The sequence below is a fragment of the Motacilla alba genome, chromosome 2 (assembly GCF_015832195.1).
Source record: "Motacilla alba alba isolate MOTALB_02 chromosome 2, Motacilla_alba_V1.0_pri, whole genome shotgun sequence".
Lineage (NCBI taxonomy): Eukaryota > Metazoa > Chordata > Aves > Passeriformes > Motacillidae > Motacilla > Motacilla alba.
The window spans coordinates 41,545,343-41,675,934 of NC_052017.1; the positions used below are offsets into that span (position 1 = coordinate 41,545,343).

Here is a 130,592-nt window from a genome sequence, read left to right on the forward strand (position 1 = left end):
CCACTGTGGCTGCCCCGGCCCTGGGGCATGCACCACCTCCCACACAGGCAGCTGCCCGCATGCTCGCTGCTGCATTGCTGTGGGCAGAGAGGATTTCTGCGTTTCTTTTTCCTGACAGCAGACACATCTCCCCCATGACAGGATGAGTGATGCTGTTCCCTCTGCATGTGCTGTTGGGAGCAGTCACCAGCTCCGCTTCCCTTACCTTGTCATTAAGCAGCAGAGACATTGCCATTTTGAATTCAAGGCTTGAAGCCAGTATGATTTTAATTCGAGTGATAAAACTAGAAGGGCTCTTACAGCAACACAGCTTCCAGAATGTGATTCAATACTTTTGGGTTTAGACTAGCAGAGAGTGGGAAGAGATCAAAACCCATTCCTGGAGGAAAAGAGCTGCTGCTTCTCACCAGAGACTTATCACACTCAGCAGCTGACATGGGAGATGCTGTCATTGTGACATGGTCTCTCCGGAGGTCCCCACAGTCGAACAAGAAGTTTATTTGGAACAATAAAATAGTAAACTAGATGCATTGAAATCCAGCAAAGGGAGAGGTTATGGAGTGCAGGGGGCCTTTCCCTGGTAACACCCTGTGCATGTGCAGCGGTTCCCCAGGCATTTGGGGACTTTTAATCTCCAAGAGTCTTCTGCAACATATCTTCAGAAAAGGGGTATGTTTACATGGCTGTTACTATGGAAACCATTATTCTAACATAGTAAAAAATAGTCGTGTAAACCCCCTAAAAAAGGCTTAAGCCTTTTGCCATCTATCAAGGAATAGGACTGCCAGGTGTATGAGGACAGCAGCACCTTTTCCAGAAGACTGTCCTGCTCGGTATCAGCTGAGGGTGGTGGGCACCTACAAAACCCAGCACAAAGCTCTGCCTCCTCAGACCTCCACCAGATCTCGCATCTGCAGCGGTGAGATTCAGCCGGAGATTTGGAAATGAAACACCATTTGCAGAGTTCGCAGCTGTTTCAGTCCACGGCTGCTATTCACGCAGAGAGGCTGCTGGCTTTCCTGAAGAGCCCAGGGACACATGCTGCCACAGCTACACATCCCCAGTGGCAGAGAGACCAGGGTAGAAAAGTTCAGGGCATGGCACCCGTATGCAAGGGAAGGAATTAAGGTTTCATTTTTTAATAACCACTTCACTAAAGGCATATGGCAGGCAACGTATTGGGATGTTGAGTTTTTGACATATGCCAGAATTCTCTAAAACTGAGCTTTTCTTCCCAAACTGCCAAATTTTTTAGCTGAATCAGGGAGATGCCATACACTCAAAGTACTAATATAGACCTCAGACATCTTCCCAGCCCTGCTTTTTTTTTGCTATTCCAGACCTGGCATGAACCAGACCATCCCAAGCCCTTGCCCCAGACTTTGCAGACAGAGCAGCGGCAGGGACAAAGCCGCAGGGGTACAAGGGTGACCACCTGGTGCCAGCCTCCCTCCTGACACCCAGACCACATGCCTGTGAGGAGTTTTCCTGGCATGAAGTGGGTATCGGAGTGCACCTGGCTGGACTGCTTTGCCCATCATCTTTTCCAAAATGGTCTTTGACAGCAAGAGCTGCGTGCATTAAGCTTGCATGCGTGGGCAGCGCTTTCCTGCTAATGCATGGTTGGAGAACTAGGTCTAATCAAATGCAACGTTAAAAACACATTTATTGAGCACAGGTAGTTAGTCTTGTTAAGGAAGGAGGCAACTGTTTGTCAAAGAAGCATCATAATTTTTGGAATTTCCCACATACATAAAGACAAAAGAGTATGACACAGCAAAGTCTCTGCTGCTTTGCCTTTCAAGTAGAGAGAATCTCCTTAGAGGATAGGTTATAAAACTTCTCTTAGTGGTTTATGTGATCTTCAGAGACTGCTTGCTCCCTTCTGTTGTTTTCATCAGCCTTTGAGTGAAAGTTATTTAGCCTAGTGATTTTTATGCTCTTTGTGATGCCACTTCACTGCACAATGGGGATGTTTCTGACCCTTTATGTGCACATTTGAGGCCTGACTATATACTGTGAGGACTCTTGATTTTTCTAAAAATACCTATCTAAAATACCTAATGTGCTATGCTTAAAACAGTAGCTCTGAACAAGCCTCTCTTCCTCCTCCTTAATGTCACCTCTTGCTCACCATGTTAAGATGCCTAAAGACTGTTTCTGTATTTTTCCCCTCCTGTTGTGAAGCTTTTATAGCTGAAACTGAAATAAAACCTGACTCAGGTTTGTGGGTACCAAAACTCAGCCCCACCTACTGTTTGCTTTGCAATGCTGCCTGAAATATAATTTTAATTTCACATTAGTTGCTTGCCAAAGAGGAAGCCCAATTAAAGAGACGAAGAAGAAATCTGCTAATGGCACTTTTCCTGAGGAACACCACAGTAACAAAGCAGCGTGCATGCTATCACAGAAAGTGAGAGATGGTGAGCCCTACTGTGCCTGTCAGCTTGGCTGTTGTATGCAGGGAAAAAGAGAACAAAATTTACAAGGCTGCTGCTGCTCTCTGAAGTGGTATGTGAGCTGCTGGTGAGCCTAGGAAGGAAACAAAAAATTAATTCAAAACAACTGAAGAACAGCGTAGTTGTGCTAGGAAAAAAAACCCATCACATTCAAATTTCAAAGGGTTCAAGGGTGAAATTAAATACTATTTGCTTAGATATAAGAACTGCTTTTGGAATAACAACCCCATAAAAAAAAATCTCACAAGAGACTACAACCCAGCATTTCAGGTTTGATAGACTTTGCTCTTTTCTCTACCCCTCATTGCTGAGCACAATGTTTTATTAAGATTATAAAATCAAGCCTTTCAACAATTCTAATGGGGTATTTTTGCAGGGTAAACTTACACTTTTTTGTGATAATACACAAGTAGGAGAAAGGATCTGTAAAGCACCAGAAAACTCTCCGAGTGTACACACACTGCAGGGGCCTGCCTCTCTTTTGGGGGGCTGTCCAGAAATCTGGTGAGCACTTTTTTTTCCATCCCAGCATCCAGGACTGGGATTGACATGAAGATGAATTGTGGGTGCTAATTAAGACCTATACTGAACTGTTTATTTTGTGCATTCACCTTTCACTGCAGCACACGCCAACTGCTGAAGGGAGCAAACAGAAATTGGTTCCACCATCTGAAAGTGACAGTCAGGTTTTCAACCAGCAATCCTCCTCATGAGATGACATGATTAGGCTGCTTGATGACAAGCAGGAGTGCTTGATTTTCAGTAGCAGAGCTGCATTATGGCCTGCATTAATTTGCTAGGAAATCACTTTAGAAGAGCATAAAGGGTGATGCATTCAAGTTAGAGTTGTAGTACAATAAACGCCCCAAAGGTACCTCTGAAGTGGACTTTTCCCATGAAATTCTTTAACAAAAGGAGCTGAAAAAGACCTGTCTCCACATATCACAGTTGGAGAAGTATGGAGGTAGTCTATCAGGTCACCTGACAGTGGATATTAAGCATTAATGTATTTCAAATGTTATGTGTATTTACTGACAGAAACTGAATAGGTCAAACATGTTTCTGGCTCACAATAAAAGATGAAATGGTGTTTAGTTCCATATATGAATAGCTGCTCATGTAAATCAGTGTGTGTGCATGCAAGGGTTGTTGGGACTATTTCCTTGATGCCTACTGTTTCTAAAAAAATTTTTGTGCATTGTCCCAAGAAACAAACTCTGTAGAGAAAAGTTTCAAGCTTTAAAACAAGGTTATAACAAACAATGAGATTACCACCCAGAGCAAACAGTTTGTGTTAGCAGAGAACAAGTTTATTAAACAGTGTTCTTGCATGCTGGATTCACAAATTCATAGTGCATGAACGAGAAACACGATCTAGTTTTTCCTCTCATTAATGACAAAAACCCACAGGTTGTCCTCCTAATGTATGAATGAGCCTCCCATACACCTCTTACATTGTTCAAGGTATTTGACTTTTTGCTATAAAAGGAATTCAAGGCTACTTGTGCAGGGAGTCCACCTGAACAGAAGGATTAGATGGGTCCAATGAAACCACCATTGTCACCTTTCATTTGCATTTCCAAGCTGTCCCATACTATTTCAGATCTTGTGCACATCCTGACTCTCCCCTATGTCTATGTCCATGCCAGCAACAATACATCCAGGATGGAATTTACATAATTTTTACTGCCATCATCAGTCAGATGAGTTGGGATAAAGAAGAAAACTTTCACAAAAACCATCATTGGTTCTATGTTACCTGAATTGTTTCTCTCTGCACTTCCCCACTCTTTGCTATTGACACATCTAGATATGGTGTATCTAGTTATACCATTCAAAGAAACAGCCAGACACACCTGAGAGCATAGAGCCATCCTGAGGGGTGGGAGGAAGGGAAAACCCACCAATGAAAACCCCATCCTGAGCCCAAGACCACGTGCCAGCTTTCTGAGATCAAAACTGAACAGCATTTCAGTTTGACTTAAGGGATTGTACACCGCGGCCACCAGGTGTGTGCCAACCTCCATGTAGATGACCCAGATTTGGATGGAAAGCACTCTTCTGTAACCCACTCCTCTCAAACCAACATCACACTGGTGGTGTGGTACAAAGGAGGAGGCAGAGAAGAGCCTGTTTTTTAAATCTGAAATGCATGGCACGTGTTACAGGGTCACTTGGTTTGAGTGTGCCTCACTGTGCCTCTACACTTAGGGGTTTATGAGGCACTGCTTTAGCAATGTTCTCTCTATTTTAAGGACTGCAGTTGTTGGTACCACTTCTGGATGATGCCACCATTTGTTTTTTCATTCATCACAACACATCTAGGGCTCGTTTAGATAGAGGCACGTTGGCAGAGGCTGACCAGGTTTAGTATCAATAGCAAGGAGCCCAATCTTTTCCTGGTTTGTACACGACCTTTTACAGAGACTACGCGGTCGGGTGTCGAGGTAGGGAAGGGATCAGAACAAGTCACAGGTAAGGACCACAGATGCAACTGTCAGGGAGAATCACACGTGGAGCATGCAGAGGGTTGTTTTTTTTTACTATTTTCCACAGCTTAATAAAAGCTTCCTGTTTCTTAACATTCATGCAGTGACCATGCTGCTGACAGTGCTGCCCTGTGCCTGCTGAAGCTCTGCACTGCACAGCGACGCAGGGTTTCGGGGCCAGACCCACAGAGATATTTAGGGGCCTAACTTCTATTTCAGACTTCAGTGGGAGGCTGGTGCCTAAATAGGAGTTGAGCACCTGATTACCTTTGCAGGTCTGGGCTTGCGTGGAAGCAGCCAGGAGGTGCTCCACGTCCCTTGCCTGCCCACAGGAAACGCTGCTCTTCTCCAGCCGGCGGTCGAAGCGTGGTGCGGTGCGACCCTGGTGTTGTGAAGTAGCCGTTCTCCGACTGGTGACGGCCTGATTCACAACACCAGCTGCTGCACAGCACCTGAGGGGGCCCCTGGCCAGGCTCCCTGCTCCTGGGCTCCTCTGTGCTCTGTCCTTCTCCTCCGCAGTCCATCTTCCACACCACTGAGTGCTGGAAAGCAAAGTGACAGGGTTAGATCCATCGACCCCACCAGTTATATACCCCTGTCTGTTTGAAATACAAACATGTCAAGGGTGTATACCTCCAAGAAAAAAAAAAACCAAAAAGAAATAGAAGTGGCAAACTGGCTTTGTACTCAAGATCTAAGGCTTCACAGAGGTGGCTGTTGCAGCACAGTACTGCAAACGTGTACAGCTGCACTCCTGCAACTCATTCCCTGCGCTCATCTCATGAGAGCCGGAGGCTGGAAGGCGGAGGAAGCAACCTAGAAACTCAGCCAAGCCCTCAGAGACATGGGAGAAGCAGGCTGCTTTTTCACAGATCCCAGGATGTTGTTGAAAGCAGAGCAGGGCCTGAGGGACCGCTTCGCTTCCTGAGTGCACCATGGCCATGAACCTTCATGCCTGCATCCTGTCTGCTCCTCTGAGGTGGGCGAGACTGCAGGACGTGTGTGGTCCATTCCCAGAAGCTTCCCAGCACACTGGCGTTCAGGAGGTGCTCTCCACCCCACAAATCTCCCAGCCTGCAGGCCCTTCATTCCCCTCCAAGGCAGCCATCCCTCAGGAGCTCTCAGAAGCTGAGGGACACAACCCGCTGCTGACCAGGAAAAATGAGCTTCTTGTAAAATCACGGGGGAAGTTGTGGATTCTGGGACTTGAGGGAAAAGGAAATCTCTCTCCCTGTGCAGGACTGACACTGGTGAGCACACCAACCATCACAGCATGCATACACAGCGTGTCTGTCAAGCAGCACAAGGGCTCAGGGTTGCAGTGCTGCACCACTACAGAATTTGTCTTGGGGAGAGCACAGCTCCAGGTGGTCCTGCAGTTTTCTGAGCACACAAAAAGAGGTGGAAACGGACATGTGGCTCTTCCTGATTCCTCTCAAAATGCTGCACTGGTGGTACAATGACTCACTTGTCAGGGCTGGGTCATTCTTAAGGGGTTACCAACAGCTCCTTATTGGGTTAACTAATCTAGGCACTTGTGAAAAATAAGCAAATAATAAACTTGATCTTGTGTATTGGAGACCTTCCTCAGTAACCAACCTTCAGAAGAAGGCAGAGTTTCTGTGAGTAAGTTCAGGACTGTCCCTGGGATGAGGACTCATGGAGGAAGTCCTTAAGAACATTGGATAGAAAGAAAGTGATATTCAGCCTAGCACACCTCCAGGGAGAAGTGCTGGTTTTTAATAGTTCTCCTGAAATGGGTGGATTTGGAGGCATAGGAAGGATCCACCCCTCCATGCCAACTGCCCAATTTAATCCAAGGGAAACTTCATGCCTCTGCACAGAAGGGAGATGTGTGTAGTCCCTGGGCAGAGAAGTGAGTAACATATGCAGTAGCAAAAAAATATTCCAGAGAGACAGGTTATACAATCTAGTTGCTGTAGGAAATGGAAATAAATTTCTTGACACATGTGCATGTGTGCACACTTGTAAAGTCCCAGTAATGCCATATTAACAGAGCTTTTATTTAAAGAGCAGATTTCAAAATTTTAACATGTTGAAACAAGTGTAGGTACACTTTATGTGTATCTAATATTCCCACCAGCCTTCAACTGTGAAAGGAAGAACCAGAAAGCTGAACTTGTGTTGTGGCTGGTGCTGATCAACGGTGACATGCTAATGCTGGATAAAGGGGAATCATCTCACCAGAGCAGATCTTTCACTGTCTGTGGTGGCACTGAGCACACTCAGTGAACCACACTGTGTCACACACTGAGCAATGCCAAATACTTTTAGTACGTTCTCTGTTCCCTGGGAACACTAAGGTCTGCCACTAGTACTGTGGGTGGGGAAAGGGAAAGCAAATGATATGAGCATTTTTCAGGGTTGCTGAAATCCTACTGAATCCTGGAATACAATCTGCACTGAAGCATATCAGAATATTTTAAAAAAGCACACTACCATATATGCATTGCTTGTAGTCTAGAAGAAACAAATTTAAAGGCCTTTTCAAGTGAAAAACCATAATTATATGTTGTACCAATGAGAAATGAACACTTAATCTACTTTCTCTCCCCTTAACACACCAGAGATGGAGGTTGGTTTCTGCTTCTTTATCCTCTTGGTCAAATAGTTCAATGCAGTCTTTGTGTACATCTAAAATTTTTAAATTTTAATATTCTCCCATTTTTACTTAATATGATTTTATTAGTCATCTACTGGCAATAGCATTCAGGTTCTTTGGCACTACACGGTCTGAAAGCTTTTTTTACGATTTCAGCTTGATTGCACACAGGGAAGTGTAGAATCTCCTGAACAGCTGAGTAACACACAGTGAGGGAACTGCATTCCCCCATGGCTGGTTGGGTCCAGAAGCCCTGAGGAAAACCACCAAACCCAAATATTTATTTTAGGATAACACTAGTGCATTAGGAGAAGAAAGTCATCATCTGCTATAAATAGGAAAATAAACTTCTCAGTTTGGGGGGGAAAAAAAAATCCACCAACACAAACTCACCCGGTAACACAGATAATCCTGTTTAGGAATTAGCATTTTTGTGTGTATGTTTGTGTGTGTGTATACATTTATATATAGATATATTTAGAAACAGGAAAGAGTAGTAAGAAGCCATGCCAATGAGCTGGTTTTTGTACACTGAATTGCAGGCGGTGAGCAGGACTTGGGCATGGGGTCAGCACTAGACTCGGGGCATTAACTGCAACCCCACCCTGAAAGGTTATTATTGCCCCTAATATCCCATGCAAATAGATTTTCTTGCTTTGGTCACAGCAGTCTATTAATTCAGCCCTCTTGTCTGGTACATCTTTATCCTCTGCAGGTTAATCCTGCCAAATTCCCTTGCTGTAGTACATGTCACACAGCATATAATATCCAACAATGCAATTTTGCTAATCCTGTTTTATCAGCTTTGTTGCCTTGTCTGGTCAATCCAATAGCGAAAAACCGCACATAAGGTTTTTGCCAAGATCTCCCTCTCTTTTGCCCCTCCACCCCCCTCCCTTTTGTATGGTTTCAATTAAATAGTTTGAGAGCAGAACATAGCATTTGGATATCTGCCAATGTCCTTCAGAAGCAGAATGTCAAGGCACTTAATTATATAGGTCTCCCAATTCTTTCAGGCGCCCCACCTACCCAGTCAGCTGAATTTACTAAATGCAAGTGTAAAAAAATCAGCTCAAATCTCCTTTTAAAACACTCCCCATGCATTAAGGACTCGAAGATGGCTGAATAGCGACGTATTTATCGCCCATTATCTTAGTAAAAGATTAAACAAATGAGTAAAGACTGTCTCATTAACAGTTCTTTGTTGTCTTGTTTACTGTTTAGTGGACTCATTAACATTAATTATTAGAAGAGGAACATCAATTATTGCAATAACCTTTGTCAAGCCAAGCAAACTGACTGCTAAACAGCAAACAGATCCTCGTTTACCAGTCAGGATTTGCATGGACAGAAAGAAGAAAAAGAAAAGAACCCCATAAAATCCTCAACATCACTGTAAAGAAGGAGAGATCCAGTGTCGCTTGTTAAGTCTGGCATCAGCAGCACGTCCTGCTCAAGACCTCTAGACAGAGAATAAAAGCGTGAGTAAATTCTGAGGTTAACTCCACAAGACTTGCTTACCCAGCTCTAAGTGGCGAGATGTGAACAAAGGGATCCCTACTTCCTCTGGCGCTTGCCAGGCTGTATTTATTACACTAATTATTTTAACGCAGGGAACAGCCCTTTCTCTCCCTCGTCATCAGCGCAGTGCATATGCTTGTATAAATATAACGCAGACTGCAGCATCGATTTCAGGATTCTCCATCAACACACTGCTAGAGCTGACTGCTTCACTGCCTCAGGTGAAGGACATTCTCACAGTTACAAGACATTATGGCTCAGGCTTTTTCCTCCTCCCTTCCCCTCTTCCTCAGATTTCTTTTTCCTTTTGAGAAAACCAATCCCAGGTGGAGATCTCCTCCCCTGCCTGAGCAGAGATTCGATGTTGTAGCAGTATTTTAAAGACACCATATATTTCAGCAGCTCTGGCAGGAGTTAAATGCCAGCAGTAGCACATCCATTATTTAAAATACTCTGAGGAAGAAAGCTGAGTCACACTAAGCTGAATCTGTCACCTCTGACACTGCTTCTCAGGCTAAATACAAGTGCTAGCCTGTGCCCAAGAACAGAACGAACCTTTGCAGAAGTACCCTGAGCCAAATCCAGAGGTTTAAGATTATATTTATATACAAATAGAAACAAGGGCAGCAGAGTGCTGCACTTTCTGCAGATGCTTCCACAGCTACACGCAGTGTGTGAATAGGCAGATCTGTCCTTACACCAGCCAGGTTTTAGAGAACAAACCCTTGCAATTTCTGAGCAGCTGCCCTGTGACGGCTGCCCCATGCTTGGTGTCACTAGGAGCCTTCTTCCTCACCCCTGGCCCCAGCAGCGAGGTTCACCAACACCTTCCCCTTGCTGCCCCTCGCAGTACATTGACTGTGTCTGGATCTCCCCACTAATTAAATTGTGAAACAATTAAGCTGTTTGCTAAATGAACGATTCTGGCCCTACAGCCTCCTGGCCAGAGAGAGAGGTCCGCAGAGACAGCATAGCCTGTTACCTCGGCATGAATTTGTGCTGACAGGACAGTCCATCCGTCTTCACATCTTTGGACAGCTGTGCTTACCTAGCAGAATGCAAACATCTCTGAACTTTGCTTACTGGATAAAAGGAAGCATTAGTTTCCTATTGCATTTCTTCCTACAAGATCAATCATACGCACACGGGCCAGACACAGCATCCCTGTGTTTGTAATTAATCTCATGAAGGAAGAACATCTCCTCTCAATCGATTGTTATATTTGTATGCAGCCTTCCTGCAAGGGAGGGGGTAGAACAAAATAAAAGCCAGTAGCAGAATAATAATCAGCTGATTTCTAATAAAGGCTGGTACATGCTATATATGCACAGCAAGATGCTTTTTTAGGTGAGCAGATTCTCTGTTGATTACAACCTTGTAATCAATGTTGATCATTAACATTGAGGACTGCAGGATTGCCTTTGGATGTCCTGGTGGTGGGACTCTGATCACAACAAAATTTAAAAGTATTTTCTGGCTTTCTTTCTGATGTTTTCACTGAAAGAATACATGTGTACTTCAAAATAATATTCCAGATGCTTTATTGTCTCTTGCTAAGTGTTATTGATTGCAGATAACCAAACTGAACACCACACAGTCACTGTGTTCATTGCCTGGTTTGCTTATAGGAGACTCCTTCCCCCCAACACATCTGGTCACGAACAATGTCTCGTTCACATTTTCCTTACTGTGTATGGGGATGTTTAAAATCCAGACTAAGGAAATATTTATTAAGAAACCAACAAACCCCCCCCCCCCCCCCCCCCCCCCCAGCACAACCTGCTAGATCATCCTCTTCATGAAGAATAATTTCCTGCCCTCTCAGAGAAAGAGGTATATGCAAAGTTACTGCCCTTCTGAGGCTGACCAAGACTCAAATTAGTGGGCAGAGGGAATCAAATGCACAGTGTTTAAAAAACAAAAAAGGGTAAGTAAGTGCTTTTCAGCAGTTCCAAGGACTCAGGCCTGCCTCTTTCTACTGTTTTAGATCCATCTGTTTCATTGCACGAAGTGCACTCAGCTCACTGACATTTACACTGGGCCAAAATATTCTTTATGATGAGAAAATAAATAGTCTCTGCGGCATGTTCAGATAGGCACCATACTAGTCTAGGGTGCTGCTGCCCATTTTGATTTAGAGGAATAATATGAAGATTTGCTTGATGAGTGCAATATTGAGACAAGTCAGCACCCTCTTCCCCATTAGACAAACAGCAGCAGGACAGAACTGCTGCCATTCATGACAGAACTCACTCCGTGGTGCTTTACATAAGATGCTTCACAGGGTCTAATGCTTACATGATCAAATATGTAGAAATATTGAATTGTACATGTCTGAGAAAAAACCATCCATATATTTTAGGAAACTGATTTACAGCAATAGAGAATGGCATCAGTATAATCACACTTTAAAATAAAATGCAGGTATGGTATTATCTCCCTGACTTCTAACACTGCAGCCTCATCTGCAAGGCCTGTGAAAATCTCAAAACATCTTTCTTCCCATCAGCATCCCACCATTGCATCAGGTAACAATGCAGTCCTTGATAAATGCTCTGCTGTGGTACAGCCTCTTTCAGGACAGAGGCTGATCATTTTTATTTTGTACTGCTCCTTTCTAATTTAAACATCCTTTATCTCCCCAAAAATGGAAGTTTTGCCTCAAAGGAAAAGAGACCTCAAACATCCACAAAATACCTATGTGTACCATTTTCTTTCAGTGGACTCAAATTATGCAGTCTTCACTTGGCTATATATATATATATATGATTTTAATAAAGAATTGGATGCCAACACATCCATTTTAGAATTTCTTTATTGGAAAATACATCCATGTGGTAACAAGCGGGATTTCATCTGGGAAATCTATAGCCCATTACCAGATTACCCGTTCACTGTTTATAGGAACAGCCAGCAAACCCAAGTTACAAATAATTGTTTTGAATCCTCCCAGCTCTATTTATCTGCTCCCTGCACCACAGAGGGACAGCCAGGGGTGCTGGCATCTAACCTGAAATGATGGACGCTTCAGGAAGAGCATTTGAGTGGCCAGCACCTCGACTCTTCCTCCCTCCCAGCTGCAGCAAAGCACATCTTTCCTCACCACCAGCAAGGAGATTTCCACAGCTGTGATGTGAGCAGGGGCTCAGACACATGCGTGACTCTTAGGATGTCTTCTCTCTGCCCCTCCTTTACCAAAAAACCTGGATGAAAAGTGTGAGGATGCTGTTTGCAAACACTGATCACTATAATTAAGGCACTGTTCAAGCATGCAGTGTTTGAGAAGGTGCAAAGAAGATACAGTCTGGTCACAACTCACTGCCAATGTAAAATACAAAAGCGGTCCATTCTTGACTAAAGGACACATGGTGAGCCCAGGGCTGGGTACTGAGTGTTAACCTCTGCCTTCTCTGTGCGCCTGTTTAACAGGAGACTTCAGACATTTAGCTGACTTGGAAGTTTTGATGCCTCGCCAGTTGCCTTGAGGCTGCGAATCTTAGAAGATGAGATTCTCCTGTGGCGTTTGACTTTTCTGCCTGAAGCCCAGAGAGCTGAGGAGCAGATAGAGTACGGGTGAAAGTACACCACTACAAATGATAATTCACTGCATGTTCGAAGTAAAACTTACATAGAGTGCAAAAAGAAGGGAACTTTCCTGCTCCCATTTCCTCTATATCTGTGTGACCATCACGGTCCTTTGCCCCTAGGTTTGGAAGATCAGTAAATGCAAATCATTCTTCAGGAAAAGAAGATCCCAAATTCCTTTAAATTCTATCTGCTGTTTGTTACGCTTTTTTTTCCACAACTAGCTACCCTTCTGTTGCCAGACCTAGAGATGTTGGAGACACACATTTCTCAAAGCCAGCAGGAGGACAATAACAATTAACAGAATTATTCAGTTCTGTTGAAGCCAGATAAAAACCACGATCTGCATAAGAATTCAAAATTATATCCCTAATGAAATGTAGGTTCTGGTCCCAGATATTTTTTCCTAATAAAAAACCCAAACAAACAACCAAACAAAACCAGCGAACCAAACCCCAACCCCCGCCAAAACTCTCCAAAAAATCCCACAAACAAACAAACAAACAAATGGAACAGCCCAAAGCAACTCCTTAGGATAAATATGCAAAAGCTTCCCTTTCCTTAGCAGAGTCACAATACAACCTATGTTAGTGCAAGCCAGCTGCACAAAGCCAAACCCTCTTTTGTTATCGAACCAGTGAGAAAATATGAATCAAAGTGGAAATACTTCAGAGATTTCCCATTAAAACTGCAAACTTGACAGAGAATCACATATGGTCAGTTGTACCACACACATGAAGTCACAGTCCCAAATCCAGCTGGTCTCCTTCATCAGAACAGGATGCGTCTGTCTAGCAGTAGTCACTGAAAGAGCGAAGCAATCTAGGATCTGGGAGAGAGCAAGCTGGAAGGAGGCATGTTTGAGGATTTCCATTTAATTAATAGCAATAGATTTTATTATCCTCTGCCTCCAGTTTTGCTCTTAGTTCTTTTCATATTTGCTCTCTAATAATGAGCAAAATATAATCAGGAAAATTAAGCATAAAAGAGTTTAATTAAGCTTTTTTTTTTTTTTCCTGGGGGGAGGGATTGGAAGCCCAAGCAAACCAGAACAACAAACTTGCAACAAAAAAAAATAAGCAAGACCACCGTGTATTTCGGATTCTTACTATACAATATTCATGTCTCTATGGGGGTGTGTGTTATTATGGCACTAATTTGTTTAACACAAACAAGCATAAGCAGCTGAAGATGAAAACCTGTACGTAAAGACATGGCTGACAAAACATACTCATATGTGCAAATAGGATGCTTGGGAATAAAGCTAAGCTGGGCTTATTTGCACAAATAAGAGGGTTTTTTTCCCTTCCCCAGCAGAGCTGACAATAAAAGTACTCCTGTCATCACCACAGCCTCCTGCAATGCTAACATTAAATTTTTCTGTGTGTGCATGTGTGCAGGCAGCTTTTGTTAGCATTTGTCTATAAAATCATAATAGCTGTCTTTCCTTGTGCACTGGCTTGTGTGATAGCGGTTTAAGAGACAAAACCAAGTCCTGTCTTTAATATAGTGTTATCAGAGGCATCTCCCTTGGGGAGGGGTTATGGCCATCTAGCAGACACCTAGATGAGATATGTGCTTCTTTGGAGAGATATTGCTACAAAGCATTTGAGAGAAAGAATGGATGCTTAGTTAATAGATGCACATAATTACTAATCTGCAATGCTCCTTAATGGGAGATTTTGACAGGCAGTTTTGAGAGGTATCATAAAGACATGCAATAGTGCTGCTGAGTTTGTAACTCATTCCCCTGGAATCTTCCAAGCTTAACTTTTATTAGCTAATTTTTAGTAATTTATTTTTTTTCCACCTCCAATGATTGTTTGGAGAACCCAGCCCACTGCTGCCCTTCCCTCCCAAGGAAGCGTGTTAGAATATGCATCCAGATTTCCCTCATCTGCACATGCTGGGCACAGGCACTGCATCACAACTGAGCAGGATCGGTTCTAGTGGAGGAGAACACTGCTCCTGTTATATGAGAGAGGTTAATGTGAAGAAACTACTACAGAAATGAAAAGGAGTTTAGGTGAAAAATCTAGGGTGAGATGGGGTGTTAACACAGCAACACATCTCGGGAGGCCAATCACCCTAACTCAGGCTGAAAAAATATGGGGGACCATGTTTTGCTCTCACTACTGGGAGCTGCAAAAACCATGTATACCAGTTGGGTGTAATGGAAAAGACCATGAAACTCAGAGGCAAGTGACTGGCTGTATTTCCCTTTGGCTTCCCTCTGCCTCCCTGCATGCCAGCACAGCTGAGGGCAAGATTTCTGATTCCTGCTATTCCTGTCCTGGAGAGGCAGGGTGGCCTGATTCACCGCTCAGCTGGTTTTGCTCCTGTGATTTCAGGGGATGGCCTAGATGTGCTGCAAGGAATTAACCCCTCGCCCTCCTTCCTGCACATGCCATTTTCTTGTGAAGTGTAATATCGAAAGAAACCACTACGACAACATGTCTCGCTGTGCGTGAGAATGATCAGCACAAAGCACAAAAAGCCCAAGCCCTACTTGCAGACTGTTTTGAGTACTTTAGAGCAGCCTACATTTGGCTTTTGTCCTCATTCTTCCTTTGGATTTCTATTGTACCTGGGCATCCTGGCAGGAGGCGATCATTCTTGCTAAAATCCCCTCATTTGCCTCACTGTCCATCCAACATCAAAGCACACCAATGCTTTGAGCAAGCAACCCAGAAGCTCCCAGATTAACAGAGCAAAATGTGACTGAAAATGCTCATGAGATCACCCGTGTGGCAGGTTAATGTGGACATTTTTTGAAGGTGAAACGGAGGCGCTGAGGTCCAAGGGCAGCAAGTGGCACGCTCGCAGCCGCAGCTCATGATGAAACAGGCCACCGGGTGTCTGCGGCTTTTCAGAAGCCCTGTCATGCATTGCAAACATATTTTGAAAGGTTTTATAAACAAATCCAAAGGAGGTTATTAAATTCATCATTCTGTGTGCAGAAGGCATGAAAAAAATTGTTGTGAATCGGGTAAGTAAATAGAAGTCTAACAGCAAATAATAAAATGACATAAATAATACAAGAATGATGACTAGATTGCTGTATTTTGAGCGGATTTCAGGCAGATGTGAAACAGGTGGTAATTATTTGCTACAGAGTAACTGCAATTTACTTGAATTAACTCCAGAATATATTTTGGCCAGAAATCCTGGTATTAAGGCAATGTTTTCTGAACTTCTTTAGGGAAAAACATCCGTTGTGTATCAAGTTGCATTTCACCACAGCACTCGTATTTTTTTTATCATCAATGAAATACAAACATTAAAGCAGAACTCTAAGGTCATACAAGCAGCCAGGGCAGCAATGAGGAGGAGCTCTCAGCAGAAGATGGACACTGGCTCCCTTGCTGTGGATTTCACCCCAAATTTCAACTGAGGAGCACACCACATCTCCTGCTGCCGTGCTCAGAAATTTCCCTCTGGGCAGCTCCATGGACCAAGCAACGGGCTTGCAGGGTAACTCCTGTGGCTCTGCTTCCGTCAAGGACATATCTACAGCATCTCTCCTCATAAACTAATTAGAATGGTGTTCCAGAGGAAACTTCCTCTTGGATTTGGCACACAATTCTTTCAGCACACAATGATGAACAATCTTAATTTCCTTCAGACGATCCCATCATCTGTATTAATAAATTAAAACACCAAAAATAAGAATATCATTGTCTGAAACTCCACTGGCAAAAAAAAAAAAAAAAAAAAAAAAAAAAAGAAGAAAAGAAAAAGAGAAAAAAGCATTAAGCAAAAAGTATTAAAACTACCGTGCAAGGCATGTATTCGCTATATTTAGCTTTTTTACCCTACAGGATGATAATCCTAAAGTGGAAGGAAAAATGTGCTGAATCACTACATCTAAAAAAAGGTATTCTTCTTCAAGCAAAATGTACCAGCCATGTAACACTGAATCTGAGTGCTTTTCACCCTACATTAAAATACTTACTGAACTGAGGGAGATTAAGGAAAACCCGAGACCTTCCCAAATGCATGCATCAGAGGAGCGGGGAATGAAATCAGAATTCACGTAGTTGGAATTTGGTATGCAAATTGTTCTGTGAAAGGAGCGCTCTATCTGTTTTGATAACCCAAAGCTCCATGACCGCTGCAGGACACAGGCATTACACGAACATCACATCCCAAACTGCCTACCTCGTTCAGCAATAAGGGCAAGAGACCCAACCTCGGCGATGCTATTCACACACGTTATAATTTAGTCCTGCAGATCCTTCATCCAGTGGCGAGGCTGATAAAAACGTGGGGAAAAAAAAATGCAGATCCTCGCCATAATTTGCAAAAGTCTGGTGTAGGAAACTTGTCAAACGCATGGGCAATGTGCATGAACAGAGCAAGCCTCTAAAAATGTAGGCAAATGCTGAATTTTTGAAGATGTATTTTAAAACAGGAGTCATATTTTGTCAGCTAAAACATAATTTTAGAGAAGCTGTTCCTACCTTGCTTGAATACGCTATGGTACCATATGGCAATTTCCACCAATGGTGGTAATAATATCTTTTTATAAAAATAATATCCTTTTTCCCCTCAACAAGCTTTACAGATGAGTATAGGAAAAAAACCACACTTGAATTAAACAGATGCTTATGACATTCCTCCTGGCCATATAATGTGATTTATTGAGTTATACTGCAGTCTTTGTCTTTTTAACCAGATTAAGGCTGAAAAAGAAGCCAGCAACTAAAACATTTTTCCTTTTTTATTTGTATTATATTTAGTTATGTTGTATTTTTAGTTAAATAAAGTTGTGGAAGAGTACAGAAGCTACAAGATCTAATGGCCCGGACATGTAATTAATCAGATTTTAAAAGCAAGGACCATCTATCTACATAAAACAAATAGAATCTACCCTATTAAGATAACCCATTCAAATCACAAACCTGGCTGCTGCTGGTGAGAATATTTTCCTTGGCAAAGGTCCTAAAGGTTCTAAAATTATGTATGCTATTTTTATTTCCTCCTTGGATTGGATTAGTTACTAAGCAACTGAAGTGTTCAGTTCTCTTGGTTAACAGACATACTGTATTTCATAAAATTGGTTACTGTATAGGACCTAAATGCCCATGAAGAAAAGATAGGATCATGTTTTTTGGGGACTATTTGAATGGTTTTGTGTGATGGACTGTCCCAGCTTACATTTCAAATGTACATAATTACTACTGGGTTGCAAGTTTTTTAGAAGTTTTATGTCTAGGTTAGATTTTTAAGAAAAGAGGAATCTTCAAGTCAGCGTCCTACTTGACAAGGGAATTTGATCACTTTTCATTTCCTAAAGATGCCGCTAAGGAATTGGAGGTATATCATCAGTGTAATGCTCTTTGGTGCATTAAACAGAAATAGGACACAGCTTAATAAAAAGGAAAAAAAAGGTAAAACCCGGCAGGGAATATAAAGAAGATGGCCTGAAATAACTCTCCTTTGGAGTGACTATGGACAAGAATTCTGTCATGGAGGCAGAATACTAGCAACATCCTTTAAAGCACATCCTAAAGTCCTGCCTTTACCTGATTTGATGGTATCAGTTGTAAGTACATATGTTCTTCACACGGTCGTACTAGGGTGGAAAAAGTACATCAGGCCTCCCAGGACTATGAAGCATGCTGCTTACTGGTGCCAAAGCCCTATAAAAGGGTGCACCAAGCTGTTCAGCCTCACAAACTATCTCCCCAGTGCCCCTTAAACAGCATAAAATGTGGAGCTGATGGTGGTTTAATGGTTGATCCCCGTGTTCTTGCTTGTTTGCTTAACCCCAGATGAAACCTCCAGCACCCAGAAGGAGTGAGTGATATGCTGGCTTTTACATAAAGTTACTCTAGAACAGTCCTTGGGAAAATATGTACCACCGGACGCACCCTGGAACCTTTTCTGAAATTAAAGACAAGTCAGCCTTCCTCTCTTTCTGAGCCAGCTGATTGCCATGTTTCCACACTGATGGTGTGGTGTGGCTGTGGATCTCAAAGGTGCTCAGACCTGCCTCAGCTAGGCAGACCCCACAGATGCTTCTGGGTCAGACATGGAGAACGCACACTTGTGTGCCCAGCTGCCACATCAAAGATCTTCCCTGCTCTTCTGCAGCTTGGTCAGGTGAGCTGCCTTTCTTTGCAGCCTCCAAGAAAAGAAACCCCGTGGAAGCTGGCAAAGCATTTCTGAGCTCAGGGTGCACTGAGTACCTAACTTGGCTTGCTTAGTTGAGGTGCAGTGAGGAAAAGCCAAGCTCATGAGAAGGGGTTGCCAAGCAGGGCATCTCTTCCCTCTGCAAAGCCCTAGGGAATACCTGGTGAGCAGAAGCACAAAGAGAGGTGCTGGAGTGTGTATCAGTCTCACATCTGCCTATGCCATCCGTTTGTTCTGGGCAATGTGTTTAAGCTCATACACATAAATAGACTCTACTGGATGATGCTAGAAGTAATTTGAAATGCTTAAGGCAGCTAGTCCATAAATCATTTGCATTCACTGGGTTCCACCTGGGCCCTCACTGTACTCTCCTTCCTCTGCTTGGCTTGACAGGCAGAGCACAAAATGGGTCACTTTCTGTTCCCTTGAATATTTTATCACTAAAAAGGGAAAAGCAAAAGGTCAATGTTCAAAGGGATTCCTTGTCCACACCTCTGTGCAACTTCAGCAATCTGGGTAATCTCAGGACCAGACCCTTCAAGATGCACACAAGACCTCTGACAAAATCACTGCCCTCATATCACAGTGCTTTCTCCTGCACGGCTCCTTGCTGTCTCAAGGTTAATATGCACACACACACAAAAATCTACTTGTAGGTACTCACGCTGACCCGCAGCATGACTGCACTATTCTGGAAAGTAGTTCAGGCATTTCAGTGCCTTCTTTCAACTGCAGTCTATTTTTTAAGCATGACTTTTCTACAAGTTTTTAAAACAACACTTAAAAAGAACCATTATTGATGCCTGTGTAGGTACCACTGGACTGCAAGACAAGAAAATGAACCCACCTTCTGCAGCACATCTGCACACAAACCTGCTCGCTTAAGGACCCACAGCCTTTGCACAAGCCAAGATCTTTGCCTGAAATCTGAGAAATGAGCTGTATCAGAATGAAAGGGAAGGGAAGAAAAATCCATAGCTGTGACGACTCCTACCTCTGTTCTCTGGCCAGCTGCAGGGAGAGTGGAATTTCCATCACTTCTGTGGTCCTGCTTAAGCCCAAAGCAGGCAGAGTTTTACCAGTGAGAGCCAACAGTACAAATGCCATCAGGAACAGTGATGCTTTTTTTCAACCAGATACTGCACCACAAGACAAGCTGCTGCATGACTCAAAATAAATGTACTTTGCGTACATTTGGGTGCAAAGCACATTTAATTTAAACCCTAGGAATGTCTCAGCTTTTCCATCAGGAATTCCTGGGGTATCATCCTGAGTCAGCCACAAGGAGGACAGCAGATGCAGAGGATCCTATGGGGTTGATGCTGGGGAAGATGGAGAAGGAGGGTGAGCAGTGTCTCAGCGAGCAGTGTCTCAGCCCCTACCAAAGCAGTGGTGTCATTTTAAATGATGTTTAAAGACCAGTGTTGAACAGTGACATGAACGAAATGTACTGGAAAACACGAAACATTTAAAAATCAGTGGGGAGGTATGAGATGCTGATCTGCAGTTCCAGTAAAGGATGGTCAGCAGTGCCGGTATGCACGCTACGCTGTGGAAGCACACCAGGACCCTAACACAAAGCAAAGCACAAAGGCAGTCCTTCAGTTAGCTTTTTTAGGGTCAGCTCCTCTTGCTTCACCTACCTTTTGCCTTAACGTGCAGTGACACAGCAGTTCCACCCAGAGCATAATGGCTAAGAAAAGCTAACACCATTTCAGGTATAGGCACTGTTATGCCCAAGAAATAGTATTGGCACCAATGTTTCAACACCAGAATTGCCATCCTGCAAACTACCTGTCATACCATTTCTTATAATGCCACAACTGCACAACAAGAAAATTCTTCGGAGATCCCTTTCATTGGATGCAATCCTGCAAAATCTTGGAGCGAAGCTGCCAGGTGGTCTTAATTTTTGACATGTGCATGATCCTCCTGACTTCAGCAGGGCTGCTCACTTCCAGGTCTACCTAATCTACAGCTGAGCCTTCAAAACACTTCTTATTTTGAAGTAAAGAAATGAAGCAAGGAGGTTGAATCTTACAAAGGAAGGAATTCTAATAGAAATGCCTCACCAAGCATGAACTTTTATACCTTCAATTTATTTTCCAATACAAGCCTATACTCCTGCAGCTTGCTCCTGAGGGGGGGCAAGTGACTTCTAGGACTTCCCTGCAGCAGGGGATTGTCATAAAATGCTTCACCCTTGCAGCTTGAGTTCTGACTGCCTACCAGCAGTGAAACTCAAACTACACTACACAGGAACTCAAACTGCACTCTTTCCACTTCCCAAACCACAGCCATACAAGCCAGGCTGCTGATTTAAATGGGAATACTTGCAGGTTTGCAAAACCAGGTCACGGGGAGGGGAAAAAAAAATCCTGTTTTGTAATGCCTGGAAAAGGTGCATGTGGGAGAGATAGGGTTTCTTTTCTAGGAAAAGAAATACACAGGGAAACTCAAGTAAAGGAAAATGAAGCCTCGCTTCTGAATCGGGACAAACGGCTGTCTTCCTGGCACAAGTAAATTAAAGGTGAAAGCTTTGTCAGGAGCTGTGCTCTGTGGAAGACAGCTAGAGAAGAGAAATTTAAGATTTCTGGGACAGGAAGAGTCACTAGAGATGAACATTGTATGATTTAATTATCCAACTGGAGGGATAAATTAAGCTTTTGACTTGGAGTTGCATATAAAGAGAGCAATTAGACTTCTCTTTAAGAAAATCAGCATACGGTTTAAGAAGGGAGTAGTAATTTAAAATGCTACTATGAAATTGTTACTTATATGCAATGGTAATAGATCTGTATGCTAGACAGATTGAATGAGGTGCTCCATTGTTTTATATCAGTATTCCTTTCCCAAAGCCAGCAGACCTGGAGCTGGTTTTTACTGTTAGAAGATGTGCCCCAGTAAGTCCATTTTCAGTGTGGACACAGCCTTCACCAAAACTCACAGAAGTTTTTTCCATTTCCAAACTCGCACTGCTGCTGTGTATCTTGGATATGTATTATTCATAGATTATTAATCCCCTTAAAATAGGTCTGTGCTGTGAATCTGCTTTTGGAATGAGCTTTACATACATGCACATATGCTTAGCTTGGGTTCCGGTTTTAATGATAGACTTCTATACCACAGTAGTCTGTATTAATCCACTCTTCTTATAAGGATGCCTGTGTGTTTGCATATATCTGTACATATGCACCTTTACTCTCCAGGCTCTGCTGGCATTGCATTAAAAAATTCCAGTAAGATGAAGTTGTTTAAAAAAACAAATCTGCCAAAACATCTCCATCAAGATTCAGATTTCTCAAGTGGGTTAATCAGTACGAGTCCTCTGACCAAAATCAAACCCTACCAATCTATTCTATCTAGGGAACAAGCCCTAAATAATTATAAAAATACTTAGTAATTTATTCAAAGTTTAAATTAAGTTATTTTCCACATCAGAAGGATATATAAGCTTTTTTCCTATGCTGTGCGTCAACTTGCAATAAACTATGCTCTCTGTTTGGAAACCTACCAAAAATTGTTGAGAGAGATTTCATCAGTACAGAGACGAGCACTTTTGACCCCGTGTAAGATTCTGCTATGGTATTCCTATTTGAACAAGTAACAATTCTGAGGAAGTCGATGTTTGCTCTGCTATCGTATTTCTATCTAGTAGCACTTTCCGGAGCGAAGAAATTGCTCTATCATGCGTGCAGAAGCACTTGGCTTGCACATAAAAAGTCCCCGGAGGGTTAAAAAAACAACAACCCACCACTTTTTGAAACCCTATCAACATGCACACAAATTGCAAAGCAAAGAACTGGCTAGTATAAATTTGAATGCATTTAATACCAAAGTGAGGAGCAAGACAGTAACTCTGAAGCAACAATACATCCTTTTTGCGTACCTTACTGTCAAATAAAATGCTTAAAAGAGGATTAATTTTCTATTTATGATCTTTTACCAGGCACTTTTATGCTCAGATAATTAACTTCTCTAATGAAAAAAAAAAGAAAAAAGAAGATTTATCAGTGCAGGTTTTAGTGCATTTAAATAAGCATACATTAGTTTAATTTTCATGTTTGAAGCCCTGGGATCTCAATAGTGAAAACCTAATGTGATTTGACCTCTTTTATACAGAAAATAGGTCAATGAAAAGAAGATATAACATCTGCAGCTCTACACATTTCCTACATTCACCAAGTTTTTATTGCTAGTAGTACTGGAGGGGAAAACATCAAGAGTAAACACACACGCGAAAGGTCTCACTGTGTTAGTCACCAGTTGGGAACTCCATTGTGTACATAACTTCTCACTGTAACACACCACCAGAAATGACTGGGATGTACATTTCCAGTGAAAATAGCAGCTCTGCCTTTTATAAATCAGATAGCGTGACTTCGTCTGAGCTGAATTTCAGCTGTGAACATTTTGGAGAGTGTAAGAGCAGGAAGCATCGTGATGACTGAGGCTGCTGTGGGAAAGCTTCCTTGGCTGGATGTCATCTGCTAGGGTGGCACTGGCATTAATCGATGCTGATGTGGTCCTCATCTGCTCCCAGGGGACTGCTCAGTATGGACCAAATGTGTGTTCAGGCTGCAGCTCTCAGGGACACCCCCCAAAAGCCTTGTGCCAACAGGAACAGACCTGTTCACGCACACATTACACTGGTGTTCCCCCCAGAACAGACCTCCCACTGATGGACAGGAGCCAGTCTTTAGGAAAAGGAATATTTGTGCTTTTCTGTTCCTATGCTGACACTTGCTGCTTGGATAAACATTCAGGTGTTTGTTTATTTTTTCCTTTATCTGTGCAAATCCTTGAAAACACTGCCCTTTGGGAGCAGGTTTTTGGAACATCTGCCCAAGATGACATGTGACTATTTATCTCTCTCTGTGTTTTAGTATGTGACTACCCCTGTCTCCCACTCTGCAGGTCAAGTTCATATGGTCCAGGCAGCACTTCTGAGGAAGCTGTGGAGAAATGTAGGGAGCGGGCTGGGTCTGCCAGATGGCCACATTATCTATCTATCTATCTATCTATCTATCTATCTATCTATCTATCATTTACCTATCTCCCAGTCCCTGGTCAACCCATCATGCAGCATCAACTGTGAGCTCCAGTGGGAAATTAATTCTCTCCCCTGCTGCTTCCTACTCAGGGAGGTTGCCACTTGCCATTTTAAGTTTAGAGCTATGCATCACCAAACAAGCCTCAAGAGAAGGGAAGACTTCCAGACTGATGTTAAGTGTCTTGCTCAATGTCAAATGGCAGCCAGCAGCAGAACTGGAAATATAAGCCTGGGTTCCACGTGGTGCAGACTGTAGCTACGTTTGCTAGTTTAAAGTTTGGCATACCCTTCTGAAAATGAGTGAATGGTGTATTACATGCACTGGAGTATTCAATGCCTTGTGTTTTCTTCTAACAACACCACCAGTAGCCCATACAGAAGTCTGCTCAGACTTAACTGTTTTGAAAAGGCAAAAGATCATGTTATTCCTAGGTGAAACCAAAATTACTCCCCCACCCCTTTCTACATTCAGGCAAACTGACTGAGTACAAAGTATCATGGATATAATTTAGCAAATACAGGTTGTACTTACTTATTTAATATAAAACTTTTATAATACACTGGCCCAAGCCTTTCTTTGTATAACATTGTGGGATGCCGCAGTCTTACAGGGAGACATGTCTCCCTGTCAATCCTCTACCTTGCTGTACATAGGAACAGAACGTCTGAATTACTGCTGACGTGGGTGTGAAATACATTAATGCAGATCTTACAAAGGCTAGTTTTGGAGGTTTATAAAAACCTGTATATTCTGTTGAACAATTAGTTCTGGCAGCAAGGCCTTTAATCCAATGAAACCTCATTATGTCAATAACAGACCCCATGCAACATGCAAATCATACAGCTTTAGTGTCAACTCCCTGCCTGGTCAATGCTAATGAGAAGGGCTGAGGGGGGATTTTCAGGGGTTTGGACACTGCTTTGCTTCAAATGCAATTTTGTTTGATTTGGCTTTTTTTTTTTGGCAGCAGCCCTTAAAAGCCAAAGGGCCCCACGGCATCCCCAAAGCACATTGGGACCATTTGTGCGATGTGTGCTCCAAAGAGGTCAGAGCCAAGAACAGTGCAGTGGCCACTGCTTCCGGTTGTTCTCTTGAATTTTAACACATCCAAAGCAGAACAAATCCCCTTCCCTTTTGCTTTCCCTCTCACCTCAAAATCACTAGCCTCTCCCCTCATTGCATCAGTCTCAGCCACACAGAGATAAAGACTCTGATTTGTTTTTCAGGAGCTAGGAAGAGAGAGAAAAAAAAAATGAAAAAAGCAAAAAGGGAAAAAAAAAGGACAAAAGCACCAGTTATGGAGGAATTCAGTGTTTTCATCACCTCACCCCCATCCCCAGCCTTAAGCATGAGCTCCAGTCAATTCCACCCAGACAATAAAGTCATTTGTCACTCAAGGACCCGCACAGGTTCAATACCTGATGTAAAGCAGATGATTGCTTCCATTGATTCCGATGAAATATCCAAGCCGAGCCGCAGCCGGCTGTGGCTAGAGCGCATGCACCATTTGTGATGGTTTAATAAATAAACCATTGATTATAAAATGGAGCCTGATAAATCCTGACGGAGCAGATCTGCAGCTGTACCTCTCCTCTGACTCCTATAATTAATGGCTTAGTGCTGCGCTACTGTTAAGTGAGGACCCGCTCATCTAGAAGCAATGGCACATGTTGGCGGCATTTATGCAAATGAGCATAATTACCGCACCCAGCCTGACTGACAAGGTCACTCCTTGCTTTGGCCGAGATTTTCTTGGTGGAGACCATCAGTGATGGCGGGGGATGTCTTGCCACAAGACAGACATTGCTTCAGCTGCCTGAGAACACAATAGGATGTCAGGCGGGCAGGAGATGAATCCCACAGCAAATGGAGATATGAGCTCTCAAATCAAGCAACCATCGGAAGATGCTGAGAGATGTGGGAACTGACTGGGCTTTGGATGGTCTGCAGGCTGGGAAAGGGACCAACCCACTCCTGGTCACAGGTTGAAAAAAAGCTTGACATAAGATGCCCCTTGACAAATGGCATCTCACAAGCCTGAAAGAGAGATCTGGGCAACTGTAGACAGATCCTTCTCCTAAGGAACAAAACTACTCCCTTGTTGTGAACAGTTGTTTAAATTACTTCGTTTTCTCTTGAACAAGTGCTTGATTTAGAAGGACACAGCCAGGAAATACTCTTCCCACCACTGTGATGCACAACCCCAGAGCTCAGCCGTGACTCAGAGGCCTTCAGCCACAGTCCCCAGCATTGCCAGCTTTTGCCTCAATCTGCATGGACGACATCAGGAGAGAAGGATTATGTCTCTCTGTAACTGATATATATGCTTTTCCAAGAATGTATTTCAGTATCAAGACAGGCTAATACATGTGCAATTAGCAGTGGAATTGCTTCACTATTTACCAACCTATTAGACACTCCACTCAAAGGAAGGTTCCAACTATCAGACAAATCTCGTACAATAGCTGACCATTTATATGAGACTCATTTAATTTCATAGTATTTTAACAAGGTTGCAGCTTCCTCATGATGTTTTTCTACTATTTCAAGACAAACCACCACACCCTTAAAAGGTAAATATATTGCAGAGGAGAATGGCAGAGAGAGGTATAGAAGAAGGGTTTGTCTCAAATTTTTATTTGACTCCTTCTTCCTTTACTGGAGATGGGAACAGACACATGATTAAAAAAAACCCAAAAAAACCAACCCAGCACACATACACTAGATTTTAACATGGCGAATTCTTGTAATGTAAAGAGGTGACTTTGCCCATTTCAATTTAAATGGAAAATGAGCTTTCTTTGCATACATTTATGTGTAGATGTACAAAATCCATTAAATAACATGGGGGGATTACTGAGTAGCGTCCATCAGAAAGTATTCATCTGAGTTAATTCTGTTTCCAAAATGAAATAAAGTGCAACAATAAATAACAGCTAATGTGTAATTCAATGTAAAGTCAGGATCAATCCTTTCTTTCATTAGACTTGGTGCAGTATATTTGCTATGCATTTTTAATACCTTTAAATAATTTAGGAAATAAGACTGACAAGAAATAGTCTAAGTTCCTAATTTTAGGAAACAGCCTATAAATTAAATTCCAGGAGGACATAACTTCTTGATTAAAGGTAAATTGTTGTTGTCACACCCAGAAAAAAAATGCAGCATTGTATCGTATTACTCTAATCTATTACATTTGCTACTTTAATTTAGGAGAGTACCACAAAGCTGACAACCAAAGAATCACAGCCTGGGACCTCAGTGTGCTACATTCTGCCCAACCACTGCAGAATGAAGAGCAGCAATCTAGAATTTTAAATCTTAAAGCAAAAAATGGCTTCTTTTATAAGCACACACCAGCTTCTGATTTTTGGCAGCCATAGCAAATGCGTTTCTGACTCTTTCCATTTTCTCGCTGGCTGGTTGTTAACCGTGTCTCTCCATCCTCCCCACCTGTCACTCCTGACCCTTATTTCCTGCACGCGGTTTTCTGTCCTTCCCTTGGATCTGATGTGCCTGATAAACCGGGCATGCAGGATGCTGATTAGCGCTGTCGGCTTTAAAGATTCCCCAACCCATTTCTCAGGAAAGCTCTCACAAACGCCTATCTCCAGCCAGCACATGTGGCAGGGATGCAGTGGCTCACCTCTTATTTCAGAAACACCTGCAGTAAATCAGAGAAAAGCTCTTAGCCCACGTGTTGAAAGGCAAGAGCATAACAGCCTGGCTGAAGCTGGAACTTGAACCCAAACCCCGCTGTGTGCTTGTACTCTTCCCAGCAAGCTCATCGAGGCCAAGGGTGGTAGCGGGTCCACGGAGGGAAAATAAAAGGCAAAGCCTAATGCATGAGCTTAGTCAGGCAAATAGCATTGCAAATGAATAACTCTACTCACACAAGCAGTCTCCATAAATCCCAAATCATGTTTGTGTTCAAATACTTCCTCCCACGGCTGCAAAATGTGTGAAGAGGCTGAGAAAGAGTCACCCATAACTACAAGGATTCACACCTCTTAAAGCTGTCCTTATTAAAAACAAACTGTATTTACTAAAACAGTACACAAGCAAACTCAGCTGTCTCCCTTCCTTCACTCATGGCAGGGAGAGCTCCAGCTCCTCCAGAGCAGACCAAGAAGGATATGCTTTTTCAGCCAAGGGGGTTGAAACAGCTTCCACTTCGACTTGGGGGATTCACTGCAGAAACTGCCCAGTTTAAATCACATTTTATAGCTTGTGTCACACCGACGAAATAATTTAACATCCTCTTCTGGCTTTAAAATCTACCTACCTATTGCATCGCAGGTGGTAAATCTTTTTACCAAGAGAAGGGTAAGCTTGGCCTCGATAAACAGGCCTTTTAAAACCAATCAACCACAGCCCCATGTAAGCCAGCGTGTGAGAAATTTGTCATTGAGAAAAAGATGAGTTTTGGTAAAATCTCAGAGCCTGCAACTTTTGATGAGTTTGTACTAAGCTCCAAAAGACTTCGTGAAATAATTCTTCTTGCCATAAAACACTATTACATTTGAAGAGGAAATTGTATATAACGAGGAACAGAGTATGAACTCAATTTACTATAAGCTAAAAATACCTAGTTTAGCACAGTGTTTCAGAAACTGAGCCCTAAACATGAAAAATCCAGCCACTGCACAGCATCCTGCCCTGCAGAGACCGTATCAGGTTCATCCCAAAAAACCAAAGCAAGAAAATGCTACATGCTGTTCCACTCAGTCCAAAGGGAACCAGAATATTTAAAAAAACCCAACTGTACCTAAAGTCCACTTAGAGGACTTGCACAGCAGCTAGTTATAAATGAAGTAATGGATTTCATGATTTCCGCTTGACAATGTATTTAAGCAGGACAACTTGTGTGTACAGAGACAGAAATTTGGCTATCTGTCCTTTACATTTAGAATAAGTGCCTGATATGCTATTCTCCCTCAAACTGGTGTTTGCACATGACACCTCTCCTGAGAAGCCCGTGTCTCTGAAGGGGAAGTGCTGAGCCACAGCCCCGCATTTCACAGCCAAAACAGCAGCTCTGAAGCCTCCTGGACTATTCTCTCAAAGACAAGCAGCCCTAGGCACTTTTCCCACACAGATATGGACACAGGACTTGGAGGTATGATTGAGAAAAACACCTTCTGATCTCTGAGGAGCTGTGCAATATTGGGATGCGCAGTGCTTGGTCCTGGTTAGCACTTTCAGCATATACCGATCTTCAAAGCACTTGTATCTTGGAAAAGTTTTCTCTGCCTGATAGCTGCTGCTCTTATAAAGGAAAAAAAAACCCAACAAAACAAAGACCAGGGGAAATGTTTTCTGTCCGCAGGGCAAGAAGCCCAGTGGCTTCCCTTTAAAAGCAAACTGAGGATAGGAAATTCAGTAAAGCATAGAAAAAATGTCTTCCTCAGTTTTCAAGCAGGAAACACACTTCTGGTTTTCTTCTGCACATGCAACACCTCTCCACCTGACATTGATCTAATATTTTGAATTTCTCAGCAGTTTCAAACCTAATTAAAAATAAATCTACTTAGCAGAAAGATGTTTTCCTCTTTTTTACTGCCAAATCTTTCCACCTCGTTACTGGCTCCAGATGTAAAGTGTGCAATGCCCAGGGAACCAGTGACAGATTTAAGAGCTAGCCCCTGATGCCCATGCAGCGTTTCAGACTAGCACTTTGGGACCAATGTGACTAACTGGGAGGTTCACAGTTTTCCAAATGAACACAGAATAACAGCTTTTCCTTTCTCATCTGGACCCAGCAGCAGAAGGCATCCAACTTCTGGGGAACAGTAATGTAAGTGCTCCCAAACATCAGTAGCGGATATTTTTAAACAGCTTTTCTATAAAGTCATACACTGCACAGAGCCAAATAAATCGAGTTTTTTTAGCCCTCACGTAAAGTGACCAGCATAACTTAAAAAAGCAGCTTTATTATCTAATAAAACCTTCCATCACACTGAATCACCCTGTGCGTTCACACACAGAGAAATAAAATGTGTGTGTGTGTGCACACACAGCCCTATCACGTATCCTCGCGTTTCGCCATCTGGCATCCTTCTAGGGATTAATAAAAGAAAAATAAAATTAGGTTTAAAACACCACGTATGCACCCAGGGAATGAGAACTCTTACAGAAGGTTTTAACAACCTGTGTGGAGGCACCACAGGATGGACAAGGCAAGCCAGCTAAGGCTGTGAGCACGTGTCAGGAGCAGAAAATGCACATTTATCAAATCAGCGGGCACAAAAAGTTACAACTATTTGTGTTTTATGTAGCATAAGGAAGCTGCAGGCCAGCACGACTGATCAAAGCTTGCTTGAGTCCGGAGGAATTGAAATATGACAAATGGTAATGTGACAGAGAAATGTCAAAATAGATGAGGAATTACACATGCCAGCGATTGAACAAAAACTAGCTGAGATTAAGTCAGAGACAAAGATGAAATGCCAGATTGCCTAAAGCTAATTATCTGGACAATTAATGGAATGCCTGCAACTCATTTTGATTATTAAGAGCACAGTCAATCGGAGAGAGGACAAAGCTATTTGCAAGAGTCCGCGCTGATTTCCTCGGAAGAGGATGCTGGCAATGAACTGGAAGAAATCTGTACCCTGGAGATCACTAAGCCAGCTGCTAAGCTATGGTACAGCCATGTCACCTGGTACCAAAATGATACCAATCCTTTCCTTGGACTCTCCCTGGTGTCAAAAATTCAATGCATGTCTCATTCCCAAGCCGATAATTTGACTGGCATACTAGATAAGGAAAAATATTTGTGTGTCTTTGATGCTACAAAACAAGATACATACAAGTAAGTAATTCCATGCCCTGACCTGCCAGAAATTAAAACTGAACTTCCTCCTGTTCTCCCTTAATTTCTTCATGCACCAGTTTTCAGGAAATTCGTACATTATTCTATATTTATCAACTCAAGAGCTAAATGTGGTTCCCAGATAAATTCTTTATGTGATGACACTTCTTAAACTGGCCACAGACCAGCCAGATGCAAATACCTACTCACTCAGCTAATATAAGGGAATAGCAAGATGTTTAATAAAAATATTCACTTGCTTAAAAAAAAAAGAAGAAAAAAAAAAAAAAGAAGGAAGTATAGGGTCTAATACCAAATGCAGAGAGACACTGTGAAGTGTTAGATATCTGAGTCTCTTTCTGTTACTGGTACAGGACTACCTTAGTATCTGGGATGAGAAATACCCGGCAGGTTTCCCATCTAAGCCCACATTTGTGGCAGTAAAAAGCACAGAGGCCACATTCTTTTGAAGACATAGTACTACATTCTAGCTTTTTTTCCCCCTCTAGTGAGAACCTGGGAAATATGTATGCATTCAGCACTGCCATTAAGCATCACATCCATCACTTGAGAGCCACTTTACGCTGGATAGCAGAGAGTAGAAATAGATGTGACCCAGCCCTGGTGTTTCTCTGAAGGGCTTCCCCGCAGACAGTGCCTTCAAATATCAGATGTAAATCAGAGCCCACATCTCAGCTGAGCAAAGCCTGTAGTGCAGACTCCCAAGCCCCAGCTCTGGCAGACTCACGAGGGTGAGCTGCATGGCCACAGCAAGACCCGCTCAGATCCACTAGGAAGGATCCAGGGCCTGGATTTATTCACTTGGGTTCTGGCATTGACTGACACAGTTATGCTGCTTTCAGCACTTTGGCAATTCTTTTGCACACATGTATATTCATTTTGGAGCTTTTGACATCATTTAACTGCTCAAGATGTAGGAATTTCCAGAGCTGCCTTGATCCTGAAATGAGGATGTCTTTCAGCATAGGGATCAAAAAGCCAAGCTGTTCCTGCTTCGTGTTTAAGTTCAGCTCTGTTGCCTTAAAAAGCGAGAGCCTAGAAGACAGCACATGCTAGAGAATGGACTGCAATCTGCTGTGCTTCTTGGGACAGAGCCTTTGTGAGGTTAACAGCAGTTTAACACCCCATGCAGAGATTAAAACTGGTTTTACACACTCAGTTCCTGAGTAGGCACTCTATTTTAGCTGAGGGGAAGGAAGCCAGCTTTGCAGCAGGGAAACCAACTTCAAACAGAGGTAATAGAAGGGAGCCAATGCCTTCAAACACACTTCATCCATCCTTGGATGATGGATATAAGATGTTGCATTGGGGAACTGCACTTCCTATTTTATTCTCTGCACAAGAAGGGCTGAGAAAGGGACCAACATTTAGGGTTTTAGAATTGATGTACTACCTCAGCAAAAAGCTGTCTGGTGAAAAAACACAGCTCTGCTGACTGGTGGGTGAAATGGCACTGGGCAGCAATCTCAATACCAGAATAAAGCACTTTTGGTAAAATCCCCAATGAGGTTTGCAAGTGCAAAGAGCACTTTGCACATTACCCAAGAACAGCTGCCTTTGTCCCTGCTCCCTGTGAAACCCCAGCTCCCAAACTCATAGGTGATAGCAATCTGGAGAGGAACTCCAAGCAGGATGGATGTCCACATCCTTTCATCTCAAACTATTGCTAGAACTCAGCCCACACTCAATTACCACCTCCAGGTAGTTACAAGCAGAAAATATTTCAAATCCAAAGGCTTAAAAAGGCATTTTTTCCCACCAAAAGCGAAAGAGTGCCCTAAATGCTTTTAGCCATTTTTTAAATATTAGGAAGCTTTTCAAATTATTTTCTCTTGCTAACAGTTAGGGGTTTTCCAGACCCTAAAAAAAAATTAAAAAAAAAATCAGTGTTTCATCCTTCAGATAGGCCAAATCTCTTTTTTTTGCCATTTTAACTGATTTACACTTCTGAGATGGCGATTAACATCTCGGTCAGAGACATCAGAAATCAGAATAAACAAAAGCTCTCAGCATATCAGGTCCGGCCACTGTTTGAAGAAAGGGCTTATACTGTTCTCAGCTTTTATTTTGGTTTGCCAAAACAAAGAAATCAGCTGTTTCCCAGGGGAGACATGACAGACACACTGATTTTCAAAACACAAATGTGATGGAGGCTGTTGCAAAATCAGATGCACTCAAGGAATCCACAGTACCCTGTCCTGCAGACTGAAGTTGAGGCAATGAAATGGGGAACAAAGCACACTGCAATGTTTTGAGGGGCTCAAAAACCTGATACATATGTGGCTGTCACTGGAGTAAATTTTTTCTGATCTTTGCTCACAAAAGATGATTTAAGGATCTGAATGATTTTTTTTTTCTCTCAAAATAGCATGTCAGAATAATGCGATTTTGAAGAAACATGCTTCTGCTGGCCCCATGGGAGACATGGGAACTGTGCCAATCCATCACATAGATACCACAGTCCACCGAGTATCTACCATGTCTGCATTTAAAATGTTAAAAAACCACTCAGGGTTGTGATAGGATATTTTTTCCTTTATCCCAGTCTTAAAAAATAGTGGGAAAGTTATACACTCTGTATTCATTCTTGGAGAGGTGACGCAAGGGAAAGAAGCATCATTGCTGTACCCCAGATTTCTGCAGGGGTTTGACAAACCCTGAGCCCCTGGGAAACAGGAGCGATCAGGAGCTGAGTGCTGCCCTATGCTTTGATTCACCTCGTACCAAACAGAGCTAAAGAGACTACAGAAATAAGTATTGTAGGCTCCCGTACTACAATACATCCATCTCAAACACAAACGTGAAAGATCTTGCAAGAGTGAGGCTTTGGTAAAGTGACAACTCTGTATTTAAATGATGATTTGTTTGGACAAGGTTTTCAGGAGGAATCCTGCACAGCAGCTGTTCCCAAGGAGCTCAGCACGAGCCAGAGTGCTCATTTTATCCTACCTTTTCATAGCCTTAAAAAACATGGTAGCATTCTCTAATTGACTACTCTTTTCATATCTCAGGAGAGGTTTTTTTCCATTACCAAATGTAACTTGTATTCTGAATCTCACAGATCTTACAGATCTCACGGATCTTAGAGGAAGAGACAATACCTAAGTGGAGATGTGTCCTTTTCCAAAATTCTGCCAGAGTGGACTTAAGAAAACACGAACATTTTTAGACACTGAAAACTTCCAAATGTAGGAAAACCAAGAAAGCTTAAAAAAAAATACACACATGCACATACTTGATTTAAAAGATGAAATCCTACTCATGAAAATTAATCTGGTATCTACATAAGAGGTGACCCATATGATAGCCCTGTGGTCCATTAATCACATTTATTCCAAAAGTCTAATAACGTTATCTTTGGCCCCAGCTTCAGCAGCCTGCAATTTAACACAAGCACCTTTTCTCGGCATGGGAATCAGGTACTAACACCACCTCTATCAACCCCTTTTGTGCTTCTAAATTAGAAAACCCAAATGTCGTTTTTCTTCAGATATTAAACACAGTCAGCATTGCTGTAAAATAAAAGAGCAATTAACTTTGCAAGAAAACTGTTGTGCAAGAGTGAAATACAGTACTTGAAAAAGTGGCTAAAATCTAAAACTCTTCCTACAAATGATATCCCTTAATCAGGCTAAAATGACAGAACACAGCTTCAGATACTCCTAAAAATTAAAACAAAATAAAAAAATTAAACTAGTGGAAGATATTCCTCCCACACACTAATTTGCTTGCTGGGCTTTCACTGCTTCACGGTAAGAAGTCTTGTTGCTTTGGTAGTTGGAAAACTGGCTCTGTGTCCCTGCCATCTTCCCTCTCCCCAAATGAGCCCTAAACATCTAATAAATATTAGCACACAATTTTTCATGGTTTCCATTATCACTCAAATGACAAAAGAAGTTTTATGAATTCTCTGAATAAAATTCAGGCTGGAGCTGCCCTAGCTAAAAAGACAAAAAGAAAGCTAACATTAAGGACTTGAAGTTGATAAGTATTTAAAAATACAAAATTATCTTGGCTTTGACCCTTCTCTAAAATCAGCCAAGATTTTATAACTTGGTAAAATTAAATGCCTTATCAACACACAACTGACTGCTACCCAGCAAAGATAAATTATCTCATTAGTGCCATAGAAATCAGATGAGGCATGCATAGTAAGTGACATATTAAATGCAATTAGAAAACCCTACTGAAGTGATGTTAGTGACCTGACACATGACAAAAAGCCCCAACGAGGCAATGCAGAACCCAGGCTGGAAGATGCGCTGATATTATTTCTATGCAGCAGACATCGGATATGAAACCACTACTTAGCCACCAGTAAAAATCTCAGAATCACAAGGGTTGGAAAGGTTTGAGAAATTATTTATATGCAAAGAAGGGGATATCTCTGAGAGGAGCAGAGCCACCCGCTGATGCAGCAATCTGCAGTGGCTGCGATGGGATGAGCAGGCTGGGAGAGCTGCCTTCCCGCATCGCTCACCTCCATGCTCACGTGTGCACATAGTGTCCATCAGTTGCCTGACATAAGGCAGGTTCCCACTTTTCACATCTGCAGTGGTAATTTTCCAATGCTAACTATCATAAAATGAGAATGAGGGAAACACATGGCTCAAAGAAACCTTCTCCCATCTCCTGTCAGCAGTACCAGTGAACTAAACCCTTCCTGACCATCATTTATCCAGCTCTCCTCAAACTCCCCTGGTGCAGGAATGCTGCAAGCAGACTCTCTGGTGCTGCTCTCCCTTCTCTGCTGCAAAGTTTTTTACTGAAATCTGACCTACATTTTCCTTGCTGCAACTTACTGCTCTTTATCCAACTCACAGCAGACAGTTTGCAGGCCATTCCTTCTCTCCAGCAGGCATTTACACCTTCCAGGGTCACACAGCCCAGCCAAGAGACCCGATGACAGCTTCCATTATTTCAACTTGCTGTCCCCCATCCTATTTCCCAAGTATGTTGTTGTTCTTGTTTAACCTTTGCCCTTCCCTGTATTTTCCTTGAAGGGTTGTGCCCCAAAGCAGACACACAAATGCCCCAGCTGAGTCCTTCTCGGGACCAGCTACCTTAAAAGATTAATTTGTGTGTTGAACATGCAACACCGCTCACGTCCAGCAAGCTGTCATCTTGCTGAAGGATGCCACTGTCAACTACCACCTAGTTCTCAGACTGCAGAAAGACACCCCTCAGGAGTCATCCCCTGCTTGGACAGCGAATTGGGCAGCCTGAACACTACCCTCTGCCTCATGGAACTTCACCCTCCACAAGAGCATGGTCTGCCAGTGGACCACAGAAAGACTGGCACAGCCACCTCCCCCACTGGGACAGCTCTGAAGAAGGGCTGAACTCCACCTTTCACCATCAGCCTCTCACACCATCCTTGGTGCCCACTGCCAAGCTCAGCTGGAAGGCAAACCACAACGCCTGACCCCAGCAACTGGTATGAAACAATCCAGCAAATGTCCACAACAGCACCTGCTTCCCATCAAACAGCTCAGCGTCTCTCCAGGAACCTGAAAATGAGACCTCTGCAATTTGGTCTCTGCTTGAAGAAGAAGCTTTCTGGAGGGCTTAGGGATAGCTCTTCCCAAAATACCATCTTGATGGCCAGCTAAATGGATTTTTCTTTTTCTGGGTTGTGGGTTTTCCCTTCCCTCCCCACTTCTGACTTGCATTAGACTTTTACAGTGAATTTGAAATGCAAACTCTTCTCCAGGCCACAGAGCCGAGGGAGTCTCCTGTGGCTGGAGCCTGTGGCAACACAGCTCTCTGCTGCACCTCCCATCTGAAACAGCACTGCTGAACAGCACCTGAGTAACATGACATGCTAGAAAAAGTAATCAAAAACTCTGTTAAGTTTCATGAAGTCAGGTCAAAGCAACATACACCTGTACCTGGTACAAACAGGCATTTTACAGTTTTTACACTTTTGGGGATTGTTATATCAGTGATGGAGAGCCTCATTTCTACAAGGAAAAAGACAAGAGGCAGACTGCAGCCTCTTGTCTCCTTGCAGTCTGAATGACAGGGGCCTTGCTATGGAGCTCCTTGCTCCTTTCCATCACTCACCAATCCCATTAAATAAAAGAGGAGGGGAAGAGTTTGAAAAAAACCCTTGGTACCTCTACTTCACATTGCTAGCAAAGGAAAAACACAAACATGTACTTCTTACATGCCATTGTCAGATGATCCAGTGATTTTGTTCACCTATTCAAATGAGTCTGTTTGAAATGCTTTCCTTAATGCAACTTTTAGCTGGCATTAGCACTTTTGAGAAGGGTGCTGCTGGTGTCAGATGTGGAATAACCATGTCAGAGAGGGAAGCAACCATTTTCCAAGTATGTTGTTTCGTTCCACAATAAAACAAGTTATGCTGTTCACAAAATTACTTTTTATCCATCACTTTACTCAGCAAGACAGGCCAATACAATTTCTGTCCTTTTTCTTTCTCTGTACAGTTCATTTTTGTTCCTCCCGGAGGTTAGGAAGCAAATTACAAATTGACTGCTTTGAATCACCAACACACAGAGGTGTAACACTGTTTAACTGTAGGTATGTTGCTGGAATGCAGTTCTCTATTTTAATACATTTATTTTAACCACAAAATTCATTATTTGTGACAGTAGTAAACAGAAATAACCCATAGAGATCACTGCATTTTCATTTAAGTGTATGATAACATGGAAAAATTATATACAGCAAAAAGATTTCAGCATGCTTAGTTCTGTTTGTGGGCAGTGTTCAAATTCCTGAGTTTCAGAATGTAAAGATTAAAAGGTTTAATAGGACTGGTTTGGTGGTCTACATTATCCAGTAGGGATATTTTGAGGCATTACAGAATGTCCCTTGTGTTGCCCGAGATCCAAGCCGATGAAATTGAGATGAGGGTTTGTTATTGACCAGAACCAATTATTTCTACTAGGAGAAAAGATCAATTTGTGATAAGAATTATAAAGAAATAACAGGGATAACAGTTTGAGAAATTTTGACCTTAATGCAAGTTAATATTTTCCTTGGAAAGATTTAAATACAGCCTTTATTTTATAGCCTTTTATAAACGAAACTAATAATAATTTTTAAAAAGGCAATTTCCATTGTCTTGATGAAGAGAAAACACTAATAAATTAATATTCTCTATTCTGGATGCCTTAAAACAGAGCAGGGTTTGGACTCATCTGCCCATGTGTACATAAGAATGCCAAATACTCTTTCCTCAGTTAACAGAGTGTCTTGCATGCCACAAACCCCGCTGGAAGAGAGCTCCTGCAGAAATGCTGGTGCTTCTGCCCATCTCCTCACAGGCTCACCTTTATCTGCCCTAAGAAAGAGCTCAGTCAAGAGACTCACACTCGAAATCTATTAACCCTTTTGCCTCAAAGAGTGTTCCTTACTGGCTTCTACTCTTCCCTGCTTTTGTTCCACGGGCCAAAACCATCTTTTTTTTTTAAAGAACAACATCTAGGTGTTTGTTCAGTGATGCTCAGAGCGGTTTTTAGTAAAGATTGCTGGGTTCTCAGGTTCACAGCCCTCCTGTACCATGTGAATCCTGCACGCCAAAGCAGCAAACCATGGTTGGATTCACACGTAGCACAGATCCAGACCACAAAGACAGCTCGGTTACTTCCTGTGAGACCCCACTGGATTCAGAACATGCAGCATTTCCTCAGCTCAATCACCCACAAGTTTCAATGAGATTTTAGCTTCCTATTTCCCTTCAGTCAATGTGAAGTTAGTCTGATCTTCAGTCTCACATTCTCTTTGCAGTGGTCCTGCCCTGTTTTCCAGCCTATTCAGCTTCACTGTCTCCTTGCTTGCTCCTCTTTATCTTCCCTGCTCTCTTGAGAGTCTCCACTGCAGAATCTCCTCTAGCAAGGGCTGGGACAAACCCTGCACTGCTGAACTGGGGGACAGATAACAGAGTTTATGGGTGGCCACAGGGTTGGGTCAAGCTCTCATTGCTGCAACTATAAAAAATTTAATACTAATATATGCCTTCAGACTGTGTGCTAAGATAACAGAAGATGAAAACTGGATGCAAAGGGGCATTTCATCTCCAGCTGCATTTCAGCTTTGGGGAGTGATGGCAGAGTGGGATACCGTTTGCAATATCCCTGGTGGATTTAAGATAGTGAGTTTATTATAATTTTAAACATGTTTTAATTAACAAATTCTTTTGTAAGCCACCGTCAGCAGCGGTTTCCATGGTTGCTGCTATCGGATATCGCAGAGCACAAAGTGGGGCTGCAGCAGCAGGGGGAGGCCACACACTGTGCTGATGGGGAAAGGGATCACTGCTGCCCACCAGGACCCTGGCTCAAGGGGCAGAGACTGGTTTTGTGTCCCTCTCCCCTCGGTAGGGATCTCCTCCCAGGAAGGCATCAGGAGAATGGTGCCTCCTCCCTCCACCCACTGCTAGCCCCACTGGGTGAGATCACATCTACACTTCCTGTGGGAGAACAGCCACATTCAGTCCTGTCCCACACCCCAGGAATGTCCCCGCAGTTCTTTCATACCAGAATGGGTACAGCCTTTAATTTGCCCATCTCGCCGTTCAATCGAACAATCTACAGTAGGTCGACTTTCTGATGGGAACCAAAGGCGATTCTTTAATTAGATTTAAGAACTGCAACACTTGAAGTTAAATCACGCTTAGAAAGATGAAAATTGAAAAATGATAACTAATGGGATTTACAGATGATTTCCTTTAAAAGTAAAAAATTATTATTACACACATGTACCCCAAGGACCTTTCAATAGCTGTTAAAAATACTCCTCTTAACAGGAGACAATGAGAATATATCCACTTATATGGAAAGATGAACAACAAAGCTTCTGCTAAGACATTTTTTAATAAAAGTAAAGATTCCCAATTATAGACTACAGCCTGCAGTAGTCTATAACTGCCTCCCTTCCACCTCCTCCTCCATTTTAGAGTCTGTATTTCTTTAGCAACTGAAAATTATGTCACAGCTAGGTAATATTGGGGCCACACGTCTGGGTTCTGACCTAAGTGACATTGATGAGGCTGTAAAAAGGGACATTGAATCCTAGCTCAGTGACATGTAACTAAAGTAAAAACAAGATCTGAAGTATTTGTCCTAGTGCAAAGTAGTATTTCAACCCGAATTTAGGACCTCAACACGTACCAAAAAGAAGCCAGGTATCATACTTTTAGGTAACCTCCGCATCACTGGGGATTTCTTCAGCAGTGACAATAATGGACAGAAATTACTGCTCATGGTTTAACTGTAGGGATAATGCTAATGTCAAGGTTTTCCCCCTGTAAACCCAGGCACTCTCTTTTGCATCACACTCATGTCTTCTGACAGAGCCCCCAAGGCCAACCGACTTCAACGGGAGAGGATACAGACTCAGAATCTGCTTAATGGGAAAGATCCATTTGCTTAATTAAGTGTAGAAAATATTGAACTTGTAAAGATATTCTAGGTGCAATCAAACACTGACTGGTGCACAAGGCTTCTTGTGCCATTTGTTTCCCACCTCTGGTTTGTGGAAGTTCACTATCACGGCAAGTGCTAAACCAGACAGTCAAACAAAGGTATCGAGTGCCAGCATCTACACCGGTGACAGAACTTGCAAACACACCTGGAAACTGCAGGGGATGTGATGAACCAGCTAGGAATTCTTCACTAATGTGCTTTATCAGCAATTTGAATAACATCTTTGTATATCTGAACAAAATACTTTTTCTTTTACAGGGGTTCCGAAGGTGCTCTGAAAGGAAGTGTTTTAAGTTTTACTTCAAGTGTTCATAGATAACAATGTTTATTGAGAATTTTGTGGTCTTATTTGTACATTAAAGGAATTAGCAGGGAATCCAAAAAGGCACATATCAAAATTAAAATGATGATCATGTTTCATTACATAAATAATGATATAATAAACATACTTGCATAAGACAGAAGAAGGACAAAAGCTATTGGTTTTCACACAGATTATGTTTAAAAGTGTCATACAGAACTGAAGAAAAAAAAAAGAAAAAAGAAAAAAAACCACGATGACAACTTAGCATCTTTTACCTAGCAAGGCACAATTCTTGTACAATTGTGAACCCAAAAGTCACTAGTTCACACCAGCTCTTTGGTGGTTCATTATATGCAGCAGGATGATTACTGCACTTGCAGGGGTTAGGCGCTTTGCCCTTAAACACAGTGGCAACCTTGGCAGGGAAGCCAAAACCTGCTTGTTTGAATCCTTGTTCCTTCAGTCTCTTTAGAGCATGACAAGCTAGCAGAAGCTGGCATGGCTTCCCTGTCTCCTCAGTAGGGGAAGATCCCAAAATCCTGCTACTGCTCTCTGGCAGGCACCTTTTTCCAATGCTGCATTTATTTCCAAGCTATAAATTTGATCTTGCAGCACTGGAACAAACAGTTTGTTCTAGTCAGGGTTTGCCAGGCAGGAAAAGTTGGGTATTTTAGCAGCTTGGTGTTCCTGGGTCAGCCAGTAGAAGGAAAACCACTGGCTCAGGAGCCACAGAACCCTGTCACATCTTTCCTTTCACAGAGTGCATCATTACAAAAGGTTTTGCTTGACTAGGTAAGGCAATACTTGAAGACTCTGGAGAAGAAATGATTTGAAAGTTAGAACACATATAATCATTAGAGGTAGCATTGTGATTCACAATGTGATTTACAAATTGATTTCATGCCACTGCCACTTCAGGCCCAGGAGGAATACCTTGGTAGTTATTTGGCCATGAGAAAAGCTTATCCATTTACTCTCCTGAAAACCCAACAATCTGCTGTGTAGCAGGGACTCTCTTGAGGTGCATCCTCTTCATTCACAGACTCTGATAGGGATGCTCTATCAGTGCTTTTAATTTCATCCCAAATTATGAATGCATTCAAATCTGAACAGCTTTAAGAAGCTTTCTTGCTTCTCCTGGCAGCCTGCAGTGCAAAAGTGTTAACTCAGGAGTTTATTCTACAATGGATAATAAATGACATTTAGTGACATGATGGATACGTCCTGGCTTTGCAGTATATAGATGATCTCAGAATACAAGCCTTATTCCTTGTTTCCCTAATATGCTGCACACAGATCAGTGTTGTCAGCAGTCTGTCTTCAGTATTTTGATTGATAATGTTAACGTGGTGTTCTAAATTGATTTATTGTTCACTTTTCTGATCACATTTATGCTAATAGTGGGGTTCTTTTTCTTTTTAATTTAAACTTTTATGAAAGCATTATTTTGTGACTAGCAGGTTTACTTTCATGGGCTATGTTTTTTCAAAATGAAGGCAAGATTATCGGAATCAAAAATCACTTAATTTCCTCTTTAACTGAGAAAATATCTTTTAGAAATTATTTTAAATCTTATCCTATTCTCCAGTTCACGTCTGTATGAGGTTTTTCTTAGAACACACAAGTGAGAAGTCACTGAACTCTCCTGTTGACATGAGATCAGAGGACACATGGATTTCCCAACCAAGAACCAGTCCAGTTTTGGAGTTCTTTTTTTGCAATATGCTTCAAATGAAGCACTTCCAGACTAATGACACCTCATGACACATCAGCATGCCTGGTAGCCAACATGTAGCCAATGTTCTCACCAATGCAAACGATGTGGCATTTGAAGACGGTAACTCTCAGCCTTCATGAACAAGCAGAGTTACAGGCACGAATCAAGACAGGCTTCACAGGAGTTCAATATGGAGACTAAAATAAGAAAACACCGAAAATGTGTTTGAGATGAGTCTATCTCACATTAAGCATCAAAGAAGCCCTAACAAGACCACGCTGGTAGTATCCACAGTCCCTGTTAAGCAAAGACCTGGCTCGTGACATCAGACTGCAGTCTTCATAAGGCCACAGCAAGGGCAGGATTTCTTTCTATGCTCACTAATTGCAGAAATTTGCTCTCCAGCTTCAGGCATCTGAAGGGCATGATTCACAGTGTCAGCAGGAAATGACGGGGCTGTCATACTCCTCCTGGCAGCAGGAGGAAAGATGATGCAAAAGTGAGTGAGGAGACTGAGGGCCGTTGGGATGACTCGACCATGAGGCTTTGGCACATCAAAGACAAGCCATGTTTTTATCCATACAGACAGGAACAGGAAGTTCCACCCCTCACCAGCCAGCATGTAAAACTGTCAAGTGTCTTAGCTGTCTCACTGAGAAAGAAGAAGAAAAATGAATTTTATTAAATTAAGTGATTTTAATAATAGTTTTGCAAAACTACTTTTTTTTTGTTTCTTCAGTCCTTGGGAACAGAACTTTTCTGGAGGGCAGCAGACCCAGGACGAACCATGTGTGGAAAACCTGACATTTTTCCTTAAACATACAAAAAGGAAAGAATGTAGAAATTGTATGAAAACCAGTCCCACTTTCTTCTCCCACTGAGCAGCAACCAACCACTCAAATCACTAAAAAAAACAATCTGCAATTTTCCTCCAGATGAAGAGCACAGTGGCTTTTGATACATATGCACCTAACTGTGGCTTTCTGTGAGCACAATTAATATCTCTAGTGCAGCTAACAAAAGCAAAGCTTTTTAAAGATACAAAGCTGCAAAAAGGGATCTAAGGCTGAGTGAGCAGAGAGAGGAACAAAACGCAAAAGCAGCTCCCATGCTTAAGGCAACCTACACGCACACCATCTATAGATGAGTCTCTTGCTATGAAATGCATTTATATGGATCATTATCTTCACATGATACCTAGGCATTCCAGAAGTGTTCAAGTGACCACATTATGCACGGCTCAGCACTCTGCTTACGTACGCACGTGGGTGGCTTTAAAGAATCCTGAAATTATGTCAACATGAAGGGGAAATGGGGGGCTTCCCATTGAAGGAGAGAAAGAACAGGAGAGAGTGCGTGCAGAGGGCTGGGCCCGTCCTATCCATTGTGCTGGACATAAAAAGCAACACTCCTAGATGAAGTTAAAGACATCATTTTAACTCAATGGAGGACAAATGTCGAAAGCATCAATCCTGCCCATATGCAAAGGATTTCATAACCACCTTTGCTGTGCGGCTCAGTTCATACAGGGAGAAGCTGGGAGAAGGCAGCAAGAAGAAAACCATTTTTTAAACTTTGGTGTAGGTGTGGGAAGGGGGAGATGGCTGTACAAGCAAATTGCTTTGAAAAATTGGCTGGTGATGGGTTAGGGCTGAAACAGAAACTCTGCAGTGCAGCAAAATCTGGGAACCACAGCCAAAAAAAGACAGGTGGATTTCACTAGAAGTTGCCCAGTTGTGTCCCTGTGCAGCTTCCTCATGGAGCTCCCACCTGGCCCAAGAGCCAGCTAGACCTCCTTGCCACTGCCAGGCACCATATGATAGCCAGACAGGAAGAATTTTGCTACTCTAACTAATTAGGAAATCCTAGAACAAACCTCAAAAAGCACGGTCAACTCCCATCTTCCCAACCTCTGCCTCCCCAGTGTTTTTAAACTCTGTTTAATGGAAACCCTTTAGACAGGCTCCTACAGCCTGTGTCTGCATGGCACACGTCTGCGGACAGGGACTGTCTCTGTGCTGTCACAGGGAACTGGCTCCTGCTTCCTGCTGATAAGGAAACACACTATACATTAATCTCCTTTTACAATATCCTATAAAACCCTAATTACAACCTCATGCCTCCACAACAAACGCATCACACATTTAATTCATGCAGAAATGTCAGCCCTCAACAATTTTTTTAATGTGGTTGAGTTTGTAATTAAGGGTTTGCTTTGTTCGGCAAGTGAGGTATTAGGGTGTGACCATGGAGCTCAGCTCTACCACTATTTCCTGCAGGCTTTTCTCAGATATAAGCAAAACCAGGACAACTGACCAGATACATTAAGAAGATCATCTGCATGGTCAGAGGTCTTACAGATCTGCTTGTGGAACAGAAAACCTTTTGTGAGCCCTGATCAGTAGAAATAACCAGACAAGCACTCTTCTTTTGAACACCTAGCAGATGTTCCAGTCCAGGTAACCATTAATCCACGTGCTTCTCCCTCTCTTTCTTTGCGTCATTTCAAAGAGAAACAGACCTATCTTTCTTCTTTTTATATGTCGTTAAAAAACCCCAAAGAAACAATTAAGCAGGATCTATGGCGGTAGTGCTTAAAAGAGATTTTTAAATTGGGTAAAAGGGACACACAGTGCAGAGCTTACACCCGTCGGTCACTCAGTCAGCAACAGCCTTTCATTATCCTAACACAGATGAGTCCTGAAAATAGGAACTCAAATCTTATTCAGAATTCACAAGAGTCTTCTTCTGGGTTGGTAGTCACCTCTAGGTGCTTTGACAATCCAACACACGAACTTTGCTATTGCCTAATGATCTTTGCTGGGAACACAGACAGAGCCGCATGCAAAGACCTTTATGATGTCAAATGACGAACATACCACGTCTACCTAACAACACCCAACTAAACTAAAGACTGGTGACTCACTGTGGTGTTAAACACCTTGAAAAACTTCTCTTCTTGGTTCTTACTGCATGAACTGCATTCCCTTGACTTCAGGATAACAGACAGATTTCCAGGAATTAGCAAATAAAACCAATGCTTTCAGTTGTAATGTTGTTCCAAGCTTCACAATTCCATGGTGGAAACTGGAGAGAAGAGTCTTACATTTAGCATATGGAATAAATTCACTGATTAGGCAAGAAAAACATTTCAAATAAAGCAGGACACATAGCACAGCTGTGTTTCACCTGTACGCAGCCATGGAACAATTTTGAAATTACAAAGTTATCACAGTAAGTTGTCTTCTGGAATATCATGAAGCAGAAATGGACAGACTTCACATCACACTCAAGCAGACTGACCGTGACTGTGACTCTTGGATAATCAGCCTTTGACCTGTAACACGTGAGATGAATGTAGAGAATGTCAGTGGAGAGGCCTAAAACAACACATACTGCCCTTGTTAATCACATGAGATTCCACCCTGTCATATCCAATGCACTGAGGATGAGGCCTTTGGAATGCTTATATGGAAAATATGAAATTATGAATAAAACACTTCGCCATCAGCAATGGCAGTGAGGGAGGCAATGTTTTATGTCCGAGTATAAGACCACAAAACCCAAGAAATTTTAAAAAGCCTAATTTTTATAAACCAACTAATCAGATTAAACCAAATATATAGTAAATATATATTTAATAGATTTTATCTCATGTAATCAGAGAAGCATCTCCAATTTTTTGAAGTGACAGACTTAGCACAGGCCTAATTTCAAAAAGCCCACTGGAAAATAAATACAATAGGAACATATAGAAAAAATTATTAGTTTGTAAATCTTCTTCGTGTAAAATACATCAAGCAAGAAAGTGTATTTAAGATCTGGATATGAAGCAAAGTTGTTGCATGCACGGCTGGGTACAGTAAGAAAAGCTGGATCTGTGCTGTATTGCAGCACAGGTTCTGCACAGACAGCTGCACTCCTTCAAGCTGTATGGGAGATATTGGATAAAAGTCCAGTCTGTGACTGTAAGAAGGGAAGAAGCAAAAGGGAAGCACAGGCAGATTTGATTAGGTTCCTACCCAGGCTTATGACGTGTATTACAGCAGAATTTATCAGCCAAACTGAGCAAGGCTCTATTGTCCAGGAAATGGACTGAAAAAGTACAAGCCTGTATCTCAAAGGCCTTTTAAGTTAAAAGTTATTAGGTGAAAAGAACAGAATAATAAAACAGTGGATGTGGCTATTTCTAGTCAATCAGAAGAGACAATGACAGTCCACAACCCATGTTGCACTTCCTACAGGACAAACCAACCAGAGACTCTGCATTGAATCTTTTGGGAAACGGTCACCAAAATCACAGAAATCCACCAAGACTGGAAGTTAGTTAAACCACCTTTTTCATTATTAGAATTATTCTGCATCTATCATCTTCCACATGATTATAAATGTAGATGAAACAGTCATTACAAAAAAATCAAATTTCATTGGAACTATTGTTATTTTCCCTCAATAAAGACACTGTCTACAGTCACTGGGTCTTGATTAGGGGACAAACACTTTTAGAGATTGCTTTCTTAGACTGTTGGGATTTAAGCCTGCCAGGACATAAGCTCAAAGAATATTATTGGCACATTTGTTTGAGGCTAACACAAGCTTCAAGATCTAAAGCAGGGCTTAGCAAAGGCAGCGAAGGTCACTCTATATTTGGTATCAGCCTGGGAACCAGAGTACCAGAATCAAGGATACAGACAGTGGTGAAAACTGCCCCTCTCTAGATGCCAAGTACTTGGAACTGTTACCCTCAGAAAGATACAGCAGAATCAACAACGTGGAGTCTACTGACCAGGAGGAAAAAGAAAGGATGCTGCAGTCTTGATGCTCTTTTATCACACACTCAGATTGCTGAAGCCATTGCCTCATAGGCTTTGCCATTAACAAAGGTGGTCTTTTTCTTCTTCCTTGCCTCAGTAAAGATTACTGGTAACTAGTCAAAAAACGTTTCTCGAGAAATCTTTTCATTCTGAATATGGTTAGAAAACCACATCCATGGTTTTCTCTTGACACAAATGCATATTGTCAGTGAAGGAACCCTACTGAGCAGTAGCAAGGCCCACTGTCCACACCCCTGACACCAGAGAAAAGGGACATGTCACGCTTGCCAGAAATATGTTGGTCTATGAGCATTATGCCACAGTGACAATTGAAAAAGCCATGATCAACATTCTCCCTAAAAATAAGGCAATTCAAAAATGTCACTTCTGTTGTCACAGTTGATGTCACTTAAGTGTCACTTAGAGTTAATATTAGACTAATCGAGCCAATTATAGAGTACTTATAGTATTTAATAGCCTCTTGGATCCGACTTTTGATACAAAAAATCTGCATATTCCTTGATGTTTTATGAATTTAAACCAGTTCAAACCTCAACTCCAACAGAGCAAGGAGCATGCAAGATGTTGAGAAAAACCTCTCCACTGTTCAAGCAGAAAATGATGTGTCACTTTACCAGCCACAGTGGACTTTCAGCACTGGTTCAACATCAACAGCTCTCTCACCACATCCAGAGCCCTTCCAGCCCCTCTGCTGGGGGCCACAGTCTCTTGAAGGATTGGCTTCTGCTGCTTCATTTCAGAGGCAGCAAAGGCTCATGGACAAAGCGATGCAGATGGATGGAAATGCTCAGGGACAGAAGCACCTCCCTCACTCAGTAGGTGCCCCAGCTACTTGTTCAGCCACACAACCAGGACCACCTGGTAGCACGCTGCAGTCCCTGTCTATATTCCCACGCTGCACTTCATCTTTCCCTGGGGATGAGGTTTGCCTGGAAACCTGCACGCTGCCGTTCTGGAGTCAGAAGAGGTACTTCAACACTCCCACTCATCTGCTGAGGAAGCAGAACTGGGCAGGAATTTTTCTGTGACATCTATTTTTTCCTTTCTTTAGTACGGAGGCTAATGAAGAGTTTCATGTACACCTAATTGTCATGCACAGCAGTTTAATCTCCCTACGCGGTGCTTGTGGTCTAAACACACAAAGAAGATACATTGATTCTCACAAAAATTAATTGTTGGGGCATAAAACAGGCATGAGAGAGGGACAGCGATGTTATTTCTTTAAGGAAGTAAACCATACCTTTGTGATAACAGGTGCCCTTGGGAGAAGGTCAGAGCAAAAGCAGCTAGTGTCAGGAAAGTGACTTTGCCTTTTAATAGATGCAATTTCCTAAATGCAGACATGAAAGGCAAGTTGGTGCAAAGTCACATTTTCTTCATTCCTTCAACCCCAAAAGGCAGCGCTCCCCTTCCTGATAGAGCACCAAGAGCAGAGGCCTTGGAAGGAACGAACACCAGAAGCTCTACCCAAAGCACTGCCTCCAACCCTTTCTCACACAGAGCCCAGTGCTCATTTCTCCTGCAAAGGCTGTGCCCTACAGTCAGCCTGGAGGTCCCTGCTCCCACTCCTTCAGGTCAGGCTGCTTACAACATGCCAATCATTTCCAAACTTTTTATGAGCAACAAACGGGTGAAGTCTCTATTTCACTGAGGAGAAAGAAAAAACTCACTGCATTGGCTGGTTTTATTTTAAAAGGGGTGGGTTTTTTGAATATTTGCGGCAGCCCTCAGGGAGACAGATGGGTCGTCCGTGGATAAAGTGGACAAGGGTGTACGATACAGACATTTATCATGCGCACATTTATAAGCTATGCGTGCTTCACAGCATAATTAATCTGTAGTTGTCTCCTATTCTGTACACAAGTACAGCCTCCCATCTTCTCAGGCACATTCAATAACTATCTCCTTCTGCAATCCAAATAATCTTATCACTATGGAACAACCTGGGTGAAGTAATTCAAATTCCCACGCGTGGAAACCCAAAAGGGACAGTGGAGGCGCTGTCCTTGTGCATCCTTGGTGCCTGCACGTTGAATCCCTGCAGACTCCAAGGTGCATCCACTGCCACTCTGCCACGTGCACATACAGAAATATAAGTAACACTGTGCATATCTGACTTGAGCAAAAGAGAAAGAAGGGGAAAATTGTATCCTCAGGGAATCACTGCTGCTCTTCAACTCCCACCGCCAATGCTGCCTCTTTTTGTACCTGGTCCTGAGTCTCAGGAGTGGGAAGCCAGTCACAATCCAGAGAACAAGCAGCCCTCCTTCTGAGGTCACTCAATTAGAAGTCAGGAGACACAAAACATGCAATTACAAAAAATACAACAGACAAATTTGGGGATTTTCCCCATGCAAAAAATCTCACTTGTTTCATACACAGACAAAAAGTATTCAGCATGATGTAAGTGCCCTCTTTGTAATTATAACTTGCCACATTTTCACGATTTCTTACTCTGTATTTACTATTCTGTTTTGCTGCTGCAGAGTTTCCTCTATTGCAATCAGTGTGGGTGTCTGGAGTGTGAGCTGTTAAGATTTCTGCTCCTCCCCTCACATCAATATGCTGGCAGTTATCAGAAGCAGCTACAGTACAGATCCTGGTTAGAGATTTGCAAGATCTCACACAAAAATGTAAGAGTTGCTAGATGGAGGAATTATTTTTTCCTTTAACAGGAAGTTTAAGGAACATGTACATATAATTTACTGGGAATAAATAAACAAACAAACAAAAAAACCCCAAACCAACGGTGCAAATTCTTTGTGGGTTGATAAGCCTTATATAAGCAGGACAATGTAGTGAGGCATCCACTGAAACACCATTATTTAAAATTAATTTAGAGGAGAACTCAATGGACTTGGAAAAAGCAAAGAATATGTGTTATGCAGAAGTGCTACACCCACGTAAAGGAAAAAAATATCCCTCACATTTCAGATATATATCCTTTCCCTTAACATGTAAATAAAAAGGAAAACCAAGATAATTTTAAAAGAAAGAGATCTATATATTTATATATATTTGTATATACTCCTCTAGATCAACCCATAATTGACCTTGCTTTGTAGACAGTCACTTACCAAAGGTTAACTTCTCAAGAAATTAACAGGGCTCAGACAAAAATAAAATTATATTTTTTCAGCAAAGGCCAAATCACAGCTTGTCATGTAAAGCAGCCCCATATTACCCTCTACTTTGTTCCCTTCTCGTGGATGCCTCACAAAGCACTTCCATTTTACACAAGGGCGCACCCAAAGTTCAGATAAAGAGGAACCCTGCAATTGTTCTTCTTTATTTAGAAGGCATGAAACACGCATCAACACAAGATAAAATTTCTATGTTCTTTAAGGAGCATTAAAGAGGAGCAATGCCAGCAGCTTGTGTACTTTTGCATGTATTTTAACTGCAAAATACCAGCACACAGGCATTCCTCAAAGAACTTGTGTGAATTTTATCAATGGATCATTTCCAGTCCCTCCAACATTTCATCTCTGCCTTCAGCAACTAATGAGTTAAAGATGATAAATACCATTAACAAAGGAAAGAGGATCTTTCCTTTGTTTCCCAAAGAATGCGGAAGCCTGAATTCTGGCAATGTATTTTTATATTCAGCGAAGTTCCCTAAGCGGACAATTTTGCTTCTAGCTTTGTTTATTACTCTACCTTAAAAAAAAAAAGAAAAAGCTTTGATTATCCAGACGGCAATCGTACTATAAAAGTAATTAAAATTTTTATTTCCTATTACTGATTGTATCTCTGCATCTATTTTTCCCCTTGTAGAAAGATAAGAGGAAAATGTACACCAACACCTCAAAATCCATATAGTCTGACTTCATTTCACAGAGAAAGTCTTACCAGGGCAAAGAAGAATTATATATAAACTCAATCATAATCAGTGATTAAATATTAAGCCACCAAATATGCATCTGAACATCATTTCAGATGTAAAATTTGCCACTGATAATCCAAAAGGGGCCCAAATAAACCACCCATGCCACAAACAAACAACAACAAAAAAAAGGTTTTAGGTTTGTTGGTTTCGTGCATAAATGATAAAACACAAAGCTTGGTCCTACCATCTCTCCTTACGCTGGTTAATGTTTAGGTCTTCAATTAATTCTGAAGGGATTGTTTCACAGAGTCAGGAGAAAAGGATTCACTGAGCACTAGCAGCAGTCATAGCTTCACACACCAATTTCACAAAGAAAGGTCTCAACGATACAAATATTGCATACATTCATAACAGAATTTACTGAACAGACTATAAGTTAGCAAAATATCAATAAAAACCATTGACTCGAGTATCTGATTAAAAACACAGAGCATTTTATTGTTCTTTTGAACCTGTCAGTTATGAGCCTTATTGACCTTTTCTGTAATGAGGGGGCAAATGTTCCGTGTTATTCAGCAAACAAAATTACCAGAAGTAACAGACAGCAAATTTCCCCAAGAAAAATGGCTCTGCTTTTAAAAGTTATTTGCAATATGCTCACATTTTAAAATTAAACCCATTTAACTAGTAAAATCTACGCATTTACATTTGAAGTCTAAATGATATTAGCATTACACTGCAATTCTATCAGAAAGATAAAAAGAACAATCAATATATTTTTAAAAAGACAACTATCTGCAAGTACAGCCTGGATTAATAAAAGGGAAAACGCCTAAAGTTTTATATAAAGTGCAGTTTTGCTTGTAAATTGACTTAAGTCTCACATACATTCAAAAAAATAATTTAATTTCTACCTCTTGGCTTTGGACACTATTAGAGAAAGAAAACATTTGAGGAACAAATGTTGTAAATATTTATGCTTTTAAATTATGCCAGACAGTGAAGTTATCAGCATGTCCATTCACACCCCAGTTTAACACAGGTCTGGTGGAAACCACGCGGTACCATTTCAAGTGAGGCACTGGTCAGTGCACATTCCCAAGGACAGTGCCTCGCTATGGAGGAGAGAAGAAAGCAATACAGCAACGGGGTTTTAAAGCACGGGATAAATCAGAGGAAAATTGTATTTTAAGTTTTCAGTGAATGTAGGGGAAAAGTGAGGTCCATCCATCCTACTCAGAAGGCTGCCTGCTGAAATCCCATGAACTGGCTTATGCAGCACTCCCAAAAACATCCTGCACACACCTCTGCTGTTTCCTTCTACCTGATGTACCCTTGTCTTGATGAAAAAACAGATGCAACCTGATTCTCAGCTGAGGGGCTTGCTGTAGTGTATACAGCAGACATCATGTTTCCCTATATAATATGGTGCTCCTTGCAGTCAGATGCTGTTGGTCATTTGCATATATAGTAATGGAAGAATAAGAAAGGCAGGGAAATAACTCCTCCGTCTCTTTCTTTCCAAGGAGTTACACTACCTTTCTGCACATTTCAAAACTTTCAACTGGAATAATGCAGAGGGTGGAAGCAGCTGAAAAGGATCTGGACCTGAAGAAGATTTTCCCCCCCTGTATGCCTGTGACAAGCTAGCAAAAGTGCATACCTCCACATTTAAATACAAATAGGAAGACTGCGTTGCAAAGGAAGTGCACACAAGGACAGATGTTCACATCTCACACTGGACTGGAGGTAAACCTGAATCTTTACAACAGGAATACATCTGATACAGAACCAATTGTAAAGACTTTTTGCAGTACACTGTGACCACTAATATTTTATCACTACTTTTGCAAAGTAATCTGCAATTAAACAGATAGCATAAAGAATGAAATATTTTTGAGTCCTTCTGGTATAATCCACCCCCCTGAGTTAAATGCTGACAGTCAGAGAAAGAACATGCAGAGCTATCTATTCAGAGGCAGCACCGTGAATGCATTCAATTAAAACTGCGAAGCATCATCTTGGAAAAGGGGATACGGCAACTGCATTTCCCACCAGGAGCCAGACCTCACCTCAAGTGATACACTACATGCTCTTGCAAGGTGGAAGATTTCTTCCTTCCCATGACAAAAAAAAAAAAAAAAAAAATCTGCAGAGGAGGAAACACTTACCTTCATTTCTTTTTGGAGAAAAATAATAATAATTTAAAAAAAAACCCAACAAACAACAACAAAAGAGCCCGCCTCCAGCACCTTGAAGAGCAAACGCATCTGAGAAGACGCTGGCGAGAGCGAGTGGAGCCGTAAGGCGGCAGCGAGCGAGGCTGGGGCGACTGTGGCCGTGCCCCCTTTCCCGGCAGCAGGCATGACAATGCGCCAACACCCCCTCCACGGCACAGCAGGCAACTGTAGCCAGGAGACAGAGGTGCTTAAATTAGAAAACCGCTGCCAGAGGAAATAAACGGGAACCACAGCGACCCCCTCGACCCCAGCCGCTATCAAATCCGGGAAGATATAGTGCACATCTGTTTTACGAGGCCCCCAGGGAGCTCCAACTCCAGCTACTTACCCTGTCTGCATTATTAATAGATGTTAATGGCGCCATTATATCGAAAAGAAGCCTCTTCCTCTTTATATTATGGAAATTCCAAAATTCCAAGTTAGGTTTGTTTGTGGTTTTTTAATTAAAAAAAAAAAAGAAAAAAAAGAAGAAGAAGCAAAAACCCCTACACACCATGAGGTAGCGAAGAGCCTCTTGGTCCTGCAAACTGCAGAGCTGCACCCTCTCCCCTCACCCTGCCTTCCCCAGTCATCCTCAATATACTGATTTGGTAGACAAAATCGATTCAAAGCAGCAAACAACTGCAATAAAGCAAACAGGCAGACAAAGAGTTCCTGCCATAAGGCAACTCCTGAATGCACAATTTTCTTTTTTAATAAGGTTTCAGCTAGAGCACATACATTTATTCCCATGCAAATGATGCAGTATAAAGAATAGCATAATCCCACACCATTCAGATTTTCGTACCAAAATACCTAGTTTATTTCTTCAGCAGAAGTTATCTGTCACCTCAAAAAGTATTATTTAGACTGACTCGACGATAAAGTATCTTCTGTCAAGCCTTTGATTTAGTTGATGAATAAAGGAATGTGATCCTAAAGTATCCCTAGGCTGTGTTTTGTTAATGCCTGGATTTCCTCCGGGTCCATTCATCCTCAAGGTAGGTGTACTGCAGTCATGCACCAAAGTGTCAAAAGACCTTCCACAAAAGATATTGACCTATTTTAATCTGATCCATGTATAAATGCAATGGAGCTACCACTGGGAATAAAGTGAACCAAAGATGTATTTTTAACCCCTTTATAGCACTGTACGCAGGAGGAACAAATGCACATCAGTAACAAGCATACCCTCAAAGACTGCATGAGAATGCAGTTTGCTTTAACTGGATCTCTTCCACTGGTGTTAAGAGTCATGTGAAATGCTACTGCTTCTCAGAGAGCCAGGCACATCTCTGCACTTTAGCATTACTGTCAGATAATTTTGAACAGCTTAAAAAAAATTAAAAAAAAAAAAAAGGAAAAACCAAAAAACTAAAAATCCAGAAATGCCAAAACAGTAGGCTTCCCCAAGACAGCTTTTACTCCGCTACACAAGATACCTATTTTAACTCAAATTATAAAAAAAAAACAACACCTCAGCATCTCAAACTGCAGAGGAAAAGAGAAAGCCATCCTTAAGGATGGAAATACCCCGGCATTAATTGCACGATGAAATTTTTTTGCATATGTGGGGGCAGGCTGGGGAGAGCGAACGTGTCAAGAATCACCTTCTTGTGCTGCAGATGCATGCTGCAGCTGTTTGCTGGCTTCCCACAAATGAATGAAAAGTGCCGCTAATTCTTCCAAGACAAATGTAACCGATTGGCTTTGTTGCCTGCTCGCCTCTGTGGCTTTTGAGACCACGCAAGTACGCTGCAGACGCAAAATCACAGGGTCTGGCTGTATTAACTGAATTACAGACAGCGCTGATGTGATCATCTTCATCTCTCTCTCGCGCTCTCTAATTATTTATCCAGATCAAGCCTGACTGCTGGAAAATTAGCTCTCTACAGGAGGTAACCGAGCTGAAAGGTTCTTTTTACCAAGAAATGATGGGCTGGCCTCTAGCAGTACATATGCCAGCGTGCAGTTGTAAGGAAATGTCACAAGATGTAAATCTGCAAGTAGATTTCTCATCCTCCCAGGAAAAGAAATAAGACATTTTTACAAGATATAAATATATATATATATATTTATACAGACACAGAAAATAAGTAACCGCCCAAATTCCTGATACCAAACTTAAAAGAATTTATTTAAAATTGAAAGAGAGAAGATGTATATTGGTCACATCTTCTTCTCATTGCTTTACACAGTCAGTCTCACTTGCCTGTGTATGAACAAGTTCATATAGTATTTCACTTGCACAAGATTTTCACTTCTTGCCAGCAACTGCAATGATACCAAGTTTTAGTTCTGATGCTTAGGGGGAGAAAAGACGGCAGCATTTTAGTTTAGTTTAGAATCAAACCAACCCACAGTAGAATGAACAAAGCATAAAAAACCAGGATAGTAGGGTTTTTTAAGCTCAAGGTACTGTTTTAGCCTGTAGCAATCTCAAAGCAACTGCAAACGTAATTTTTTTTTTACTTAAATAAATGGAAAATAAAAAGTGTTAAACCTTCGAGACAAACAAGGGTAATAATTTAAAAGGAATAGCTTTGAAATTATTTACCAATTAGCGAGACTGTCATTACAAGTCAATTTGCTGTACTGCATGCGTATATGGATGTACACGTTTTTAATACATTTTAATGCACGCTTTGGTCCAATTCTAGTCACATGTAGGCCAGTGTAAATTTTAATGCTAGAGAGCTTTAACTTACCATTTGAAGCATTAAACACACAAAACGTGGACGTTAAAACAATGCAGCAGTATGAAACAAACATACTGATTTTGATAGCTACAACCTTCGGAACTTAATTGTTTGGAAAGCAAAAAAAAAAACAAACAACAGATTCCAGGCTAAATCTGTCCGCTTGCTGCACTCGCAGCAGTTTCTGTACGTCAAGCCTTCCTCGATCTTTTAATTGCATTGGGTGTTATGCATGCCAGGGATGGGTGAGAATAGTTGTCAACCCACCTGACTGCAGAACAAAGAGCATTTTTTCTTCCAGCATTTGTTACTGATGCTTGAGCCACACCCTGCGTCCTTACAGAACACACTCTTTCTCACATTTTCCTTTTTCCTTCCCACACAGAGAGACGATTTCTTCCCAATTATTAAATAACAGCCATTCTCTAGAATTACCACCCTGGGTTTCACCATTTTTTGAATCTCCTATGGGTTTACTCTTAAGGGACTAAGGAGGATTGCAGGTGCTGCTGCGTTTTCCACAGTGTGGGGAATCCCTGAGCTGGGATGCCTCAGCATCCCACCACCTGGCTCCCCTTGCCCTGCTTGGGATGGGCTGGCAGATAAGGGGCCTCACCCTGCTTACCCAGACACAGGAGAGAGAGGGTATAGCCTCCAGAGCATTTGAGGGCAGAAAAATAAAAATAAAAAAAACCCCAAGCAAGCAACCAACCAAAAAACCCCAAAACCTAATGCCAACAAGAAGGAAACCCCTTGCCTGGTCCCCCTACCCACCAGCCCTAGGAGGCTGAAATGCTCTGGGTGGCATTAACCCCTAATAGATTTTTGCCAAATCATGCACTCCCTATCACACCTCTTCACACCCTCTAACAGCTGGCAGTTTGCAAGGTTGAGCTCTTCCTGGTCTGGTTGGTCCACTGCTCTGCACAAAGACCCTTCCTCCTTTCATGTTTTGCCTACATCCCCATTAGCACTGCAAACCGCACACACTGGTCTCTCCAGAATCAGATACAAGAACAAAATCCCTTGTAGGCTGGCTACACAACACACAAAAACCTATCATGTTTTTTGCAGATTTGTATTAACAGGTATATTCCTGACTGGATCTATTTACAAAATGACCAAGCAACATAAAGCTAGATGCAGACAATACAAAAACTAGTACCCGCAAAGCAGCTCACATGCCTTTTCCTGCCTGTCTGAAAAAATCTCCTCCATCACCTCAATTAACTCTTCCAAAAAGTCTGGAGACAATCAAACACCACAGCTTCTAACATTGCCCCCCACCAACCGTGAGCTGTAGCAACAACTTGGCTGTGGTTTTGGTGGCTCCATACGAGTGGGTAGGTCCTAAGCAACTTCAGAGTAAACAATGCAGCCCTCTCCGTCTGCATCTCCTGAGGCATTGAAGTTACACTTCCTGACCTAATAAAAGTAGCAGGAATGATGGCTTTCACCAAGTTTCAGGGCAGGTGGAGTTAAAAAATGGTATGATTTAGCCTGGATTATCTTTGCAAGCAGGTGTAGAGGGATTACTTACTTTTTTCTGTTTCCCTGACACAGCACATGCATCCAATGGGCTTCCCAATCCTAGCCCAGTTGTCCAAAACAGCTTAACGAGCAATGCTACGGCCTCTGTGAGGTTTGGTGTAGAGCTTTTTCTGTTTGTTTTAAAAAGAGCTTTTATTCAGCTGTTCCTTAGTATTTGATATGTTATCATCCACCAGCCACGCACCACTGAAGGGAAGCCACGGTGCTCTTGGGCTGTGGCTGAATTCTGCGTCAAACAGAAAACCGTTTGACGCAGAATCAAAGAAACTGTTGCCACTTGAACCTCCGAGATGCAGAGAAATAAAACCCTTTTAACTTTTATCACATGACTATTGAATAACCAGCAAAGACAGCTTTAAAAAAACCCAACAACCCAATCTGTATATCCCTGGACATATTAGACTGCCAACTGCTGAATGTTCTCGTTACTATTTTGAAATAGGGTGTGGGTGGAGGTACCTACTAAAGCTTTCTACTGCTACTGCCACCATTGCTGCTAATGGGGTGGGTGTTTCCAGAAATCCCTGCTCCTAAGGAGAAGCCTGAACTTGCATCTGTGCCTCTGCTGGGACGCACTGAAGACAGGAGTTTCTTGCACCATCTGTTATTTGCATCACCACTGCACGGGGATGCCAGCCTGTGACAGCACCCAGACCTGCTGCAGGCACAGCGGCAGCCAGGGAAGAACAAGATGAGCCACGGAGGGAAGTCACCAAGACTGGGATGGCCTCTGAGAAACAGGCAGGCAGCAGAGTATGTGACACTGATATGACCGGGCAGAACCTGGCACTCGCCACAAAAAACCCCACTTTCCACAAGAGAGCAGATTAGTGGCTTTTAAGGCACCTTGCTGGTGAAGGCATCACAGTATGGGAGTATGGGAGGAGGGACTCTCACCCCAGCTCCACAGGCTTGCTCCACTGTGAGTTGCTGCACTGTTCACTCGAGCCTCACCAGGATTTGACACACAGTGGACACGCATGGCACAAAATCAGCAGCTTCTCTCCCTCCACCTGGTGGCAGTGACCAGAGGTCCTGCCTGTGTCTCTGGGGCAGTACAGCCACCAGACAGCAGCAGAACTTTCCTGGTGCACTTGTCTGTGCAGCACACTGCACCCTGCTAAGTGCACTCAGATGGAAGTGTCTGCTGAATTTTTGAGGAACCTTCAACTTGTTTTCCTAACACTGTTGGATTATCTTTTAAACTGATCAACCCTGCTCGGGACTTAGGCAAATGGGTTTTACACAGTCACTGTTATGTCGCTGAAAACATGTCTGAAGGAAAACCAGGAGGTCTCCCGAGTACTGACAGTGCATGAATATATAACAAGCCCTAAAATAAAAAAAGCAGTACAGAGCACCACAGATCTCAGTATAGGTATGTGAATATTCAGCATCTTTCTTAGAGATGCTCATGTTGAACCTGGGCAGTTTATCCACTTTTTGGCATCTGTACCTGCTGTACCTGCTGAGACCAAAAGAAAACCAGCAGATTTTAATGGGAGTAGAACTGAACTAGCAAGTACCAGGACTTGTTGGTTTTTGCATTACAAGATAATCCCATTGCCATTCAACCTCTGCACCCCTCAGACAGGCTATTTGTTGCCCAGCTGGACACCAGCCTCCTGGCACATGGACAGCAAGAAGATGCTCCCAGGTTCCCTGTACCTGGTGCACCCACAACCCCTGATGAGTTCCCTGCAGCACCTGGGAATCCAGGTGGATTCCACCAAGATCCACCAGTTCCCTTTTCTGACATATGCTGCATCTTCCCTCCCAGAGAACTCACCTCCCGCCGCCTTTCCCTGGAAGGAATCCTAATCCTTCTGACCTTTCTGAATACAAGTCCTTCCGGTCTTTATTTTCTTAAATGATCCCTATCACCAGTTGCAGCCAGGCACACTTATTTTTTCCACTTTCCATTCTTCACGCAAATTCCAACCCTCTGTGCAAGGTTGTAAAGTTGTTGCTGTAGGTTTTGGGAGTCTTTACCTCTCTCCCAACCTCCTTTACTTCCTCTGAAATCACTTTTAGTTAAAAAAGCCTGCAAGCTCTTTCTCGACCATACCCAATCCTCCCATCACTTTGTCAGGAGCGCTGGACTGTCTTTTACAGTCGGAGACAGTGATGATAAATGACAGCCTCCATAATCCAGCAAGTGCTGCTGTCCAGGGGCGAAAGTCACAGGCAGATGTGGAGCCTTCCCACTGAGAACACCACAGAGGGAAGAGAGCACATCACTCACACAGTAAATCCCATCCTCGCTACGGCTGCTTGGCTCCAAGCAGTGTCAAAGCCCCCTTTGCAGGCTAAGAGCACACTGTTCTTCTGAGCCTTCTCTTGCCAGCAGACTTTATTTTCACTTAAAACACAAAACAAAGAAAAAAGCATCTTTCATTATCCAAAAGAAGACTGCATGCAACCCTGTACACTCCCCACTCCAGCAGCTCTGATATTGACAGCCAGCTGGATAATGCATTCAAGCACTCTGGGGATCAAAGCCTTTATCCAGGAAATCTGTCCCTGTTTGCTAAAGGAGCCCCTGGTGAGTAGGTTTGGAGGAGTGGAGATTTAAACCATGCTTCCCACCTCACTCCTAACCAAAGTGGCTTAGGAAGCAGGAGTGCCAGCCAGAAGCAGACTGCCCTTCCTCCCAAAGAACCACAAACATCTTCACAAATATTAGACCTCACAGCATGCTTGGAAGATGTCGATAAACATCATTTCTGCCACCTCACCCAAGTCTTTGCTGAAAAAGCAATGCTAGAGGGAAGCTTATCTAGGTGTCCAAGGTCAGACTTGGCATCTGTGACAGATTGAGTCATCTTAAGTCCCTGCACATCCAGCCTTCAATCCTAGAATTAGACACCAGGCAGTGCCTTTAACTTTTAAAGAAGAAGCATTGAAAGAAAAGAAAAAACTTTTGCAGCCTAGCTGGAAACCCACTGGAAGACCTGAAGAGGTTGTACTTCTGAAATCAGCTGCAACACCATCCTCCCTGTTGGGAGCAAGCTTTTCCCTTCCAGTGCCAGCTCCAAGCTCCTCAGGTGGTGCCCATCCTCAATAGCTCCCACAGCCAGTAACATACCAGATTGGGATAGGGGGAAAGCAGGGCATAATCCACACTAGGAGTGTGGGGTTTTGTCCAGTCTTCTGTCTGGTCTTTGCTTGGCTCTCTTGGACCTGCACATCAGCCAAGAGCAGAGGTGTAAAGGTACAGCCACCAGCATCTTCACCAATACCATATGTACCACAGCATGCCAAAAGCATTTCCGCTGGCTTCCAATGCACCTGCAAGCCCTTAATGGTGACTTGCAAGCAGAGCTAGTGTGGAAGCACTGGTACCTGTGCGGGCACAGCGAGGCTGATGATCACTTGTGACACGTGTGACATCAGTCACTGAGGGCTAGATTTTTCTTTCTTTAGGCTAGACTATCCTGTTCTGGTAAGCTGGCTAACTCTGAATCGGAAAGCAGGTGGTAAGAGACTCTTTTCTGTTGCTTTTTGCAGACCCTCCTCTCTCAGGAGGACGCTGTGCCGGGAGAAGGGGACGTGCAGACACGATGCGGCCACCAGCATGGAACACCTCAGCTCAACTGCAGTCAATAGCACCATTCCCCCAGCAGTGTTTTGCTCTCTGCCTTGCTAATATTTGCTTTAAGAGGTCTTGATGAGTCAAGCTGCTCAGGAGGAAAGTCCACAGCCTGCCAGCAATGTGAGCGAGAGCACGGAGCCTGTGCTAACAGAGGATGCCAGGAGTGCAAGGTGCACCTCAGCTGAGCTAATGGGACCATGAGCCAGCAGCGATGACTTGGGGCAGAGCTCACTGCTGTAAGCCCAGCCAAGAAAAACGAAGGCAGCCATTTTCCTGCAGCATGCTCCAAAACTGTCTGCGGCATTGTTGCCTTGATAGTTAACCAAAATGATAACTTACAATCTTTTTTTCCTCAGTTGTAGTCTAAAGCTAGACTAGATCTGTTTTCAGAAACATATTAATTTAGGTTCACACTTTAGTAAATCCTTAAAATGAACTATTTCTTATCTGTCAGCCTCCAAGACAAACATAGGTTTTCAGCAGAAGCAAGAACAGCAAAAAATTCAGCCAAAGCTATCCATCCCAGGTGAGGTCCACAGGAGGAAGTGTGACCCATCAGAATGCCAAGGAACTTGAGTCCAGCTTTGCAACTTCCTGCACATAAAGCCTGCATGCTCCTTCAGGACTTGCATCCTTCATGTAAGTAAGACAGAGAAATTAAATCTATTCAGAAATTAAATCTATAAAGCAGTCTTTCACAAAGAGAAAATCCACATTTTTTCCTCACCTCCCTGCTCAGATTTGTCTCTTTGATGCGTCAAGAAAAATTAAATTCCAAATTTGCAAGAATTAACAGCATATTGCTGCATTACGGAGGAGCACAATCACTACAGAGGATGAACAGCACGAGTCCACAAGGGCAGCTGTGGCTTCATATCAGCTAAAGCAGTCGCCGTTTATTTTTCTTTATCTTGAAATTGATGGGTTTGCTTTTAAAGTTCAAAAGTATTAAAATGGGATCAGACCCTTCAGTGGAAATAAAACAACAAAATCCAAATCTCTTGGTTTGTTTAGAAAGGCCAACCTTCTTCCAAAACACTCCTAATTTTAATTGATTTATATGCTAGACAAACAGTCAAAAAGAAAAAGGAACAGACTCCCAGCCATTTTTCCACCCAGTAAGACCCACTGGGCAAACAAACTCGTATTCATTATTTACCTTGGGGCAGGACCCCGACTCCTTAACCAGGTTAAGGGCCCCATTGTGTTAATCTTTACATTAGTCCAGCGCAATGTGCCTCATAATTAAACAAAGTAATGTCAATCCCTCTTTAGTAAGGGGGCTGGGACAAATGACACCAACCCCCTCCTCCCCACGCAGGCACTGTGGTATAATCTGCCACCTCCTATAAACGCTGCCATTCGTCTTTTCTTTAGATGCATTGCAGGAGTATTTCCATATAAGCCTTATTATAATAAAAACGACAGTGTGACAAACAGCTTTGCAAATAGGTCTGCTGCTCCAACAAAGCTCAGACACAACACACTGATTTGCAGCAATACCCCGCAAAATTCAGAAGTGCTACTAGTTGATTTGAAATCCAGTAAATTTAGGTGGTTGCTTTATCTTCATCACGATACCTATTTTCTTGACAAAGCTGAAGAAGTAGAGCATGTGCTCAATGCCTGCAACTGTTCCCCCAATCCTTTCCTTCTCCTCCCCTCCAATTTACATTGATTACAGGTTTCAAAGTCTTAGAGATTCATTTTTAAGTTCTGTTTAAAATGCTGATTTTTACTTGTTTTCTTTTCATCTAGATCAATAATGCTCAGATGATAAATATGTACCATTTACCATTTATACTTTTTCATCTTATTGAATATTCTACAGCAAGCCTAAGAAAAATCAGTTCCTGGATAGCACTTGCATTTCCCCTCTCTAGCCTATTCCCTGTTTTATCTATAACACAATACATGAGCCTGAGTGTGCTCTATTAACGCAGACACCCGTTTTAACATTCTGACATTAAGTGCAGCAGAAAGGGGCTGCATCTTAAAACCTTCACTGCTCATTAAAAAGTTTGTCTAATTTTATGATGACAGTTCAGCGCATACATTATTCTCTGCGAAACAGTGCCCCGGTGTTAAGACATCACCACATCAGTTTTCTATTCAGTCTTCACCGAGAGATGAGAAGCCACCATTTTCTTTTTTGATACATGCAAATTAAATTGTTTGTCTTCACAGAAAGTGTAAACCATGGAGAATTCTGCATTTCAGTGGCGATACTGTCACCTAGCATTAAAAACAAGTATTAATTTGTAAATCAACCTCCTCAATCGTGTTCAAAGGAAGTAATTAAGCATTTAATGTACCAACAAACCAGCACAAATATTAGTTCAGTTTCCAAGGTATCTCACAACCATATAAAATTCCCCTCACGCTGATGATCTGCATCAGAACAGACTCTTCTACACCATTTTCAATAGATGCAGGCTTACCAGAGTCTTGCACAAGCTATACAATTTATACTGTTTCAAATTTAGCGACACATAAATAGCTTCTTACACATATCTGGGGCTATTAGACTTGATTTTGCATTCTAGAGCATTAAAAAACAACAGCGTCTTGTCAGTATCCTGCTTACGAAATGCTACAAATTCTTTAATAGTCATGCAGTATTTTCAGCATTTAAAAAAAAAAGCTCAAAATAATTTTTCTAGCAAGAGCATTTAGGAATGCCTTACCTCATTAAAACAAAGTTTTAAACAATGTCTACATTTAACTTACATAATGCACTGGGTTTGCTGTAATTATCTAGTAATTCCAACTATTCAGTAATACAGGAGACTTAAAACACAGCTTAGGAACAGGAAGATTTGTATTTTCCAGCAGCCCTGTGAAACTCTGGTGAAGTTAGTTCATTGCACTGACAAGAAAAGAAACCTCAAAACCAGTCAGGAAAAGTAGTTTAGCGGCTGTATACAGGGCTTTCTTTTGCTCGAGGCTTTAATAATTTCAACAGGCACGATTTCACAAATCATCTTTCAAACTCTGAATAGCCATGCTGCGATAAGAACCAAAGCTGACAGAGTCGTGGCTCTCCAGTAATGCACAAAAATCCCGATATACAGGGTGGCGACTGAAAGATACATTCATTAACTTTGTTTTCCTGGTTTTAAAAAGGTCAAGTGGGATGCTGACTGCCAGTCAACCACTTTGTTTCAGGCATTTTTATTAGACAAAAGGCTTACAGTTAGCACTGCATTGTGCCCCACCCAGCTGGCTGAGAATTGTCATCTTCTCACTCCATTAGGCTGTAGGGCTGTATCACAATTTCCTAATTAAGCATTCCCTCCGATACATGTGTCTACCTTATAAACACACTGTTCTTTCCCTCCCCTCCTAAATAATCTTTTGGCAGGTCAGACAGAGGAGAAAGAAAGAAAAAAACCCAAACCCATGAATGAAACAATGAAGGAACAGGATAGTACTGACCTTTTCTTGTAATAACATCTTGCATCTCTCCCTCCCTTGCTGGTTTCTTAGACTAGGAAACCACTTCTTTAAAAATTAATTACCGGAAGGAAAAAACCCAACCCTTCTTCAAAGCGCCCACTCCTCCCCAAAACCAGGCAAGCCTATATTGGTCAATTTTTTTATTCTAAATATATTTCAAGAACGAGGATTTTTCCACGCACACATCCTGCATCAACCTCACTCTATCTGCGTGTGACACATCAAATGCAATGGGTGCAATAAGATGAAGTAAATAGTACTCTTTTCTCTCCTTGCACCATGCATATGTATTGACACTACGCAAATGCACAGCATGTGAAAGGAATGTTAAAAACTTTATGCTTGTGAAATTATGAGATTTTCAATAAACACATGAATTTAACCATTCATAAGAACAGTAAATGACAAGTTTATCATGAAAGAATGTCACATTTACTTAACCCCTATTTATGTGATTTGAGGCAGCCATACCTTATCATGAAATACCAAGTACACACTGTGAGAGAATATTGAAGACACTGCCAGAGTACAGAAAACAATTTATGTTTTCAAAACAATTTAAAGTAATAGAACATTCTTCCAGGTTTATGTACTCTTGGTTTAACTAACCCCTCATCTATCTTCTAAAACGCAAGCCTCTCTAACAGCGGCCAACAACAATATTATGCTAATTCAAGCCAAAATGTCTCTTAGCTTGATGGATTAAAGGGGAAATAGTCAGGTAGGACACAGTTTTCATGAGAAGACCCAATGCTTCCCTTCCTTCTATTTTTAAAATGGGTGTTCTGAGCACCCATTATTTTTCCTCTCCACAGCATCTTTTAAAAGCTGCTCTTACATAGCCAGACAGCCATCACGCCTATATGCAGTAGCAAGACTTTCCAGAAATGTGGACTTCTTTTCAAGGTAAAATACAGGCATACTGTGAAGAAACCTTACTTCTTGAACTAATATTTCTCAGGATGTATTTGACAGAGTCCCACGAACCCACAATTATTTAACCTGTGGTGAAATGCGGCCAACTCTTCCCTTCTGAACATGCATTTAATACGTCGATGTTTCATGCTGGTAAGACAGTTTTTATTCTTTTTACAGATTCTTAATACTATTTCCACATTAATTAAGTTGAATTTGTTACCATACCTTACTTTTGCTTTTCAGTTTTCATCTGTTCCTTGACTGTTGAGTGGTATTAATGGAATCCTTGGGGTACCTACCTTCCAACGTTTTAATGGTTCAAGCAAGGCCATAACATTGTCACAAATTATTTGAAATACATCTCATTCTTTAACAGGGGATAGGTGCTGATAACGCAAGCACTGGAAACACAGGTAAATTCTTTCCTAGTTTCTTTTTTTTTTTTTTTTTGGTATGAAAAGCAGAGCCTTTCAGATATTACCCATGATGCCCCAGAACGAAAAACATCTGCAATATGCTACGTTCCCCGTTTGTCGCAATCAACCCACCTATTTAAAGCGGGGGGGAAGAGACCATCAATCTACTAAAATACACACGCACACACACAAAATTCATAGAAAGATGTCTTGTACTTACACGTTGCACTGAGCCGCATGCAGGAAGGTAGCTGTGTCAGTGCCAGCCATGTTGAAGACCTGCAAGACCCAGGTATTTGTGAAGATGTTATTTGATGGCTTTGTGACTTTCAGCCGTAAAAACATCCCCCGCTTCCCCAGAGCCACCTACAATTTTGCTAATGATGTTCTAATTTTAAACGTGGTGTGTGAGAGACAGGGCTTAAGGAGAAACGTTCTAGGTATTTTAACCTCTTGATGCTACAGCTGTAAGGCAAGAATGTTTAAGAAACACCTGAAATGTGCCTTCAGGAGTAACTATTTCTTTCCTGCTGAAGCAGAAAGGGGGCCGGGGGGATGCGGTGGGGGGGAAGCAAGCCCTTGAGCCATGCAGTTCACACCTTCAGAGGTAACCACCCTGCTTGGTTAGGACAAACGCTAGGACACACAAGGTGACATTTAAAATCAAGGTCTCTTTCTCAAACACTTTTTTCCCTCTTCTCCCTCCAAGTAGGTCACCTCTCTCAGCTGATTTTGTGTAATTGGTCTAGTTTGTTAAAAAGCAAAAAGAACCCATCCTGCAGCATATGCTACCAGGAGAGCTAGTGCCCTACTGCAGAGGGAGAGGGCTTGCTAAAAGCCACTATTGCTAAAAGGGAGCATCGCCCACTGTGGCCGTTTTAGACTTCTTTCAGGTTGTGGCAACCTGGATGTCTCAAAACCACGTCAGTGGAAGCAGCACAGCAAAGGCGTTTCCTGGTGGCTCCCCGCTAATGACTGCACCGAGCTCTGGTCACCACACCACGACTGCACGAGGGCAGCCGAGCTCTCCTCATCCCAAACACGCAGCGCTCAGGCTTTACCTTGGCATCCCCCCTCCCGGGTGACAGCGAGATGTGCTGTGTCGGTGCGGAAGCCTGATTGCACATTCCCCTCGCGCAGTCCCTAGGAAGAGGGGGGTGCTCTGGGGTGCTCCCTTGCCCGGGGAACAGGCGGCACCGCTGTTCTGGAACCTTCCTGCGCATGCCAGCCCAGTGCCTGCATCCCAAAATCTGCCTGGCAAAAGCGCGCTCCTGGAAAGCGGCTGCTCTGCCCGACACACCAGCAATCAGAAGAGGGCTTTTTCATATACTGCATTTCCCAACGAAAACCTTAAAGTAATTAATTGTCCTTTTGCTTGTTTCTTACGGGGTACAAAGCGGCTAGAATGTGATGCCCCCTAAGTCTGGAGGGATTTTAACTAAAAAACCCACAAAACCCAAAACCCAACTGAGACCAGAAACACACACCCCGACAACAGAGGTACAGCAGTACCCTCTTCCCCGCAGCTGCTCTCAGGGACGCGTGTCCTGCAACCCCTACTCGTACAGCCCCGACTGCGCCGCGCCCGCAGCAGGCTCCGCACCGCCCCGCACCGCACCGCAGCTGGCCGAGGCAGGGCCAGGCGCGGCTCCTCCGCGCCAGCCCGCGCAGCGGTGAGGGAAGGGCAGGTCGCCAAGGCGAGCCCCCCACGCGAGCATCCTCACCGGGCGGCGGCGGCGCGGCAGCCCGGCCCCCGGGATCGGGGTTTTGTTAATGCCACTTCCCATCTTAAGGAGTTCTAGAAACTTTCCGGGAAGCGCCCGGGGCCAGCCAGGACTGCGCCCCCGGGCTGCCGTAGTGCAGGTGCCCGGCCCCGGCCGAGCATCCGCCCGCACGGGCACCGCGACCGCGGGGCGGGCAGGACGAGACGCTCCGCTCCGCATCTCGGCCGGCCGGACCGCTGGGGGTCCGCGGGGCTGCACCGCCGCCCCCCACGAAGTCCGCACCCCCGCCGCCGCCCTCGCCGCCGGCCCCCCGAGCCCCGCAACAGGTACGCCCCGGGCGAGCCCCCGCGGCCGCCGCCCCCGGCACCTTCCCACGGCGGCGGCGGCGGCGGCAGCGGCGCCGCTCCCCCGCCCCCCACGGGGAGGGGAGGGGATGGGATGGGGGGGCCGGAGCCCCGCGCCCGCCGCCCGCGCACTCACCCCGCAGCAGCCCCGGCTTGGCGCGGCTCGCCCACCTGCCGGGGCCCGGCCCGGCGCGGCGGCGGCGGCGGCTCGCAGCCTCCCGTACTGCAGGAGGCAGGCAGGGGCGGGGGCGGCGGGGCCGTATATACCAGGCACCCCCGCCCCCGTTCGCGGGGAGGGGGGGACGGTCGGTGCGGGGGGGGCGGTGCGGTGAGCGCGCGCGCGCGGCGACGGCGACGATCAGGTGACGGGGCAGCCCCCGACACTGCGGAGCCGGGCGGGACCCGCCGGGCGGCGGCCGCGGGGGGCGGCGGGGGGAGCACCGCGCCACGCCGTGCCACGCCGCGGGCGGGACGTGCGGGGCTCCGGAATGCCGCGGGAAGGGGCCGGGGGCGGCTCGGGAGCGGCTCCGTTCTGGAGCGCCGGGACCCTGACATCCCTTCCCCACCTCCGTCCATCCCGACGCGCGCCCGGCCGGCCGGGGACCCCGTGCGGCATCGGCCGGCCCGCACCGTCGGAGGTGCCGCTCCCGCGGGGGCCCTGCCCTGCCCTGCCTCCCCCGGGGTTCGGTACCGATCGCTGGGTAGCGCCGCCGCAGTGAGTTCCCCGGTGGCGAAGCTGCCCGCGGCTCGGGCGAGCGGGGGGAACAGGAGCCGGCGTGGCCAGGCCGTTCGGAAGTGGGCAGAGGGTTGTGCGGGGGGGCACGGCGGGAGGAGCCGCCTGTGTCCCCGCACCGCGCGCTCTGCTGGCGTGGGGACAGTGCCTGCGGTCCACGCCTATGGTGGGATGAGTTTCATTAAACACGCTGACCCCGGGGTTTTCTGTTGAAAAAGCAGGATCGAGGAGGCTGCGCGTCCTCATTGAAAGGGACTGTCAGCTTGCAGTAAGGGTGAGCTGACAGCTCGCTTTCACAGCGTGATGCTGGTGAACCTGCGCTTCTGAAGATGAGTGTTTGGTGCAGCCTTCTGCGGGGGAACACCCGCCCTGCCAGGGTCCTTGTCTCCTGCCTGCTGCCCACGCCGAGAGCTGGAGAAGCAGCAGGTCTGGCTGGCATGTGACCTCCACTGCTCCCTATCTCTGAGATCTAGTGCCTGAGAACACTGAGTGACTTAATTCAGGCTCCTGACCCCTCTTCCGGGCAACGGGGCTGCTGCTCTCCAGTGTGGCATCTCCCTACCCCCACCCCTCTGGAGAATACACCCGCACATTTCACCTTGCTGTGTCTGTGCCTGCATCTCGATTTTGTGTCAAACGAGACTTTCGGACAAACGAGAGCTGGGACGAACTTCTGGGAGCACCCACCTGCATCAGCGGGGCACTGAAGCGCATACCAGGGCTCAGCAAGCAGCTGCGGGCTGAGCGACACGTTCACAACCCTCTGCTTCCAGGGGAAATTTTGTATGTAAAGCGAGGAAAAAAACCCCATGACTCCCAAACTGCACTTCCCCCTCCAAAAAAACCCCCAATTACCAAACCCATCCAAACACTCTGTTTGCTCCTGTTTGCCAGAGCAGGCAGTAGAAGCCCCTTGCCCTGCTGACACCTTGTCCTAGGTTTTTTTCCGGTCCACTGATGCGGGGGGGCAGGGGACCAGTCCCGAGTGAAGCCCCAGCTCTGCATTTGCCCGTTCCATTCCCAGTGTTGCAGACCCGCAGACACCCTGCTTCCCTGGTTCCTCTTGCCTGTCTGCACCACACAGCAGGGCTGGTGGGCAGCCCCCTGCCCTGGGCAGGCACACCCCAGCCCCTCTGCTGCCATTTCCATGTCTCTGCAATTACTGTTAGCTGTAGAGCTTTGTGTGCTCCCCATCTTTGCGGGGTTTGATTGTCATGTGGCTCCTCCCTGCAAATGGAACGTTTTCAGGTAGTTCTCGTGGAGGAAGTGCGCTGGTGCAGAGCTGCCACTCCTGTGTAGGATTGTATCCCCCTTGGGATCAGGGCCCTTTTGGTGGCGTGAAATATGTCTAGACTGATGTGTATTCTTCAGATCAAATCCTTAGGTCTATTTCCATGGATGTAATAATTTTTTGTGGAAATATTTTTCTAATGTTTATATTTTAATTATTTCATTGCTGCAACCTTTACTCATTTGTGTAGTCTCTGACAGAGAGGAAGCAGAGGTGTATGCTGGGTTGCACCTTTTTTCCCTGATGAAATAGGTACCCTTCACATTAGCGCATTAGCATGTTTTTCTCCCAGAAAACTCTTGAAGGTTTAACCTTGCAGCTTCCTGCCATGTAATCAGAAAGCTGTGTTTTTCCTGCTAGAAATTTCTCATAGGAACTTGTCTCTCTGACATGATCCACTTACTGTTTTTCCCTTGTCAAGTGCAGGCTTGTTTTTCAATAAAAATAAAAGCAAAGAGCTAATTCTGAAATCCTTAGTCAGACAAAGCTTGCACTGAAATCAAGGGGAGTCTTGTCTTGGTGTAAAGATTTCAGGTTGAGGATCAAAATCATTATAATAAAACATTGTCGCAGGAGCAACATCTCCCGCTTCAAAAATAAACATCTTTGCTCCAGTTAGCTATTTATGTAGCTGCAGGAGACTATTGATTTAGGAAAGCTTTCTGGTGCACAGATGCTCTAAACCCTTAGCACTACTAAGAAGAAGCAAAGCTCGGGAGGAGCAGGTTACAAAAGAAGTATAATATAAAACTCCTCTTTGTTCTGCTCCTAGCAGTACTCGGGTTAAGCCTCTGGCTCACCTTCACCTGAAACACCCCTTTGCCTCATCCCAGGCTCAGATGTTCCCAACCAGGCTGCACAGCCAGTAGAATTAAACATTTGCCCGTGGCGAGGACACGGGGCTTTGGAGCCCGGCAAAGGCACTGAAGAGCAAAGGCTGCATCCCTGCTTGAGTACAATACACCTGTAGCTTCTCCCTCCCTGCCTAAGAGACTCTTACAAGAGGGACTACAGAAATTGTGGTAATTGTTCCAAAATCAGAACCAATCTACTGATCCATCGCTAGCACAGATCAAGAGGCGGGGCAGGCAGAGAGAGAGGCGGAAAACATGCACAAGCAGCCTGAGTCAAACAGAGAATTTGTCATCATATTTGTATAAATTCCCCAAATTTCCGTAGTAATGTAATCATCCTATTATACTTACGGTAGAAGAATACTTTCAGAGTCACTTTTGAATACATTAGGTTACATTACACAAAACAGAAAATTGAAAGTCTTTAAACAGTGCTGTGAAGTGTTTCCAAAGAGTCTGCCTCTAATGCCGATGAATAGCAAAGCTGCAACTAGCAGAAGGAGTTGATTACTTTTGAGTCTTGCAACTTACAGTATATAAAATTGCTTTTAAGGTACATTTCTAGGAATTAGGCTGGTGACTTAAGTGGGAAAAGAGTTGGGCTGAAAACCTGTTAAAATTATTTTTGTGGGAGAAGATGGAGTCTTTCTCGCTGCTCCTGCCATAGACTTTTCCTCACCAGGTGTGTAAAGAATTAAGTGCTTTATTGAGTAACGGCCACCAGGAACCAGCCTGTTTGGCCCCACCCCAGTAGACATTGCTGCTCTAACAAGAAGTAGATAAACTTGAGTCCACAAGCAAATTTTTTTCTCAAGGGAAGGCAAGAATGGTATTTCCGCACTAATGCAAACAGATGTTAACATAAAAGAAGCTGAAACAACAAATCACTCAGAGAAAATCTAAGTTGCTCAGCCTTTAATCTATTTAACATAAATAACTTCCATAACTACAGTGAATAGGGCAGTTGATCAGAAGTCCTAGTATGGAGGCTTGGAAGTCATGGTATGAAATCTATTCATCTTACATCCCACGTCTCAAAAAATGGCAATATCCGTGTCTGATGGTCTGAGAAATGCCAATACCACATAACTCCATTTAGTGGCCTGTTTACGTAGATCCCAGCTCTCTGCTGGAGGGAAAATACTGTTTTGGCATAGTTGGAGGATACAAAAGTAAGTTGCATGCACTGGATCTGTACGTCATCATTTAGAATTCTTTTAGGGGCAGGCAGATGTGATAGTTCAGCCATCAGGCAACCCTCACGACATGTTCAGAGCTGCCTTCTGGTTACCCAGACACTTTAAGCTCCTCTCCAAAAAGCAGCAGGTGAACCCTGATTTATTTGCAGTGCATCAGAACAGGGCGGGTGCTGTATTACCCCTGTCAGAAGCTGGCAAACCCCATTTACCCATTGCAGTCCTGTGGACTCTTTTCTCTGAGCAGCGGAGCTTGACTTGAAAAGCCTTACAAAGACAAAGGGTGAGCCTGTGGTTGTGTTGGGACCACATTTGGTAGATCTGGTTTTATTCTTGCCCTGAGCTCTGGGTACCATTGCCTTGCTCTCCTGTCAGCTGCCAGCCCTTTTCTCTGCAATAGAGAGATAATATTGCCTTGCTCTGCCATGTCTATTTAGGACCTAGACACCAGTGACCGCAAAATAATCATACACAAAATGGGGCCCTGAACTCAGCTGAGAGATCAAGGCACAGCAAAAATGATTTGCCCGTCTAGTACCCACATGGGGCCACACGTTTGCAGTAGTAGAAGTGCTAAAAGCAGCAGACTGCAGCTCAGACCTTCAGAGGCTTGCCAGTTTCCCCTGGGGCTTGGGGAAGAGACAGCCCTCTGCTTCCCTTCCTCTACTCCAGAAAGGACTTTTTTTGGACCCTTCTGCAGCGATAGTCTGGCAGCAGATTCTGTCCCCCTCTATGGGACAGGACCCAGGAAACCCTGGGGGAGATTTCCACATATGGCTACAAAGCTGCAGAGTGGCCCAGGGGACACCCCTTGTCGTGTCCTTAGTCCTCCATCAGGAATGATGGAGCTGGGCCATAGCAGGAGGCCTAAAAAAAATTAATTTATTACTGAAGGATGTCTGAGTTAAATTGACTGAATCTGGGCGGTTGGGGGGTGTCAATGCTCATCATTTTCAATGGGCCTGCCAGTTCATATAACAGTGGAAAATGAGCAGGAAGGATTACAATTGCCACCATCACCTTGTAACCTTTCAACCTTGTAAAACTTTGGTTTAACACATAGACTGCTTCTTGTGCTTTCCCATACAGTTTCCCATACAGTTTCACATACAGTGCTTGTAAGAAAGAGTCCTTTGTATGCCACCTGCCCTCCAAAATGCAAATCCCCCACTTAAGATGAGAGCAGTGGGCAGCCTGCAGACTGCAGGTGACATAAACCGGAGTTCAGGAGCTCATGATGTCATAAAATGGAGCACAAGCTGCAATGTTTGCATTTAAATTGAGCTCTCTGAACAAATGCTTTGGAATTGTTCATAAACAAGGGGTTCCGGTAAAAATGTGACTAATGCCATTAGTCATCAGAAGGGGACCTTCTGCATTGCCACAGCCACCAGTGGCACAGCTCCTGATACCTTCAGCTGGAGTAGGTTATGTTTCTAGGAGATTTACTGCCCTTGCCTAGCACGTCAAAACCATCAAGGTCCACAGTATGTGAAATGTAATGCTTAATAGCAGAAGAAAAGACTGCTTTGGAATACGAGGAAACTGATGTGAAAGGGGCAATAAAAGAGTGCATTAAATGATGATGCCTCTTTTGAAAGGAAATAGGAAATTCACAGGCATCTGGGGCCATTACCTTTCATATCCCAGCAATCAGGAAATTAACCTTTAACCCTTCTCTGTTGACCTACTCTCCTTTCTCTTTTTCTGTCATTCATTCTTTATTCCTAATGACTGGAGAAGATAGATATAGTCTATGATTTATGCTTCCAAAGGCTACAATCTGCCTCCTTCCTACACCTTCCCAAGCACTTCAATGTCTGTGTTCACTCAACTCTAGAAAGAGTCAAAGCTTCACTCAGATTTACTTCCATGTCATACTTACCAACACCTGAATTGTTTATGCTTCATTTATTCCAAACCTCGTGTTACCTAATTGCCCCTGACCTAGGAATAAATCTTACTCCCATCTTTGCTGTCACCTGGAGGCAGGCAAAGCACTGGAGGTGTTGAGAGCCCTCTGCTTCAAGGAGAGGTTGGACTTTTTGGGCTTGCACAGGGTAATGCGGCACAGGGGGAACACAGAAATACACCACGACCCTGTTACAAAACCAAAATCAGGAGCAGGAATCGCCTCTAGTCGCCTCTATCTCACCTCCAGGGAGAGGAATGACAGAATAAGTGACTGTTTCACCCTCTGATCCCAGGGAGACCTGGCAGATACAGCATCAGATAATAGGTTTCAGAAGAAGTGTGACAACATCACCTCTAAGAACAGAAATGGTGACTATAGAGCCAATAAACAATGGTTACAGCACTTCAGGGCTATGATGACTGCATTCAAAATCTCTGAAATGCTGTGAGTTAGCAGTATTAGCTTTATCAGGAAAAGAACGAGGAGAGTGAGACATGGCCTCTTGTCATGGAAAATGGAAATTCTGTCTGAGTAAGTTCAGAGCAGCCTTTGCTTGCAGAGCAACTGAAAGTCCTGAGTCATCACACTGAATTGTAAACTGCCGGCTGCAAATCCAGCTCTGAATTCCCACCTATGTTCATTGCATGTATTGGAAAACAAATTTTGCTGACATAACTGCACTTCACTGCATGCCAAAATGTGAGTATCTAGTTTTTTGTTCTCCTTGGAGGTTTCCCCTCCCTGCCTTGGGCCATGCCTCTTACCCAGAGCTAAGTCTGGTATAACTAGTCCTCAGACCATTGTGCTCAGACACCTGGTGACTTGGTTCTTGCCTACACACCTGGTTTTTCTACTTTTTTTAACTGAAGAAACCAAAGGCTCTTCCCTTTAAGCCTTGCTAAGGTCACCCTGGAGTTGTGTGCTGATTTAGCCTTGAGGGATGGCTTTTTCTCCGGAACCATCTAAGTTCTTGCCCAGAGAAATGATGACTGTGTGGGCACCGCCTGCAGGTCCTGATGTCAGGCCCAGCTTTGCAGGGAAGATATGTTGGGAAGAGGTGATTCTTTTCAGGTTACTGGATAGCATGATGGAGGGTAGGAGTCTGCTTCCCTGCCAGAGCTGCACCATCACTGCTTATCCCCTGCTCTTGTGGAGACCCTGCCAGCTCACAAGGCACCATTCAGTTTATTTCCTCTGGGCCCTGTCAGAGGATTTGCTGCTATTTGCAGAGAGCTGCTCTGGAGCTTCTGGGGAGGTGTAGGTTTAGCCGGTGTGTTTGCCAGCCACACGAGGCAGCTGTCTCCTCCCCTGGCGGTGGCAGCCCCAGCACACTCTGCTTTTTGCTGGGTGCTCCTGTCCCCGTGGGAACTGCAGCAGTGGCGCATGTATGTGGGACAAAGGGGTGCCTCCTGCACCGTCTGGGACCAGGAGTGCTTGAGGGACAGTGTGTCAAGAAGCTGGTAATAGAAATAAATGAAGGCAAACCACCCTCCTATTGTCCACAGAAGCTATTTTTGGTGCAACTATTTTAAGGGTTGTTCTCCTGGCATTCCACATCCTGACATTTCAGCACATTTCCCTCACCTACTGTCTGCATTACTGGGTTTTCAGCTACAGATCATCCCTATCAAGCCACTGCAGTGATCTTTTTATGCCCTATCTGTGTTGTACACACAGTGTCATCAGCACCTTATATTTGTAAAACAATGACTCCAGCAATAAAAGGGGCGTATCCACTCTCCCCCTGCACCCAGCCCTTACGAGCCTCAGCATCATTTTAATATTCAATGTACTATGCCTTAGTTGAGCAAAAACACACTTTGTGCAGGAGCTGCTTAATAAAATAAAAACATGCTCCAAAGTGACCCACATGGCAGGGGTAATTTAGTATGCTGCTCTTTGTGCTTTCTGTCTTACTTTTGCTGTTTACAGATTTTATTTTCTCATCTGTTTGCACAGGGAATAGTTGCTGACGTTGTCCTTTTCATGAATAAATCTCTTTTTAGCATGTTGGCCAGCACAATAAAAAAATTATCAAACAAATTAGAGCCTGAACCTGCAACCTTTTCTGATGAAAAGAAAACCTGCTTGTGGGCCAGCTCCCTGGCTTACAAGGGACTTTTTCTGGAGGAAGAGCTGCTCACGTGAGCTACACGTACAAGGTCTCAGAATTTTTGTGCTGCAGAGCTTGACTGTCAGCCAAAGCTGGAGGCGGCTCAGCAAAGGGAATGAAGGTGGCTGTCAGAGACGAGTCTCAATTTCCTCTTCCTCTGCCACCTGCTGCGTTGGAAGGACCAAAGGTTGTCGTAATTTATACCACGGCTTAAAGTCTTGGTGGAATGGTTTGCCTCCAAAGCAAGAGTTATGTCTGTGGTAGCTTTTGCAGCAGCAGAAATTTTTAATGGTGCCTCCAAAATGACATGGATTGCAAAGTAGATTGATGGGAAGAAGTCCCCACTAAGGCTGTTAAATATGAAGGCAGCAGCTGAGCCTCAGGTACCCTCTGAGCTGTCGGTGTCTGACGGCTGAGTGTCTAAAGGAGAGGCACTTCCCTGCATTGCTCTTCTGCCACTAGCCATGGGGACCTTCCTCTCACCTGCTGTCTGTCCTTGTGTTCAGAGCCAACACCAGCAATTCCCAGCTCCAAGTTACAGTATTTTTATTTGGCTAGATCCCAGAAAGCAAAGGACATGGCATATTGCCCCAAGCATCATACATTAAGCTTCCCTCTTCCCTCCTGCCTTCAGTGGGAGAGGACTTATACCCATCCTTGTGCAGGTCTTGAGTGACCAGCGCGATGCAAATGCTTGTGACCTGCATCCTCACCAGCTCAGCTGGAAGTGGATGCCCTGGCTGGAGCAGTTTTCCTGGCTCAGAAATGCCACCCAACTTCTGCCAGGGGATTTTGTGTATAGATCAGGAGGTTGTACAGGACAACATCTGAGAAACAGCAGAGCTTGGCAGCCGAATTGTCCCCAGCACATGTCAGCTGCCCAGGCAGTGCAAGGGTCCCCAAATGAGCTTGCAGGATGAGCAAAGCATCTTTTCCTATGCAAGAGAGATGCCTTCTCGGGGGTTTTATCCCAGAGACCATCCATGGGTTGTCTGCTGACTTGGACCCCCAGTCCGGCACACCTTTTGCCAAGCTCCTCCTCTGCATGATGAGGAGCAGCTTCAGCTTTCTCAGCCTTTCAAAAGAGGAAAACTGTCTCAGAGGCAATTCCCAGTTCACAGGGTTGTGGACACTGACTGCCCAAAGGTGGAAACAGGATAGGAAGTGTGTGTACAAAGAACTATTTTTTATCAATGGATGAATTGTAGTAAGTGCAATAATAAAAAATTGAAAACTGGTATGACTAACCCAGGCTCTCAGCAGCCCTGGCTCCCACTGTGCTGAAAATGGTATCAGCCTAAGTCTTTTATGAGCTGAAGACTACCAGGTAAGCAAAACTCTGTGTGGTATCTTCCCTTGACTCCAGCAAGAATAGTCAATAAGGCCTTTGTATTGTGCCTCGCAAGGAAACGGCAAAAATAACTGCATCTTCAGCCAAGAAAAGCCCTGCAAGGGTAAAGATGATAGGATTTCAACTAAGCAGCAGAAATGCACTTTGGTATGAATAACTATAGGCTAATATGCCAATGCATGCAGGAAATGTGGTTCTGCCAGCTAGTGTTGGTTGAGCGTATCCAACAGCAGCCGGCAGCTTGTGGACACCAGTTTTGACACATGATGGTGGTTAGGAGAGTTTTAAAGGATAACCAAGAAAATGCCAGCAAAATCCTATGAAACAATGCTAGTTTTACAGAACCAGATATGCAAGACAGATTATTTAGTAGGGAAAAAAAAAAAGGAAATAAAATCCAGAAGGCAATAATTCAATCACTGACAGCTGACTGGACATATGTCAGAAGGGAAGGCTAATTGATGAGACATTTCTGCAAATACCAAGATGCAAACAAAACCAATATTCTCCTGCCTTGTGCAGTGCTGCCAAAGGTCTTCAGGCACAGAAGTCCAGGAGAAGAGTCGTCAGAGCCCCCCTGTGTAAGAAATAAACAGGCCCCCACATCTGACCACTGCCCCCCAGAAAAATCTGTCTTTTTCCTCTGAAGGGGCATCAGGGCCCGTAAGAGCATGAAGGAGGTTAGTCATGGTGGTTGTGTCCAAGGCCAGAATGCTACTCTCATTTCTTCTTGCTTCCTCTGCCCCTCAGTGTAACACATTTAACCTCTATATGAAGCACAGGATGTTCATGTTTGCCTGAAGCACATATTTCAGAACAACTTCAATAATTCATTGAAATAATTAAGGGTGAGGAAATCCATAACTTTCTGTGGCAGTTTGCTCCCACTGCCCATCAACCCTAGTGCTAAAAATGTGAGCCATATTTCCCATTAAACAGGTCGGATCTCACCATCCAGTCTTTGATATTTGCTGTCCTTTTCCTCCATGAGGTTAAAAGAGCTCCTATATGCCCAATATTTTTCCTCCCTTAGAGTGGAAAAAGCTGCAGTCTATCAAATCATTCCTCAGTCATCTTTCTGATGAGCTAGACAGATTGAACTCCCAGCCTTCCACCAGAGAATTGCTCCCTGGTTGTCCAGTTGGTTTGGAGCTCGCTTCTTTACATCTTTGCTGACTTTTTCCGAAGACTTCTGGTAACATGGATGTCAGAAATACACTCAATGTTCCCAGTTTAGTTTCATCAGTGCTGCATACAGATGTGATTTTTTTTTAAAAAATAATAAATAGCTGTTTCATCCTTGGCTTTGGGGTCCCTGGATTTCTCTGAAGGACCCATCCCAGGCTGTAGACATTTTGTCTAGAAGCATCGAGCATTTGCGCCTCACCTTGCCCTGCTCGTCCCCACAGCCACCACTTCTTTTTCAGGATACAGATCCTTCCTCCTCCTGTTCTGGAGCTGGCTCGCCTGTTCTTTACTGAAAGTCCCATTCAGTCAGTTGCCCTGGCACTTGCTTAATCTTGGACCTTTATTTTTTAGTGTCTGTTACATTGTGAGAGCAAAGGGATTCTAGGGACGTAGATTAACAGCTTTTATTCATTCCCTTTCTCATACATACAAGACTAACCAGCAAACATGAAGGGCAGGAATGGCCAGAGAGAAACTAAGCACAGAGAGCATGGCACCATGTCCACATCACCCAGGGAAGGATCTCTTTGAACAAACAAGGTTTCCCAGAAATCTAGAGGGACTTTGCAGGACTTGTGAAATCAGAGACAGTTTAGGTCTTTGGGTCTCTGGGGAAAAAAATGGGAGTGTGGTTTGGGATCAGAGCTGGGAAGCACAGCTCTTTTCAAGAAAAGAGGGATAATTTGCTTTGTGGGTAACCACAAGAGATAATGAGGGAACAAGTTTTGAGAAATTTTGTGCTGAAAGTTTTTTGAATTTTAACAATTTACACTGAGATATTTCTTCCAAAATGCAGGAGACAATTTGTGTGAGCATATTTGTGATTACATGATCAGCGAAGGCTGTACATGAAGCAAAATCTTTGCCAATGTTGTTGGACATAATGGCATTAGGGAGAAATCCCAAGCAGGGATAATTACTCAGTGCTTAGTAGGCCTGGTTATGCAAGCAGCCAAAAAAGCAGTGAATGTGAATACCTCCAAGGAAGGACTTTTCTTAATGATGATTTTGTTGTATCACCAGCAGGCATTTGTTCGCTTGCAAGGGTGGGGTGTGTGCTGTTTATTTCCCTCAACTGATGTACAAAAGGAATAAATAAAGCTGGGCAAGCTGAAGTGAGGAAAGATGGGCAAGTCAATAAATCACAAAGTCATTAAGAACAGGGAGCAGGTTTTTTATTGCATTGTGAAATGCACAGGAAGCACACAGGCACGAGTCCAGTCACATGCATATTAAGAGATGAGCCATTGCATTTTGAAGATTAATATTTAGTGAGCAGGCATCATAAAAGAAGACTTTACAGGAGTCAGAATTAGAGGCTGTGAAGAGGTAATTGCTTGCTGTGACCACAGACTTCACAGTGGAGCTGGTTTCCACATGCAGTGCAGTTTGTTGTCTCATTCATTGTTGGGCCATGGTGGTGGGGAGCTGTGGAGGAGCAGGACAGCGCTGTAGGGCAGCCTTGATCACTTCACTTGCTTTGGCTGAGTGAGACAAGGTGATGGAGAAGAGGGCAAGAGGAGTCTTCATCCCCACCTCCAAAAAAAAAAAAAGAGTTCTTCACTCTCCAGAGTCCATACCAGATGCACTAAAGTAGGGTAGGTAAACAAGAAACAGAGTCTTCTCCCTTCTTCCCCCCGCCCTGCCCCACCAAGGACTACAGGCACAGCAGAACAAAGGAGGAAAGCCAGTAGGAAGTGGAGGAGCCCATCCTCAGACTGCTTAGCAGATGTGTGGGTTACCATGTCTGCTCGAGGTGTCCACCAAGTGCAGCAGCAATGCAGCCTGTAGAGCAGCTGGGTGCTCAAAAGGAGCTGGTGATGTGCAGCTTGTAAGAAGGGAACTAGAAGAAACAGCCTGGAGGGCAACATGCTTGCGGGTTATCTCAAAAGGCACTTTACTACCTGGTTACAGTAAAGGTATTTCCAGCTATCAAAAAATGTTTTAAAAAGAAATTAAAACAGGCAGAAGACAAGCAGCTGGATGGACTGTCAAAGTTGTCCTTAAGAAGCATAGGTTGTGTCCACACCAGGGAAAGCAGAAGAGCAAACAGGTGGAAACCCATAGTAAAAGCAGCCAAAATGGATTTTTTTGTGGAATAATTTCATTGTTGGGCATAAACCCAACAACAAAACCATTTTCAGCTACATCAGGCAGAAGCTACTTGCCAGCCAACACATAGGGCCTAGAGAGGACTGTGGGGTAATGGGAGCACTTAAAGATGACAGGACCATAAGAGCAAAGGCAGACAAGATCTCTGTGCTGGTGTTTGCTGGAGAGAAGCCTCAGGAGACATCCCATGCCACAGCTTTTTCCAGCTGGAGATGAATAAGAAACAGCCTCAGATTGAACTGTCAGAAGAGGAGGTTTTGGAACAAGTTGATGAAATGAGTAGCAACAAATCACTGGGTCCAGCTGGGGTTCAGCCTGGGCTCCCAAGGAAACTCAATTACAAGACTGCCAAACTACTGACTAGGATGTGTAACCCCTGCCTTCCATCAGTCATGATGTGCCAGGAAATGGAGGTGGTAAATAGGATACTCTCTTTAGAAAAAAGAAAAAAAAAGAGCTTTGGGAAACCACAGTCTTGTCTGTCTGCCTTCCCTTCCAAGCAAATTGTCAAGCAGTGTGATGAAAAAAAGACCACACCGACAGGTTGAATTGATACCAAAGATCTGTTACAGCCTTTCAGAAGAACTGGTAGGTCTGTGGATGAGGATGACTCTCTGGTCACAGTTTATTTGGCTTCCCCAAAAGGTGATGACAGGTCTGTCACCCCAGGTGTCTGCTTATCGTTTGGGAAAGCACACAGATGTGTCTGTAGTGGTAGTGTTGATGATAGGCACTGAGTTTTGCTCTCACCCTTGTGTGTGAGCTGGACTGAGCTCTGCAGAGCCCGAGGAAGAGGAAAGTCATCTGCCCTGTGGCTCATGCCCCACTTGGACAAACCTGACTATGTCTTGGAGCTCCTACTGAGGATGTGGAGTCAGTAAATATAATCATCATCATCTTCTTCTTCTTCTTCATCACTGACAGAGTGCCTTAGCTTAACACAAACCCCATGTTGCTATGTGATATACAGACGCAATAATAATGAAAAAAACTGGGTTCTTGCCCATAAATATTGCAGCTACAATACATACAGTAGATGCTTAGAAACAGAATCCAAGACTGGATTTGATTCTTCTGTGAGGGGTGGTTTCATGTCTTGGCTGTTCCAGAGCACACCACCAGGGCTATTGTTTGGGTCAAAAAACCCTTTCAAGCCCACAGCCTTCCCTGCAGCACTGCTGCCTGACCACCCTCTTGCTTGTACAGTGCATTATTCCTATCTTATTCTTGTATTTATTGGATTGTGTCTGCTGCTGGAGAAAAGACCCTGGGTCTTCCAAATTGGCTAATCTCAACCTGCAGCCTGCTCGTAAACATATTTAGTTTGATCTTATCTGCAAGTAAAACAAATATCTAAGCTATTCAAAAAAATCTGAGAATTTCCCATTTTTGAGCCGACAGCCTGGTTCCTGTGCCCTGGTTGGGGTGTACTGGAAAGGAAACCTGGAATGGTTCTTCTTTTTTGGGATTTATTTGCTCCTGTTTTGCTAATTAGTGTGAAAGACCATTGCTCGAGGTTATAGAATCAGCTGATAAACTTGTTTGCGGGGTTTAAAAGATTAAATCAAACAAGGGAGCCGCTGGATGTGCATTTAAAAATACATTTCTGGTTTTGCCTTTGAACAGTAGTGGTATATAATGTGATGATTAAAATGGAGGATGAGGAAATCTGTTGCTTTGAACGATTTAATCAGTTATTTCCATAGGAGCATGTCGGGAATCAAGGACACTTGATTTCCCTTCATTGTTCTGCATAACTGAATATATTTAGGTCATTATATCTGAATAAACAAAATAACATTCTTAAAAACAACAACAAAAAGAAGAATTGTGATAGAAGCAGCAGGTTAAGCGTGGAAAATCAGATTTAACAATTTTCAGAGTCCTTTTTACCCATTGATGAACTGGGGATTTACATGACTAATGTCTATTAAAACACTTAAATACCCTTTGCCTCAATGGGAACTGACAATGGGAAAATAAATCCTGCCTGCAGCCCATTCTGTCATATGAATCGAGCCTATGAGTGGTACGGTTTCTTGGTGGGGTATTGGCTGGGGTGGAAAGCACAGCCAATGTTCATATAATAGGTTTTCATCTCTGAAGGCAAATGTCAACATCATTTACCTCTGGGATAAGTGAGACCTCCTGAGGGATCTCAGCCCTTTGTGGAGGGGTCAGAGCATGAATCCAATGCCCACATTTTAGCAGATGTGAGATCAGGCTGGCGGCCACAAAGAGAAAGGCTGAGGAATGTTGTGAGAGTGGGATATGGTCCAAATCAGGATATTTTTTGAATGTGTAAGAAGGAGGACCAGCAATCAAAAATCACTTTTTCTGTCCTGAGCACCAGGAAACAGTTGTAAATAAGTTTCAGTAGCTGTTTTCTCTGTTAATAAAACAAAACATGTAAATACATCCTAGACGGCCATCCATCAGAGACATTTTGCATGGCATACGTTTTATGAATATTAGATAATGGAGGAATGTAACAAATAGCCATTTTTGTCTCCCTCTTGAATACCAAATAACGGTTATTAGTATCTGTCAAATAAATAATGTGAATAATTTAACAAGACATCACTATTGTGCAAGAAATGATACCCCATTCTATTAAGCTTTGGAGTCAGTTATTGTGCAAAGATAATAAATACATGCAGTAGCTACAGCAATTATGCCCTAAAAATCTACTTCAAGTGTTGCACTGCTTTAAGAAAAGGAAACCATTCGCACACCACGCAAATTATGTGCCAAATCTTCTGTTCCTGTCACCTGGCGTGGCTCCAGCTGTTCCAGCTGTGCTCTGTATACAGTGCCCTTCTGTGACCATATATGCACATAGCTTCCTAACTCCAGCTCCTTAATAAAAGTGTTTGTGACGTTATCATGTCAACTTGCCCTCTCTGCTTAACTTTTGAACTTTCCCAGCAAAATATGCCAGAGGTTTTGCAGATTCCACAAACCTGCATGAAAGTAGGGGACCAGGAAGGGAAAACACATCATGTCAATGAAGCCAGTATCTGTCCATGCCATCCATCTACAGGAAATCTATCCTAATGTTGTTGGCCAGAGAGCCACAGGCATAAAGAAAGGTGTAACATGAAATATTAGATTAAAAGGATTTCAGTGATGCCTTGGAGGTGATGCTCGTGGAAGGCATTGGTCTCCCGCTCCCAAACAGGGACACACTCACCTGCCACAGGCTCAGGATTGCATATCAAATAGCTTACAACTATTTCAATGACCTTTTAGATTCCTGCTTGTTGCTTTCTAGATTCCTGCTTGTTGCTTGTTATTTAATGAATCACAAAAACTTCAAAAAGATTATTATTTAACATTATTATTTAGGAGTGTACAAGCCATTCTACTTACAGAAGACATTGGGGCCATTATCTTTGGCTGGTGTTTTGTGTGATAAAACATTTCTTACTGTACATAGATAAGTGTCTGCATTATTTTATTATTGCCTATTTGCATATTGTTTTCTGTGCTGGATGTTTACCGCTCATTATTTTTTCTCAGAAAGAAACTGAGGAAAAACATACATCTCTTGGCTGAATTTTGAAAGCTTCACGATGAGGGCTGACAATTCTTTTGTGGCCAAGACCTTGTGTCAGGATATGCTTTTTACCTTCACCATCCCAAACTTGCTTCAAAGCACAAGCATATGGAAAACCCCCTCCATTGTGGGATGCATCTGCTTATTAACTACTTATCCTGCTGACCACATGGATGTTATCTGCTGCTAAATCATGAGATTAATTTTTTAATATCTTTCTCAGAAAAAAGGATGCAGAAGACTTCATGCAAAAGTAACTGTCTTAAAGCTAATAAAGGAAATGCCTCAAACATTGAAAGCTGCCAAAGCTAAGACGGCCTGGACCACTGTCATTTGGTTGTGGTACATCTACAGTATCTTAGGGCCAAACTGAGCTCTCTAAAGGACAACTGGGCCATGGAGTGCAACAGATCAGCACTGTGTACACCGAGAGTCTGCTTCTGGAATTGATCAGAGCTGCAAAACCAGCTGAGTGGTTCTCTGCATCTCATTTCTCACACCAGCAGAACATGGGTTGCACATGGCGATGTGCTGTGGGCAGACAAGGGCCTGTTCTATGGCACAGCTGAATCCTCACCTGGCATCTCGGCCTAGCCTTGTTTTCTGCCACAGAATCCCTTTGTGATGGTGGAAAGGCACATGAACCAAGCTACTCAGAGATGGCAATTTGCATGTTGTGGTACCCAGCTTGAAATCTCGGGATTGGTCTTGCAGGAGTACTTGGCATGCACAGTTGCATCTGAAATCAATAGAAGCTGTTTTCTGAGCCTATAAAGTGCTGTAGAAAATATGATGTACGATGAAATGATAAGCCTTAGGCGTTTCAAACCTTCCATCCTGACTTAGTGGGTAGTTTGGAGTGTTTGCTCAGTGTGTCTTGGCTCTCTGTGCATAACCATCTCCACTGATAATTCATCTCACCAGAAGCACTGTGAGAGTCAGTTCAATGTTTGTGAAATGCTGCTTTCAGAGCAGGGTGTGAAAAGTGTGCAATAAATAAGACAGCCATGCATTGATGATGAAGACAGGCAGGATTTTGAGGAGCAATTAGTGAGGGAGGGGTCAAGTGGGAAAAAACCTCAGACATATAGTGAAGTAATTAAAGATGTTTTGTAACCCATGTGCCTATAGGAAGTGGTAACAACTGCTCAGACAACCATGCAAAATTAAACATTCATTTAGGAGGTCTTGTGTAATACCATTCACCAGTTGCTTTGCTATTTGCAGAAGTGAGGTCTGAGCACATCCCCTTGGTCTAAGAAAATATGATTGCATCCATATTGATATTTTTATATCAGATGAAAAACTGACAATTGTGTTTCAAAGAGCATCAAGGCACAAATACCACCTCTGCTGGCAATGTTAGATGGCCTCCTGCAACTACTATTTCGTATGAATTTCAATGATGGGGGAATGGGGAAAACCTAAAAACACACTGTGAGAAAAAACCTCACCAAAACTCTGTGGAAGGGTGTGTTGCTGGGCTATAGAGATGCTGTCTGCCGACAGGTGATTTCATTGTTCAGCTCCTTGTCTTTTCCTCTAACAACCTGGAGTTTCATTAAAGAAAGAGACAAAAAGGAAAAAAAAAGTAAAAAATAAAGAGAAAAAAAAACAAAAAGGAGCACTCTATGGATGCCTTTACTGAGATATGGTGGGGCTGAGAAGCTTTCCTTCACAGCAAGAGTTGCTGGTAGATTTGCCCACTCTTTTGGGAACATGAAAAATAAGGCACATTTACAAGCCCCATCCAAATGAACATTTTCAGCTCAGTTTTCAGGGGATTAAAGTTGTTGCCAGATAAAGTTCTGCTAACAGTAAGCTATTTATTCCATCTAGTAAAGGAGGATACAAGCTTGGTAAGGCTGCTGAAACTGCTGATTTCCATTGTTGTATCAGCTCTTGCCCCAAGTAGTGGCATGCAGCAAAAATGTTATTTGAGAAAATTACAATAATGTTTTCTGATATCTGCTCCAAATACACAAAATGCAAATTGTTTTGAAAGCGATGAATAGTGTGTGGCGAAGCACCATGCAATTAAATAATTGGTTGTGAACATCTTTTCTCATTAAAATGAAGCAATTGTAAATAACAGAATGATATTTAAATGAAACTGTATGTAAGGCCAGTAAGAAAGATTTGCAAGAAACATTCGTAATTGCATTATCTCTAAGTAGAAAATTTATAAATTATAATGAATTATACAAATGTATCCTGACATGAAAGGGAAATGTTCGATCAAGAGGCTGAATATGTAAGGATTAAGTTCTTTTTATTGAGGAAGTTCCTCCTGCCTGTATGCAATATTCATAAAATGTGTTACAAGTTTATAAACAGAATAGATATTTGTTAAAATATGAATTTAGTGTGGAAGGTATATTTTAAATATTTAATGAAGCAATTATGCTGTATTAACACTATGTTCTTTATTTCTTGGATTAAAAATTCACAGGGATTTTTATCCCTCACATCTTTATTTGTCATAGACTTGATCAGAATTATTCTCCATACATTTTCTGAATCAGATGAGTACTGATAATTTTCACATACCTTTTAGAATAGTTGTACTTTGTTCTTCAAATGTATTGTAATATATAAGAAAGTGGACTCCAAGCCTGTCTCACTGCAGATCTCCTGTGTGCCTTTGAGGCAGTTAACTGAGCTTTGCTTTTGCAAATGGGTGGGATAAAGACTCGATCCCAAATATCTTCCCTGGCTGAACTTCCAGGTGCTGCCCAAGCTGAATGAGTGGTGAGGCGATCCTGAAGTTAAGTTTCTCACTATAGAAGCCACCCAGGAAGCCACTGCACTTTTCTGTAGTACAGACACTGCTTGAAGCAAAGGGCACTACCAGCAGGTCCTGCACCCTCTTAACCAGCTAACTGGACTCCAGGTGATCCAGTAAGTGAAGAACAGCAATCCATGCACAGGCACGGAGGTACAGTCATGAAACAGAAAAGGAATGGTCACAAACTCCTGGCTGTTTACAGCCTGGAGAATGAAATGCTGTTCTGACTGCTAATGGCTGCTGATCAGATCTGGAGCATCTCTTTTACAAAGACAGAGGATTGCTGCTGCTCAGCCTGGAGAAGAGAAGGCCCCAGGGAGACCTTAGAGCCTCTTCCAGTACCCAAAGGGGCTGCAGGAGAGCTGTAGAGAAATTTCTTACAAGGGCATGTAGCAATAGGACGAGGGGGAACAGCTTTAAACTAAGAGAGGGTAGAGTTAGATTAATAGGAAGAAATCCTTCTCTGCAAGCCTGGTGAGGCACTGGCATAGGGGGCCCATAAAAGCAGTGGATGCCCCATCCCTGGAAGGGTTCAAGGCCAGGTTGGGTGGGGCTCTGAGCAACCTGGTCTACTGGGAGATGTCCCTGACCATGGCAAGGGAAATGGAACTAGATGGTCTTTAAGGTCGCTTCCAACCCAAATCATTCTATGAGTTTATGATCTCTTTTAACGTATGGAAAGTTAGATTGGAGACTAATGAAGGGCAAGGAGCAATACTAACAGGCCTAGCATCTCAGCAATGCTATAAAAGAAGTTAGAAACTCAGAACTGCAGTGATATTCTTGCAAAGAAGCTTTTAGGGAAGGATTTAACACAGCATCAGCCAGGACAAGCATTACTGGCAAACTTCATGTAGGATTTATCCAAAGGTGGTTAAAGCATCCTGTGAAACAGAGACGGAACTCAGTGTTCCAAGGTCAAATTTACTGATAACTGCACAAAGATGTTTCTACATTTTGCTTTGCCCAAGATATCAGTGTAATACTTGCAAGGAAACTGTTTTGGAAAATGGCTCTCTGGAGTGCTACTATGCTGCTCAGTGCTCTGGAGTGTAACAAGGCAGAACTCACATCTCATTTCAGGCAGTGTTTTTCTCATAAGAGAACTGATCCCAGATTAGCTCTGAAGACAACAAAATGCTACCTGTAGCCATTTTATTTTTATATGCTGTGGAATAAAAAGAAGATAAACTAAGTGGTTTAATTGATGCAAGACCCACTGCTCAAGCAGCAGGTTTTATTACATGATCAATTTAAATACAAAGGAAGACAATCCTGCTGTAGCAGCCCCTACCCTGGGTACTGATAGAGCACTGTCAGCATTTGCAGTAAAGGCCTCTGCATCTGACAACTGAATTTATTAGAAAGAAGGGTCTGGGCTCCAGTGGATTCAGTCTTAATGAAAAATTCATGGATTTATATGTCTCCTTTGAGCTTTTTGAAACATTAAAACCTATTTTTATTTGTATTACCTTGATTTTAATGATTGCTCTCTTATTTGTGAACTGTGCACAAGTACTGACCTTGTCAGATGTCCACTCCTTCCACTGCTGGAAGGACCCTGGCAGCTCCCTGTACTCTGCATCTTCTGCTGGGCTCAGAAAGAGTGTCTAGCTGATGTGGCTGTATTTTTGCTCCATTCATACAACTCGTTTAAGAATATATTTATAGAATAATTATCTGAACGTAGTGTAACTTGATGGAGGAGTGCTTTCTAAAATCAGATGAGTTGAGCAAGAAATGTCATTTGTGCTAATCTGTCTGAAACTGGGTAAGTGTGAAATGTGCTGTAGGGAGGAATTATATCTTCTGCAACATTATAGGCCAGGAAAAAAATCTGTTTATTACACAAAATATAATGTATTTATAACAAAATTTTAACTTATTCTCACTCATTTCTGTCTAAGTTAATGCGTTATTAATTGTGAATTTTTGGATATAATTTGAGGGGGGGAGGACAAATTATCTCTAGCACTGCAGCCACTTAACGGTAACAATCACATTTTCTTTTTAATAGAGTAACTTAATTTTTAAAGTGATCTACAGAGGAACAGATGGGGGAACGAATTCTCTGTGGGTATCTCCTGCTACACCAACACTCAGAGCACAGAGCAGTGCCTAGTGCCAGGCACGTCTACCTTGCAGTTCTTCCTTCCCTTGCTCTCCTGTTATCTTGTGTCAGATGACCAGAAATGGAAAAGCAGCCTCTGAAGGTAAAAATTCCTCTGGTGTTTGAGCAATCTGCTTCACAAACAAATTCCTTGCTGGGCTGCAGCATCCAGCAGCAGGGTCCCATCTTAGGGGTTTGCCTGTCTGTAAGCGAGACAGGCCTCCAGCAGCAAGGGAGGAACATGGCTGCAAAAGGGAAGATGGGAGGGGAGTCCAGTGAAAAACACAAGAATAATTAACTGCTTCCTATCTTCTATTTTGTCCCACTCTGACCTGTGGACTCCTGCTGCGCAGGAAGCAAAAACCTCTCTGGCTTCAGTTAAACTGGGATTTCGCTCCAGATTTCACCATGCTATTTTCCCATAAATTATTGCTCCACTAATTCACTTGTAGAAAAAGAGAGCAGCAACACATCAGCCATAAAGCAGAGTCACACTGTGGGTTTTCCATGTTCTGTGATTTTTGTAGGAGGTCTTGGACAAGGGGGACTTGGAGGCTGGAGATTGCTCTAGAGGGTGGTGTGAGCAGCTCCCCATGCTCCTGCAGTGTGCCCTGTCCTCTCTTCCCCATGCACACACCCTGATGCCAGCAAAGGGGCTGGATAGTAATACCTGATAGTTTTAATCCAAATTTTTAAGCAGAAAGTGTGCCTCAGGTTACCAGCAGGAGCATGGTGTCAGTTCAGGCACCTGGTTCAGAGCTGCTGCAGGGAATAACAATCCCACCACTGCAGGAGGAACAGCCATGGGTGGCTCAGGCTCCTTCAGGGTGCCAGATCTGCACTAGATAAGAAAGCAGAATCCTACAACATGTAGTAAAAAAATCTTTAATAACAGTAATTACAGCGGAGCAAGTAAAAAACCCCTACCCTTCTTATTGACTTGTATTCTTCTTTAAAAATGTTGCCTATGTCTGCTACCGACCTCTGAGCCTGAGACAGTGTGCAGGGCTGAACATTGGTGTGTGAGAGAAGTGCACCCTAGCCCATACAGCACGATGGTGTGAAGCATTTTTAACCCTGCTACTAAAGTGATTTACATAACAGGTAGAGCTGATTTTGAGAGGTCTCTATTTAGACATGTAAGAGATTGAGAGGGGAAAAAAATAATCTTAGTAAAAGCTGGTGCCTTTTCATTTTCAAGGAGTGAAATTATTGTCTATTGTATTTGTTACTAATGACAATAATGTTGTGTTTATCTGAAAAATTTAGTTCCAGGCCTTCAAAATAAGCAACGAGGTGCCCCAGAACTGTGTTGTAATAGCACTGGGAAACACCAGTACATCCAAGAAGGACGTGTCTGCTGCCTGGAGAAATGCCTCCTGTGATACCTGGAGAGCTCGTGGACACACATCATGCCCCTGCTACTGGACAGGGGTTTGCAACTGTAGATCCCAGATGAGACATGGCAGGATGCTGTGGGGCATCAGTGACATTTTTGGGAAGATGTCTCGGGAGACAAGTATTGGTGTGACAGCTACTGCTGTGCCCCGCCCCTGCCGCTGGTGATGGCCAATAACACAGCTACCCTGCAGGGCATCCCCTGGCCAGGATGCCAGCCATGCTCCCGGCTCCCTGGCCTCCCACAGGAGCTTTGCCACAAGCAGCAGCATTTCTCCATGTGATCCGGCCCATCCCAGGCTGCCGAGAGCCACTGCTGATGCTTCACAATGAGATGCGCAAGCAAGTAGGGTACACTTACATGTCTGGCCCTTTAGGACTTAAATTTGAGGATGAGCTGAAGCCTCAGCTTTAAATTAGATGCTCCAATGGCACCTGTTTCTGTAGGGCTTGAGTGAAATATGTTTTCTTCCCCGTAGTGAAAAAAGTTCCATAATGTCTGTTTTGACTCTGAAACCACAAAGTTTAAGCAAAAATGAAACACCCTCTCTGGAAAAAATGCAGTTATCTGAGCATTTTAGAGTTGTGATAAGAATTTTAGTCTTGTGCTGGGAGTCTTTCAATTTCACTGAACCTACTCCCTCCTGACTATCGCCCTCCATCCTAAACAAAACCTATGCCCTCGTGCAAGTTTGATTTTGTAGAATCACAGAATATCCTAAACAGGAGGCAACCCTCAAGGATCATCTTTTCCTACTTTCCTGCCCTGTACAGAGTACCCTGAAAATCACACCACGTGCCCAAGAGCATTGTCCAAACAATTCTTGAACTCTGTCGGGTTTGGTGCTGGGACCACTTCCCTAGGAAGCCTGCTCCAGGGCCAGGTACTCTCTGGGTGTAGCACCTTTTCCTAAGATCCAATCTAAACCTCCCCTGACTCAGATTCGTGCCATTCCTACAGGCTGAACAAACCAAGAGACCTCAGCCCCTGCTGATGTGGCACCCCCACCTCAGTTGTTCCTCGTGTGGCTTCCCCAGCATGTTATTTCACAGAGTGCTATCCTTCTGGATGGCCCAGAAATGGTTGGGCCAGACTTCCAAGTACTTGAGATGAGCTCACCTCAAGAAATAGCATTATATTTGAGGAGATGGAGATTTTAAAGCCCAGCTTTACTCCTAGCAGTTTCTGGGCTCCCTGGGCCTCCAACAGAGCTGGTTTGCTTTTTGGCCAAGCTGAGGAGTACTCTTAAAGGCAAAACACTCTAAATGGCCTGTGTCTGTGTGGATAAGAAATGAATCACTCTGTCACAAAAGGAGCCTTTAAAACAATTGCAAATTGCCTTGGTGGGCATTGCATTAGATTGTGCTTTATATGTGACCAATCAATATGTTTGTGTATATGAGTATGTGAAGCTGCATCAGTTCCTAGCAAATGCAATATTCATGTAGGTGTGGTGTCATGGGCATCTCTCCCCACTTCACAACAGCCAGAAAAAAGTCTGCAGTAAGTGCAGGACTGGCAATCTCATATTTTGGCTGCTCAGCAGTGAGGATCCAAGAACAGAACAGGAAAAGACTGATACATTCAAATTCCGATGCCTTTCCAGAAAAAGAAAAAAAAGGCATCTGAATAGATGGTGGTCTACAACTACAGTGGTGGTCTGACTCTTATATGAGAGCTTTCTCCAGGTTTGCCAGTGGTGGCCTTTAGCAGTGGCAAAAGGAGGCTTCTCAAGGAAGGGTTAAGCTCTCAGAATGAATCCAGGATAGCTGTGGACAAGTTGGGCTGAGTCATTGACTTTATCTCCCTTTTGACCCAAAACTATTAGTTCTTACAGCACAAGTTAAGGAATGTCAATTTACACCCCGAGATTGATGTGCACCGAGGTAAATAAGAAATAATATGCAACCCATCAGGATTTTTCCCTCCATAAATCCAATTTCTGATACTGTTATGTCATGAATCTCATGATATGAAGGGAGGTCTAGGGGTTTTTTCACAGCCTTGGACCACTCCTCCAATGCATCATGAAACCATTTTAAAAATGCAATTTAGTTGGCTTACTTCCCAACAGAAAAATAACCTAATTCCAGCCCCTACCAGTTGCATCTTGCATCTCCTTCAGGAACCAGCCAAGGGGCTTAAAGAGCCAACCCATGTTATGGATGCCAAATCTCTTAGTTTATCATTAAGTTGATAATACACTTCAATCTCATTACTATTCTATCATTAGGATCTGAGTGGTTTGAGTGTTTGACTAAGTGGGTTTTTTTCTCCTCAGAGGTATATGAAATGCTGCCTCTCAGCAAGGTGTCCTGAAAACCTTTTCTTAATGAACAAGTGATTAAAAGGCTTAAGTGCAAGCAAGCATGCAAAACACAAGCTGCATTATCACAGAATGAGCCAGAAACAGGCTAACTCTCAGCGCTGCCGAGAGCACTGAGGTTCTTCACTCAGATGCTCTCAACAATCTCTTGTTCTCTCTCAGTGGTAGCTGCTGGGCAGTGTCCCATGGGCAGGCTGTGCTGTGGTCCAGATCCACCATGGATGTTTGACTTTGCCTCTGCCATGCACAGCAAAGCCACCCCAGGGCAGGGCTGGCTTTTCCCTTGTTCCCGTGCGTGTCCCTGTTCCTGGTCCCAGGCAGCTCAGGAAGATGCCCTGAGCATCCTGCTCCTACCCAGGCTGCACCTCCTTTGAGCTGGCTGCCAGGACTAGCACAAACAGGGAGTGAGAGTGAGATAGAATCCTCAGTAGTCTGTACTTCTGTGCTATCTTTCAAAACATCAGATATTAGTATTCTGTTTATTTAGTGTTTCCTGTGGAGGTACAGTGAGATGAGGTACCTGGACTTCAGCATCCCTTCTCAAGGCATGGAGATGACTGTCAAAGGAACACAGATGCAAGGAGTGTCAGCCAAGAAAATGCAACTTTCCCCGAGTGGAACCCTGGTCCTTCAGAAATCAGGGGAAGTTAGCCAATAGTTGCAGCAGAGATCAAATGTCACCTCATTTTCTTCACTAGATGTGAGTGTTGTGCAGGCATACCAAGGGTGCTGCTTCTCTGAGGGATCCCTGGGTGCTGCCAAGGCAGCCTGTGCTTGGTATCTGCTTGCTCTCCAGTTAGGAATGAGAGGAAGAGGAAGGCTCTGGGAAAGCAATGGTGGGTGTTTAACACACCATGCCAAGACCTCTAGGACCTCAGCACAGAACCAGGCCAATGATGTGTGTCTGGACAGGGTCCTTCTGGTGGCACAGGCTGCTTATTATCTGAACGAGGAAAGAGATAAAAATAAAACCTTCTCCCTGACCTTTGTTAGAAATTTCTCTTCCATTTGTTTCTATTTCTGCCCTCTTCTCATTTTTTCCCAGTAACTGAAACAGCAGCACGAGCTGACACTATCTGTCATTACCCACATCATTTTCTGTGACACCGGTTCAATTAACTGCCCTCACAGATGTCTTCATGTTCCTGAGGAAAAAAGTTCAATTTCCCCGGCCCTGGAGAACCTATCTGTAGGGATGTGGCCAACTTTGCTGCATTTGCTGCCCCATGGAGTTGTCTGGTTGATTTGTTCTGTGGCGGCTTCATAATTTTCTATTCCTTGCTGACCCCAGAAGATGTGGGTCCCCGGTGCCTGCACCATCCCCAGTGTCATGTCTGAATTTCACCATTACCAAGCAAATTAAGCCTCTGACCTGGCCTTCCCAGCAGCCAGTGGGGAACAGCCAGCCTGTAAAACAACCCTGCAGCTGTTTTACTCTTGTTAAGCAGTTGTGATAAGCCCAGAAGTGGCTTTAAGGGGCTGCCTGAGCAGGGATCCTCACTGATGGCTGGGTCTGCCCAGGGCAGGCACAGTGGCTGAGACCTGAGGAAGAGCCATTCTGCTCTCTGTACCACAACTGGAGAAGAGCTGCTCAGTTTGCCTGTTTCTTTGCTGGCCAGTTTGTTCTGCATCATCTTTCTTTTTGCAATTCTTTGTAGTAACCTGACAGTAGCACCGTTGGCTCTGATATAGCTTGTGGTTTCTATATAGATAGCATCTAGGCACTTATGACTTCCTCCTAGGTTGTCATTAAGGACTGTGTATTAATTTCCAGCCCTGCCTTTTTTCTTCCAGAGGCATCTCTTCTCCTTCCAGTCGTTTGAGATACTGGCAGAAAAGGAACATTTTGCAATTGCAGACATGGGGTTATGACCTTGCTTCAACTGAAGAAGACTTTTGACAGAGAAGTTAGTACAATCCAGGTCGTAATAGACTTATCTGGTTCCAGACCTTGGTTAACATCTCATTCCTCTTCTCCTGAAGAGAAAAGGCAGTACAACTCATCTAATACACTCACCCAGGGCTGCGAGCAGCGTGCTGATTCACTGGAGAGCAGGGAATCCAGGAGAAATACTTTATTAACTTCTCACACTGCTGGTAGTCAAGGTGGAGGGGGGAGTGAAATGGAAGATTAGAATTAAAAGTCTGATAATTTGCCAGGGAGATGATGACAAAAATCAAAAGGGAAAGCACATTTTATTTGCAAAGTTCAAGAAGGGTATTACAATCAAGAAGAGGAAAGCAAATTGAAGCATTAAAAATAAAACACTTGATAGAAGCTCTTTGAAAGGGTGTCTAAAAAGTGTTTCACTCAAACTCTCTCATGACACCACCACACTCCCTTGTTCTCTCCATTTCCCCCCCAAGTCACATCCATTAATTGGATTACAGCTGTTTGTGACGCCAGCCCGGCTGCAGCCATGGTGTGGCTAAGCACAGGCAGTTTCAGGCTGTGCAGGAAGGAGCTGCTCTGGGTAACTCTGACCTCTGATCCCCAAAACCAGCTTTGCAGTCCTTGACCCTGTGCTGGGCTGGGTGTTGTCATGAGGTTTATATCACAAGACAGGATGGCTAAGTCACTAGGGAAGTCCCTTTGAATATTGAATTTTAATGCCCTGATCTGTAAGGAGTTGACAACTTCGGCTCCTTCCTTGCCTTACAGGATGGGCTGACCCAAAACAGCAGTGATGGACAGGGGCTAGTCAGACCCTCGGCTTAGTCTGGCAGGATGATGGGGAGTTGGCAGAGAAAAGTACAACTTTATCTAAAGCCTGGCTTTTGTGTTCACTGTTGTTTCCTTGTGCATGCAGGGAGCCCAGGGATGCTCTGCCAGAGGCTGGGAGCAGAGCTGCTGCTACTGCTGCCACAATCATCGCCACAATTCCCCTTCTTCTCCTTCCCAGCTCAGGGTCTTCTCTGAAAGCTTTAACTGGTGACATTGCAGGGGTTTCTGCTTAAAACCTGAAAACTATTTTATCAGCTTCAAAGAAAAAGGTGAGTGCCCTGTGAAAAAGGTGGGCTCTCTCTAGCATGAATCATCCACTACCCTTTGAAGAAGTACACATATTATATATATATGTGTGTGTGTGGGTGGGTGTGGGTGAGTTTCTTTCCAATCCACCAGGCTGCTTCTTAGGTACCACCTCTGTGTCCAACTATCATGACAGTATCAACACAAGGCAGAAGTGAACTGCCTGGTACAGTTTTACTTAAATAGTATTCCAGCCTCATCTGTGATTTAGTTGCTGAACCTGAAAGACCCGAGGACATGGATGCCAGGCCAGGCCAGGCCAGCTTCTGTTTAGCTTGATCTTGGAGTGGAGAACAGGAGAAGTTGTAGGAAAGAGGTGGGAACAGGGTGTGCGTCGCTGCTGTTCTCCCATGGCCACAAACCTATCTACACACTTCACCATGAGAGACTTTCCAGGGAGATTGCCATCTCCCTGCAACTCATCCTTTTCCACAGCAGGAAGTCAAAGAAAAACCAGGACATTAAATAGTCAGAAAAAGCCCCAGCCAGACCAGTTCTTAAATGTAAGCTGCTTTTCTTCAAAAGCATAGCATAAACATTTCAGCAATTCTTCTGATATTTGAATTACCCAGATGGGCTGAGAAAAAAAAATCTCAAACAAACACAATGCATCAAATTGCATTGCATCAAATCGCCTCCGCGTGCAGAGTATGCACCAGAACTGCAGGAATGGCAGGTTGGATTGCATGGGCGGGTCAAATTCTTGTGTGGTACTGAACATTCCCATTGATTTCAAAGCCTTTTAATTGTTTTAGTGATGCAAAGAGAGCTGTTGACTTAATTCCCCAGTAGTGTGGGAAATGCAAAAGCTGGGAGCAGGGAAGACAGAGATGGCACCAGTTGGGGTCTGAAGAGGAGGTCGGGTGCTCCCCTTTGGGGTCTTCAGCCTTGTGGGATTGGCAGTCTGGGACTGTAGGGGAATGTAGCTGACAGGGGAATGGGGAAAGGGGAACGACACTTCTCTCAACCTACCACCAAAACAAACCCCTAAAAAAAAAAAAATAGGCATTCCTGAACTTCTCGCACATCAAAAGAAACTGTGAGGAAAGCAAAGCCCGTGCCCAGCAGACACTTCTGTGGAAGCATGGACACACTGTCCTGCTGTGCAGGCTCGTGTCGTTGCCTCAATGCTGATATGCCAGGCTGTGCTGAAGTGAAGGTAAATACAATGCATGGGATCTGGGAGAGAGCTGGCACAGGAAACAAGTAAAGCAAGGAGAAGGATCTGGTACAGTGTGAGATAAAATGAAGAATGGAAGGGCTGTGGGGTGGCAGCAGCCTTATCGTGTTTTTAAGCCTCAATCTAATTAAAAGAGATACATAATTAAAATGAAGTAATTAACCGTTTTGTAATTAAATACAAAAATAATTAAGCTGAAATTGAGCACGATAACATCCAATTGTCAGGACAGGATTTATTAGTACTTTAATCTGATGAATTATTTTCATTGTTCTACTGATTGCGTTCCTGTGGAAAGAAATCGGTCGTTTCTGTAAGAAGGGACACAAGTTGTTATTCCATGTCCTTTGGGCTTCTTGAACAATGATACAATGAGTATGTAAACCATGATTCCACATTTCTACAGAAAGGGCTGCATTTTTGTCAGTGCCCCAAGAATTTTGTATTGTAATCTATATTTTCCATCATACTTGTTTGCAGCTATTTGGTCTGGGTAAAATGTAAAGTGCTTGGCCTAAAAACTGACTTTACTGCTGCATAAATGGTGATGTTCTGTATGGAATTTCAGGTCAGAAGAAATACACACATAGACATGAAGTACATTACAGGGTAGCAAGTGAAGGAAAAAAATTACAACCACATTTTGAGAAGCAGACCCTGAGCTATCAATGTTTATCAATCTGCTTCTGTTTCTCTGCGCTCATGCATAAGGTGTTTATGTGCTTTGCTAGATAAGGGTAACAAAAATGGGGTTGCAAATGCCCAGAGTAAGTATAGACCTCTTATTCTGATGCCTTTGAACAGATTTGACTACATGGCTTTAGACTTCCCACCTTCAGCAGAGGACCAAAAAAAGTCTTTTTCTCTTCCTCTACACCAAGTGACAACTCAGTATCGCTCATCTCAGAACAAGGGCATGTCTTGGTGCCTTGCTTGTCTTCCGTGGAGCTGCAGTGATTTATGAAATAACTGAAGTCATCAGGGCAAAACACAACAAAGAACAGTTAGAAATACTGTAAGGATGGAGATCCATCTTTCATTTGGACATTTTCAGCTGACAAATTTCTTACTGGTGTGGGGATTTAGGACATTGGTAGTGTCCTTCATTGCTCTTTACTTGAAGCATATTGCTATTTGTGTAGCTGTTGGTCTTCTGCGCTACAAGTCCTGTGCTTGCAACAGTGATGGAGTGAGCCTTGTCCTGTGTGAATATATATTAGAAGCTTGCTGGACTCGTCCAGACTAAGCATCTATTTCAAGCTATTACAGCTGCCTGTAACTGAGGAGAATGGTGACCTGTGGACCTTTTTGCAGTCTCTGTTCTGCACTTGGAAAAAAAATAATAGAGGTGCGTATTTCTCTGTGAAAAGAGTCATCTCAGTTAAGATCACAGGAACTGCCAAATTGTTCAGCCTTGTTGGAGATGGGGTACTAGGCAAGACTGGCTTTAGTTACCTCAAAAAAAGACATAAAAAAACCCAAGATGAGCAGATGTCTAATGATCTTCTACTCACATAGTTCTCTATATTTAGACTGGTATAATGCACAAAAACGCAAGTTAGGACCTATTCCAGAACCTGTTGTCCAATTTAAGGAGTGAAGTCTGTGGTGGCGGGTAATTAATGGCAACTCTGTACTGCAAAGAGAACCCCGGCTGTGATAAGTGATATAAAAAGTATGGTAGTGGTGAGTTGTATAGCCTAGAAAATACCTACCCTATAGTAAATGTCATCTGATTGTTCAAGAAAATGATGGTCCTCCCCCACAAGGCTGAAAATATGATGCTAAATTCCCTTCTAGATGCCCCAGTAATACTGGAAAGATGGCAGAGAGGGAAAAACTCTTAAATGAGAAACAGAGAGAAAGTTGAGCAAGCTGATTTATGGGGAAAGATTAAAGTAACTAAACGCACATCACTCAGATAAATGACATCTCAGGGGAACGTAATTGTCGACTCCAAGGACTTGAAGGATTGGGCACCTAGGAATGAAAAGATTCCCCAGGGCCACGCAAGGCTGGGAGCTGTATAATGGGGAGAAATGGGTGAAACTGCACAAATGAAAATTGTGCAGGTGGAGGCATGAGAAATGGTTCCTTATGGAGACATTTCATGAACTACAAAATCCACTCCTAAGGGGACCAGTAAAATCTTGGGTTATTTAGCACTAGGCTAGAAAAGCACTCGAAAATGTACTAAAAGGCACAAATCTGCATCTGCAGTGGGTTCACTGGGTAAGTTATAACCCTTTTATATCTCTCTGTACTCCTTGTTTGTTTATTTGTTTGTTTGTAACAAAGCTGGGCTATTTGTCCCCCTTCTATGGCATCTGCCTGCAACCCTTTGGTCCTCTGCACTCAGCATCTTTGGTGGCCCAAGCCCTGTTGAGCCCCATGTTCTGATGCAGCAGATCCTCTGAGCTGAGTCATGCCTCGAGGGCAGCCGACGCCACACCATGACGAGACTTCTCTGCTTTGTACCCTGCCAGAAGGATTGTCACTTGCTAATTGTATAGCTGCTCTTGACTTCCACGTAGTTCTGCTGGCAGCAGCAGCAGCAGAGCGAGCGGTCTGCTGGCACGCGCCGGTGGAGCCAGCCCTGGGTCACAGCCAGTCACACATACGCAGCAGCAGGAACAAAACTCTTGACCTCCACTTCCAAAGACATGGACCTCTGTGGAAGGACCCACCCAGCTAGCTGGTCCGCAGTATTTTGAGGAGTTAATGCACGCAATTCAGTGATGGATAGCAGAGTGAACAAATAAGTTTTATTACCTGTGACACCAGATTGCAGAGTCATTTTAGGTACATTGTAATACTCAGAACACAAATTGATCCAGGACATAAAGTTTTCCAAGAGGCAATGGATTAAAAATATTTCAAAGTAAAAAAAAGAACAAGGATATCAAGACTGCCTTTTGCATCAGAGAACAAATACAGGGGCCCAGATTTTGCCCCATTATTCATCTGCTTCTTTGATGGCAGCTAAGCAGAGCTCAACTGGTCATCCTTCTCCCAAGCAAGTTGAAACGGCGCAGAGCCAGCTTCACAGATGATACCTGAGGAACAGCCAGCTCCCAAGCTCACCACATGTTCCACTAGCTGGGGGCAGGAGCTGGGGAAGGGGTTATTATCATAAGTTAGACTGTGCCCACACTGAGAGCCATCCCAGCTCTCCTTCTGGGGCTGTGCTTTCTGGTACAGGTCAGGGCAGCCCCTACTTTGTGCTGGTGACGAGGATAAGGACAAGATGTGCCATCAGACTAAGACAGGCAGAGGCAGCTCACTGCTCTAACTGTTGTGTGGGTAGAAACTGTTCATTGCCTTAATCTGTGCTAGGCAATGAAGAACAGCCAGACAGAGATTTTTTTCCCCTCTTTGCCCTTTCTGTCTGGTTTTCCTGCTTCTAAATTTTTACATGAAAAAGAGGAGATGGGACAGAATGGAAACGATGTCAGCATCAAAAGGATGACAGTCTCTGCACGGATGTCTACATTTTTCATTCTTGCAGGGTGGTGCTTGCATCAGTCGGTGTTTGCAATGCCCAAGAGCGCCTTTTACCAGCAGCCAGGATCCTCTTGACTGGCTGGGAAGAAAGCAGCAGTATAAACGTGTCAATAGAGCACCAGCAATTTGTCAAGCAGTTATAATGCACTAATCAGGGGGGTGGAGGGAAGAAAACCCTGCCAAGACTCAGCCGGCTCAAAGGGAGCTGCTGCTTGTGCACAGCGCTGGGGCTCTTTCATTTGCTGGCAAGCCCAGTAACTTCCCAGGAGCTTATCAGTCCTGGGACTGAGGAGGTAGCTTGGCTGCCCTGGGTTCCCAGGCTGGCTCACAGTTTCTCTGCTTTCTGGGTCCCCACTCAGCTGCCTTGTGCTGACGAGCAATGCCATGACCCCTGGGTGCCCCAACAGCAGGAGATGGTGGCAATGAGCATCAGGACAGCCCTCTAAGCTGCCCACAGTTGTCCTCTGCCTGACTGGGATTAGCTCAGAGACCCAACACTGTCACCTCCTTGAAGGTCAAGAGTCTGGCCCGTTTAGAGACAAGCTATTTGCCACGAAGTACCTCTTAACACCTGATTAACTGAGCTTGCCAGACATAAGAAAAAACATTCCAGTCCTTATGTGGTACTCTCCTTGGGTTTTTTGTTAATGCAGCAGATTTCAATCAAAAAAGTATCTGAACAGCACTGTCAGGCATAAATAAAAATATAACCATGCAGACAGGTAGCAAGGGAAGAAGTGCTGCAGTCTTGCGGAAAACTGGGGGATATTTCTTCAAACCAGCCCCCACAGTCCTTAAAGATGCTTAACACTCCCCTGGGATGGCAAAGAAACCTTTGGAAAAAGAGATCTCCCCTGCATCCAGCATTGTCTACATTCCTCTCCTCCGCGGTCAGAGCAGATAGGCGTAGTATTGATTCATTACTTCAGGATTTTTGTGGGTGGAGAGGAGGCTGTACTGCGTATTCCCCGTGCTATCTTATCATTAATGCATTAAGGAGCTGAACAAGCAATAAGGGCAAATGGACTTCAAAACACAGGGAACTGTCTCCACAAGGCTCAGGCTGATTTACGGCAATTACATCTTGGCAGCATCGCCAGAGCCCATTAAGCCCCGCACCTGCCTGTAACTTGAACATCCCCAGTTCCGAGGGGGCACTCACCATTAGTCACCCTGGCACTGCCACGAACCCTCCTTGCCCGCGATGGAAGGCAAGATGTAAAACAATGTGGGGAGGATTAACAAAAAGTTAATAGGCTGCAGAGCGCAAATTGATCTGAACTTCAGCGTCGGATACTGTTTCAGATACCGGGATGCTCTGCTGGCCTCCTTCCAAGGTCTGAGGGGAAGGGATTGGAGACAGAGCCTGGAGCCATTGCATTTGACTCAGGTTTTCCTCGTCTCTCCACTTTGTGTTTCATTACCAGAGGTGGACTGGCTGCTCAACTAATAATTTTCTTACCCTGTTTTTGAATTTTTATTGTTTTTAAAAGGGTGTCTCTTTGTGACACCGTTACTTTGCAGGGCAGCTGTGTACAAATCACCAAGTGAAAGTGTAGCACTGCTGGAACCAAGGGGACAGCTTGTACAAACCCCACTGAGGGATGATGCTGCTTGTTCTGAGGGCTGGGGTGTAGGAAAGCTGGGTTTGCCATGGGCCTGCTGTTTGCACCATGGAGGAACACCAATAGTGGGGAATATCACACCAAAAATACAAAAAGGGGGATACTTGTGAGCATTGGTGCACTGAGGATGCATAAGAAATCTCACAGCAGACCCCAGTGCTCAAAGAGATGAGGATGGATGAGATTTGGGAGGAAAAGGCAGAGAAATATTTCATTCCAGATACCACTAGCACAAAAGACCTTCAGAGGAGTTAAAATTTACTCAGTGATCCAGAAGTGTTTATGGCCCACGTAAAATTTACCAGAAAAATGTCAGATGTCAGTGGATTGTATTAAATGTAAATATTACACAACTCACAGCCTCTATTTCTTATTGCAGCTTGGCACGTAGCTCTCGTGGATCTCCTGTTTGAAGGGGAGTCTCTGGAGGTCCTTCTGCTTGGCAGCAGGTCTGGAAAGGTTTCAGTGTGAGCTGTGATAGTCTGTATTTCCCCTTGTCCCCATGAGACACTGCCAGGCTGACTGACTGGCAACTCTTACGGTGGCAAACGTGCCTGGTTCATCAGAGAAGGCCACCCTGATGTGCCTGTGACAGACACTGCTGTGACGTTGATGTCCATCACCCCAAAAATGGGTGTGTAATCTGGCAGCACCCTGGCAGAGGGAGGAGAGGGCAGCAGAGGATGCTCTCCTAGGCACACTGCCTCCAGCCCAAGGAAGGGCTGAGGTGGGCACTGGCTCTGGGCAGTGTCTCCTACAGGTGATTCAGGAAGAGAGGAGAGAGCATATGGGCATTGCTCCCTGCTTGGAAGACACTCAAGAGCACAGTGGCAGTGGGATCATGTAATTCTTAAATGCACTTGCATTTGAAAAAGGGGAAGACACTTTGTTAAAGCTGTCCTTGGCCTTGTCAAGTCCCACCAAGGCTGAGTGCAGGCACAACGCGGCTTGCTCCAACAACTTGTCTCCATCAAGTCTGAGAGACATCTGGCTTGCTTACAGTACTGCTGGACCTCTCTTCTGTTTTACTGGCTATTTCATTAATTTAACAAATCCCTTCTTCTTTGGCCCGGCCTGTGGATCTCAGATGATGTGACTCAGGGCTCGGTGCATCCGTTCCGTGTTGAGACCCCTTGATGCTAAATCATATCAAGTGTTTCTGCAGCCAGGCCAAGCTGAGGCAAATGAGTCAGTGTAGGGCATTGCAGCTCGCAGCCACAGATGCTGGGAAAGGACTCCGTGCCCTGGAAATGCTGTCTTGTGTTGCCCTGTTGTTCACTGTGCATGTTACTGTCACGGTACTAGCTCTTACAAAAAAAAAAACTCCAAAAAACAAAAACCATACAGAAGATTTTTTTTTTCTTGCTTTCTCCTCAGAATGTGTTAAGGAAAAAAAGAACAAACCTAAACACTTGTGTTACAACTTATGCCATTTAAAGCTGCAGTGGATTTCAGTGTACTTTTCCCCCTAAAGGATTAGCTTTGACAATACTGTTCCTGAAAATCCCTCTCCTGCAGTCTCTGGGAAGCTCACTGACACCGCATACACACACAAAATACAGGAGCCTGGCCCATTCCTGCTGCAAGATAAAGGAGGTTCAGAGTCATATTTCTACTATAATAAACATAAATACAACAGGATTTAGGAGGATCTCATGAAAACTTAAGAAAAGTTTCTGGGATCTGTTTTACAGATAGGAAGATTTTTACCCTGTGCTTTAAGCAGTGAGTTGGCTATTTTTAAGTCAGGAGAATGTACACTAGTATTATCTGGAAACAGCTTCTGGAAAGCAATTTCAGTTCCTGCAGGCATGTAAACAGGGATGATCCCCAAATACAATTTATATCATGTTTTTCTAACACAAGAGCCAAGACCTATTAACAGTTCATTCATGTGTTTTTCAGGAAGCTGAGGAATCCTGTTGATATTTGGAGGAGGGAGAAATTTCCTGAATGAGCAAAATCTTTCTCTCCAGTCATTACTGCAGAGCCACGTTGCAGATTTGGCTTTGAGAACAGATACTTCTTGTGCAGACCAAAGAAACAAACTCACTAAAACCGTAAAATGAGATAAGCACGTGCAATTTCTGCTGATATTCATAACAAGCCGAGTCGCCATGTGCTTATCAGAGACCTTGGCCTTCATGAGAACAGCAAAATGTTTAGTCATCTCCTCACTGTTGAGGAGCTGAAAGACGCCCCAGCAGCTCACTGCTCCTCCTGGCTGGCTTAGGCTCAAGCACAGGCTACGGTTCTGCACTTTGACTTCCAGAAGAGTATTTGAGGAAAAAAAAAAGATGTTTCCTGCTCAAGAAGCCCAACTCAGGCAAAAGTCATTAAAATAATTTGAGGCATTATGCAGGTATTTTGACCAGGCTGTATATAAGTGTGATTGCTTCTCCCTCAGTAAAGATATCTGGGCATGCACAGGAAAATTTCACACAGGGTTTAGGGCTTTTAGTCCTAGAGTTATGAGAAATATACTGGGAGCCCCCATGGACAGTTTTCTGACAGAGAAAGAGCATGTTTTTTCCTGCCCTATTTGACATATGTAATAAGAACACTTTACTTTCAATCTGTTAAAGCAAGCAATTGCTGCAGACGTGAGAAGATCTCCTTGGATGGGCACAGTTGAAAGGTTAGCAGTGTTTATTGATTTAATAACTCTCATTCTTTCTCAACAGATTATCTTTCCAGAAACATTAGCAGAGGTAGAGCCCAGAAGTGCAGAAGAGCATTTCTGATATGTTAGGAAGGCAAAGGACAGAGGGGAAAGGTGATGAATTGCTCTGGTCCTGACCTATTAAGCCCCAGGCACAGACTGGAAGATAGAATAGGAAATCCATGCACATATTTTCTAAAGGGAGCATTTATAAGGACGGTGCTTATGTTGACCTTTCACACTGAGGGTATCCACCACTTCTTGTTACGTGCTGGGGTAGTTGATCGCTGGTGCAGAGAGCAGGTAGGGAGAGACCTTGGGTCAGAACTTCCTTCCCCTGTGAGCTGATGAGCTTATGATGACCAAGGAGGAATCTGAGTCATGGTAAAGTGTTTTTCTAGAGGCAGAAGTGTGGTATTGAAGCCCCAGAGTGTGTTGGTCCTGAGCAGTAGCAACAAGCAGATACCTGCAAAGGTACTGTGGACTTCGCCAAACCAGGCTCACTCAGCGCACTGAAGGGATGAAGAGCCCAGGCCTACTACCACTGCCATCTGGTTACCATTTTTTTTCATTTTCAGAGCATCAGAGGAAATGAATGACAGGCCTTCATGTTCCCTTTGGCTCCTTCCAGCAAAAAAAGGGGCGGAAGTACCATACACCTGGGAGCTGAACAATCTTGTTTGGAGCAGGCTGAATGCCCACATGAGAAGTATATCCCACCTCTCAGGCAGAGCCTGGGACCTTGTACTCTCACCACTGAGATCAGTTGAAATTGATGTGCTGTTTCTGTGATCTCACTGTGTGTACTGAAAACTCCTTTTCTGAGCATCGGACCCCTCCTCTTGATGTAGGTTTGTCGTTCTGCACAACAGACTGTGGGTCTCCTGCATGATTTTTGGAATGAAAGTGGACCAGCTCCTGAGTTGCATTCTGTACCCCCACAGACATGGGCATGCTGAGACCTTTAATGGGTTGCTAATTGCTCTGATTACAAGTCAAGACCGAAGAGGAATTGTTGGATGATGAGCTCCCTGGCAGAAAAGAAGATACCAGTGGAACATTTTTGATGAATAATTCAGTAAGCAGGAATGGGAAATGAACAAGTCTTCTGTCTGCTGAAGGGAAGAAAAAAAGACCAAAGCAAAAAAAGAAGAAAAGACATGTCCTGCCCAAGCTAGGCAGACCACTCCGAGCCTGGGTTTCAGCTCACGGAGGGCAGCACAGCCTGGCTTTGTAGGCAGTGGCTGAGCCTTTGCATGATTGCACCAGAGCCAGTTAAAAAACCCTTTGCATGGTGGAATCCAGCCCACCTCCCTGTAGTGATTGCTGCAACCAAGGGCGAGCTCTCAGGATCAGGTTCTCATGTGGAGTAAATCCCCCAAAGTCTATTCAGCTGAAGGAACATACACTAGTCGCAAGGTGGCAAGCCATGGAAGCCAGGATGGAGTTTTTACTTTGGGGGAGGGCGTAACAGGTTTTTTTGCAGGTGTTTTTAGCTTTGTGTTAGTAACATTGGAAGGTCTGAGCACAAATTTATTTCTCCAACATGGAGAACAGCCTTCTTCAATTGTGGATCTTGTTTCCAGACCAGAAGACAATGTGTACATACAAGCCTTAGTGCAGGACAGGAGCATTCACAGCGAGGGCTGCTTTTATTTCATGCATCTACTTCAACGTGACAATAGTGTGTGACAACAGCAGTGTAGCACTTCCTCCCCATTTGCGATGCTGGAGTTGTGATCTCTTTTTTTCTCTCTTTATAGTTTCCAATTACTCCTCTCACTTGCATTCTGCAGATACAAACTAACTTAATCTCTTCGCTATCGAAGATCTGCTCTCTTAATCCAATGGTGGCAACAGCAGCAAACATTTCAATTAAAACTGTGTTCCACAAAGTAGATGTATTCATTATACTGTTGCCCTTCCTTTGCAAGAGAAGAACTAATTGGGAACAGACATGTGAAGGACTTGCATCCAGAAGTCTGCAAATAGAAATACACTGATTATTCTTCCAGTGAGGAGAGACAGTGGCTTGAGCTATCAAACTAAACAGTCTGGGTGGAATGCAGAGGAAGGGAAACCAGCGTGCCAGGAGTAAAAATCTTCTGCTCAGTTTCCTCTACCATCTCTAGACCCATCCCAGATAATTTTTCCACCCTTCTGGGAGGTTACAGTGCTCCAGAATGTGAAAGAGATTATTCACTGGGTTGGTACAAAGTTCTCCTGGTAGGTGCGTCTGTAAGGTGCATCCTGGATCCTTGCTTTGGCACCCAAGCCTCAGGTCTCTTTCCATGGTCTGCTGCTAGAGGATGCCACAAGTGGGAGCAAGGGAGAAATTTCTGGGTTAAGCTACATTTTCTTTACCTGTTCATGTGCATAACTTAGGCACCTTCTGCAGTTTGCTTCCTCCCTTGGAGTCAAATACAGGTGTTGGTTCATTTGTACTAAACCAGTATGATCTCATTTGAGACTTGAGTTGTTAAACCCAGGACACATGACTTTGCATCCAACTATCATTTCTTTTCTTGGCAAAAGTAGCTCATGTGAGGGGATTATCCTAAACTCCATGCAGTTCTCGTAAGCAAGTGCAAAAATAATTCCTCAGCTTCATCCACAAATAATTCCTTCATCCAAAAATAATTCCTCAGCTTCATCCACATCTATATGCAGAGAAGTCAAAAGCTTGCCAAGATGAAGACTGAACACCTCCCTCCCCACCACAGAAAGACTCATTTTATTTGGGGGCCTATTGAATCAGTGAATCAGACAAAGTCTTTTGTACTGAAGATCAGCCATGTTCGCCACGGACTACTCTCTTACCAGAAAACAAACAAATGGCTGCAGCAGGATGTGTTCACTCGTTCTTCTTGAGCAGAGCAGGTGGCACAGATCCCCACCCAGATGCCTTGCAGCAGTGTAAAGCATGAACACAAGCATAGCTTGCAATGTGCAGTCGTGGGATTTTCTTTCTCTGCTCCCCTTACCTGGAGGCAGATAGGCATCACAAACACCCTGAAAGGCTGTGGCTCTATCTACCTTCTCTTTCCAGTTACTTTTAAGCAGGCTTTTTTAAGAGGCTGGTGGATTAGCTAGTAAATGTGCACAGCTCTTGGTAAAGCTCACCTCTGATTATGTCTGGTGGGATCTAAGAAGCAACAATAAGGAGAGGATTAAAGTCCAAAGCTTCAGTGTCTGCCTGCAGTAACCCAGAGTTATTAGGTGATGAAGGACTCTTACATCTGCCTTACACCTCACCAAGCACTTGGACTGTCACCTGCTTTCCTTCTTGCACACTTCTTTCCCCAGTTATTTGTCATTCAAGCTGCTGTGCTGTACTCAAAGGCTCTCCTGCAACCAGTCCCCACAGTTTGAGCCCTGTGTGCTTAGCAATTTGTCCGTCATGGAAAAATATAACACTTATGAGGGCAAACTTTGCAGCATGGAGGCCTTGGATGCACATCCTTGGCCACTTCAGTATTATTCAGAAATCTCATTCTGCTGATGCAACCTGAGAAGGATGGAATCAGCAAAACGTTGCAGTGTGGATTTGAAATCTTATTTCAGATTCTTCTTCATGGTATTTATCTCCACAATTATAGACTCCATAACACTTTTCTTTTTGCCAAATCTAATTTCAATATCTTAAACAGGAAATATTGTTGTTTTTTTCAGCGGAAACAATAGAGACCCCCCCCTTTCAAATGAGGTGGGACTGAAGTTTCAGGGCCTAGTTTTGCTGAAGGTTTAAGAAAGTTTTGCACAAAATTTCCCTCATTAATAGATCCTGCAGGAAATGGCTCTAGGGCTGTATGTGACAGTAACAGACCCTGACTTCAGACCCTTAAACATACAATCTTTCTTTACCGTAGTTGCATCATCTCTCACTAGTTCTGAATTCAGTCTCTTTGAAAAGTGTGTCTGTGAGTAAGGGAGCACGAAGATGATTGTAAAGTAACAAAATATTAAGGAGGAGGCTTATGTAAATTCTGGGAGATGCCAAAGTATTCATAATGCAAATGAGCTTGCAAACACAACCCATCTGCTCCACTTCAATACTTTCCTGACAATTCAGTGCAGTATTTATTTTGTTAAATAATTTTCTGACCTTCCTCTTGCCCTCCTTCCCCAAGGAAATAACCCTGACCTTTTTTTTTTACTGGGAAATCCTTAAGAGTGGCTTCTAAATTAAAACACATTGGAATAAGAGCAAACACCAAACATGCTATAAATGAAAGCAATTCCATATCAAGAGGTGCCAAAGTCTTGCTAAGTATGACAAAGAGCACTTCTGCTCTTTAGAGAAAAGGGAGACTTTGTTCTTGCAGGTGATGCAAACAGTAGTAGGAAGGATTTAGTAACAGGCTGTGCTGGTTTTGGCTGGGGTAGAGCTGATTTTCTTCACAATAGGTGCCATGGGGCTCTCTGTTTTGGATTTGCGCTGAACACAGAGTTGATAATTCAGGGATGTTTTTGTTATTGCTGAGCAGTGCTTGCACAGAGTCAAGGCCTTTCTGCTCTCACACCAGTGATTGGGCTGGAAGTGCATAAGAAGCAGGGAGGGGACCCAGCTGGGATAGCTGACCCCCAATGACCAAAAGGATATTCCATACCATATGGAGTAATGCTCAGCATATAAAGTAGGAGAAGAAGAAGGAAAGAGAGCATTTTTTGAGCGATGGCATTTGTCTTCCTAAGTCACTGTCAGATGTGATGGAAACCTGTTTCCCTGAAGGTGGCTGAACACCTGCCTGCCCATGGGAAGCAGTGAACTAGTTCTTTGTTCTGCTTTACCTTTTCTTTACCTATTAAACTGGTTTTTATCTCAACTCACAAGGTTTTCATTTTCTTTCCAATTCTTTCCCCAGCCCTGCTGGTAGGGAGTGAATGCCTGTGGGGTGCTTAGCTGCCGGCCAGGGGTAAACCATAACACAGTGGTAAATAATACGTGGTTTCAGGCAATTTCCCCCAAACCTCTGATGGGATTTTTGTCCTAAATCAACCAGCCACAGCAGAAATGATCCCTGAGTTGCACTAGGTAGCAAGATAACTGCTATGTGCCCCAGTTTAGGCACATCCCATGGGCTCTTCCAGCACCCCGATGGCTGGAAGCACCAAGAACTGCGAGCAGCAGGGCCGCATGTGCCCTCTGAGCAAGGCAAGGGACAGCCATGGCAATGCATAGCTTTCACAATGGAGGCGAGGGAAGACTTTGCCACTCAAGCAGAAACATTTTCAGAATCAAGAGTATAAAAATAAAAGGGAAAAAAAACCCCAACCAAACTTTTAGAAGTCTCACAGCTGCTATTGCCGATCATGTGTGTGACTCAGAGGGTAGACTGTATGCTATAAATGGAAATGGGTTACTTATAATTTGACTGATAATGTCTTAGTTTTTGTAAGAAAAATGTCTTTTGAAGAAATACTATAGTGGGGTGGCAAGCTGTACCATATGTTCTTTGCTGCAGCTGACTTTATAATACATCTCAGCTACACTTTAAACTGTATAGCACTGATTGCATTGTAACTCCTATGTCCTCTGCAGATAAAGTTATGGAAATAAAATGACTGTGCTTCAGATACATGCCAGTGCTGTCTATACTATTTCAAATCAGCAGACAAGAGAAGGACACCTGCTTGCCTAGGCTTTCCCTGCTTGTTTACCGCCTTCTGTACCACAGTGAGGGAGGCTTGCGGGTCCCCTAGGGAGAGTAAGCACCAAAAATAAAAATTCATGCTTGCTGGAGCCATGCTTTGACTATGTAGTTCTTCATGGCAAAGCGTGGATGCCTTGTGCCCTCACACAGGGAAAAATTAGTAACTACAGATGCCTGAGCCTCCAGAGGGCTAACTGGGTAGTGGACAGCCTAGAGAAAACCTGGAGGTTTTCCTCCTTGACCCTGAAAGAAAATAGGTTTGAAAATGATGGTCATTACATCCCAAATTCACCTCAAAATGCCTTGTCTGTTGGGAAATTCCTTGGACAATCTTCTGCTGTACCTCCGGGAAACGCTGATGCCGTTTGCCAGAGCTGTGGTCTGGCCAGCACCCTGTGATTATTGGCCTATTAAATTTTGATAACATGAGAAGGCTGAAGCAACCCAAGATGCTGTGGTGTGGCCTCCCGGTGCTGCCTGGCTGGGTCAGACCTAGCAGAGCCCTGCCTTTTTCTGGACGGTGTCTATCTGCACTTGCAGCCTGGCTGTGTGTAGACATTTGCAGGGAAAACAACTTGTCACTGTAAAGTGTCTGTGTGAGGGGAGCTGTAGCAAACAGTTGAAAAGAAACTTTCTCTCGGATGAGTTTGCTGCAATGTCTTTGGTCGTGACTTTAGCAGCAGACCACCTTCACCACTGCCTTACTTAAGATATTTTTAATGAAGAGCTGGGCCGAATAGTTGTCATGCCAGAAAATCTGTCTGCACCACACAGCTGGTCTCAGTCCTGGGCTGTTCAGTTGCTTCTAGGGCTTTGCCATGCCTTGTGGCAGGGAAATGGGATAAAGTCATGGGGGAGCAGCAGGCATCACCCCATAAGGAGTCCCTAAGTACCCGTGCCTTCCCTTTGCACAGTCCTACTGCCCCCATTGATGCTGCTCTACCACATTTAATGGTCCAGATCTTGGCAGCCCTTCCCCTGGCTGCCTCCACCCAATTTCCCTGCCTTCCTGCAATACTTTTTTTCATAACACTGCAGCTTAGGGACTTGGCTAACCTAATCCAGCCAGGAGCAACCAAAGCACCAGAAAAGGCAAGTGCTCAGGCTACATTTTTCCAGCAGTGGAAACTAGGCAGGTTTTTCTGGTTCCCCATGTGCCTCCAGCCAGGTACTAGAGTAATGTCCTCTGCACGATTGGGTAGAGTGGCATTAGGCACATATTACTTCAGGAATTCAAAAAGGGACCATTACAAGGCAGAGGGCTTGATCTTTCTGCACCCTTCTCAGCAATGTTGCCTTGAAAGGTTATCATTTAACCCACATGGGGTTGCAAATCATTTTATATAAGGCCACCAGTGAAAAAAGCAGGAAAAAATGCAGTGAGACATGGCAAGAGGTGATGGTTTATGCATTGCAACATTGCACCCCTCCTTCATACGCATATACATATATATGTATGTATATATATCTGCCTGAATGCACTGTATCTACTGAAGGCTTTATGGGATAAGGAATGCACTGGCTAAAGGTTGAAAGGAAAATTTAAAATCAGATTTAAATGGTGACTCAGTGACTTGCAGAGAAATTCTCAATATGCTGGATGGGTCAGCACTAGAGTGGGAGTGAGTGTGACTCAGAGGTGTGGGGAAGGGTGGTGAGGTGCAGGGAAGGGGCCAAGGCAGGGAGAGGGGGGCTTTGAGGGGAGCAGGGTGGGAGGAGCCCTTGGAAAGCTCTGTGGGCTGGAAGGATACTGTGGGAAGGAGCTGAAGGGTAGGTGAATGCCAGCAGCCATGGCAGTGGGTGATGAGGAGATAACTTCTATCCTCAGCTGGTATAAGCTCGCATGAGATCCTAAAATTCAGGAGAATGACTTTAGGAGCCAAGCAAAAATAAAGTGTGTGTGGGAAGAGTGCTGGCCTGCGGAAGGAGACTTGAAAAAAAATTCCCCAACAAAAGGTATTGTGGCTTGGTTGCATCCATATAATGTGTGGGTGGAAATGCCACATGGTGGGAGAAGCAGGACAGGAACAAGAGCACCAGAGCCATGGCATGCCTGCAGCCTCACAGTGGGGCATCTCTTGAATAGTGGAATGGCATCACTGCAGCTCACGGCTTTGCCAGCAGTTTGCAGCATTGGTGATTTGGGGTGGGGAAGGTGATGCCCTTCCAGGGTTGGACCTCTGTGGACCACAGTGTCCTGAACACTGTCTGGGTGTTGTCATAAAATGTCACATCAGGAATAAGAAAAAAGGAAGGTAGGAGAGAGTCCAGATCTTGAAAGGCCCTTACATATCCTGTGAAGTCACTGCCTGATCTCGAAGTAAAAATTTCAGTAAAGTTGACCTAGGGATGGGAGTCTGTCAGCAGGCAAGAAGTGAGAGGCTGATTGACCCCAAATACTGCTAAAAGATGATGCCTTACCCAGCTCAGCCACTCAAGGCTTCCCCAGAAGGCAGATGGGAGACAGCCAGGAGATGATCCGCACAGTGACAACCCCGAGGGGATTTCTACACTGCTGTCCAGCATAGGGAGATACGGATTTGGGGGAACCAGTGAAAGAAAATGCCCCTATAGAATGGAAAGAGATCTGGAAGGAAACTGGGCTACCATCCCTCTAATGCTCACATGGTCCTTGCATGGCATGTAAAGGAGCGAGCAGGTGGAAATGACACCGAGGCAGAGCCTTCTGCTGCCAGGAACACGGGAAACATGAGTGCCAAGAGGAGCCAGACCACTCAACAGTGGCCAGGAGTGAGCCTTGAGGCTGCTTTTCGAGGAGAGCTTCAGTCTGCAATGTAGATTGGTGAACATTTAGCAATTGCTCTGCCTCCCAGCAAGAAGACAGGACTTGGGATCTGAAGGAACAAGCAGCTGCTGGCTGCTAAAGAGAAGACAACTCAGGGATCTGTTTATTGGAGATGTCAGTCCTTTCTGTTTCCTGTGAGGCTGTTAGCTCTGATCCACTCCTGACTTACAGTAGGCACAATTCCGTTGCCATTTGCAAGTAATTAATGCCCATTGCTCACTGTTTAAAGCAAATAGGTGAACACATTTGCTTTAATATACCTCAGAGGAAGTATGGTAGGGAGAATAGTCCTTACATCAGTATTCACCAGATTTTATCAGCATACTTGTACTCCTATCCTAATTTCTTTGTCAGGCACAGAGGAAATAGACTGGGAAAAGAAATCCCACATGACTATCAGGCCAGATACCAATGCTTTTCCAGATTGCCATTATTACCCAAATACAATTTTTCTCTTTCAGCTTGGTGCCAGCACTGGTGTTGACGGAGCAGCCTGTGGAAAGGACTGGTTCAGGTCAGCAGAGGGGTTTTGCAAACATGCTGGCAGAGGAGCTTTCCCTCCTTCTCATGCACAAAACCACAGCTGAGTCTCTAATTGACTCTTTTTGTTGGTAGCATAATCTCACAACTACCCAGGAAACCTGGGTAGAAGCCCCCCATTGTTACCCTGGCCTATGAGCTGATCCCTTGCAAGTCCTGCTGTCCTGTTCCATCAGAGTAACAGGCAGAGGCATGTTTGTTCCCTTCTCTCCCATCACTGAGATATCATTTACTATTCAGACACAGAGGACCAGAGACCTCAAAGGCAGCAAGGGAAGATTTACAGCACAGTGGCTGTCAGTTGCTTTGGTCTAATTAAATGGTTCCTGCCTTCTTGACTCGGTTCCAGTGCAGCGGAGCTTGACTTGTTAAGCGTTAGGGAAGTGTCCTGGCTGCTCACTGTTACTTGTGCCTTGGCTCCGAAGTGTGGCTCTTTGGCTGAAATAAGCTATAAAATCCTGTCACTGCCTTCCCACCTCTCTTTGCAGGCAGCTGGATGTCCCTGCAGGTGGGTGCCTGCCCCGGGACAGCAGCAGCAAAGCACATGGGGTATGGGGCACCACAAATGGGCAGCTGGACAAGGGCCTCACAGAGCCACTGCTGCCCTTGAGCCCTCTTTGGAGGTGTAGGCACTTTTCATCTTCTCTGCTTGCTTTTCAGAGGGACAGTGGGAAGCTGGCAGTAGTGGAGCACTCTGGAGGTGAGGACCAACCTCAGTGGGGTCCCATGAGGTCCTCTCCATATGACCCCAAGACTCTCAGGCAGGTGCTCTTCCCCTCCTTGCCCAAAGTCACCCTGCCTCTCCTGGGACACTTCCCAGCCTGCCTTGCCATTCTCCAAATTTCTAAAGATCTGGAAACCGAGCTGAGTGAGTCCTTCACCCAATACCCTCAGCCCATTCTTTTCATGCCAATGAAGAAAGGAACAGGTCACAGTTCAAGTAAGTGTGTTTATTCACCTCAGTCACTTTGAATTATTTTTGATTACAGATTATTATTTGTGTCTCGTTAACAAATTGGCTGGTGTTAATTGTCAGAGCACATGCTACCCAATTGGCTCTCCACATCATACGTTTCTCCCTCCCTTCCCTGATTGGATGAATCAAATTTTATTAAACAGCAGCCTTCTTTCTCCCTTGCTTGCAGATGATGCATGAGCATTTGTAGCTACTTGGCAATTCTGTTGTGAGACAATAAAAGAGCTTTTCAAAATGCCAGGAGAGGAAATACAGAGTGAATACTCTTGCAAATATTTACTTGTGCTCTTATTTGCAATATTTTATTGTGTAATGGATTTAATGATGCTATTTATCAAATAATGATGATTGCTGTCTTTAATGAATTCAAATTTAGCTAAGCAATTTCCAGAAATATCTGACAAAATTAAGAGAAAATTCCAGTGCACTAAATGCAGGAGATAGGGGGAACCAATAGAAATAATTACAGCTGTACGACGCTTAGATATTGCACAAATGCGTGTTCCACAAGCACCTTAGAGGGAAAACAAGCAGAGAGTTACCTCAGATGCAATCCCAAATTAGCAAATGCTATATCTCCACCTCTTCAATTTGGCAGCACCCAGTCAGGACACAGTGGACTAGCCTTGTCACTGCAAGCAGGGCTGAGCAAAGACAACCACATCCAAAGGTCTGTCCCTTTGGTCTGAGCTCTGATAGAAGCTGTAATTTGGAAACCTGGGATGCTTTCAGGCTTTGGGGTGGTTTCACAAGCAGGGATGCCTCATTGCAGCACTTTTCCTAGCTCTGCTCTAGACCCAGTGCCACCCCTTTCTGCCTTATGGGAAAAGAGGAAAGGGGTTCCAGCAATAACAGGGATGACTAAGAGTCCCACAGGCTTAATGCATTGGCCAGTCGATGGTCATGTCGTTTATTCTGTCCAGACCAAGGAATTAGATGTGGAGACATTCTTTCCCTACTTCTTTCCTGCTGTGCATTGTATTCCTGAAGCTTCCAGCACCCACACAGATAATGTCTTGCCATCTGACATAGCTTGATTGGAAAACAAGAACTACAGAAAATGTTGAATTTCAGAATGATTAAAGAAAACACAGGAGAATGTAGTGAGACCTTCCTGAGGTGGGCATTAGCTGTGCTTTTCATGCTTTTCTTTGAAGGATCTTCAAGTATATGTTCCTAAAATACTGAAGACAAGGTCAGTCTCCAAGTCCAGTCTCTTTCTCTGGAAGCTGTGGGCTTGGCATCTTCCTGTGGCAAAGAATTGAAAGCCTGTATTCATGTGTCAGTTGAGTCATTAAGCTGCAAGTGGTGAGATGCAAAATTCCCTCAAAACCTGTGGGATCTAGGCTAGGCATATGAAAATAAGCAACGAGGGCACATTCTTAGCCTAGTCTGAAGGAACTCCTAGTGAGTGCCAGAGAGTGGGACCATCTCCAAAATGCCCAAGTTTCACTGAAATCAAGCACACTGTTTTCTCATCTGATTAAAATGAAGGCACTGCCTTTTTTCACATTGCTATTTTGACTTGTTTGAATATGCAACAGCAGCTTCTATTTCCAAGAAATGCAGGAAATACAGATTCTTGGAGAGCCAAGATCCTCTTTACTAGTTTTGAAGCACCCAAATCTTCAAAGCAAGAAATATTTCCTCCAGCTGTCCATGCATGAAGTTGATTTATAACTAGTTTTCTGTTCAAACCACTGTAATTTCGTGAAATGATAGCAGTATTGATTCCAGCAAGAGTTTCACTTTGCTGAAACTACCAGGCCAGAGGGACTAAATGGAGCCTTGGAGTGAATAATATAGCTTTCCACTTTATCAATTTCATCTGTTTTGCTCTCCACCTTCACTTAACAACCTACATCTCTTCTTTCCTTCCCTCTTTTCCCTTTAAGGCACTGGTCTTTTGCTCTGGTTCACAGCTATAAATGATTGAATGTATTTTCTTACCTGGGAACTCTGAGCAGCATCAAAATACAATCTGAGCAATGAATAGACTGCTTGACATCTCCAAGTGGTTCACGTTGCTGTGTGGGAAGCTGAATTCTGGCTCCGAAATACACTGAATTCTGGAGGTGAAAGAAGAAAATTGTTTTTCAATATTTTTCAGTGGAAGAAATTATTTCTAGTTCAGTTTTTATTAAAATAAAAAGCAATAAAATATTTAGGAGAAAAATGAAATTCCTCAGTCTGGGCTAGATTCTGCTGTCAGATATATTGAGATGAATGAAGATAAACTTTACTGAAGACAATGAAAATATCTTGGTGTAAAACCGGTCTGAAGACCAGTTCCACAGAAAGACAAATCCTCACCCATGTAGGAGAGAAAAAGGGGAGTTGGATGGTATTTCTGGATCTGCAACCTCAACAATGATCTAATTTAGAGAATAAGGAAGAATTGCAGATGAATTCCAAATACATTCCATCCACACTCCCTGTGTGCAGGTGTGGCTGTGCTTCCATTTCTAATGTCAGAGTGAAAAAACCCAGAAAATACAAATGCTTCGGCGGCACTATTAATTCAGCCATAGGCACAGCGTATATGTCAGCATAAATCTTCAGTAGCCTTGCCAGCTCCTGAAACTGCTGCTTCTGCATTTGCTTTCTCTGTACTCACTGACTTAAAGAAAGAAAATTCAGAAAACCAGAGGGCTTTAAAGGTGTTGGGAACAAACGCCACTTAGAAAAACTAAGAAAGAGATAAATATTCTATTTTTTTTGGCATGCATACAACATAGGTTTATTTTTGCAAACGGACCATCCAAAGCTCTGTAAGTTTGAAGATTTTTGAGGCAATTATTCAGGGATAAAACACCAAAATAATGCAAAAGGGTTCTAGCACGATCAAATAACCCTTTGGACTCTATCACAGGAAACATGGTTTAAAGCAAAGCTGAGGCATGCTGCATTTCTCCCACATATTTTATACAGTGGCGTGGCTCCAGCATGGGGATGTCACCAGTCAGCACAAGGGGTCAGGTTTGGAGGTGGAGGTGAGTTGCTGCCTCCATGCTGATGCTAAACAACCCCATGGCATAAAAACCTTCTGTCTGCAGCCCATCCCCACGGCCCCAGGGAGAGGAAATGGCTCAGCAGCTCCTGATGTGGAGAAAAAAGTGCAGAAGGGAGAATGCTCCTGCTCGAGAACCAAGCCAAGCATGAAATTAATATTTCCTTTATCATAAAAAAAAAAGAAAAAAGAAAAGAAAAAGGAAAAAAAAAAAAGAAAAAAAGAAAAAAAGAAAGCCTGTAACAGAGGAATAATTGTAAACTTGAAAACCTGGCCACTGGCTTTGAATCTTCTTGTGGGAAGGGGAAGGCTTTGGTTGGTTCACTTCTCTCCCTGTTGAGCAACACAGAGCTGAAGAGATCTAGGATGTGCCACACTGTTAGACTGTGATACCCAACCTGCTGCCCAGGTGAAATCCCTGTAGGTCTTGTATTCTCAGTCCCCTTGGGAAAACTTCACCCATGACGCAAAAGTAGGGCCTGTGTAAGACCTCAAACTCCCAGGAATGGATTAGGATGGGAGCCTTGCTGGATCACCATCTGCCAAAAAACATTGCAGAAAGGTGGTGGGGCTTCGAAGGGGTTTTCCCCCAGAGAAAATGGAAAACAGTCTTGTGCAGGGTTGTGCATCAATAGTTATTTTTGCTTCCATGGTGGGATTTCATTAAATGCGTTGCATTTTTTCATCTCTCCACTTCCTTTAAGGAACTGCTCCAAAGGGTCTCATATTTGGAACCATTTGCACCAGGACTGACCAAACTGGGGTGTGAAACTAAAGCCCGGACAACCCAGGAGGTATGGGATTTAATAAAAATGCATCTTAATTTTCCCAGAAGAAAATTGCTCAGGATTTTTTTTTTTTAGTTTATGTTTTTGCTCACCCCCCCCCTTTTTTTTTTTTTTTTTTTGACAACCACATCTCAGCACTGCCTTACCCTACTCTCCTGTCCAGAATTTCCTTAGGAGGAGCTCTACATGGCCTGAGCCCAGCACAGTGTGGCTGGTGGATTTCTCCTGGCTGGCTTGACACACAACTCTGAAGCTTCCCTCACACTCCCCAGGGCAGGCAAACTCTCAATGTTGCTGTTACGACCACGTAATTGAAGCAAAGCAAATGAGCAGTGGGGACTGGCAGATACCCTGGCTGGCAAGCAGAAGCACAGCCCCCCCTGTGAGGAAGAGCCACATCCACCCAGAATGGGCACATTTTGGAGGGTGCTGGGTGGGTGGTGGGCAGGTAAATACCCAGTATGTCATGCACAAACAGCCTTTACTCCCTGACGGGTGTGAGATGAAGGAGGGGAGATGGCTGTTACGCATTGAAAAGAAATGACCCAATCTTGCCCATTCTGGGCACAACACATCACAACCTAAAAGGAGGTTGTGATGAGGTGGATGTCGGTCTCTTCTCTCAGGTAGCAAGGGATAGAACAAGAGGAAATGTCCTCGATGCACCACAGGAGGTTTACACTGGATGTGAGGAAAAATTTCTTCACCGGAAGGGATGTCAAAGCTTGGAACAGGCTGCCCGGGGAAGTGGCTGAGTCACCATCCCTGGAGGTATTTAAAAGCTGTGTAGATGTGGCACTTAGGAACATGGATTAGTGATGGACTTGGCAATGTCTGGTTAAGAGTTGGACTCAATGGTCCTAAACACCTCTTCCAAACTAAAGAATTATATGAAAAAGAGCAAAATTATGGAAAAGGTAGCAAACTTTGCAGCACAAAGTAAAAGGCTAAATAAATTCTTGCAGTTTTTCTGATTTTGAAAAGCCTGTCTTTGGGAAATCTTGAAATTAGACTTTAACTGCTCCATTCTCCTGCTTTGGCTGGCTTGAGCGGCCACTGTTTCACAAGGTCTGACATGCAGCAATGTTACTGCTCAGAGCATTGCCTTTTTCCTGATGTATGTCCAAGTTTTTGGTCACTTCAACATACTGAAGCACAGCTCTGCTTTGAAAAGCCACAATCTCCTCCTAAGTCATCAAGCTGCTCCTCCTCTCAGCTGGAAACTCAACATGCCTTTAAAAAAGGAAAAATGATTGCCTTTTTACCCCTGCAACTGCTATTTCAGAGACAGCCTGGCCAGGGCAGAAGGAGATGGACTCTGGTAGCTCTGCAGTACCTACTTTTCCAAAGGAAAAGGGTCTGACAGGAGGAAACAGCTGGGGTAAGGATCCACTTGGTGTGCTTGGCATCCCACCACTCTTTGGTCCTTTTCCCTGGCAGGCTGCCGCCCTCCTCCTGCCCTTGGTGCACCCACAGGCCTTCAAATTTCACGAAAGCTCTTTGGTTCTGGAGAAAATAATAATTAGAAAGAAAAAAAGAGAAAAAGCAGAGGGAAAAAAAAATTCTCCTTGATTGCCGAGGCGCTGATGGCAGGGCCCCTCCTTCCCTGCTGAACCACTTAATCAGGCTGGTCCCCGGCAGCAGCAGGTGCCCACCGGGGCGACCTCGGGAAATCTCCTCATCACCGGCAAATGGCCCTGATGACGGCTCAGCAGGGGCCCTGCGAGGCCGGCTCTTAGCGAGCTCACAGGAGCTTCTCCGGCACTGCTGGAGCTTCCCATCCTTCTCCAACGCTGGAAGCAGGGAGCCAGCTCCGCGCTTTCCCTGGGCGGCTCCCTCGGGCTCTGGCTGCTGGATGCTCAGCCTCGAGTCCTCCAGGTGCTGGCAGTGACAGCACAGCCCAGTGCTCTCAGCTTTGACACAGAGGACTTATAGCTCCTTGGGGGAAAAATGGGATTTCTGAAGAAAGGCAGCATCAGGGCATCATCACAGCACCTGTGACACAGACTGGCTTGACCAACCATTTTCCTGGCGTTGCACCTTTTTGCTTACAGCCACATGTCTGTAAACCAGACGGACTCTCTCTCTCTCTCTGCTCATCCTCTGGGAAGTTGTGCCTTCATGTGTGGTGCCCATATGGGGCCTTATTCCAAATCTGATCCAATCTGTCTGCATTACAGCAGAAAGCACAGTTTTGGCATGACCTTAGTGCTTTTCCCTTGGCTTCTGTGCCTACCATGAATACCAATGTCTTCCCATGACCCACAGCTCTCTGCCCTAGGCATTAGCAATGTGATGTGGCTGCCCTACCAACTTCACTGGAGGTGACATGATTACAGCCCCTGTCTCCTCTAGATAAATGTCTTCAGTTGCTCAGCAACCTCCCCACCAGGATTAAATTAACTTTGATTACAATTACAGACAGCACAAATCAGCCTTCACCATCAGAAGAAAGCAGAGCATGGATTGTTGTTTTTTTTTTTTTTCTGGAGGATTTTCCTCTCAAATGCCGCTGTTGGGGGGAGGGTAGAATTGCATCTCACCTCTTTCCCTCCCTTGCTTTGTGTTGAGCATGGATGCATCCCAACCCTGATGCTTTAAATGCGCAGTGGGATTGAGCACAAAATAGTTAGTTCATTTACATGCCCGAAAATATTTGCCTGCTTGGGAAAGAAAAGCAGAGAGCAGGCCCAGGTGCTGAAGGCAGCTTTGCTCTTATGTCAAGGCCCCAAAACTTCTTCTGGTGAAACTGATAGGCTTAAATACAGCTACTCATCACCTCTATAAGGCCTTTGCTGTCACCTCCTGCAGGTGCTCGAGTTAATAATAGCAACATGCAGTTATTATATATGGCTTCACGGCTCCCTGGAGCAGACTTCCTGTCTGGGAGGTGCAGCTCCATAAAACCCCCAGGTGATGAGGATTGCAGGCAACCAGCCCCGCAGGGATCAGACCTGTGGCACACAAAGTGGGAAGATTAATCACCTCTACCTGCTGCTCGTGGTCTTCTGTGTCTGCGCCTGGAGGAGACTTGCCAGGCTGGCAGGATGCTTTCAGGGTGCCCAGCATCTTGCTGTGTGGGCTGCAGCGGGGCGACCTGGACTGGCAGGAAAGCCTTTGCCTGGAGTCTGGGAAACTGAGTGTTGCTTGAAGCACTGCCCGTGTACTCCTGGCCTTGCAAAGACTGTTCTGCTCCCAGTTCTTACACCTCTTCTCTTCACCACCTCCTTTGAGCCAAAACCTTTCCCCACTTTCTCAGCCTGCGGCTCCAGAGAGCTGAGTGCAGCTGGCCACCACCAGCCTGCAGGAGGTCAGCTGGCACTGCTCTGAAGGAACTACTGATCTGTGTTTCTTTGGGGAAGAACCTCCCTCAGGTAGATGGAGAGGAAAATGGTGCAGAGCGGTGAATCAATGTGGGAACTGGGACTGGCAGCGCTACTGAAAGTCACAGATAGCTTGCGTGTGGAAAAGATTAATGTTTGCTTTTAGATGTCTTAATAGAGGGGCGTTGCTTCTTTTCTCCCTGGGCAAAGAGGAAGAGGCGAAGGAGCAGGCAGGGCAAGGCAGCAGCTTTTGCTCCTCTCTGTGGATCTCTGGCCAGGAGAATTCTGCCAATGCAGTAGGTAAGACATTGGCTGCTGCAGGAATTGGCCAGCAACAAATGACTGTTCCCATGTGGGAGTGGGGAAGGAAGTGTGGAGGCTCATTACATTTAATATAATTACTCTGGACTTAGAGCAGGGTATGTGACAAAGGAATTTGGCCTTCTCTTTTTTTCCTCCCTCCCTCCCTCCCTGCCTGCCTCAATATTCAACAACATAAGAGCCTGGTCATGCCAGTTTGTGATCCAGAGAGGCTCTTCGCAGTTCTCCTTAAACAGGGACCCTCCTGGCCTTGCACAGGTAGAAGTAACATGGCAAAACAATTTCTAAATAGGCCTAGAATTTGGCCAATGCTGCTGCTGTGCAGAGGTCTGACGCAGGTGTTCTGCCCTGGCATTCTTTACCTGCTGCCCTCCCTGCTCCTCCAGAGAAGAGTTGAAGCTGCTCCTTACCCTTCTGCCCATTTCCTGCACGGGAGACACTGGCCAACAGTGAGTTCCCTTTGCCTGGGACTCACTACTGCACCTGCACTGCCTGCAAAACAGATAGCTGGAGAAGCATTGGCCAGGATGGCCCAGAGGTGGGTGGAATGTGGGGCTTTGATCCATCCACTCCACCCTCCTCAGCTCTAGCTTTTTCCTTCCTTATTTAATGCTGGGGGAGATGGAGATGGCCCGAAAGCTGTGGCAGTGTTGTCCTGCTCCCTCAGGAATGCACCTCTCCTCACCTCACTAGGATTGCACTCCTGTCCTGGCATGGACCCCTTGGGTCCCAGGTACTGACCTTCCCCCCGGGGCTCCCAAGGCTTGTCCATGCAAGCCATGCTGGCGCCATCTCCTGCTGGATCCTCCATGGGTTACTCAGGCAGGTACTCAGGCTGTGGCAGTGGGTGGCTACCTGCACTCTGGGAAAGCACCTCATCATGGTCTGTCACTGCTCACAGCTGTCTTTCAGTGTCTGCCTTATCTCTCTCATGACTGTCCTGATGTTTCCTGACACTTTCACCTTCCTCTTCCTTGTGTGCACCCAGGGGAAAGTGTCTTTGACTCACGCTCCCCTTTCACCGTGACGCATTTCAGCCCTGCTGCAGCCTGCTCTGACCACTTGCAGAGCGCAGCACGTCAGACAGGCCAGAGGTTGCCAGGATTTGTTTTTCCAAGCTGCATTTCTGATGAGGAACGTTTGCATTGACCAAGTCCAGCTTTCACAGACTTGGTCAAAAAGATCACATTGATCTTGAGATCATCTTGGAGTGGCAGGTCCACGCTCACCTTTTCCTAGTCAGGCTGGACTTTCAAATGACCAAAACATGGCTCACATTTCTGCATTTGTCCTTTGCTGTGGAAAGAAAACTTGAGGTATTGCTTGGTATCTTCATCTCAGGGGCTCCTGTGATACCCTCAAGTAGTTGCTTCAGCAGTGGTGATGGAGGCATCCAAAACTAGGTGCCCAGGTGTTCTCACTGCCCCTACCTGGCCATGGAACCCCCACATGGCAACCTACAGCCTCTGGCAAAGGTGCTCTCTGTCCTTCATTTCTCTTTCCAAGGGAAATGTGTCCACAAGTGTCTACAGCATCCATTTTTCCTATGCAGATAAACCCAAGTTTCAGAATATGAAGAATTTTAGGTCCATTTAAATACTTATTTGCTAACACAAAAGCAAGTGCCCCCATAATTTAATATGCTTCTGGAAGTAATTGGATAGAAGTCCTTTGTTTCTTTTCCTCCTGTCATCTTGCATTTGTTTAATTTGGCTGTCGTGACATGAAGTGACAGATCCCATGCTCCGTTTTTTACAGAAAGCAAAACTCCGGGATTCTTCTTTCTGCACTGTTAGAAATTTATGTATTCTCCCCATTCACTCGTACATCATTGTTGTGTCAGATTACTGACCCCCTTAAGAATAAATGCATTTTAATACAGCTGACCCAGAAACCTCCCAGAGGGGAGATAAAGCGTAACTCTGAGAACCAGCTGAATTTGCTGTAACTTAGAGAAGAATCAGAGAAGGGTCCAAAGTGGCTCAGTGCCATGGTTATTTCCCATTAACATGTCCACATTTCCTGCTGCTCACAGCATTCTGCTCCCAGGGCTGCATCCGTTCCTCCGGCTGGGAGGGAGTTGCTCACACAGAGTTTTCAGCAATGTTTTCCCAGAGACACAGATTCAAGGGAAGATCGGGCTTTATTCCTGTGCAGAGAAGGCAACAGGGCTGTCCCAGAGATGGGACAGGGAACCCTGATGTCAGGCACAGCAGGCACCAAGAGCAGCAACATCCAAGGCCAGGCATTACTCAGGCACAAGCCCTGCAAGGGCGAGAAGGCAGGGGACGCAGCTGCCTGCAGGGGTTGGGGAGGAGCATTACAAATAATGCCACGCAGTACATTTGCCTGGCTGGCAATGTTCCTGGCACTTCTCTTTAAAAATATTTATCAGAAGAAAGGAGAAACAGCAGGAAATTGCAGATTCGACCTTGTATGTAAATGCAAAGCTGAGGAGTGCAGGAGAGGAAAATATCTTTCTCTTTCTAGAAGTTTTTATACATTTTTTCTCAAATTTCATAGCATGAATCTTGCTCCCAGTCCATTTTAGCAAGTTATTTTTAATAATTTCTGTAAAATGCATTTTAAGCTTGAAGGATATGCTCAGTTTGGAAGACCAGAGGCCGCTTCCACTCCTCTTGCTTTGAGCTTTCTGAATTGAGTGTTTGGGTCCCTGTGGGGGTCTTCAGTTCAAAGGAAAGGTCTTCAGATTATAGCCATAGCAAATGGTTGGGCTGGAATTTTTGTCATCTTGGATGACTCCAGTTACCCATCATATTATTCTAACACCTTCCTCAAGCACCACAGGCCTCAGGTCCTTAATGCATGCACCAGAACCTACCAGTGGCCAAATACAGACCTTTGTGGCAAAATTCCTTTTTATTGATGAGCTGCATGCTGCATGTTATCCTCAAGCAGCTTAAAAAGGCCACGCTGTTATTAGCCCCCAAAGGCTGACTCTGCAGTGGTCCTGGCAAGGAGCTTGTCCCATGGGAACAGCAGATGTGGGTGGATGGTTGACACAGGAGCCTGCCCATACATTCAGTGTGCCACCACAGCCAGCGTGGCTGTGTGGAACCTGGGTCTGTGCCCACAGAAGGGATGGGACCTCCTGCTGATGAAATTCCCACCCAGCACTGCTGAGGCCATGGGGAAGGTACTTCAAGACAGCAATGTACCCTCCCTCAGAAGGACCAAACTCTCCCATTTCCTGCACACAGAATAGGAATGAGCCTTTCTGCTGTTTTATTACTGATGTTCAGGAGTGCCGGGATGAATCAGAAAGTGGCTAAATTCATTTGCATAATCTTTCAGGGCAGCAAAGATTGGGTAGACTCTCCTAATCCTCGTTTCCCTTCACTGAGAGGACTATAAAAGCCAGGAGGAGAAAACAGCTGAGGTTTCATATCTCAGGTTGATTTTGCAGCACAGACAAAAAAAGAAAGCAAGCTACTTCTCTTGTTTGGAGCTGAAGAACATTTGCTCTGGAAGCCTGTGAAAGAAAATAAACACCGTGCAATATGGTGTTATTTGTACAATCCGTTTTCTGTGAAAAACTTCATTTTAAATAGTTACAAAGATCTGGATAGTGGTGATCACGGATGTGAATTTAGGGACTATACAGTAGCCAGAATAATATTTCTACAAATGCCTAATTAGAGAACAAAGCAGGTGACACAGAAAGATGCATTTCTGAGAGCTGCTCTCCTTCTTTCCAATACAGACTCACACATGTGCACGTATATATCTATATCTATATCTATATCTATATCTATATCTATATCTATATCTATATCTATATCTATATTTATGCATACATATAACAAGAGTTTATTTAGATCTAAGACCCATTTAACAACCTGGGTTTAAGACTCATTATAAGATTAATTGGGTGTGATAATTGTATGTGCTTGAAAACTTCTTAGCAATTATACTTGAAGTTACCAAGAAATCCTGTGATGAATTACCTTAGTATTTTAATTCTGAGAGAGGTAAGGACAAGGTTAACAGGGGTCTAGTTTGAAGAGAGCTGAGCACCAGATAATTATCCTGCAGTGCTCTATATTTACAGTGTGTACCGTTGCCATGAATCTTCAGACCTGATGCAACGTAATTATTTCTATTTTTCCATAATACGATATTAATTCTGCAACATGGGTTGGGATTCCCTTTTCAAATCCATGGGTATTTTTTGTCTGTGGTCCAGAGAGGGGACCTGGTTGTGCCTTAAGCCACTGCAGGTGACTTACCACACTCTCCTTTCCTTACACACCCAGACATGGATTAAGGTGCCAGATATCAGACACCTATTTTGGAAATTTTTCATGGAAAAGGATTTTAAAAGTTTGTTTTCAGAAACCAAAGCATTTAAATTCTTAAAAAATACAGAGTAAGGGACTGTTGCCCTCTTCTGTGTGAGCTGAACTGAGGGGAGGATGGAGGATTGGCACGCAGAAGCACACATCTTCCATCTATAAACATCTACTCTGTGCATTAAAACCAAAGGAGCTATAAATTTCCTTTACTCTCCTCAACCCCCTCAGGGCATACGAGGCAGTGGTCCTGATAGGAGCTGGATGGGGCAGGAGTGTCAGCCCTACAAGGAGCTGTGGGAGGGTTTCAGCAGCCAGGCTTGGCAGGCTGGGTCTGCAGAGGCTGGGCGGGTGTCCCCAGGCAGTGTCAGCCCCCTGAGCAGGCAGGGCAGGCACCCTTCTCACAGCAAATGACAAGCAGAGCTTGGCTTGTCCTCTGCAGTATCACTGGGTCTTCAACCCAGCTGCCTGAGTTGCTCAGGCAAGGGGTTTCATCTCCGGTGCCCAGGCAGTGGGAGTGAGTGGAGGAGAGCTGAGGTCGAATGAAATCTCTGCAGCACTTAAGTTCACAAATAAATATCTAATTGGAGAAATGTTTGACTTCAATAATAAATGAGCAGAATATCAAGAGACATGAGTACTGGCAAAGTACATCTAGGGTGAAGTCTTTACAATGGGGGCATTTTTTGGCCTGCCCTCCCAAGGTCCTCACGTAAGTGGAAAAACCATGTGTGCAGCTGCTAAGGGTAGGGCATGACTTTCCTTGCTCTTGCTCTAACAATTTGGAGGCACCCATCGGCAAACCCACCCTCATCAATTCTGCATCTTCCTGAAAATGTACTTTTAAGCACCTTAATTGCATTTCAGAGATAACCCTGCAGGCAAAGTGACAGGAAGAGAAACCATATGGAGCAGTTTGGCGGTCAGGCTCTTTGTTTTAAATCAATCAAACATCTGCGGCTAATGTAGCTTTGGGCTGCTCCTCAGGAAACATTAGCCCTATTAGTCTGGGCTGGCAGGAACACAAAATAATATATTTATGGACAAAGCACATGTGCATTACTGTTGGAGAGCGAGTGGAGGAGGAGGAGAAGAATATCTGTGGTCAGCACTTTGCCTTCTCAGGAGGTCAGCTCCAATAAGCAAAGAGAGGGAGCAGGGGGTCCTGTCTCCTGCCACCAGCCCTGTGCCACCCACCTCCCTGCCTGGGAGCAGCCTTGAGACCTGCTGCCACAATCCCAGATGGGAAATACCACCAAAAAAAAACCAACTGTGTGGCTTCTACGTTAAGGGAATGTGAGGCGGGATGGTGGAGTGGGATGTGTTACAGTCTGCAGGGACAGCGATGGGAGGGAAGCACTGGATGGTGGGGCTGGCCATGGGGCTCTGTCTGCCTCCCCACAACACCACATCTCCACAGAGCAGGTGGAAAACAGCAGGGACAGGATGAGTATCCCATCTCAGTCCCCACAAGCAGAGACAAGGACCGTGTGCAAGGGAGCTGGGTGTTACCAGGCTGAAACCACCAGTTCACATCAAGGGCTACAACACACAGAGGTGGGCTGGTTCCCTGTCTAGTGCTCCCTTTTCCACCTAGACAGACAGCTCATCCCATTTTCATCTCATGCAGCGTCTATGTGCTCTTAGGTAACAGAAGCAGTCCCAAGGAGCAGGTGGGAGGTGGAAAGGGTAACAACGCTTTTTCATTTACATTGTCATGCAGACAAATACAGATGCATTTGCAGGTGCATCAGTAAGTGAGAGGCTCTAGGACACACGTCCACCTGACAGCACCTCTCCAGTCCGTCCATCCATACCTCAGTTGCCTGGGAAATGGTGAACCATGACTGAGAGCGTGAAGAGCAAGAACTTTGTGACTGCTTCATAGCCAGTCACTGCCCCTGCATGTCAAGGAATTTGCAGTAGAGAAACCTTGAAAGGTGTGAAAATACTATTTATACCCTTAATCAACTCCCTAAATCCACTTTTAGGCTTCTTTGTTTCTATTCACTGCAGGGAAAACCAAAAGCCTGTGGCATTGACAGGGGTAAGTTATAGCAGCCATATTTAGGGAAAAGTGCATCACTGACATGTTTTGATTCTGCCAAAACAAAACATTGTGAATCCTGAAAGCACAAACAATTGTTAAATTCAAGAGAAAACCCAAACCTTTTCAGAATAAGGATTTGTGTATTTGTTAGGCTGAGGCAAACCTTAATGACTGAGACCTGCTCCTTAGTGACACTGTGAAATGATTGCACAACTATGACAGTTCAATTTAGTTTTCATTCCAGCACTAGACAAACCTGTCTTCTAAAATACAGTCTAATTAATCCTCTTCTATTTTGTTTCTGATGCTAACAACACTGGGCAGAGTCAGGGATTTGGGAATGCCTTAATTGTGATTTTCCAGATATTTAGATGTTTTATTCCAAATTTGACCCTCTACAGACTACAATTGCAGGGGCTGTGGAGAGGAGGATACCAGAATGCACAATTTGGATTTTTTTTCTTAAATTATACGTCCATGTACGTATTTATTGTTAGTGTGTATGTATTTGTTTGAGGAGCTTCCACGGGTACAGTGACTGTGAATTGCAAAGAGAACACTTTTACATTCAGGAAATGTAATGACTTAAATCTGGAGAATACCAGCTCTATTTCCATATCTGGGTTTTCATGAGCATGTTCATTTGTAAGTTCCAGCTTTCCTGCAGGGATGCAGAGGAACAAAGCTGGTTTTGTGAAGCAGAGCTGCTGAAGCAGGTACCTGCAAACCCTGCAGACCTCCCTGCTGCCTCTGCAGCTCATGGCCCTTATGTGCCCCTCATTGCCCTTCTGCCCACATCCTCTCCGCATGTCCCACAGCCCTTCTGCTTTTCCAAAATGTGTCAGCTCCCAATTTCCAGCTGCCATTCCTGCCATTCCTGCGACCATTCCTGCCCCAGCAAACATCCCCACTTATGAGCAGATACCTACTTTCACCTTTCTCTTCTCTAAAGGGATGTATGAATTGTGCTCACTCATCAGCCCCATTCTCCCAGAAGGGAGCTCCATTTCCTATGAAATGGGACAACCCCTGGGACAGCCGCTATTGCTTTTCCTTTCCCAAAGAGTGACAAAGTTTCAGTGCTCAAAGGCAGGAGAAGGACTCACCTAACCTTTTTTTGAGAGCCCATGAAAGCAACACATGTGAAACACTTTGCCCCAAAGGAAGGCTGGAGAAACATCTACACATTTCCTCCAGCACATGCATGAGAATGCACAAGTCTGAAAACAGCTGCTAAATTTGTCAAAGGATGTATTTTCCAAAGTACTTGTAACTCAGGCAGATTTTCCAATTTATTTGCAAATTATTTGAAAATCCACCTCTACTCAAAGGAGTAAGTGCTATAACTGTGCCAGGGACCCGCTGCATCTGCACCAGTCACTTACCACCTTCTCTGAGTGCCAAAAAAATCATAATTCTCAGTAGCAGTCCCATCATGCATAACACACCAGGATGGTTTGAATTTTCCCAGCATCACAAGCAAAATGTTTCCTTGAGTCATCCAGAGCTGAGGGGCTTCAGGAGGAAACCAAGGGGTAGCTCAGAGAAACTGCTAATGGTGGAGCTTCTCAGTGTGGCCAAGGTTCTTCTGGGAGGGTGGGAAGAATAAGTAGCAGCTGTTTTTGGGAGGGCAAAATGGTAGAGGGGAGTTTGCTTTGAAGATATTGTGTACCTTCACCTGAAAGCAGCATATCATGGCAGGGGAAATACAGGAGGTAGCTGAGGTCTTGCAGCAGATTTCTGAGCATCGGCTGCCCCATGGTGCCCTCAGTGGCTCAGCAGAGCAGGAACCTGTGTTTTGTAGGTCACAGAGCAGGATGGGGCCCAGGCAGCACATGGGGTTCAAATGGACTGAATTTCCACAGCTTCCACAAAGGATATTACAATTAGGAGTCATCCTAGTCCACACAGTCCAAGGCAATCATCGAAATAATGTATTTATAATCATCGACTACAAGGGGAAAGTTTTCCTTTCTTGAGCCATACCTCATGAAAACTCATTATCCAAGGAAAGGGTGTGGGAGTCTGTCATCAGAAATGACAGGAATTCAAAGAAAGGGTGACAGTCCTTCCTTGTGCAACTGAAAGTCTCTTGTGACCCC

The 130,592-nt window shown here is 44.1% G+C and overlaps 1 protein-coding gene across 2 annotated transcripts; it reads right to left on the reverse strand.

Moving 5' to 3' along the window:
* Positions 1-3,747: 3,747 nt before the first annotated feature.
* Positions 3,748-68,751, reverse strand: LOC119697638. 2 transcript variants are annotated; one of them, XM_038128624.1, is made up of 3 exons: positions 68,464-68,751; positions 65,925-65,983; positions 3,748-5,490 (listed from the first exon to the last, which is right to left on the reverse strand). In XM_038128624.1, exons 1-3 carry the CDS (start codon positions 68,749-68,751, stop codon positions 4,929-4,931), a joined length of 909 nt encoding a protein of 302 aa, XP_037984552.1. In that variant the 3' UTR covers positions 3,748-4,928. The 2 variants fall into 2 exon arrangements, 1 of the variants encoding a protein (XP_037984552.1); XR_005255903.1 differs by lacking the exons at positions 3,748-5,490; positions 68,464-68,751 and adding an exon at positions 67,909-67,955 and having other exon boundaries at positions 65,781-65,983.
* Positions 68,752-130,592: the final 61,841 nt, after the last annotated feature.

Bases quoted from the DNA above. Each gene is read 5' to 3' on its own strand.
- LOC119697638 (XM_038128624.1), bottom strand. From the start codon at position 68,751: ATGAGGACGCGCAGCCTCCTCGATCCTGCTTTTTCAACAGAAAACCCC. The intron at 65,984-68,463 runs GTACCGAACCCC...TGGGTCTTGCAG, and splicing joins GCGGCGCTACCCAGCGATCG to GTCTTCAACATGGCTGGCAC. The intron at 5,491-65,924 runs GTAAGTACAAGA...TTTGCTTTCCAG, and splicing joins CATGCGGCTCAGTGCAACGT to CACTCAGTGGTGTGGAAGAT.